The sequence below is a fragment of the Oncorhynchus mykiss genome, chromosome 17 (assembly GCF_057628025.1).
Source record: "Oncorhynchus mykiss isolate SJ-2025 chromosome 17, ASM5762802v1, whole genome shotgun sequence".
NCBI classification, from domain to species: Eukaryota; Metazoa; Chordata; class Actinopteri; order Salmoniformes; family Salmonidae; genus Oncorhynchus; species Oncorhynchus mykiss.
In genome coordinates this window covers 41,088,911-41,208,156 of record NC_143038.1, presented here as the reverse complement: position 1 = coordinate 41,208,156, position 119,246 = coordinate 41,088,911, and the positions used below count along the sequence as shown (strand labels likewise).

Below are 119,246 nucleotides of genomic sequence, written 5' to 3'. Positions count from 1 at the left end.
TGAGATTTTTGGTTCCAACTGCTGTGTCTTTGTGAGACGCAGAGTAGGTGAACGGATGGTACCCGCCGTGAAGCATGGGGGAGGACGTGCGATGGTGCTTTGCTGGTGACACGGTCAGTAATTTATTTAGAATTCAAGGCACACCTAACCAGCATGGTTACGACAGCATTCTGCAACGATATGCCATCCCATCTGGTTTGCACTTAGTGGTACTATAATTAGTTTTAACAGGACAATGACCCAACACTCCTCCAGGCTGTGTAAGGGCTATTTGACCAAGAAGGAGAGGGCTGCATCAGATGATCTGGCCTCCACAATCACTCAACCTCAACCCAATTGAGATGGTTTGGGATGAGTTGGACCGCAGAGTGAAGGAAAAGCAGCCAACAAGTCCTCAGCATTTGTGAACTTCATTTACTGTCCACAAATGTTTAAAGGCCTTGATTGTTTAATTCTAACATTTTATTATTCAAATATGTAATACAAATCTCTATACTTATTTTTGTTTTGTTCTATAGCACTAATGCTCCAAGTGCTCAGCATATGTGAACTTCTTCAAGACGTTTGAAAAACGTTCCTCATGAAGCTGGTTGAGAGAATGCCAAGAGAGTGCAACGCTGTCATCAAGGCAAAGGGTTGCTACTTTGACGAAATTAAAATCTAAAACATATTTTGATTTGTTTAACACTTTTTATTTTGGTACTGAATTTTGATAGACCAACGTATCAGCTATCACACCATGTAAAGGAACATAAAATGCAACTAACTGTATTTACGTAACCTCCGTCAGACACCATAAAAGGCATTTCATTTACTGTCCACAAGTGTTCAAAGGCCTTGATTGTTTCATTCTAACATTAGATTATGTAATACAAATCTCTAAACTTCTTGTTTTGGTTTTATGGCACTACTGCTCCAGCGTTCATTTGGTTACCATTTGGCATGTTTTTCTAGATGTGGAACATTAAACAACGTTAAAGAAAACAGGATGCACAGCAAATACTTCAATTATATATGCATATGTTACAGAACAGTGGAATAAAATGTTTTCTTCACAATATTGCAGAAAAAAAACATCTTAATTAAGGAGGTTAGCCATCAGTGACAGAGTTGAAAATCCCCCCAAAAAACATTACCATTCGATCAGATATTTCAGCACTCTGACAGAGTTGACAAAAATGTTTTTTTCTCTTCTTCATTCAAGTGGTATACACAGCAGCCACCTTTTTTTCTCAGTCGCTTTATGACTCTAAATCCTAATTAAATGTAACATATTTGAACCAAAATATAGGCAGATGGAGTTTACAGTTTATGGTTGTGAACTTGTGACCATGGTGATTCCAATATTGTTTGTTTAAATCTATCAAAGTTAGAGAACTTTCCAGACCATGAGTGGTCTTGTTGCATTACATGTAATGAGGACATGAATGGTATGGTCTACAGTGCCTTCAGAAAGTATTCATACTCCTTCACTTATTCCACATTTTGTTGTTACAGCCCGAATTCAAATAAAATAAAAATACATTCTCACCCATCTACACACAATACCACATAATGACAAAGTGAGAACATGTTTGAGAATTTTTCTGCTAATTTATTGACAATGAAATTAAGAAATATCTCACTTACATAAGTATTCACACACCTGAGTCAATACTTTGCAGAAGCAACCTTTGGCGGTGATTACATCTGAGTCTTTTTGGGTAGGTCTCTAAGAGCTTTGCACACCTGGATTGTACAATATATTGCCCAATATTCTTTAAAAAAATATTCAAGCTTTGTCAAGATAATTGTTAATCATTGCTAGACCGCCATTTTCAATTCTTGAAATAGATTTTTCAAGCCGATTTAAGTCGTCTTGGTAAGCAACTCCAGCGAAGATTTGGCCTTGTGTTTTAGGTTATTGTCCTGCTGAAAGGTGACTTTGTCTCCCAGCGTCTGTTGGAAGCAGACTGAACCAGATTTTCCTGTATGATTTTGCCAGTGCTGATAGCTGTTTTCTGTTTATTTTTATTTAAAAAACTCCCTAGTCCTTGCCGATGACAAGTAACATGATGCAGCCACCACCATGCTTGAAAAAGTGAAGAGTGGTACTCAGTGATGTATTGTGTTGGATTTGCCCCAACATAACACTTCTAATTCAAGGAGAAAAAGTACATTTATTTGTATTATGTACAGGCTTCCTTCTTTTCACTCTGTCATTTAGGTTAGTATTGCATAGTAACTACAATGTTGTTGATCCATCCTCAGTTCTCATATCACAACCATTAAACTCAAACTATTTTAAAATCACCATTGGCCTCATGGTGAAATCCCTGAGCAGTTTCCTTCCTCTCCGGCAGGAAGGATGCCTATATCTTTGTAGTGACTGGGTGTATTGATATACTATCCAAAGCCTAATGAATAAAGTCTACAAAAACAAATATTTCCCTTATAAAATGTCCCTAAATGTACATTCTAATCTCAAATAATATACCAGATTAGACCAGTTAGCAAATGAATATGTTGGAAGCTTAAAAGACAATCATTCATTGTTATGATTACATTCTAAAGAACAGTGCTTAACAAGTACACAAAAAGTACAGCATAAATGATTCGATTTTTGACAACTTTAATCCGTTTTCCTTTTTATTAAATAAAAAAGTATGTGGGTCAAAATAAATATAATATTTTGTCACAAGTAATGCAATGCCAGAAACAAATGTTAATTTTGCCTTTGGGGGTTTCTTTTTTGTTCTATGTTGAAAAACATTAGCAATACATGATCATTTTGATTAAATTTGCTTTCAGTGTAACAATACAGAAAACAACTGCTTTATATTGCTTGTTCTTGTTGCAGTTTGTCTCCGCATTAGGGTGGCTGTGTGTGTCGGAGTCTGCAAGTGTACAGTATGTGTCTTTATGGGTACACATGCATGCTGAGTGGATGTGTGTTTCTGAGTGATATTTACATGCATGGGTTTGGGCTGTATCATTGCAGATGGTTCTGAGTGTTCATACCACGCTTCCCTGAAGCAGTGGGCTTCTTTCTCCTGGTGTCTGTTGGCTCAGAAGATTCCACAGCAGCATCGGCACAGACGTGATTCCAGAGCTGCCCATGCTGCCACCTGTGGAGTCCTCCCTCAGTGGGCGATACTGCTTAAACCGCCTGGTTGGAAAACACAAGTTAGCTGACATTCATTGTAGAGTAAAAAAAAAAAAAAAGATGTGCATTATATAAAAAACTCCACATAATGATGACATGGGATCTTTTTTTTATTGGACCACAATGGGTAATTTTTGTGGATCATGAATCAAGTATCAATTTGGAGAAACCAGGAATTGTGTGACTTTCATTGCGTCATGCAACGTTTACGGTGGTTAGAACTGTCTTTCACTCACTTGTAGGTCAAAGCAATGGCACCAACAACACAGACAAGGACCAAGACACCCAGAACCGCGGCCACAGTGCCTGCTGTGGAGGAGTTGGAGCCTGCAACCACAACACACAGTATGAGTAAGGTATGGTACAGTACACTCCGCAGATCAGTGAAATGTAATATAATTTTTTTTTTTGAAATTCATAAAGCTTTATGTACGGTTGTTCGTTAAATTTCACTCACCCACTGTCACACTGACTTTAGCACTGGCCACAGCCAGACTAACATCATTTGTCAGGGACACATTGACGCAGAACACTCCAGATTCGTTGAAAAACTGTCGAAGTATCATCTGACAATCTGGGGAGGGTGTCACGTTGTTACAAACGGTCTCCACAGGGGTGATGCAGTCTGCGTCCGAGATAATGGTGCACACTTCATTGGGCAGGCTAAGTAAAGAGAAGGTGGAGATATGAAGTGCAGGGGATGGCAATGTTCAAAATGCTAATTTCAACAGAATGTGCACGGTCCCTTGGGTCCTGTCTCCACTGCTGGCTGGCTACTCACCTCCCCTGGCAGGTGATGGTCAGGTCCACAGCATTCTGCACCACCTCAGTGGCCAGAGACACCACGTTGGCCACCTGGGTGATCTCCACACTCTCAATACCCTCTGAGAAATTAGATAGATTGTGAGATCATTATCAGCAACCGTCACCTGCATTTTACATCTCAGCTGCGACTGTATTGTAAACACGTCAACAGTATCTGGACATATGTGGACTTACGGACGACATCCACTGAGGTCGAGAAGGAGCCATAGCGGTAGATCATACAGTTGTCAGTTGCTGTAAGTTCCGGAACCTGCCTTTTAGCCACAACAAGAGCCACCTGTGTCTCTGTGCCTGACTCTATCTCAACCTCTGCTGCTACCTCACTCTCCACTGGAGCAGTCACTGCTGCTGGCGCTGAAGAAAACAAAGACACAGTAAGTTATCAGTATTATGAAAAGACTCAAATGATTGATTAAGTGTTTTTGTGTATATACAGTGCCTTGCGAAAGTATTCGGCCCCCTTGAACTTTGCGACCTTTTGCCACATTTCAGGCTTCAAACATAAAGATATAAAACTGTATTTTTTTGTGAAGAATCAACAACAAGTGGGACACAATCATGAAGTGGAATGACATTTATTGGATATTTCAAACTTTTTTAACAAATCAAAAACTGAAAAATTGGGCGTGCAAAATTATTCAGCCCCTTTACTTTAAGTGCAGCAAACTCTCTCCAGAAGTTCAGTGAGGATCTCTGAATGATCCAATGTTGACCTAAATGACTAATGATGATAAATACAATCCACCTGTGTGTAATCAAGTCTCCGTATAAATGCACCTGCACTGTGATAGTCTCAGAGGTCCGTTAAAAGTGCAGAGAGCATCATGAAGAACAAGGAACACACCAGGCAGGTCCGAGATACTGTTGTGAAGAAGTTTAAAGCCGAATTTGGATACAAAAAGATTTCCCAAGCTTTAAACATGTGGAAGAAGGTGCTCTGGTCAGATGAAACCAAAATTGAACTTTTTGGCAACAATGCAAAACGTTATGTTTGGCGTAAAAGCAACACAGCTCATCACCCTGAACACACCATCCCCACTGTCAAACATGGTGGTGGCAGCATCATGGTTTGGGCCTGCTTTTCTTCAGCAGGGACAGGGAAGATGGTTAAAATTGATGGGAAGATGGATGGAGCCAAATACAGGACCATTCTGGAAGAAAACCTGATGGAGTCTGCAAAAGACCTGAGACTGGGACGGAGATTTGTCTTCCAACAAGACAATGATCCAAAACATAAAGCAAAATCTACAATGGAATGGTTCAAAAATAAACATATCCAGGTGTTAGAATGGCCAAGTCAAAGTCCAGACCTGAATCCAATCGAGAATCTGTGGAAAGAACTGAAAACTGCTGTTCACAAATGCTCTCCATCCAACCTCACTGAGCTCGAGCTGTTTTGCAAGGAGGAATGGGAAAAAATGTCAGTCTCTCGATGTGCAAAACTGATAGAGACATACCCCAAGCGACTTACAGCTGTAATCGCAGCAAAAGGTGGCACCACAAAGTATTAACTTAAGGGGGCTGAATAATTTTGCACGCCCAATTTCTCAGTTTTTGATTTGTTAAAAAAGTTTGAAATATCCAATAAATGTCGTTCCACTTCATGATCGTGTCCCACTTGTTGTTGATTCTTCACAAAAAATACAGTTTTATATCTTTATGTTTGAAGCCTGAAATGTGGCAAAAGGTCGCAAAGTTCAAGGGGGCCGAATACTTTCGCAAGGCACTGTATATAATGAGTAAGTAACTAAGTAAGTGATCACCGGCAGTGTCGTCAGCTGCAACCTCATTCACAGTCTCTACGACCTCTGCCTCTAGCGCTGCCTCGGTCTCAAGAGCAGGTTCAGCTGGCACCACCTCCACCACAGTGGCAGCCTCAGTGTCGGCAGGAACAATGACGTTAGCAGCAGGGGCCACCATCTCAGCCTGAGCCACCTGTGTTGCAGCCGCAACCTCCACTCCAGTATCGGCAACCAAGGCCTCCTCCGCCGTGGCAGCAACGGAGGCTACGACTGGGATCTCTGGGAGGACTGTGGCCACCAGGTCCACTATAGCCTCCTCTCCCTCTGCAACTGGAGCTACTGAAGCAGCAGCGTCGATGATGGGCACATCTGCGGCCGTAGCCTCTACCACTGAGGTTTCAGCAGCTGCCTCTTCAGCTGCTGGAGCGACAGTTGCGGCTCCCTCCACAGCCAGGACAGCGGCGGGGTTCTCAACGGCTGGAGCAGCCGTGTTTTCTGCTGTGGCGTCGGTTTCTACTGCAGGGACAGCGGCATTGTCCTCTGTTGCCGGGACAACAGCTGGATCTTCTGCTGCTGGGACAACGGTGGCATCCTCTGCCGCAGGGGCCACTGTGGCAACCACCTCGACTCCCTCTGAGGCTGTGCCTTCGGCAGTGGGTTCGGCTGCGGCATTGGCTGTGTCTGCGGGTTCGACTGCGGCATCGGCTTCGACTGCATCTGTGTCATTGGCTGCAACTGTATCTGCACCCTCAGCAGGGGCAACATCAGAGGCGAGTAGATCCAGGGCGATGTCAGCTGGAGCTGCCTCTGGGGTAGAGACCACCACAACCATGGCAGGGGCTCTGGCCAATACTGGTTGAAAACACAAAAACAACACATTTTACTTACAACTGTTACGCATGTTATATGCACCGAATATGAATTGACTTTGGTAAAGGAAATATTGTTTTTGATAAATGCATGCTCTGTAAAATAGAAAATGATGTCTCTCACCAGTGGGGTTAGCAGTGGTGGGGTCTGCAGGCGTGTCACAGCCGTTGGGGATGCTTGCCATCAGGACCACCTGAGGCCTGTAGGTGCCAGCGGTGAGGTACATGTGTGTGACCTGGCGCTCCTTGGAGATGAGGGTGCCGCTGTTGTCACCAAAGTCCCAGTTAAAGGTGACGTCTGAGGTGCTGAGGTACTGGCTGGGGTCATGGAGGCTGATGCTGAAGACAACGGCCCGGTTCTGGATGAAGCTCTGGTCAGCCTGGTTCACATCGTTAATTTGGGTTAGCGACACCGTGAAGGGGATCTGGTCTGGGGAGGCACAAGGCAAAACATGTCAAGTTAATGTTGTGAAAGATTGTGAGAATAAATTCAAAGGATCTATAATGATCAATTGAAGTCAAATTAGGGTTGATTGATTTGCTGTTTAAATTAAAATAATACTTTGTGCATTTAAATTTGACAAGTGTTTCCTCTTAAACAGCTGCCCACCTGTGATGGAGAAGGTTGTGGAGGCGTAGCCCAGAGGGATGAACTTGTCCTTGCCACGGCAGTGGTAGATGACCACCTCCATGTTGTAAGAGCCTAGGGGCACATTGTCTGTGCCGATGGTGAGAGAAGAGGAGGGTCCGCCTGCCACCTGCCAGTAACGTCCTGGAATCCAAAGCAGCAGTAGTTAGAAAACACAGCAACGGTTATACAATTTAACTGGATGGCCTGATGATCAAACCTTGAGTTGACAAAGCTCAGAGGAACAGCAGCTGCTTTACTAATCCTCTAAAACCTCTTATCAAAGGAATGATTTCCCAGCGCACACTGCACACAGCTTGGTCAATACCAGAATGCATTGGGTTATTTTGTTGGCACTTTCTCACATCAATGTCTGTAAATGAAAGAGCTTGTTTTTACCCCATGTTGTCCACACAAACACGTAGTGGGGTTTCCTGTCTGCTGTCCCAGTGAAGGGGGTGCCATCAGGGAAGACACCACTGTACTCTCCTGAATGACCAGAGACCTGGTCGGGGTACACAGCCTGGCCCTGACGGTACTGTGTTCCTGTAGGAGAAGAGGATCACACCCAGTTTAACATAAAAGGTTAGGAACACTAGAAAAAAGATTGTAGGCCTATACGAAAAGAAAAAAAACTGTGGGGTCGATGGTATGGTATAGTGGTTGAATTTGAAAGGAAAGCTCACCATTGACAGTGCAGTTACGCACCCACACCACCTGTCCATCAGGACGTACTGTCTGGTTTGACGGAAGGCGAATGTTGATGTTAAAGGTTGCCTTTGAGCCAGTCAGGGTGGGTCCATCGTTTTTCACATCGAATGTAACTTCGCCACCTGGTGACAGAGAGTGATAAATACATCAATAGAAAGAGGTAAACGTTTCGATAGAAGTTGATTGGTCTATAAAAACGTGCAGTAAAGTGAGAACACACCTGTCCAACAGTCTCTGTATCGGGAGTCCCCATCTTTCCACACTGGATACATTTGTGAGTTCCATGAGCGGTAGCGTGTGAAACGTGTTTTAGGCTCTGAAAAAAGAAAGGGTTGAAGTTTTAGGGTACTTTTTCTCTCGTTCTCCTAATTGAAACAATGTTTTTGTTGATCACACTTTGACATACAGTACCAGTCAAAAGTTTGGACACACCTACTCGTTCAAAGGTTTTTCTTTATTAGGACTATTTTCTACATTGTAGAATAATAGTGAAGACATCAAAACTATGAAATAACACACATGGAATCATGTAGTAACCAAAAAAGTGTTACATAAATCAAAATATATTTTATATTTGATATTCCTCAAAGTAGCCGCCCTTTGCCTTGATGACAGCTTTGCACACTCTTGGCATTCTCTCAACCAGCTTCATGAGGAATGCTTTTCCAACAGTCTTGAAGGAGTTCCCACATATACTGAGCACTTGTTGGCTGCTTTTCCTTCACTCTGCAGTCCAACTCATCCCAAACCATCTCAATTGGGTTAAGGTCGGGTGATTGTGGAGGCCAGGTCATCTGATGCAGCACTCCATCACTCTCCTTGGTAAAATATCCCTTACACAGCCCGCTGGTGTGTTTTGGGTCATTGTCCACAGACAGTGTCACCAGCAAAGCGCCCCACAACATCACACCTCCTCCTCTGTGCTTCACGGTGGGAACTACACATGCGGAGATCATCCATTCACCTACTCTGCATCTCACAAAGACATGGCGGTTGGAACCAAAAATCTCAAATTTGGACTCATCATTGCTCGTGTTTCTTGGCCCAAGCAAGTCTCTTCTTTTTATTGGTAGTGGTTAGTAGTGGTTTCTTTGCAGCAATTCGACCACGAAGGCCTGATTCACGCAGTCTCCTCTGAACAGTTGATGTTGAGATGTGTCTGTTACTTGAACTCTGTGAAGCATTTATTTGGGCTGCAATTTCTGAGGCTGGTAACGCTAATGAACTTATCTTCTGGAGCAGAGGTAACTCTGGGTCTTCATTTCCTGTGGCGGTCCTAATGAGAGCCAGTTTCATCATAGTGCTTGATGGTTTTTGCGACTGCACTTGAAAAAACGTGTCTTAAAGTAATGATGGACTGTCATTTCTCTTTGCTTATTTGAGCTGTTCTTGCCATAATATGGACTTGGGTCTTTTACCAAATAGGGCTATCTTCTGCATACCAACCTTACCTTGTCACAACACAACTGATTGGCTCAAATGCATTAAGGAAAGAAATTCCACTAATTAATCAAGGCACACTTGTTAAGGCACTACCTCATGAAGCGGGGTGAGAGAATGCCAAGAGTGTGCAAAGCTGTCAACAAGGCTACTTTGAAGAATCTCAAATATATTTTGATTCGCTTAACACTTTTTTGGTTACTACATGATTCCATATGTGCTATTTTATAGTTTTGATGTCTTCACTATTATTCTACAATGTAGAAAATAGCAGAAATAAAGAAAACCCTTGAATGAGTAGGTGTGTCCAAACTTTCGACTGGTACTGTAGTGAACTACTACATTCATGTTTATCATATTATTGAGGTTTAATCAGTTATGTAACATCACCAGTGGCAGTGGTTATGGTGAGGTATTCCCATTAGGCAACAGCAAAAACCCTAAATGTAAATCTGTTTGTAAGACCACTTGGCCAGTTGCCAATTGACCACTGCACAATTAAATCTAGATGTAAATCTGAGGTTGAAAATGGTATTTTATCAAAACATTGCTATTGTCTAGACATTAGTCAGGAACAGGATCCTGGCACCCAGAACTCTCTACCTACCGGGCTAATTAATTAGCATTTACTTTTACAATGTCCTTTGAGTGAATGTCATACAAAGATCTACTACTCAGACCTGGAATGTGTATAACCATGGCTCAAATGCTTATTGAACATGTTGACACAATTTCTACTTCTTCAAACCTACAGGATCTGACCACTCCTTCCTGAAAGTACAACCATAGCTATTCCATTTTTTTTGACCGTATTATATGGTGAAGTGTTCGCTGCCCTGTTGCCTACCCTGGGTAGAGGAAAAGTTATCATCATGATGTTACAGCTTGGCAAATGGGCACAAGATGAGGTGTGGGCAAAGACATTTTCGAACATTTTACTTAAAGAAGCATCAAATATAGTTATTTGAGGGGGAAGATAGCGGTGGTGGGTAGTTCAGGTATTTCTTTGATGGTTGTGGAAGGGGGAGAGCGAGGTGGAGGTTCCAGGCGAGTCACACCGCCCCTGCAATCCCCGTCAATCCCTTTCATGTGACTGTCAATTGAGCACAGGCAGCCGTAATCCCAAATGCTGGAAGGAGGAGAGCCTCTGTGGAGTTCAGACACCAGGGCGGGCTCACTCTGCTACCACTGTGTGTGTGTGTTTGTGTGTGCACGTCACACATACGAGTGTGTGCGCACGCGCGAGTGTGTGATATATGACTGAAATCGTGATTATGTATCATAAGGTGCAAATTCAGGATTTAGGAAACCGCAACAACTACATTATCTTCTGTTATTATGAGCCCCTTGTATTCCCCTTGGCATATACAGTACTATCATAAAATCCCAGGAATGCATCCTCTAAAATAACTCACTCATAATGACAAGCCATAATATCGTTATCATGTGCAGTCATTCATCACATAGTCACACTTCAAACTGATTGCCAATGAAAAGACCGATATCTCCTACCAAGTGAATTACAGCTTGTGGTTTGGTTTGGATATCCATTAAATGCAACACATTGGTAGATAACACGTTGAACCTCATGATTGATAGTGAAACAACAACTTTAGTACTAATGTTTCCTCAGGGGAAAAAATATAGTTATTCTGTTCTATTGATGAGAGCTGAGAAAATGTTCACCTTACTATTGAAACTACAGGATGCACAGAAGAGTTTTAGGGTTTGGAGATCAACTTGGCATGTGATTGCGCTATTCTTGATTACAAGCATGTAATCTGTGAGTAGTTAATAGACATGCTATCCTACTGTATATTACACAGTGGTGGAATTCTTGCTAATGTGAGATTAATGTAGACAAGGCACGCCAAAAACATTTTTTTTTGGTCTACAGAATTATTCCTTAAATGTACTTCCAAAATGAATTGCATGATGAGCTCATGTCAAAGCTTAACATGAATTTACTCAGGATCTTCTTAATTCAATTCTCCACACTTTAAAGTTGAACTGCACAAAATGGTGTTATTTAGAAGATTATACCGGTATACTATACTCTTTGAAAATGTTGTAATTTCAGACATTGGTGGTCCTGTATATTCACCAAGTATTGAAACGTTTTACCATATACAGATATTTATTGAGTATATATGTAGTGTATTGAGGAGGCAGTAATGAATAGATTATTATTCATCCTTTTCAATGGCAATGCAAAATACAAAGGGAAATATAGAACAAACATTTCACTACTAAAAGGGATTGTTTGCACAAATGTCATTGCTCAGTGAGTACTTAGCAATACTCAGTGAGAATATTTCCATTATTTCATTTCATTCTACCTCAGCCCCATCTCCCGTCCAACACTGCACATAACGCAAGAAAGACTGGATGGAGCAACCAGTGTTTAATCAAATAGTAATTTAGAAAGTAATATATACTCACTTGCTTCTAAAGCTGCTGATGAGATAGCCAACACCAGTACCGCCAATAAAGTCCTCATTGTGCGTGGTTGTGTGTCCTTTCTCTGCCCAGTTCCTTACCCTTATCCTAGTCTTAAAAACCCAACAACACACCCAGAGAGACTTGTGGTAGGATTCTGATTCCCTATAAAAGAGTCTTGGACCCTTAATTACCATAAACTTGCCTCTCGCATCTGATTTTAGGGAGGCTACAACCCAGCCCCTCCCACTATAATCAACAGTGTGAAGAGACACACTTTGTTAGCAATGCTATTATGTTTTCAAATGTTTTATTGGATAATTACAGTAGCTAAAAGGATTAACCTTAATGTAGTGTTACCATCAATCCCCCAAAAATATTTCTACATGTCAGAATGTTTTTTTTTTTTAAATGCTATCTTTGCACTGGTGCTTGAAAGAAAGATGAGACATAAAACTCTTTCATTTCTTTTGAAAAATGTAGGAAATTATCCGATTTCGAACATACAATGTTCTCCAACAAGTAAAGAGTGATACTTCTCCCATTTTCACAAGACAGTGGGAACCTTATGGAATTAATGGCTTAGTGGTTGTGGTAGAAAAACGCAATAAATCAAAGTTTATTGGTCGTCTACATATACTACGTATACATTCTGTATACTTCTGGCCCTTTGGACACTGTGTTAACAACCCTCCAGACGAGCTTCAATGCCATATAACTCTCCTTCCGTGGCCTCCAACTGCTCTTAAATACAAGTAAAACTAAATGCATGCTCTTCAACCGATTGCTACCTGCACCTGCCTGCCCGTCCAGCATTACTACTCTGGACGGTTCTGACAGAATATGTGGACAACTACAAATACCTAGGTGTCTGGTTAGACTGTAAACTCTCCTTCCAGACTCACATAAAACATCTCCAATCCAAAGTTAAATCTAGAATTGGTTTCCTATTTCGCAACAAGGCATCCTTCACTCATGCTGCCAAACATACCCTCGTAAAACTAACCGTCTTACCGATCCTCGACTTCGGTGATGTCATTTACAAAATAGCCTCCAACACCCTACTCAACAAATTGGATGCAGTCTATCACAGTGCAATCCGTTTTGTCACCAAAGCCCCATATACTACCCACCACTGCGACCTGTACGCTATCATTGGCTGGCCCTCGCTTCATACTCGTCGCCAAACCCACTGGCTCCAGGTCATCTACAAGACCCTGCTAGGTAAAGTCCCGCCTTATCTCTGCTCGCTGGTCACCATAGCAGCACACACCCGTAGCACGTGTTCCAGCAGGTATATCTCACTTGTCACCCCCAAAGCCAATTCCTCCTTTGGCCGCCTCTCCTTCCAGTTCTCTGCTGATAATGACTGGAACGAACTACAAAAATCTCTGAAACTGGAAACACTTATCTCCCTCACTAGCTTTAAGCACCAGCTGTCAGAGCAGCTCACAGATCACTGCACCTGTACATAGCCAATCTACAAATAGCCCAAACAACTACCTCTTCCCCTACTGTATTTATTTTGCTCCTTTGCACCCCAGTATTTCTACTTTGCACACTCATCTACAATCAAATCTACCATTCCAGTGTTTTAATTGCTATATTGTATTTACTTCGCCACCATGGCCTATTTATTGCATTTACCTCCCTTATCTCACCTCATTTGCTCACATTATAGATGTATTTTTCTACTGTATTATTGACTGTATGTTTGTTTTACTCCATGTGTAACTCTGTGTTGTTATATGTGTCGAACTCCTTTGCTTTATCTTGGCCAGGTCGCAGTTGTAAATGAGAACTTGTTCTCAACTTGCCTACCTGGTTAAATAAAGGTGAAATGAAAAAAATAAACATAGATTTGCCGATTTTACATTTTGGTAATTTAGCAGACGCTCTTATCCAGAACAACTTACAGGAGCAATTGGGTTAAGTGCCTTGCTCAAGGGCACGTCCACAGATTTTTCCCCCATTAGGCTTGGGGATTCGGAACCAGTGACCTTTTGATTACTGTCCCAACACTCTTAACCTACCAGATGTTATTGCAGGTGGAGCAAAATGCTTATGTTTCTAGCTCCAACAGTGCAGTAACATCTAGCAATACAATACATACATAATCCATGAGGATGAGCCATGGCTAGAATACAGTATATACATATAAAGTGGGTAAAACAGTTTCTCGGTCCCGGCTTTGATACATCTGTACTGTCTCCGTCTGCTAGATGGTAGCTGGGTGAACAGTTGCTACATGATTCTTTATGTGTTATTTCATAGTTTTGATGTCACTATTATTTTACAATGTAGAAAATAGTAAAAATAAAGAAAAAGCCTTGAATGAGTAGGTGTGTCCAAACTTTTGACTGGTACTGTAAATACCTAGAAGTATGCTTTGTAATGCTTTTTAATACTTGTAACATAAGCTTTATGCCTTGTATGTAAATCCATTCATTGTACAATGTTCATTAAATATCTGCCTTTGATATAGACAATTCTCAGACCAGTTCTTGCTAGTCAACGTCAACTTATTGCCTAACACATGAGTGTATATTTTAATTATCTTTATGTAGTCAGATAAACATTTTAATACGCAAATTGCTTAGTCTTATTACGAGTCACATGTGAGGTATCTATAATATCATATACACGTCAAATATTACTGCACACTATAATATCTCCTATTGTCCACAATCAGAGAGGGAGGAGAGGTAACGTTCTAATCAGGCTCGGGCGGCGAGCAAACCATCCATCAATTCCGATTATTTTAAAGTAGACAAAAGGGACTGTAACAAACTCTGTTGAACAAAATCATGATTCTCTGCAGATATATTGTCCCCGTGCATACAGCCAGTGGGGTTCATCATACATCGTGCGCACAGAAAGAAAGAACTCTCCGGGAAAAACAAGGCTTGAGGGGTATGTCTCATGATTAACAACTCATGGTGTGAATGTAGTAACGTACAGGAACTCAAGTCCTTTTTCTCTCCCGATTTGGAATACCTCACCATCAAATGCAGACAGCATTACCTCCTGAGATAATTGTCTTTGGTTATTATCACTGCCATGTACATTGCCGTCAAGCAGACACTGTGACAGCTCTAAAGGAACTACACTGGACTTTGCACAAACTGGAAACCGCATATCCTGAGGCCGCATTTATTGTAGCTGGGGAATTTTAAAAAGGAAATCTGAGGAAAACGCTCTCTAAATTCTACCAACACATCTCCTGTGCTACACGTAGAGAGAACACGCTTGACCATTGTAACTCTCCATTCCGGGATGGCTACAAGGCCCTCTCCCGCCCCCCTTTTGGCAAATCAGATCACACCTCCATCCTGCTCCCATAGGCAGAAACTTAAACAGGAAGCAACCATGGTAAAGACTGTTCAATGTTGTTCTGACCAATCGGAATGTATGCTTTGTTTTGATCACGCGGACTGGGAAATGTTCTCGGTTGCCTCTGGAACAATATTGACGTACACACTAACTGGTTTCGTAAAGAAGTGCATAGAGGATGTTGTTCTTACTGTAACGATTAGAACTCACCCAAATAAAAAAACGTGGATAGATGGCATCATTCACGCAAAACTGAATGCGCAAACTACCACATTTAATCACACCAAGGTGACTGGGAACATGGACATATACAAACAGATCAGTTATGACCTCCGTAAGCCAATCAAAGAGGCAAAACGACAGTACAGGGACAAAGTGGAGTCGCAATTCAGACATAAGCTCAGACATAAGACGCATGTGGCAGGGACTCCAGACAATCATGGATTATAAAGGGAAAGCCAGCCAGCCACGTCACGTACACCGATGCCTCACTCCCGGACAAGCAAAACACCTTCTTCGCCCACTTTGAGGAAAACACAGAGATGCCGAGGTAGGCCATCACCGCTCACGAGGACTGTAATGCTCCCAATCTCTGTGGCTGAAGTGAGTAAGACATTCAAGTGTGATAACCCTCTGGCTTGCAAGGCTCCCGGGCCAGACGGCATCCCATGCCACATCCTAAGAGCATGTGCAGACCAGCTGGCTGGAGTGTTTATGGACATATTCAATCTCTCCCTATCCCAGTCAGTTGTCCCCACTTGCTTCAAGATATCCACCATTGTTCCTGTATCCAAGAAAGTGAAGGTAACTGAACTAAATGCCTATCGCCCCCTAGCACTCACTTCTGTCATCAAGAAGTGCTGAGAGGCTAGTTAAGGGAAATATCACCTACAACTTACGACACACTACAATTTGCATACGGTTGCAACAGATCCACGGACAACGCAATCGCCATTGCACTGCAAACTGCCCTATCCCACCTGGACAAGATGAATACCTATGTGAGAATGCTGTTCATTGACTACAGCTCAGCCTTCAACACCATAGTGCCCTCCAAGCTCATCACAACGCTCAGGGTCGTGGGTCTGAAACCCTCCATGTGCAACTGGGTCCTTGACTTCCTGACGGGCCAACCCCAGGTGGTGAAGGTAAGCAACAACACCTCTGCCACACTAATTCTCAACACGTGGCCCCCACAGGAGTGTGTTCTCAGCCCTCTCCTGTACATCCATGATTGCATGGCTATGCACGTCTCCAACTCAATATCACATTTGCTGATGACAACAGTGGCAGGCCTGATTACCAACAACGCTGAGACAGCCTACAGTCCGGAGGTGAGACCTCTGGTGAACCTCTCCCTCAACAAAACGAAGGAGCTGATCGTGGACTACAGGAGACAGTAGAGAGAGCATGCCCCCATACACATCGATGGGCCACAGTGTAGAGGGCCAAAAGCTTCAAATTCCTCGGCGTGCACATCACCGAGGACCTGAAATGGTCCCTCCACACAGACACTGTGGTGAAGAAGGAGTAACAGCATGTTACAGAATGTTCAAGCTCAGCATGTTCAACAGCATGTTCAAGCTCAGGAGGCTGAATACATTTGGCTTGGCCCCTAACACCCTCACAAACTTCTACAGATGCAACATCAAGAGCAATCTATCGGACTGTATCACCGCCTGGTACAGCAACTACAGGGCTCTCCGGAGGGTGGTGTGGTCAGCCTAACACATTACTGGGTGCACACTGCCTGCCCTCCAGGACATCTACAGCACCCAGTGTTACAGGAAGGCCAAGAATATAATCAAGGACCAAAGCCACCCGAGCCACAGCCTGTTCACCCTGCTACAATCTAGCAGGCAAAGACAGTACAGGTAGTATCAAAGCTGGGACAGAGAGAGTGAAAAGCATCTTCTATCTCCAAGCCTTCCGACTGTTAAACAATCATCACTAGCTGGCATCCGCTCGGTACCCTGCCTTGCACTTTAGACACTGTCACTAGCCGGCTACCACCCGGTATTCTACCCTGGACCTTAGAGACTGCTGCCCTATATACACACACACACACACATACAGTGCCTTGCGAAAGTATTCGGCCCCCTTGAACTTTGCGACCTTTTGCCACATTTCAGGCTTCAAACATAAAGATATAAAACTGTATTTTTTTGTGAAGAATCAACAACAAGTGGGACACAATCATGAAGTGGAACGACATTTATTGGATATTTCAAACTTTTTGAACAAATCAAAAACTGAAAACTTGGGCGTGCAAAATTTTTCAGCCCCCTTAAGTTAATACTTTGTAGCGCCACCTTTTGCTGCGATTACAGCTGTAAGTCGCTTGGGGTATGTCTCTATCAGTTTTGCACATCGAGAGACTGAAATTTTTTCCCATTCCTCCTTGCAAAACAGCTCGAGCTCAGTGAGGTTGGATGGAGAGCATTTGTGAACAGCAGTTTTCAGTTCTTTCCACAGATTCTCGATTGGATTCAGGTCTGGACTTTGACTTGGCCATTCTAACACCTGGATATGTTTCTTTTTGAACCATTCCATTGTAGATTTTGATTTATGTTTTGGATCATTGTCTTGTTGGAAGACAAATCTCCGTCCCAGTCTCAGGTCTTTTGCAGACTCCATCAGGTTTTCTTCCAGAATGGTCCTGTATTTGGCTCCATCCATCTTCCCATCAATTTTAACCATCTTCCCTGTCCCTGCTGAAGAAAAGCAGGCCCAAACAATGATGCTGCCACCACCATGTTTGACAGTGGGGATGGTGTGTTCAGCTGTGTTGCTTTTACGCCAAACATAACGTTTTGCATTGTTGCCAAAAAGTTCAATTTTGGTTTCATCTGACCAGAGCACCTTCTTCCACATGTTTGGTGTGTCTCCCAGGTGGCTTGTGGCAAACTTTAAACAACACTTTTTATGGATATCTTTAAGAAATGGCTTTCTTCTTGCCACTCTTCCATAAAGGCCAGATTTGTGTAATATACGACTGATTGTTGTTCATCCAGAGTGATCATGGGCCTCTTGGCTGCATCTCTGATCAGTCTTCTTCTTTGTATGAGCTGAAAGTTTAGAGGGACGGCCAGGTCTTGGTAGATTTGCAGTGGTCTGATACTCCTTCCATTTCAATATTATCGCTTGCACAGTGCTCCTTGGGATGTTTAAAGCTTGGGAAATCTTTTTGTATCCAAATCCAGCTTTAAACTTCTTCACAACAGTATCTCGGACCTGCCTTTTGTGTTCCTTGTTCTTCATGATGCTCTCTGCGCTTTTAACGGACCTCTGAGACTATCACAGTGCAGGTGCATTTATACGGAGACTTGATTACACACAGGTGGATTGTATTTATCATCATTAGTCATTTAGGTCAACATTGGATCATTCAGAGATCCTCACTGAACTTCTGGAGAGAGTTTGCTGCACTGAAAGTAAAGGGGCTGAATAATTTTGCATGCCCAATTTTTCAGTTTTTGATTTGTTAAAAAAGTTTGAAATATCCAATAAATGTCGTTCCACTTCATGATTGTGTCCCACTTGTTGTTGATTCTTCACAAAAAAAGATCTTTATATTTATTATTATTATTATATTTATTATATTTATTTATCTATTTATATCTTTATGTTTGAAGCCTGAAATGTGGCAAAAGGTTGCAAAGTTCAAGGGGGCTGAATACTTTCGCAAGGCGCTGTATATAGGGCAGTAGTCTCTAAAGGTGCAGGTTTGAGTAACCAGGGGGTAGCCGGCTAGTGATGGCTATTTAACAGTCTGATGGCCTTGAGATAGAAGCTGTTTTTCAGTCTCTCAGTCCCAGCTTTGATGCACCTGTACTGACCTCGCCTTCTGGATAATAGCGGGGTGAAAAGGCAGTGGCTTTGGTGGTTGATGTCCTTGATGATCTTTTTGGCATTCCTGTGACATCGGGTGCTGTAGTGATATGTTGGCAGGCAGAGATACAGCCCGATAGGATTCTCTCAACTGTGCATCTGTACAAGTTTGTGAGGGTTTTGGCACTGTTGCACCTTCTTCACCACACTGTCTGTGTGGGTGGACCATTTCAGATTGTCAGTGATGTGTACACCGATGAACTTGAAGGTTTCCACCTTCTCCACTGCGGTCCCGTCAATGTGGATAGGGGCGTGCGCCCTCTGCTTTTTCCTGAAATCCACGATCAGCTCCTTCGTTTTGTTGACGTTGAGGGAGAGGTTGTTTTCCTGGCACCACTCCGCCAGAGCCCTCACCTCCTCCTTGTAGGCTGTCTCATCAATGTTGGTAATCAGGCCTACTATGGTTGTGTCATCTGCAAACTTGATGATTGAGTTGGAGACGTATGTGGCCACTGGGTCACGGGTGAACAGGGAGTACAGGAGGGGGCTGAACACGCACCCTTGTGGGGCCCCTGTGTTGAGGATCAATGAAGTGGAGGTGTTTTCTACCTTCACCACCTGGGGGAGGCCCGTCAGGAAGTCCAGGACCCAGTTGCACAGGGTGGGGTTCAGAACCAAGGCCCCAAGCTAGATGATGAGCTTGGAGGGTGTTGAAGGCTGAACTATAGTCAATGAACAGCATTCTTACATGGGTATTTATTTTGTCCAGTTGGGATAGGGCAGTGTGCAATGCAAATTGAAGTGGGTCTAGGGTGTCAGGTAAGGTGGAGTTGATAGGATCCTTAACTAGCCTCTCAAAGCACTTCACATGACAGAAGTGAGTGCTCCCGGGCGATATTCATTTAAATCAGTTACCTTTGCTTTTTTGGGTATGGGAACAATGGTGGACATCTTAAAGCAAGTGGGGATATCCGACTGGGATAGGGAGAGATCGAATATGTTCGTAAACACTCCAGCCATCTGGTCTGTGCATGCTCTGAGGACGCGACTAGGAATAACGTCTGGGCCAGCAGCCTTGCGAGGGTTAACACGCTTAAATGTCTTACTCACGTCGGCCACGGAGAACGAGAGCCCACATTCCTTGAGAGCAGACCATGTCAATGGCACTGTGTTATCCTCAAAATGGGCGAAGAAGGTGTTTAACTTGTCCGGGAGCAAGACTTCGGTGTCCGCGACGTGGCTGGTTTCCCCTTTTTTATCCGTGATCGTCTGTAGACCCTGCCACATACGTCTCGTGTCTGAGACATTGAATTTTGACTCCAATTTGTCTCTTTACTGACGTTTACTCTGATTGCCTTACAGAGGGAATAACTACACTGTTTGTATTCCCAGTCACCTTGCCGTGGTTAAGTGCAGTTGTTCACGCTTTCAGTTTAGGGCGAATGCTGCTATCTATCCATGGTTTCTTGATTACATCAAGCTTAAGACTCTACAAACGTGTTGGAGGCACTTGCTGTTTGTTTTGGTTGTGTTTCAGAGTATTTTGTGCTCAATATAAATGAATGCTAAATAATGTGCCATTTTGGAGTCACTATTATTGTAAATAAGAATAGAATGTTTCTAAACACTTCTATATTAATGTGTATGCTGTCATGATTACAGATAATCCTGAATGAATCATTAATGATGAATGAGAAAGAAATCGGTAACAGAATCCCCCCCCAAAAAACAAATCAGTCACGAAATGTCTGCAGTTGAATTGGCTACAATGGGAAATTATAGTAGTCACAAACCACAGTTGGGTCACCTGCTACAGTCCTCACTTCCACTGGAATACTGTTATGTTCAGCTGATACTGTTTGTCTTTTTCTGTCGTTTGGTGGTTGAAGCAAAAGGTGTGAAGTCAGGAAAATACGCCCACTCTCTTCTCTGTCTCTCCAATTAATGTCACATCTCCTGGTACTTGCTGACACCTTACCATGAGCCCCCGCTCTTTCCCTTTACTCTAACCAGAATCCTCACCCACTGAGCACCAACCGACACCAGACTTCCATGGACGTTGAAAAGTAGTTGAAATTTGGTCAATCTGCCCTGGATTTGATTCATTTGATTCTGCCCTGGATTCGGTTCAGATTTGGTCTGGACCAAATTGTCTAATTTGGAACTCATTAAAATAATAGGCAGTGTGTAGAATAATACATAAATATGCAAAAGAGATATTGCATATTTCTACCTTTGTGTGCCTATTTAGGGTACATCACCATGAGGAGAATGACATCCATATCCATAATTATGCATTTCTGTGTAGTGAAGATCAGGGACCCATGATGAAATTATGTTACCGCAATTCTGTTATAGGGTGTAAATCCACTTCACTTACTGTAGTTCAATAACCAAAAGCAATCTTTTCAAATTCAAGTGTCATGTCACAGCTGACACCCCATTCTTTCTGCAGCCATCATTGAATCTTAATTCAGAACAGATATTTAACAACGTTTTTGGAAAATGTGGTCAGATTTACCGAAATTCTGTTACCAGATTTTGCATCTGCACAGTTCTTCCAGTAAATGTGTTTTTTTGTCAAATGTTCTGTGTAAATTGTTAAAAGTAGTTATTGTGCATGGGGTTGTATGGTTTGTCAAACTTTGAAAGCAATGGTTTTTGTTTGACATACATTATAAGTGAAAAACCTGAATCTTTTACCATTGTATTGCCCTATAGCCTGTGAACAGGCAGGAAGTTCTTTGCTAATGTTGTCTTATGGAGTTGCAAAGGTCAACGGTCACTATAGGAAGTTGAGAATTGAATCAAGGTGTGTGTCCCAATAATCTCTCATTTCTACCGAAGTGTACACTTCATGAATTTGAAGGGAAATAACTGGTATATGGAAACTCTCTATACCCAATGCCTACACCAATCCAATGCTATTAAATGTGTGGGAAGTAGTGAACAACTGTACACTTCAGAAAGAAGGACCGATTATTGGGACGCACCCTTGATATGAAGTCATAGTTATGTATTGGCGTTCGTTACTCCCCCCTCCCAGGAAGGGCCGTAAAGAAACAGACTTTTCAATTTCTTTTGTACTCTTTAATTACTAATTTGACCCTTTCAAGTTTAATCTCTTACTTTTTGCATAATGTGTTTGTTCTAATATTGCAATTGCCATGCATAAGTTGAGTCTTGTTCCTTTGATGATTTGCCCTACACTTGTTTTAAAGACAATTTTCGGCCAGATTCCATGACTCAACCATATGCTCTAACGTCACTCTAACTTCACTTCACTTTTTTCATTAATATCACTTTTCAAATATGAGCACCATCTATTCTATTCTGACAGATTTCGAACAAATGTAATTTAATGTACTATATGTAATGTCTGTTCCTTATAGGGATGCCTGGAAGAATTGGCTTAGCTGCAATCATGCCTGCCCTGACGTTCGACCTTACAGCTGTGCGTACATGGGAATCACAAGATCAGCATGTGGGGATGGCAAATCAATAGCATCCTTTTACTCCCCTCTTTCCCCATATTCTCCTTTTAGTGCCATAGGCCTCATACCAAGTAAAATGATCTATGCTCGAAGCAATCCACATACGCTGGGAAACACTTGTGCTTGCTTTTTAACGCTTCCGCATTCCAGAACGATTCAGTCAAACAGACTAATTATAATTATCATTATTGAACTAATGAGATAGAAATAAAGGTCTTAATGGTTAAAAACACCACAACTTTGACCAGTGTGACGATTCGTGTGGGAAAACATAGTATTGTGATGACCTTTGATTGACAAGAACAATTACCCGGGGCGGCAAGGTAGCCTAGTGGTTAGAGCGTTGGACTAGCAAGGTTGCAAGTTCAAATCCCCGAGCTGACAAGGTACAAATCTGTCGTTCTGCCCCTGAACCGGCAGTTAACCCACTGTTCCTAGGCCGTCATTGAAAATAAGAATTTGTTCTTAACTGACTTGCCTAGTTAAATAAAGGTAAAAAAAAAAAAAAATTAAACCTAGCTTTCTAGGAACAGTGGTAATGTGTCTGGTCTGGACCCCCAAATCACGTCTCTCAACTTCGTGCTACTCCCATTGTTTCGGTACAGTATTATCAAAAGTTTTAAAGGTTGAATGAATATATATGTATTTTTTTTATTCAGAAAAATACTGAATGTACTCAAATCAAATTGTATTGGTCACATACACATGGTTAGCAGATGTTAATGCGAGTGTAGCGAAAAGCTTGTGCTTCTAGTTCCAACCATGCAGTAATATCTAACAATCTAACAACTAAACACCATGAAATAAAATAACATGCACGAAACTCAGTATTTACTTAAATCTGGTAAAATGTTTAAACAAAATATTCAGTTGATGTATGGACACACAAAAGGCAGGTTGATGTGGAGGCCTCTGCAGCCACAAGTCCTTTAAAAAAGTGTTTTTTAACTTGAGGTGCATTCAATGGTAAGTCTGTGTGTAGCTGACAGCGACATATGATCTTGCCATTCCAATTGCCTTAGGTTGGTGGTGAGATTGTTCAAGCTGCACAACATGTGACCACTCATGTGCTAACAACATCGCTCACTAAAGCACCTGACCGACCACACTGCACAGCACTGAAAGATACCAACACAGAACACTGACTTAGACAAAACCCACACAAACTTGATTGAAACTAGCTGTACGGTTATAGTGAGAGAAAAAAAAATCCTCAATTTGAGAGTTCCCTTTTAGTCAGTCAACTTGGTACAACAAACATATCGGGACTTCGTGCACTAGCTCCCTCCACTGAAGAACATTAGAATCACGCCTGACAAGGCCAATGAACACAGTGCCTCGCCGGAATAGTGATAAACCCAAGGCACGTATTAATTCCTTAAATTCTTCCGCTCTTCATTTCGATCTGAACAGAACATTTTCACGCATTCTTTAAAATAAACATGGAAATACGAAATCTAACTGTCCCACTTAAGGATGGCCTGCCCATCCTTCTGGGCATTGTGTGTTCAAGCCTGGTAACTGGTTTTGTGAGTTTCCTGATGAATTTGTTAGTTATTCTTCTGCCGGTTTAGCCTGGCTAACTGAATGATGCTGCGTTTCGACGAGGGACACAAAAACCGGCATACTAGCCAGCATAGCGGGACAAGAAAGATGGTTACAGCAAAAGCAATCCAGCACAACGGTATTTGTAACTATGGTGATTTCAGTAAACAATCAGTGCAAATCAACATCCGGAAGAAAACAATTCAACGGCATACGACAAAAGTTGAAATATTTTAACTTAAAATTTTAACTGACGGCATTCACAGCCAGCCTCAACGGCAAATACCGTCATGCTCTCATTCAAAATAATGACATCCAGTTTGGAGTGTACCATGTAAGCACCGTATGAGTAAGATGGCTAACGCAACCAAAATGACAAAGGCTAACAAGCTGGGTTTGGGTTCAAAGACCATGAGCAAATAAATTCAAAGATACTAACGTTTTGCTTTCTGTTATGTCTCGGCACACCCCTGCTCAGGTCAGCTTGTGTGCGGGATGAAGGGACGGTGCCAGTAACAGCGGCTGGCACTGTTCCCCTAGTCCATGGTGCGCACAGCTTCCCTTGGAAAATGTGGAATTCTTATGACTTCCTCTCACGGGTGCCCGTACCTCGGCTGAGTCAGTTACGGAACCAGGGGATGAATTATCAATTTTGATCCGATAAAATGTCTTGTCACAGTACCGTTTGCTAGCCGATGTCACCCATGCGGCTTTTGCACCCCATTATTTCTATCTCTACTTTGCACATTCTTCCACTGCAAATCTGCTGTGGGCCATTTCATTTGGTGTCTGCTGGGGTCAGCTTGGGGCGACCCCAGTAGACACCATAGCTGTGTTGTATTGAGTTGACCGACTGAAAGGGAACGTGCAGTTATGACAATAACTATAGTTCCCTAAAGGAGGGAAACAAGGTACAACACCTGGTCGGGTCTGGGCTTGGTGAAGAGCAGAGCTCAATTAAAGGAATGAATACGTGCCTCAGGTTTATCACCTGTGGAAAGCGGAGATTCTGGTGAGGCATAGTGTTCATTGGCCTTGTCAGGCGTGATTCAAATCTTCTTCCGTAGAGGGTGCAAGAGCATGAACTCTCCAACGCTGTGTTGTACCTCATTCCCTTCCTTCAGGCAACAATAGTTCTAGTCATAACTGTACATTTGTAACATGGCTTAATTCAGTTACAGTATTACCATTTACACACACACTTGACTTGACGCCATTGAAATGAAGGCAAACAAATGATTCATTCTCGGCACATGAAGCTGAAGGTATGGACCAAAGCTGGCTCCATGTGAACTACAATCATGTAACTACAAACACTCTGTTTAAAAGTTTGGAAATACTAATAATCTTTACTTGCAATATGATGTTGGAAACATAAAGCACTCTACTTTCACATCACATCAAAATAATGTAACACTGTTGCAACTGACAGCACTTTTTAGTTGCAACACTATTTTTGTCCTTCTTCCGTTACACACAGGCGTTCGGAGATGCTTCGATAGCTAATTAGAACAGGTGGTCGCCTCTGTCTTATGTAAACAAGCACTGTAACATGGTAATTGTCCCAGACTAGCTACAGAATTGTAACAGGATATTTGATGCTCCACTACCTGTTAAAGTTTAGCTAGTGTAAAGCCTCGGAAGGAATTTTTCTAACCTCTTCTTGGTGCTACTTTCTTCCTTTTTGATTCAGAAGAAAAGTGTCTCTTCTAAAAGTCTGTGTCCAGTTGCAGGTGGTTCTCAAAAAAACTAGAAAATATATAAATCCACATTTTGCACCGAGTGAGGAGTTTCCTCAACATTTTACTTGCCAGACGTCTTGCATTTCTCAATATCTTTGCAGGAACTAGTCATTTTGATGCGACCTGGCCGCAGGCATGTGTAGAAGAAGATGACAAAGCGTTACACAGTGTGATCAAAACAAAGATCTTCACACATGCAAGAGGCATTTCTCAGTCGATACAAAACGTGGATGTAATATCTTTCTGAATATTCTCAGTTTTTTTGGAGAACCACCTGCAACTGGACATTTAGAAGAGACAGGTAAGTTGAAAAATTCCTCCCAGCAGTTTACATTAGCTAAGCTAAAATGGGTAATGGAGCATCAGATATCCCGTTACAATTCTGTAGCTAGGCCCAGATTTAGTTCTGGGATACATATTGCCTGGAAAACTCCAGGTCTTGACTGTCCTCTCTCTATATATCACTCACACACAAACACAACAAAAGGTTGGTTCACTCTGGGATCAGAGAGCAGAGTGCAAGAATGATAACCCCCTGAGGAATGTCAGGAATTTTAACACAATCAGGATCAAGTCAACAGGAAAAAGGGTTCGACTTTCCAAAAGTAACCTTTCTAGAAAACATAAAATGTTGTTTGATTATTGGAATGGTGTTGAGTATGAAAGTTTCATACATTTTTTCTTAGGGGGTAGATCAGCTTTAACCCTCCTGTTGTGTTAGTTTCATGTTAATTAATTCTGTCTTCCCGGTCCAAAATGACAGCCCCATTATAGCTGATTATAAATCCATAATAATACATATATTATCACCTAATGTTGTGTAAGATATTTTTATCAACTTAAGTTATTGTGAACATTACACGTTTTGAACTTCTATTTGCTATTTATGGTCTGTAGGCCTCATTGACCGGAGCTCATACTTCTCGTTTTTAAGTAAAAAATGCATAATGTATGGATTATTTTGACTATAACAAATACTCAGATTAAATATATTGTGCTATTTATCACAGACTACTTTGTGTCAAAGTTTAACAAGGACTCTCTCCTCCTCACCAGTGTCATGATCAAAGATATGATCAAGAGCCTCACATATCGTATATCGTTTGGTCATTGTGCTGCCACAGAATGAATTGTGAGCAAGGCCTCAAAAAAGCTTTATATACCAGAGCAGCGAGAAAAGTTCTATATATTATTGAAACAATGTTGCGATTGTTTGTGAGAATGCCAACAGGCGTGGTTCCTGTGGGGAGAGATTATATTGGGGAAAGGTTCCCGTGGGGGTTGCCATGGAAGCCAAGAAGGGGAGTGAGGTGTGTGTGCTCAAACACACACATGCATGTGGGGGTCTGGGAGAGGAAGTGTGTCCATCTGATGAATGGGCATGTGCTTGAACTCAATTTTATACACTAATTGTAGTCTCATCCATTCATTTCTAATGACCGGAACACCACAGGTGTACAAAAGTTAAATAAAACACCCAAAATGAAATAAAATCATCAAAATGTATTTTGTGTGTTCAGATGCCCTGTGTGGACAGTCATGGAACCTTATGACAATCAGATTATATTAAGTACATTGGGAGGCGCACAATTGGTCCAGCATCATCCGGGTTAGGGTTTGGCCGAGGTAGGCCATCATTGTAAATAAGAATTAATTATTAACGGACTTGCCTAGTTAAATAAAAGTTTAAATAAAATAAAAAAAACTAGTGAACAACCACACTTAGGCTTCTACTTCCAACTCATACAATATATATACATTTTATAGGTTCAGTCTATTTTACAAAAGTTATATTTTGTTTGTTTTAACTCCTGTCCTTCCTCTAACCTCAACCCCTCCCATCTATTTCTTTCACAAAGGTTCAGAACCTATATACGTTTTATGGACACAGTTATCTTGTCGTTTATTATTCCCACCCTTCAGCTCTATTCAACCCCTCCCATCTATCTCTTAACACCATCCATATTGGATTTTCATTTGCCATATATTTTTCAACTGTGCTGTGCTGTTTCACAAAAGTTCTGAACCTTTCTATTCTCATCATTTCTACAGGTTGTAAATTAAAAACATGTTTTTTTTTCTCTAAAAGTATTATTATATTATTGATCGATTGACTATGACTTTTCAGATCACCCACTAGTGCTATCTGCAGAGTTTGTATGAAAGTCTTAATGAGATAATAATGAAACAGACACAAGAGGCATGTGGCAGGGTCTACAGTCAATCACGGACTACAGGAAGAAACCCAGCCCAGTCACGGACCAGGATGTCTTGCTCCCAGGCAGACTAAATAACTTTTTTGCCCGCTTTGAGGACAATACAGTGCCACTGACACGGCCTGCAACGAAAACATGCGGTCTCTCCTTCACTGCAGCCGAGGTGAGTAAGACATTTAAACGTGTTAACCCTCGCAAGGCTGCAGGCCCAGATGGCATCCCCAGCCGCGCCCTCAGAGCATGCGCAGACCAGCTGGCCGGTGTGTTTACGGACATATTCAATCAATCCCTCTACCAGTCTGCTGTTCCCACATGCTTCAAGAGGGCCACCATTGTTCCTGTTCCCAAGAAAGCTAAGGTAACTGAGCTAAATGACTACCGCCCCGTAGCACTCACATCCGTCATCATGAAGTGCTTTGAGAGACTAGTCAAGGACCATATCACCTCCACCCTACCTGACACCCTAGACCCACTCCAATTTGCTTACCGCCCAAATAGGTCCACAGACGATGCAATCTCAACCACACTGCACACTGCCCTAACCCATCTGGACAAGAGGAATACCTATGTGAGAATGCTGTTCATCGACTACAGCTCGGCATTCAACACCATAGTACCCTCCAAGCTCGTCATCAAGCTCGAGACCCTGGGTCTCGACCCCGCCCTGTGCAACTGGGTACTGGACTTCCTGACGGGCCGCCCCCAGGTGGTGAGGGTAGGCAACAACATCTCCTCCCTGCTGATCCTCAACACTGGGGCCCCACAAGGTTGCGTTCTGAGCCCTCTCCTGTACTCCCTGTTCACCCACGACTGCGTGGCCACGCACGCCTCCAACTCAATCATCAAGTTTGCGGACGACACAACAGTGGTAGGCTTGATTACCAACAACGATGAGACGGCCTACAGGGAGGAGGTGAGGGCCCTCGGAGTGTGGTGTCAGGAAAACAACCTCACACTCAACGTCAACAAAACTAAGGAGATGATTGTGGACTTCAGGAAACAGCAGAGGGAACACCCCCCTATCCACATCGATGGAACAGTAGTGGAGAGGGTAGCAAGTTTTAAGTTCCTCGGCATACACATCACAGACAAACTGAATTGGTCCACTCACACAGACAGCATCGTGAAGAAGGCGCAGCAGCGCCTCTTCAACCTCAGGAGGCTGAAGAAATTTGGCTTGTCACCAAAAGCACTCACAAACTTCTACAGATGCACAATCGAGAGCATCCTGGCGGGCTGTATCACCGCCTGGTATGGCAACTGCACCGCCCTCAACCGTAAGGCTCTCCAGAGGGTAGTGAGGTCTGCACAACGCATCACCGGGGGCAAACTACCTGCCCTCCAGGACACCTACACCACCCGATGTCACAGGAAGGCCATAAAGATCATCAAGGACATCAACCACCCGAGCCACTGCCTGTTCACCCCGCTATCATCCAGAAGGCGAGGTCAGTACAGGTGCATCAAAGCTGGGACCGAGAGACTGAAAAACAGCTTCTATCTCAAGGCCATCAGACTGTTAAACAGCCACCACTAACACTGAGTGGCTGCTGCCAACACACTGACACTGACTCAACTCCAGCCACTTTAATAATGGGAATTGATGGGAAATGATGTAAATATATCACTAGCCACTTTAAACAATGCTACCTTATATAAATGTTACTTACCCTACATTATTCATCTCATATGCATACGTATATACTGTACTCTATATCATCGACGGTATCCTTATGTAATACATGTATCACTAGCCACTTTATACTATACTATGCCACTTTGTTTACATACTCATCTCATTTGTACATTTGTACTGTACCCGATACCATCTACTGTATCTTGCCTATGCTGCTCTGTACCATCACTCATTCATATATCCTTATGTACATATTCTTTATCCCCTTACACTGTGTACAAGACAGTAGTTTTGGAATTGTTAGTTAGATTACTTGTTATTACTGCATTGTCGGAACTAGAAGCACAAGCATTTCGCTACACTCGCATTAACATCTGCTAACCATGTGTATGTGACAAATAAAATTTGATTTGATTTGATTTGATTTGAAACAACACTGAATCACACTAGCTAGGTTCCCATGCAATTGTGTTTCCACCAAATGGAGTTGATGCAGATAAAAAATCAGTGCGTGATGAAGTGAAACACACAAAATCAGTGCGTGATGACGTAGTGCACACAACATGTACTTTTTCAATTAAATGTTCATGTAAATTCTCATTGCATTTTCAACTATACCTATAGTTTTGTCACAAAAACGACTGCGTTAAATAGAAAATGTGCCTACTCTGGTCTTGGCACCTGCGCTCTAATCAACAGCTCCCAAATAGTGCGAGAAGTCTGTATGGAGGGGCTAAACTACATGATGAGATTATTATGGATATGAACAAGAATATTTTTATTTGTCAAACGGCAGTCAAACATTGATCATCATGTCACCAGAATAAGACCCTCGATATTTATTGGAAAGGAGCATCTGGATCACCGTGCACTTTCACCACCCAGTGAAGTTCATAATTTATTTAATCTGTAGCATAATAAACTGCACTGTTTTCCCGAGTCATAGTGGGAGGACCACACACCATATCATCATGTGACTCCAAGTTAAGTTCGATATGATGGTTGCTATATCAATATAAAGGCGTTTCCACTGCCATTTCTTCCATAATTAATTTTACCGGCACAAAAAGATCCCACCAGGTTAAATGAACAAATTCATTATCTGTCGGCATTTATAACAGTGTACCAAAACGTCCTGTTTCCATCACAGCTGTCGTGATTTTTTGCATATGGTATGACTTTACTCGCATAAAAACACAACGAATGGAAACGTGGTTACAGTAACCTGAGAGAGCAAGAGGAGGGAGGGTCATTCAATCATTATTTACCATTTCAAATGGAATGATGACATAGGCATCAGCCAAATGTAGGAGACAGAGTTGACAGTCTTTAAATAAGAGTATATTGTTAGCTACTTTATTTAATTCAATAATTTACAAATCTCCGGAGGGAAGATCAACATTTGAATATCAACTGAAGGCGGGCGATTATAAGCGCCTCAAATTTGAACCTTTCACAAAAACGCGACTGCCAGAGAAGCTTTCCTAAAGCTAAAATCCATGTTCCACCCATTCTGCGTTTGTTTCTGTGCTGAGTGGGCGCGTCAGTCATATTATTATTACATATTTTTAACCATTGGGCTGTCAGTCATATTATTATTACATGTTTTTAACCATTGGGCTGTCAGTCATATTATTATTACATGTTTTTAACCATTGGGCTGTCAGTCATATTATTATTACATGTTTTTAACCATTGGGCTGTCAGTGATTGGTCGTATATTGAAAAGGTTCGCGTCGCTGTCGTTTTTCCGGGGCGTGGCATAAACAACGCGGGACCTGTTACTTTTGTTTTGAGTGGAAAGTGTTACTACTATAGAGTTACACCCGGCTCAATTGATCCCTTTTATTTATTGTGGAATTTTACTTTTTTACAGTCTATGGGTAATCCTGATGTGTTCCCGCTACAAATCCCCCCCCCCCAACACAATTTACTTAATTCGCATGCTTACGTTAGTTTGAAGTTGAGTTAACGGTTTTCTTTGTTTAAAACATCACATCGGTTTGAAACGTTAGCCAAACGGAATTCGTGTGACATGGAATTATTTCAGAAAGTGGAAAAGATTGGAGAAGGGACGTACGGGGTGGTGTACAAGGCAAAGAACAAAGTCACGGGAGAGACTGTTGCCCTCAAGAAAATCAGACTAGACACGTAAGTGGTGTCTGACTGAAAATTAGCTGGCTACCGAAGTGTCGTTAGCCATCTAACGTTAATTGTAGCCCGGTCAAGCAGCTGACTGACTCCTCACAGTAACATTAGTCCCGATGTGACTATGCTTTCCATTTCCACAGTTGCTTGCTCCTAGCTAACCTTGTTAACTATGTCGCTACCCTAGCTAGTTATTTGACCTGAATTGATAACCAGTGAGTCTTGAAAGTAGGTCACGTAAGTATAGTTAATAACTAGCGAACTCTAAGCTTGCTAGTTGCCTGGAAACCCGTAGTTAAATTTGCTTTGAGTTCTACATCGGGCTGAAATTTGCGTTTGAATCAGGGTGCTACTAGCCAGAACGTTGAGTAAAATGATAGCTACTTTACCGGTTGATTTTTTTTATCTGCATCAACTCCATTTGGTGGAAACACCACTGGTGAAAATCTGTCGCCAATTGGATGGGAACCTATACATTACCGGTTGATATTTTTGGCGGTAGGAATGAGTCAAACGTCGAGTTTCCAGGCTGGCTAGCTATATAGCTTTGTATGACAAACAAGTAACTGTAATGACAGCTACTGGCACTGCTATAAAATGGCATTGGTCACATTTATTTTAATTTTATTTAACCTTTTATTTAACTAGGAAAGTCAGTTAAGAACAAATTCGTATTTACAATTACGGTCCATCAAAAGGCCTCCTGCGGGGACGGGGGCCTGGGATTAAAAAGATAAATGCAATATAAATGGACACATGGACATCCCATAAAAATATTCAGCCAAAGATGATTCAGCAAGCTAGAAGCAGGATTTCTAGTAAAAATATATTTCATTTGTGGACAGATTTCAAATATTAGTTTCTCAGTATATATCATTTACCAGAGAGAATGAAGAAATTAACGACTAATTCAGTAGTTTTGTTTTCATTTAAATAATAACATCTTTCATTGAAAATACATGGGTCTTATTTGGTATTTTATTAGGATCCCCATTAGCTTTTGCAAAAACAGCAGCTACTCTTCCTGGGGTCCACATGAAACATGACATAATACAGAACGTCAATAGACAAGGACAGAACTACATACAGCCTACAAATCAATGCATACACACAAACTACCTAGGTCAAATAGGGGAGAGGCGTCGTGTCGTGAAGTGTTGCTTTATCTGTTTAAAAAAAAAAACAGGTTTGGTGTTTGTTTGAACAATATGAGATGGAAGTTCCATGCAATAAGGGCTCTATAGGGCTCTATATAATACTGTACAATTGTTCTGGATTTGGGGACATGTCTGGTCTTATTACTTAAATAAATACAAATATTATCTCTCTCCAAAATAACTGTCACACTCAAAGTGTATAATAGTTTCCCCTTATCACAGAATAGGCATATGTCCTCTAAGTCCTTGAATTTAGGCAAGTTATTGCAATCCCATTGGAATCACAACTATACTGAACAAAAATATAAATGCAACATGCAACAATAAAATAAAATAAATCTAATACAAATAAGAATACAGCATTTTATGCATTCAAATTGCCATCGATAAAGAGTAATTGTGTTCGTTGTCCGTAGCTTATGCCTGCCCATGCGGTAACCCCACTGCCGCCATGGGGCACTCTGTTCAAAGCTGACATCGGCAAACCACTTTCCCACATGACGCCATACACATGGTCTGCGGTTGTGATGCACTGCTGAGACTTGCTTCCATTCAGCCACAAGCACATTAGTGAGGTCAGGCACTGGTGATGGGCGATTAGGCCTGGCTCGCAGTCTGCGTTCTAATTCATCCCAAAGGTGTTCGATGGGGTTGAGGTCAGAGCTCTGTGCAGGCCAGTCAAGTTCTTCCACACCGATCTCGACAAACCTTTTCTTTATGGACCTTGCTTTGTGCATGGGGGAATTGTCATGCTGAAACAGGAAAGGGCCTTCCCTAAACTGTTGCCACAGAGCAGGTAACGTCTCCTGGCATCCGCCAAGCCCAGATTCGTCCATTGGACTGCCAGATGGTGAAGCGTAATTCACCACTAGAGTCCAATGGCGGCGAGCTTTAAAACTTCAGCCAACACTTGGCATTGTGATCTTAGGCTTGTGTGTGGCTGCCCGACGAACAGTACTTGTGCTGACGTTGCTTCCAAAGACAGTTTGAAACTCGATAGTAAGTGTTGCAACTGAGGACAGACAATTTTTATGCTCTACGTGCTTCAGCACTTGGTGGTCCCGTTCTGTGAGCTTGTGTGGCCTACCATTACGCGGCTGAGCCGTTGATGCTCCTAGACGTTTCCACTAGAGGTCGACTGATTAATCGGAATGGGCGATTAATTCGGGCCGATTTCAAGTTTTCATAACAATTTTTTTTCCTACACCTTTATTTAAATCTTTATTTAACTAGGCAAGTCAGTTAAGAACACATTCTTAATTTCAATGACTGCCTAGGAACGAACCGTGGGTTAACTGCCTCGTTCAGGGGCAGAACGACAGATTTTCACATTGTCAGCTCGGGGGATCCAATCTTGCAACCGTACAGTTAACTAGTCCTTGTGCACTCCACAAGGAGACTGCCTGTTACGCGAATGCAGTAAGCCACGGTAAGTTGCTAGCTAGCATTAAACTTATCTTATATAAAACAATCAATCATAATCACTAGTTAACTACACATGGTTGATGATATTACTAGATATTATCTAGCGTGTCACTGAGCATACAAGTATCTAAGTATCAGACTGAGCGGTGGTAGGCAGAAGCAGGCGCGTAAACATTCATTCAAACAACACTTTTTTTTTTTTACTCTGTTTATTAAGTTTTACACACACACACACACACACACACACACACACACACACACACACACACACACACAGACAAGACAACACAAAGCAATATAAATAATATACTCAACTAGAAAAAAAAATAGCTTTAAAGATACCATACTTTAGACAAGTTAAACACATCAGGCAGAAGGCTACAAAGGTTAAAGGGCAATCTATAGTACAGGGACAGAGCAAACACCTCACCATTGTTCCTGTAAACAGTCAAGGGATAAGGGTGGAGAAATGCAACCACTCACAGACAGTCATGGCCACAGACCGACCATCCACTGGACCAAAAATAACGTTTACAATGCTTAAAAAAAAAAAAAAATAGAATGATTATTCATGTAGGCGTGAACAAAATGTAAAAATAACTGGGAAAAACAAGCTCACACTTCAGTCTCTGCCCGGTCAAGATGAACAAGGCATCCGCGGGTCACAATCAATAAGCACATGGACCTTAATGCCCCCCCAGCAAAAACACAGAGAGAAGCTCCTCCAACCCTTAAGTCACAGGGGGGTCAAATACAGACTTATTTTAGTTTTAATTGGAATGCCATCAGAGGATGGACTGTTTAAAGTAAGACCGGAATGGAGCCCAAGCCTCATTAAACAGTTTGGGGTTCCCACGTGAATTGAATTGAATTGAATTTTTTCTAGTTTCAGAGAGCACAACACATCTCTCACCCAATATTTATAAGATGGGGGAGCTGCCATCTTCCAGTTCTGTAGTATTAGCCGTCTAGCTAAAAGATTTGTATAAGCAACAGTGTCCGACTGGATTCTTGATAGGGGGGTACCCATGGGCAGTACTCCAAAAAAGACGGATCTATAACAGTGTCATATACATCAGAGAAACATTTAAATATTAATTCCCAGAAACCTGACAGTTTATGACAGCCCCAAAACCAATGCAACAGTGTGGCTGGTTCCACTTTACATCTGACACAGGTAGGATCAAAATCAGAGAATATTCTTCCAAGTTTGGCCTCCGACCAGTGGATACGGTGAACCACCTTGAATTGAATGAGGCTGTGTCTAGTGTTAAAAGAGGACGAGTGCACCCTGTGCAGCACAGATTCCCAGGCGTCTTCCCCAAGTTCCTCCCCCAAATCCTTTTCCCATTGAGTCTTTAAAGGCACCAAAGAAGGGTTCTGTAACTCATGAATGATTGCATATACATCTGAAATTGCGCCCCTAGGAAGCTTGTTCAACTCCAAGATGTTCTCTATAGCTGTATTTGCAGGCCTATTGGGAAATCCAGGTGTGTTACCTCTGACAAAGTTTCTAGTCTGGAGATAGCAGAAAAAGTGGGATTGGGGGAGATTAAACTTTTCCTGCAGCTGAGAAAAAGAGGCAAATGTATCATCAAAGAATAATTGGGCTAGCGAGGAGAGGCCTAGTGAGTGCCAAATGCCAAAAGCCCCTTCATTCAAAGATGGAGGAAATAAAATGTTCTGATTGATTGGGCCTGATAGAGAAAAGCCTCGGAGGCTAAAGGCTAAACGGAACTGATTCCAAATTTTAAGAGACTGCTTTACAATTGGGTTGACACACATTTTGCCTAGGGACACTGGGAGAGACGAGCACAACACAGAGGAAGGTGCTGCAGGTTTACACGATTCAGACTCCACCTGGACCCAGAGTGGTCTAGGGCCAGTAGGATCAGTCTGCAGCCAGTACAGAAGGGCTCTGAAATTTGCAGCCCAGTAGTATGTCTGAAAATTTGGTAGAGCTAAACCCCCCAATGACCTAGGCTTCTGTAAATGTTTTCTACCAATCCGTGGTACCTTGCCATCCCAAATAAAATGCATGAATGTTTGATCCAGTGAAATAAAAAAAGATTTTGGAATAAAAATGGGTAAACATTGAAATAAATATAAAAATTTGGGCAACACAGTAATTTTAATGACATTAATCCTTCCGATAAGAGAAAGGGGTAGGGAATTCCAAAAAGTAAAAGATTGTTTCAAACTGTCTGCTAGAGTAACAACGTTTTCCTGAAACAAATTTGAATATTTCCTTGTCACTTTTACTCCCAAGTAGGTGAATTGATCCAGGACAATCCTAAACTGATAACTTGTAAACGAGCACTTTAAAGCAGCCTTGTTTACCGGAAAAAGCTCACTCTTGCCTAGATTCAGCTTGTGCCCTGAGATTGATCCAAACTTTTTAAGAACAGATAGGGCACGTGGCAATGAGGTATCAGGGTTGGAGATAAACAAAAGGAGGTCGTCAGCATATAGCGAGACTTTCTGCTCCCAGCCCGCCCTGATTATACCTTGAATGGCATCATTAGAGCGTAGTGCAATGGCGAGAGGCTCGATTGCCAAAGCAAACAACAAGGGGGAGAGTGGACAACACTGTCTGGATCCGCGGTGCAAGGGAAAATAGTCAGAGGACAAGTTATTAGTCCGTACCGAAGCCATGGGGGAAAAATAAAGAATCTTTATCCACGCAATGAGTTTGGGGCCAAAGCCAAATCTATAAAGGGCAGCTGTTAGGTAATCCCAGTCAACGCAGTCAAATGCTTTTTCGGCATCAAGTGAGACCACCACCTCCGGGTCCCCCGACGCTGGGGAGTAAGGCGCCTTAAATTGAAAAATAAATGCCTATTTCTCACAATGCCAGTCTGGTCAGAGTGTATTACTTGGTGCAGCAAGCCTTCCATGCGGATGGCTAAAAGCTTAGCTAGGATTTTGTAATCACACTTTAAAAGCGAGATTGGGCGATAGGATCCACATTCCAGGGCGTCTTTATTTTTCTTTAATAGTAATGAAATTGAAGCCTGATAAAGACTAGGCGGTAGCTTTGAAGTATTAAGGCAGTCTGCAAATAGTTGAGACAAGAATGGGCAAAGCAGACCAGAAAACGTCCTGTAAAATTCGGTTGGAAAACCGTCCGGACCTGGTGATTTACCACTTTTCATTGCGGACACTGCTGTTGCAATCTCCTCAAGCGTAAATTCTTCTTCTAGACAGTCATGGGAGTCTGTATCAATTGAAGGCATAACCAAGCCATTAAAGAAGGAGTCAATCAGCAAAGGGTCTTGAGGGGATTCAGAGGTGTATAGCGCAGAGTAAAATTGTTTAAATTGATCATTGATCTCTTTATGTATAACTGTGGTGGCACCAGACGGGGTCCTTATTTGTGGGATTAAACGTGAGGCCTCAGATTTACGGATCTGATGCGCAAGGAGTTTATTGGCCTTGTCACCTTGTTCATAGACTTTGTATGGTGCTCGCAAGAGTAACTGTTCAGATTGCCTGGTAGAAAGCTCATCAAATTCAGATTGGCGTAGTTGGCGCTCTTTATGCAGATCAGAGGAAGGATCCGTAGCATACTTCTCATCCAATGTGGCTATGGACTCGCTCAGGTCCCGAAGTCACTGAGAGCGAACTCTGTTTTGGTTGGCTGTATAAGAAATAATTTGGACACGTAGGTATGCTTTGAGAGACTCCCATATGGTAGAGCAGGACATACCTGGTGTTGAATTAGTTTCTAGGAATAAGGTGATTTCAGAAGAAATGAAATTGACAAACTCCTTATCTGAGAGTAAAATGGGGTTGAGACGCCATTGATAACACATAGGAGGTCGCTGGGGAAACTCTAGTTCAAGCACTAATGGTGAATGTTCAGAGATAACAATACTCTCGTAAGTACACTGCCGAAGGTTAGGCAGAAGTTTTTTGTCCAAAAAGAAGTAATCAATCCGGGAGTATGTTTGATGAACATGAGAATAAAAGGAATACTGTCTATCTGTAGGATGTAGGGAACGCCAGGCCTCAAACATAGCATATTTCTGAAGAAAGGATTGAATAAGTAGGGCACATTTAGATGGGCCTGTATTTGTTTGTGAGGACTTGTCAAGAACTGGGGACATTTTACAGTTGAAATCCCCCCTAAAATTAACAAATGAGAATCTAAATTGGGAATAGCAGACAGAAAGGAAGAAATGAAACTTGTGTCATCCCAATTGGGAGCATAAACACTAGCCAAAACAAGAGGGGTAGAAAACAGTTCACCGGTTACTATGACGTATCGTCCCTTAGGATCAGCAATAACCTCAGAAACTACAAAGGGAGTAGCTTTATCAACCAGAATAGCAGCACCTCTTGATTTACTATGAAAGTTCGAGTGGAACACTTGACCAACCCAGTCCTTACGCATCCTAAATTGCTCACCAGTCCTCAAGTGAGTCTCTTGTAGAAATGCAATATTTGCATTCAAGCACTTTATGTGTGTCAACACCCTCTTAGGCTTCACCGGGTTATTAACCCCTTTGGTGTTCCATGAAATGTACTTGAACGCATTATTTCGGCCCCTCTGGGCATTCCCGTTATTCAACCCTGTCATTAGAGCATAGAATGGAAAAGCAATGAGCGCCCAAAACCCCCAGAATAACTTGTCTCAGAGTAATAATGTACGGTGGTAGATGTTTGGAAAAAGTACAGAAAAAAAAACTAAAAAGACAGAATGACCACATTAGAACTGAACAATTCAACCTGCCCCCCCACCCCCTCCCCCCATCCCAGACAATACCTCCCCAAACGAGGTACAAGCCTAAATAGAACATGTTCTCTTCGCACAGTATGTCTGTGAGATTGCAGTCTTAAACCTAAACCCATAGTCCCGCTCTTTAAAGTCGCGTTTTGTTAGTGGATCAAGCAGCAAAAAGAAAGATTTTTATGTATTTCTTTTCAAATAAAAAAAAGGTGAATCCCTTGTGCAAACGGAATGACAAAAGCACCACTTGTAGATTTATATAGTTATATTCCCAGTCTTATAACAGGCATTGAGAGAGAAAATAAGTAAAATGTATAAAGGCTCTCAGCCAAAAATCTAATTTGAAGTAAGGAAATCAAAAATAATAGTAATTATAATAGTAGTCTAGTTGACTGAGACAGCTTACAAACAATACCAAAAAACTATGTGTGCGCAACGTAGAATGTTTGCTGGGCGTAAATGACGCTCACAACTTTTAAGTGAGACCCCAAAAACCGTGTAGCCTCGGGAGACATTTACTGTTTACTGGGTCAATGCAAACGGATGCAGTAAACAAATAACCAAAAATATTTTGAGACACTGTGTAATCAAACGGAATAGGTGATCGAGACAGCCTAGAAACACAGGAGTTAAGTAAAACCTTAATACAATTAAATTAAAATGACTGAATGCTTGTAAGGCACGCACACTAGATGATCAAAACATTAGATCACATCAAATAAGCCTGAATGGTTTCGCCAACTATACAAGACTAGCCTGTTATATCTAAACATAATTGTACCACAGGTGGGTTACTTACTATCCACAGTTCGCAAGCAACAGTTGCTGAACTGTGAGCATGTTCAAGACTTCTTGATGTGACGTTGAATGTGAGCCATAGCCTCATCCGGAGATTCAAATGTGTAGTCTTTACCCTCATGAGATAGCCATAAACGGGCCGGGAATCGCAGTCCATACTTCACACTTGGATGGTCCCGAAGTACTCGTTTGGCCTGTTCGAAAGCTGTGCGCTGCCTGGAAACAGTGGGGGAGTAGTCCTGGTAGATGGAGAAGCTCTGTCCTTGAAAGCTCAGAGTGGTATTGCGGGCTCGTCGGAGGATCTCCATCTTCTCATGAAAAAAAGTGCACTCGAAGAATTATGTCACGGGGCCTCTCCCCATCCCGGGGCTTTGGGCGCAGCGACCGGTGGGCTCGATCAATCAGGGGCTTTTCATCTAAAGCAAGAACATCCTTCAGCAGCCCTGAAACGAAATCTGTGGCGCGATGCATTTCCGCTGACTCTGGGACCGATACAAGTCTCAGATTATTGCGGCGAGAGAATCCCTCTAAACTCACACAGCTCTCCTTCACCTTTTTCAAATCCGCAGCTAGGCGTTTAACTTCAGCCTCCAGGGATGTAGTTAAGTCGGAGACATTAGTAGCGGAGGTCTCCAGTGCTGCAATCGTTGTAGTGAGTGACGCAGCTGTTGTTTTGAGTAATGTGATTGCTGGCACAGTCTCGTTCCGCAGGATGGTTAAATCTGCTTTTAAAATATCAGAAACCTCCTGTATTCTGTCCTCAATCGTAGCAACCATCTGTGTTTTCATTTCAACTATCTCAGAGCGTAGTAGTTTGATGGCCTCGAATGTTCATTTCAGCGCCGCCAGGCCAAGCCGCACCCCCGGGTAAAGTGTGCGTCCCCGGGCCCTCAGACTCAGGAGAGGGCGGTGATGAGAGCGGGTCTTGTAGGCCTGGTTTTCTCAAAGTCATGCTTTTGGCCTTATGTTTGGTCGACATGCTGACATTTGGAAGCAAAGTAGTCTTGGTTTTTACGGAAAGGGATCACCAAATTAATATTTGAAAAAAAATACGGTTCTGCTGAAAAATTCACATAAACTTTAAGAATACCACGGGAGCAAACGGAAAACACATCATTCGCACATGGCGTCCCTCCTATCCCCCCAAACAGCACTTTTGTGCGTTTTGCCAGCAGCTCTTCGTTGCAGGTCAAGCATTGCACTGTTTATGACTTCAAGCCTATCAACTCCCGAGATGAGGCTGGTGTAACCGAAGTGAAATGGCTAGCTAGTTAGTGCGCGCTAATAGCGTTTCAAACGTGACTCGCTCTGAGCCTTCTAGTAGTTGTTCCCCTTGCTCTGCATGGGTAACGCTGCTTTGATGGTGGCTGTTGTCGTTGTGTTGCTGGTTCGAGCCTAGGGAGGAGCGGGGAGAGGGACGGAAGCTATACTGTTACACTGGCAATACTAAAGTGCCTATAAGAACATCCAATAGTCAAAGGTTAATGAAATACAAATGGTATAGAGGGAAATAGTCCTATAATTCCTATAATAACTACAACCTAAAACTTCTTACCTGGGAATATTGAAGACTCATGTTAAAAGGAAGTACCAGCTTTCATATGTTCTTATGTTCTGAGCAAGGAACTGAAACGTTAGCTTTCTTACATGGCACTTTTACTTTCTTCTCCAACACTTTGTTTTTGCATTATTTAAACCAAATTGAACATGTTTCATTATTTACTTGAGGCTAAATTGATTTTATTGATGTATTATAAAGTATTATAAAGTATTATTAAAATAAGTGTTCATTCAGTATTGTCGTAATTGTCATTATTACCCCCCAAAAATAAAAAATAGTCTGATTAATCGGTATCGGGTTTTTTGGTCCTCCAATAATCGCTATCGGCGCTGAAAAATCATAATCGGCCTACCTCTAGTTTCCACTTCACAATAACATCACTTACAGTTGCCCGGGGTAGAAATTTGATATATTGACTTGTTGGAAAGGTGGCATCCTGTAACGGTGCCACATTTAAGTCACTGAACTCTTCAGCAAGGCCATTATACTGTTTGTCTATATAGATTGCATGTCTGTGTGCTCGATTTTATACACCTGTCAGGAATGTGTGTGGCTGAAATAGCTGAATCCGCTAGTTTGAAGGGGTGTCCACATACTTTTGTGTACACATCTATTATACAGTGCATTTGATTCAATTTTCCACATTTTGTTACGTTACAGCCTTATTCTAAAATTGATTTATTTTTTTAAATCCATCAAACACACAATACCCCATAATGACAAAGCGAAAACAGGCATTTGCAAATTTATTCAAAAAATGTAAACTGATGCTTTGCTATTCAGACTGTTTGCTATGAGACTTGAAATTGATCTCCGGTGCATCCTGTTTCCATTTATCATCCTTGATGTTTCTACAACTTGATTGGAGTCCACCTGTTGTAAATTCAATTGATTGGTCATGATTTGGAATGGCACAGACCTGTCTATATAAGGTCCCACAGTGGACAGTGCATGTCAGAGCAAAAACTAGGCCGCGAGGTCGAAGGAATTGTCCATAGAGCTCCTAGATAGGATTTTCTCGAGGCACAGATCTGGGGAAGGGTACCAAAACGTTTCTGCAGCATTGAAGGTCCCCAAGAACACAGTGTCCTCCATCATTCTTAAGTGGCATACGTTTGGAACCACCAAGACTCTTCCTAGAGCTGGCCGCCCGGCCAAACTGAACAATCGGGGGAGAACTTGGTCACTCTGACAGAGCTTTAAAGTTTATTGTGGAGGTGGGAGAATCTTCCAGAAGGACAACCATCTCTGCAGCACTCCACCAATCAGGCCTTTATGGTAGAGTGGCCAGACGAAAGCCACTCCTCAGTAAAAGGCACATGACAGCTCGCTTGGAGTTTGCCAAAAGACACCTAAAGGACTCTGACCATGAGAAACAAGATTGAACTCTGGCCTGAATGCCAAGCATCACACCTAGAGGAAACCTGGCATCATCCCTATGGTGAAGTAAGTTGGTGCCATATACCACACCTCCATACCACACCTCCTCGGGCCTTATTGCTTAATTATATCAAAGTAAACTTGGAGTCACGCAATGACATGTGGTCCTTCCACTACAACTTGTTGGGAAAGGATGCAGTTTATTAGGCTACAGATATAATCAATTATGATGAACTTCACAAGGTGGTGAAAGTGCAAGGTTGATGCTCCTTTCCAATAAATATTAATGGTCCTATTCTGGTGACATGATAATTAATGCTTGATGCCATTTGACAAATAGTCTCGCTCTTTTGTCCATAATAATATTTTCATGCAGGCTGTACATGCGCTCTAGCCATCAGCGCAAGTGCCAATACCAGACTATATAACACAACATATTTGTGAGAAAACCATCAGTAGAGTTGAAATTGCGATGGAAACCCATTTAATTTGTATTTTTTTTATTCTGGAATTTAGCATCAAAAAGTATTTATGTGCACTATGTCATGATGCACAGCCTTTTATCTGCAAGTTATTTTGATGGAAACACATCACTGGTGGGAAAATGTGCAAATCATTTTTATGTGGATTTTAGAATATTCACATAAATCTGTCACCAATTGGATGGAAACCTAGCTAGTGTCTGTGTGAGTAAAGGGATGATATTGTGTGACTGTCGTAGCTATATGTCTTTTTCTTAGGGAAACAGAGGGAGTACCAAGCACTGCCATCAGAGAGATATCGCTCCTCAAAGAGCTCAGCCACCCAAATATTGTCAAGTATGTACAATTGAGCTACTTATTATGTTAAACATCAACTGTCTCTGTTAAATTGTGCTTACATTGACATCTCTATGTATTTTCACACCGACAGGCTCTGTGATGTCATCCACACAGAGAACAAACTGTACCTGGTTTTTGAGTTCCTTCATCAGGACCTTAAGAAGTTCATGGACTCCTCGGTCTCTGGTATCTCTCTGCCACTTGTCAAGGTATGCACAGACTGCACATCCAATGTGTTCAGACTAGGGGTGTGAGGCTTCTAAATAAGTGAATTACCCCCCCAATGTCTGTCAGTGCTACATATATTTTGTCACATTTTTAAATGAAAACAATATGGAAACCTACGAGGTTGTCTGACTGTCTCTCTTAAGCTAATTAGGTGTGTCTGTTTTGTGTGTGTGTGCAGAGTTACCTGTTCCAGCTGCTGCAGGGCCTGGCCTTCTGTCACTCCCACAGGGTTCTCCATCGGGACCTGAAGCCCCAGAACCTTCTCATTAACGCCCAGGGGGAGATCAAGCTGGCTGACTTTGGCCTAGCTAGGGCCTTTGGGGTGCCTGTCCGCACCTACACTCATGAGGTGAAGCATACATACACCACACTGTAATTTGCTGTGCGGTTTTTAGTTGGCCAATGGCTAACAACATGGGTCTTTAGTGTTTCACTTGTGTTATGCTTCTGTAAGCATCTTAAATGATTTCTGAACCCATGATGGGGAAACTAACATTTTAGCATTTCTCAGGTGGTAACTCTATGGTACCGAGCTCCAGAAATTCTTTTGGGCTGCAAATACTACTCCACAGCGGTTGACATCTGGAGTTTGGGCTGTATTTTTGCTGAAATGGTAAATGTATTCTCCGGCTATACTATTTTGTAGCTTTAACGTTTATAAAGCAAGGTCTCACTTCATGTCCAAACCTTCCAATTCTTCCTTCAGATAACCAGGAGGGCCTTGTTTCCAGGCGACTCAGAGATCGATCAGCTGTTCCGGATCTTCCGTACCTTGGGCACACCGGACGAGGTGGCTTGGCCAGGGGTCACTTCCATGCCTGACTACAAGCCCTCCTTCCCCAAGTGGGCCCGACAGGAGCTGTCCAAAGTGGTTCCCCCACTGGACGAGGACGGGAGAGAGCTGCTCAGGGTGACAACCCTTTTATTAAATATATATTTATTTTTTGTATTTTACCCCCCTTTTCTCGTCTCATCGCTGCAACTCCCCAACGGGCTCGGGAGGCGACGGTTGAGTCATGCGTCCTCCGAAACATGAACTGCCAGACCTTGCTTCTTAACACCCACCCGCTTAACCCGGAACCCAGCCACACCAATGTGTTGGAGGAAACAGTGTTCAATTGACGACCGTGGCCAGCCTGCAGGTTCCTGTCCCGCCACAAGTAGTCGCTAAAGTGCGATGAGCCAAGTAAAGCCCCCCCGGCCAAACCCTCCCCTAACCCGGACGAATCTGGGCCAATTGTGCGCCACCCTATGGGACTCCCCATCACGGCCGGTTGTGATACAGCCTGTGACCGAATCCCGGTCTGTATGGACAGTGCCTTAGACTGCTGAGCCACTCAGGAGGCCCAGGGTTAGAACTCTTAACAACATTGACCACTTTTTAATTATGTTTTGGTAATAGGCTGGTACCAATAAGGTTAATAATAGGCAGACTCTACTGCACATCCAAAGCTGATTTGTGAAAGTGCTGGAGGCAAAACTGGAGGAACAGGAAAAAGGTTTCAGTCAGATGCAAATGTATTTTAATTATAGCTGAGCTTTCGGTCAGTCTCCCTTGATTAGAGCATGTCTCAACAAACAACAGCGGGACAGATAAGGTCACACTGCGAGCCAGAGGTAATTGCAGACACCTAGTGGCTCTTTTGGGTACTTTAGATTACCACAGATGTCATAATATCAGATAGAAATACAGGATAGAACAGAACATGATATAGATTTATTTATACTAGAACAAAACACAGGGAATGTGGTGCTGTTATAAGGAACCCAGTCTCTCAAAGAAAGCCGAAAGACTGCTGCAAAAAGAATATACTGTATATACAACACTATATACAAATGTAGAACCAGGGGAAATCTAATAAAACAACTAGGTTAAGGTAACCTGCCGGAAGTATCGGGCCACTAGGGGTATCATGAATGTGTGTGTGAAGCTAAGATGATGACAATGGGAAATACAACATGACCCTCATATCAAAATCCTCCTTAAGTCCTTATGGCTGTAGGATGCCTAAAGTATAAATCCAGAAGTTCTCTCTGGCAGAGTTTACGGTCGTTTTCTTCTCTTTTATTAATACGGTTAATGAAATATAATTAATTGAAATTTGTGCTCAGAGCTTTTTGTTTTCACATAGGCCTATGACACGTAATCGATATGCCCCTTTTTATGACGTATTTGTTCTTCTTATTTTTCCAGCAAATGCTGAGCTATGACCCAAACAAGAGGATATCTGCCAAAAATGCCCTCGTCCATCGTTTTTTCCGTGATGTCACCATGCCAATGCCACACCTACGACTGTGACATGCAAACTGACAGGAACAATACATAGCCCAGGGTCTTTCCATGAGAGATCCCTGAGCAGGAGGACTGCCCCAGCTCTTATCCACACCTGAATACTACAGTCCAGGAGATGGGAGAGATCACAGTGAAATATGGATGCCTTTCCAAAAATCATTCTAGCAGCCAAAAACCAGCATTTGTATAAATTGGATGTTCTGTGAGTTTTTTTCTCTACAGCTATGAGTGCCTGTTATGTCATAGAGAATGAACTCTACAGTTGTTTCAGCATTTTATGTGTATTGAAAGGGTTAACTTGGTTTGTGTACATTTTAGTCATTTAGCAGATGCAAGATCTTTATTTGTTCATTGCATAATTTATGATAAAAAGTTGATTAAATTAGTTTGAGCTTTATTGTGTGAAACTATTTGAATATTACTAATTTGGCTTGTGTTATAAACTCACTGGCAGTAAATCTTTAGCAGATTTTTTTTTATCTAGCCTTGACATAGGAAATCTGAATAATTCTGCATTCATAACCAAGTGGGAATTTACCACATACAGCTGGTAAAAATCCATTAGATGAGCCCTCCAACTAGTAATTATGCTGCATTCGTAACCAAGTGGGAGGTGGGAATTTACTAGTTGTAAAGTCGTAAATACCAGTTGGATGCATTCACATGCTTTGAACTCATTGAGAAACATCAATATGGCTAACAAGCTGCCTTTTTCCTAGCCACCGTGCTTCTACACCTGCATTGCTTGCTGTTTGGGGTTTTAGGCTGGGTTTCTGTACAGCACTTTGAGATATCAGCTGATGTACGAAGGGCTATATAAATACATTTTATTTGATTTAAACCATAAACTAAAAGTACAGCTATCATGTGTGTTTAAAAAAATATTCCGAAATTGGATCTGGGGACCCATGTCAAATCTTTTCAGTCTCCTGAGGGAGAAAGGGTGTCATGCCCTCTTCACGACTGTCTTGGTGTGTTTGAACAATGATAGTTTATTGGTGATGTGGACACCAAGGAACTTGAAACTCTCGACCCGCTCCACTACTGACCCATCGATGTTAATGGGGGTGTGTTTGGCCCGCCTTTTCCTGTAGTCCATGATCAGTTCCTTTGTCTTGCTCACATTGAGGGAGAGGTTGTTGTACTGGCACCACACTGCCAGGTCTCAGCCTATAGGGAGGAGGTCAGTCTCATCATTGTCGGGGATCAGGCCTACCACTGTTGTGGCGTCAGCAAAGTTAATGATTGTGTTGGAGTCGTGTTTGGCCACACAGTCGTGGGTGAACAGAGTACAGGGTGGGACTAAGCACGCACCCTTGAGAGGCCCCAGTGTTGAGGATCAGCGTGGCAGATGTGTTGTTGCCTACCCTTATCACCTGGGGGCAGCCCGTCAGGAAGTCCAGGATCCAGTTGCAGAGGGAGGTGTTTAGTCCCAGAATCCTTAGTTTAGTGATTAGCTTTATGGGCGCTATGGTGTTGAATGCTGAGCTGTAGTCAATGAACAGCATTCTCAGGATTTTTTTTTATAAGCGTCCGGATTAGCGTCCTGTAGCGTAGCATGGTTTAGATGCAGCTGCACAACAGCTCTTAAAGGGGCAATGTCTTAACAGGGCAATGACATACTTTCTAACAGAAACAAACAATATTATGTTTGTATTTTATTATTAATAATCAGGATGTTGTGTCCAATGGGGGTAAATGCAGATGGACAAAATGCATGCTTCAGCTTAGGTACATTTTTATTGGCACTATGCTTCATCAGTTGTCCTACAGGTCATAATGCCTATTGCTAAAAGCACATCTGATAATATAGACTATGCACAGGCTATATGCATGGTACAATATGTTATTGGGCCCATTTCTGGAGGTGGAATTTATGTTTTAGATGGTGTCAACATTTTATTATCATTCACTTTGAAGTAGAATGTCCTTTTAAAAAGTCTCCAGACCTGAGTTTATCAGTCCTGCATAAAAATTATCTCTGGGAGGATCCCGGACCCCCTTGAGTTGGTCAAATTCGCTGTTTAATACATGTGCAAAATGATCCTCTTACCCTAAAGGCATGATGGTCATGGCTTTTATTAGATGAAAGGCGAGGTCAACTTAGAGATCTGAGATCGACTTAAGTTTCAGTCATGGGATTTTTGTGTTGTAACCCCTGTGAATGCATCCAACTGGTATTTACAACTTCACAACTGACAAATTCCCACTTTCCACTTGGTTATGAACGCAGCATAAGTCCGAATCCCAAATCAACTCCTTAACCCTATGCACTTGTGAGAGGATTTGATTGATTTATAAGCAATATGGCTTAACTTCCATCTAGCCTATCAGAAGGTGAGGTTATGATTATCATATTGCTTTCATATATTGAATCCACACAGATCTCCACAAATGCATAGGGCGAGATTGGCCCTAAATTAGGTTTTGGGCTCGATCAAATATTTTCTATTATATTGAGAAGACAGTCGAGTGACGCTCTAACAATGGAAACACGTGTCCTCAAATATGGAAGGCAGGTGGGAGGAAGCAAGATCAGGTGGGACCATAGAGTACCACAGAATGAGTCATAATACCCATAAAACCTAGCGGTCAAACAGGGAAATGGTTCCAATTGTTTTTCCATCATTTTTTTCTATAGGGGGTTTTAGAAACACTTCAAATAAATAGCTGGTAGGCCATTAGCTAATCTAACATAGCAGGCGTAAAAGAAACACCTGAAACTGTTGGGGAAGTTCTCTTCTGCACGTTTGAACCAATCCAGTAAATGGGGAGGAGGAGTTAAGATGGAGTGTCGCCTCGCTAATGTCCAAAAGTGGAAGTCGTGTTACAGGCTGTCTTTCCATTTCCCGGAACCGGAACATCTGTTTGTTGGGGACTCAGCAGAGGCTATCCATTAGCCAATCAGTGTTTCTCACGGAGTTCAAAGCATGTGAATGCATCCAAATGGTATTTACGACATCACAACTAATAACTTTCCCGCTTGGTTATGAATGCAGCATCAATATACACTACATGACCAAGAGTATGTGGACACCTGCTTGTCGAACGTCTCATTCCAAAATCATGAAAATTAATATGGAGTTTGCTCCTATAACAGCCTCCACTCTCATTGGAAGGCTTTCCACTAGATGTTTGAACATTGTTGTGGGGACTTGCTTCCATTCAGCCACAAGCGCATGAGTGAGGTAGGCACTGATGTTGGGCAATTAGGCCAGACTCGCAGTCGGCGTTCCAATTCATCCCAAAGGTGTTCAACGGGGTTGAGGTCAGGGCTCTGTGCAGGCCAGTCAAGTTCTTCCACACTGATCTCAACAAACCATTTCTGTATGGACCTTGCTTTGTGCACAGGGCCATTGTCATGTTGTAAGAGGAAAGGGCCTTCCCCAAACTGTTGCTACAAAGTTGGAAGCACAGAATCGTCTAGAATGTCATTGTATGCTGTAGCGTTAAGATTTCCCTTCACTGGATCCAAGGGGCCTAGCCCGATTCATTAAAAACAGCCCTAGACCATTATTCTTCCTCCACCAAACTTTACAGTTGGCACTGTGCATTGGGGCAGGTAGCGTTCTTCTGCAATCCGCCAAACCCAGATTCGCCCGTCAGACTGCCATATGGTGAAGCATGATTCATCACTCCAGAGAATGCATTTCCACTGCTCCAGTGTCTAATGGCGGCGAACTTTACACTACCCCAGCCGACGCTTGGCATTGCGCATGGTGATCTTAGGCTTGTGTGCGACTGCTCGGCTATGGAAACCCATTTCATGAAGCTCCTGACTAACCGTTATTGTGCTGATGTTGCTTCCAGAGGCAGTTTGGAACTACATAGTGAGTGTTGCAACCGGGGACCACTTCCCGGCTGAGCCATTGTTGCTTCTAGATGTTTCCACTTCACAATAACAGCAGTTACAGTTGACTGGGGCAGCTCTAGCAGGGCAGAAATTTGATGAACTGACTTGATGGAAAGGTCGCATCCTATGACGGTGCCACATTGAAAGTCACTGAGCCCTTCAGTAAAGCCATTCTACTGCCAATGTTTGTCTATGGAGATTGCATGGCTGTGTGCTCAATTGTATACACCTGTCAGCAACTGGTGTACCTTAAATAGCAAAATCCACTAATTTGAAGGGATGTCCACATACTTTTGTATATATAGTGACCATAATTCTATCTTCCTTATTCCTGCTTACAAGCTGTTGCATGTGACAAATAAGATTTGATTTAGTGTAGCTATAAATCACTTAGTTAGCTGTGTTTACACAGGGAGCCCAATTCTGATGTTTTGCCCAATTATTGACAAAAGATCTGATCTGTTTGGTCAAAAGACCAATACTTTGGCAAAGGATACGATATGGGCTGCCAGTGTAAAAGCAACCGTAGTTGCTGTGGGAATGACGAAAAAAAGAAAGTAAAAAATCTTCACACAAAGTTTCGGCAGATGGCAGCACCACTGAACATTGCTACTATTTCACGAGTATAAGCGGCGTATAGCCAATCATCGGTCGTTTTATTGCGCCTTTCACTAAAACGCATTACCATTGGATAATTTTCTTCCGCGCTTTCCCTATACAAACAAGATGGCTGGGGTTGTTGAACTCCAGAAATTGAAGGTGAGAACTATTTAAAAAGGAATAAAATCCAATACATACGTAATTCCTTATAGTCTGGCATCGTGTAAAATGTATAAGTAATTTACGTATTGTACGGTTTACTACTCCACTCACTAGATAATGTAGTTGTGCGGTAGTAATACTCCGTGTGATTTGCCTGCAAATGGAAGCTAGCTACCTTACACAGCTGTCTGCTAGTGTTAGCTAGCTAACATGCGCACGTTCGTTACTGTAAAACATGAAATAACCGAGAGCGTCGTCATTTGACCAGCTAGTTGCACGAATTAATTTAGCTAATAAATACATTTTACCTAGCAAAGTTATTGTATTCTTAGCTAGTTCTGGTAGCTACCTAGTTTGATTAATCAGGCTGTAATACACAATTGGTATATACAGCTTTTATAGCCGATTTATGCTTGGTCTGGCAATGCGAGCGGAAGCTCCGTACAGAGGGCGACACGATTGAGACGCCTCGGGTGGCTTGTGGAGGCCAAATCGAGTTTCGCACGGCGATGCTTCCTCTTCCTCTAGGAGGTTTAACGGCGGTTGGCATCCAATAAATGTTGGATTACTGCCACCTACTAGACTGAAATATAGATCCCTTTAATGTTGCTTGAAAAAAAATAAAAATACCATACCATCTAATGCTACACACACAGAACAAAAACATACTCCACTATTTAAACATATTTAGTCCTACTTCAGGCCAACAGTCTGAAAGTATGGAATACCACCACTTAACAGGCTCCTGAGTGGTGCAGCGGTCTAAGACACTGCATCCAGGCGGGATCACATCCGGCTGTGATAGGGAGGTGCACAATTGGCCCAGCGTCGTCCGGGTTAGGATTTGGCTGGGATTGGCTGTCATTGTAAATAAGAATTTGTTCTAAACTGACTTGCCTGGTTAAATAATAAAATGAACACCCTGTCAAGTCTCTCTGCAGCTGCCACCAGAACCTCTTTTCCGCAACTTAAATTCCATCCCTGCAGTACAGTTAATAAAAACGCCAAAAATACAATCTTAGTGAAACATATCACTTGTTAGTTTATCCACCTGTACTGGTACAGAATTACTAGTCACACCACTCCTCAGGATCCCTCCCACTTGACCCATCTTCCTCAACTTTCTTCACTGCCTCAGCATATGACAACTTCTGCATGACTCTAACCCTGGAAAACTCAACCTGCTTCTCTTGCACGGGACATTTCTGATCCCCAGCCCCATGGGCAGCCCTACAATTAACACATACCAGTACTATCCCCAATTCTACACATTCCTTTGTCTCATGCCCTTCTGGACACTTCTCACACCTAGGAACCTCCCTCCTACACACTGCTGCCGCATGCCCATAAGGTTGACACCTGTAACAATGTAATGTATTTGGCACAAAAGCTCGTACAGGATAACTTATATATCCTAACATCACTTTGTCGGCCAAAGACTCAACATCAAAACTCAAAAGAACAGACTGACTCTTCTGTTTCACCACTCACACCACCCTGTCTGTGTCTCACCAAACGACGAGCATCACAAACACTGGAATCTTCCCCTCAGTTGGTCAGCTTTCACATTTACCGCTACCCCAGTAATCATTCCTTTCAATGGCAGCCTTTTCTTGAGAGCAAAACAAATCAATCTTTTGGCTCAGCCAAAAGGCTAGGGTCCATTTTTTTCCCCAAAACTTCACTCCTACTGTCAAAGACCCTTGGTGCAAGCCTCAGCCTCTGAGAACTTCACCACACCTACCATTTCTCCTCCTGTCTTCAACTCACTCTGCTTACACTTCCTACCATTCTTTAACAAACCATCTCCCCTTTTCTGACATTTTTCCTGACTCAAGTTCACCCTCTTCCTCCCTCTCTCTCGTAGATCTCCTCTGCCTCTTTTTCCCTCCATTCCTCCTCCGTATTCCAAGTATACATCTCCTTATGATAATACTGCACTTCTCCTGACATGCATCTTGTTCTTGCCTTGTCAAGGGATGCCATTTAACCGGCTGTCACCATCTCTGTACAATCGGCACGAACCCCTCTGGATGTAGCATTCAACAGTGCATCCCACTTGTAAAGCAGCTACTTTTAATACTTAAGTGTATATTAGCAATAACATGTACTTTTGATACTTAAGTATATTTAAACCAAATACTTTTAGACTTTTACTGGGTGACTTTTACTTGAGTCATAATCTATTAAGGTATCTTTACTTTTACTCAAGTATGACAATTTAGTATTTTTTCCACAACTGACCGTATCACCATAAATGCTGTATGGCCAATGCAGAAAACAGATGAACCGTACAGAGCCTTTAACACCTCATGTCCACCAGATGCATCGAAGTCTTTGCAGCGGAAATCATTCATCGTCAATGGTATAGTCCACAAAGATACGTTGGGAATGCCGCACTAGGCTGCAATGTGTTCTGTGTACCGCATACGTTCAATTTTTTCAACTACTGGTTGCTTTACTGTGCGGTTGTACAAACGAAGGTATACACAGACTTTTAGCTAGTTGAAAAGTGAAGAACGTGTGTCAAGTACGGAAAATGCAGGCTTGACATCCAGCAAAACAAAACTCATATGCACCTGGTGGACATCGTGTGTTAGCTCTTGAAAACTGCCTTCTCCCTTGCCTGGAAACCCAATTGCATTGAGTTTTACGTCAGGCAGAAGGTCTGTTGCCAATGGCTGCATTGTTGTGCCAAAACTCTTTACTTATGTGGTAGCCATGTTATTATGACTGATTTAGTCATTTTTTTGTAGTTGACCTTTTTCTATAACTACAATCAATGTTAATTGTATTATATGCATACGCTCTTCACTAAAAGTCTTCTACATTTGTCGACCCTACCTTCTTCAGTTGGCTGAGCTCAAGCAGGAGTGTGCTGTGAGGGGATTGGCCGTGAAAGGAAACAAAGGTGACCTTATTGGCCGGTTGCAGGCGTACCTTGAGGAGCACGGTATGATGGACTTGTCTTTCTTCCACTAACACTTACTCTTTTCTTACCAGCACTGATTGTAAAATGTAGCCTAAATTAGTAAAAAAAAATAAAAATAATCAATGACGTACGAAGGCATAATGTTCCCCTGCCCTGTGAATGATGTGATGGGGAGTTCACTTCAATTCCAATTATTAGCATAATGTATTGTCATGTTTAGGTGTCGGTATGTCTGTGGTTTTTTATTTTTGCTCAGTAACAAACACTTTCCCTAATATCGACATTTCTCTTGATTTGTTTCTGAACTCAGCTTAACAAAACCACTGCAATATAAACCTTACTCTTTCTTGGATGTTATCATGAAATGTCTTGATTTCTCCAATAACTGAACCTTGGTTGGTTAGATGTATGTAGCATTATTCTCTCCAACAGATGGGGTATACATTCTCTTCTGTACTATGCTCGGTTAAATATTCTTGTTTTTACAGCCAACTTGTCTTGAAAATGTGAGAAACATTTTGCATTTGACCTTTTATGTTCCAGAAGATGAGGTGAACGAAGAGGAGGTTTTGGGAGAGTTGGAGGTAAGCATGTGAAACATGTTTAATAAAAATATCATTGTTTAAAGCTGACTTGTTTTTTCAGAATATTTTACTCTTATAATATTTCAGAATATTTAAAATTGTGCTGATTACATGCTTGGTGTATATTTACAGGACAATCCTAAAGAGGAGGAAATCAGTGAAACACCTGCAGAAGTGGCAGTAGAAAAGGCAGCTGTACCTGAAAAGTCAGTACTCTATTTGTTACTCAAACCTACCTATGGGATGTTTCATGTCTTAATGACTGGTGGTTATTATGTGATTGAAGTGGGCATAGCCTAATCATTGTTATCGTGATTCTCATGGCAAATTCAGCAGTTTTTCAACATGTTAAGATAAAGTTTGATGTTGGCACCTTCCTTTTTTAGTCTTTGAATGTCAGTCATGATCAATTTATGTTGTTATACGGTATGTACAAGATGTCTTTGGGGGATTATTTCACTGGACGTGCAGTGGATTGTTTTTAACCAATAGAGGGCAGGCTAGGTTTACAAAGTTTTCCACTAGATAGTTTATTCAACTTTACATTTTGTCTTGCTTTAGGGATGCTGAGAAGAAAGTTGTAAAAATCACTGCCCCATCAGTTGCGGATGAGGTATGTAGTACAGTATTCTAATTGTGTGCATGATGCACACAATAACTGCATTAAATAGCTAGATTTAAAATCTTGTTTTCCACAATGTTCTACTCATCAGCTCTGGGTCATTCCATTTCATTTCAATCAGTTTTGACTCAGCCCATTTGATCTGACTGAAACTTTCTATATATATTTGCCCATGGTCGAAGTGGTCAGAAAGTGACTTTTTGGAACTGAAAGCCAAGACATTTAGGTGATGGAGGTGCTAAAAAGTCATTTTGCATACCCCACCCTACCATGAGACATCCATGTCTTCATCAGTGGAAAAGATAAACAGTTGAGTTTTATAAAATTTAAAAGCTTACAAACGGTTGTCAAGCAATTTAATAATTTATAGATAAATAAACATTCATTTTTTTTTCTCCTTTAACATCAATTATCTAAAAACACCTAAAGTCAGATGTTTTCATTTTCCCATATTTTGTAGATTAGACCCTATTTTATGAAATCTCAGGGGTTTGTGTTGTGCCTGCCTTCGGTTGAGACACAGCATACTCTTGAATACAGGGTGGGTAAAATTTAAATAATAGAAATATAATTCATAGAATGGACATATCCCTTTAGACTAGAGGTCGACCGATTAATCGGAATTGCCGATTAATTAAGGCCGATTTCAAGTTTTCATAACAATCGGAAATCGGTATTTTTGGGCGCCGATTTATAAAATAAAAAAAAACGTATTTTAAATTGTATTTATATTTTTTATATATACCTTTATTTAACTAGGCAAGTCAGTTAAGAACACATTCTTATTTTCAATGACGGCCTAGGAACGGTGGGTTAACTGCCTCGTTCAGGGGCAGAATGGCAGATTTTCACCTTTTCAGTTTAGGGATCCGATCTTGCAAACTTACAGTTAACTAGTCCAACGCAATAACGACCTGCCTCTCTCTCGTTGCACTCCACAAGGAGACTGCCTGTTACGCGAATGCAGTAAGCAAAGGTAAGTTGCTAGCTAGCATTAAACTTATCTTATAAAAAACAATCAATCATAATCACTAGTTAACTACACATGGTTGAGGATATTACTAGATATTATCTAGCGTGTCCTGTGTTGCATATAATCTGACTGAGCATACAAGTATCTGACTGAGCGGTGGTAGGCAGAAGCAGGCGCATAAACACTCATTCAAACAGCACTTTATTGCGTTTTGCCAGCAGCTCTTCGTTGTGCGTCAAGCATTGCGCTGTTTATGACTTCAAGCCTATCAACTCCCGAGATGAGGCTGGTGTAACCGAAGTGAAATGGCTAGCTAGTTAGCGCGCGCTAATAGCGTTTCAAACGTCACTCACTCTGAGCCTTCTAGTAGTTGTTCCCCTTGCTCTGTATGGGTAACGCTGCTTCGAGGGTGGCTGTTGTCGTTGTGTTGCTGGTTCGAGCCCAGTAAGGAACGAGGAGAGGGACGGAAGCTATACTGTTACACTGGCAATACTAAAGTGCCTATAAGAACATCCAATAGTCAAAGGTTAATGAAATACAAATGGTATAGAGGGAAATAGTCCTATAACTCCTATAATAACTGCAACCTAAAACTTCTTACCTGGGAATATTGAAGACTCATGTTAAAAGGAAGTACCAGCTTTCATATGTTCTCATGTTCTGAGCAAGGAACTGAAACGTTAGCTTTCTTACATGGCACTTTTACTTTCTTCTCCAACACTTTGTTTTTGCATTATTTAAACCAAATTGAACATGTTTCATTATTTACTTGAGGCTAAATTGATTTTATTGATGTATTATTAAGTTAAAATAAGTGTTCATTCAGTATTGTTGTAATTGTCATTATTACAAATACATAAAAATAAAAAAAATTGGCCAATGAATCGGTATTGTCTTTTTTGGTCATCCAATAATCGGTATCGGCGTTGAAAAATCATAATCGGTCAACCTCTGCTTTCGAGTAAGGGCTGTGTCAGTCATGACATTTTCTTCAGCCGGTTATTGTCATTCAAAAAGAATGCTGGTCTCATGGTAATTGACAGTTAATGAACAAAAACACATTTAGCAGCTCTATGCATATAAGCCACTGATACGCACCTTTGGAACATCTAGATGAATAATTTTTTTTGAAAGTCTTACAAATTATTTTAATATACACCATCACAAAAAAACATTATTTTAGACCGGTCTAAAGAAACGTTATGATACAAAGAAAATGTATTTCAGAAGTAAATAATGAGTTGGCCTACTGTGCGTTATCTGTATATGTGCCATTCCATAGGCTGTAGGCTTGTTCGTTTAGCAGACAAGATATGCTTATATGTCCCGTGCCATTATTTAGTATTATATGATTTTATAGTAGGAATAATATAATTTAACTTAGCAGAATAAAATAGAAAATATATTTTTCCCATTCCAGAGTGCACATATGAAGTGGCTATGTTGAGTGTAAAAGTGATAATTTGAAACAGGTCCTATATGCTAGATTTAGAGTTATTTGGCCACTTTAGTTGTGAATGATACAAACTTTAGAATGTCTTAGAAATCAGAACATACAGTATATGGGCTGCATGGCGCGACTATAGGCTATTGAAGTCCCCCAAAAAGTTTGCACTCTGTTCTTTGCCTCAAGTTGCATACGCGGGCGGTTCTCTCATAAAGTGATCATATACTGAACAAAAATAAGAACGCAACAAGCAAAAAATAATGATTTTGTTGAGTTTCAGTTCATATAAGGAAATCAGTCAATTGAAATAAATATATTAGGCCATAATCTATGGATTTCACATGACTGGGCAGGGGGCGCAGCCATGAGTGTGCCTGGGAGGGCATAGGCCCACCCACTTGGGAGCCAGGCATCCCCACTGGGGAGCTAGGCCCAACCAATCAGAATTAGTTTTTCCCCAAAAAGGGATTTATTACAGACATAATTACTCTTCAGTTTCATCAGCTGTCCGGGTGGCTGGTCAATCCCGCAGGTGAAGAAGCTGAATATGGAGGAGTTGGGCTGGTGTGGTCTGTGGTTGTGAGGCCGGTTGGACGTACTGCCAAATTCTCCAAAACAACTTATGGTAGAAAAATTAACATTAAATTATCTGGCAACAGCTCTGGTACACATTCCTGCAGTCATCATGCCAATTGCACGCTCCCTCAGAACTTGATACACCTGTGGCATTGTGTTTTGTAACAAAACTGCACATTTTAGAGTGACCTTTTATTGTCCCCAGCACAATGTGCACCTGTGTAATGATCATGCTGTTTAATCAGCTTCTTGATATGCCACACCTGTCAGGTGGATGGATTATCTTGGCAAAGGAGAAATGCTCACTAACTGAGATGTAAACAAATATGTGCATAAAATTTGAGCGAAATAAGCCTTTTGTGCGTATGGAACATTTATGGGATCTTTTATTTCAACACATGAAACATGGGACCAACACTTTTACATGTTGTTTTATATTTTTGTTCAGTATATTTTCACCCATCAGACTAGTCTCAATTTAATCTTGTCTTTACTAATATGTTAAATTAATTTAGATTTAAAATAGTCAATTATCAAAGGGGCAAGGTAAAAAAAATACATGTCATCAGTATGCACTCGAATAGCGAATGGAGACTGCTTAGTTTTTTTCAATTTGGGTAGCGTACTCTGGTTATTTCACTCCATGCATCATCCACTGTTTGAGGATGCAGCCTCTTGCTCAGCAACGTTATATTCCTCCCAAAAGCTGAAAGCCATGGGTTCTCCAAACCTGTTCCTGCAGCTACCCAGTGCTTAATTGGGAAATTGAGTGAAATCTATTCAGGAACATCGATAGTAACATGTTTTCCCAACAAAACATATTTCACCAAACTGTTGACAGACCCTCTGTGTGCTCGAGAAGGAAATGAAGGCGAGATAAATGGAAATCCACTGTGGTGAGATATTCTGTACCTAAAGGTAATGTGTCAGCCTATTCATTATATATTAAAAAACAAATGTACTATAATTGTAGGCTAACCCTGTAAGCCGACCTGCAAAATCAATAAACTAACAGCATCGCCTAGTCCTAGGCCTACATGTTCTCTCCCAGACTCATGGATAGAACGTTTGGAGGATAGCATAACGTAGCCAACCAGTCTATAAAATATGCATAATTATACAGTCAACACTAAAAGAAGATTACTAGAATTTGTTTTATTTTGGAGTATAGGCTAGACCAATTATGTAAAGATATCTTAGATATCTTGAGCTCATGTATAGGCCTATGGGTATACATAAGCTCTAATACGCGTTTTGGGTGTTTTTAATTCATCATCACCTTTAGAATGGACTGCCCATTTCGTTGTGTTATGCTTTGAAACAACATCCACAACGACCATGTTTTCCACTCAGTTTCAACCTATTGATCAATATGAAGAAAAAGTACAATCACACTGAGGTGAGTTTTAAAAGCAAGGAACTGTTTTGATGATGTGTTTGTGATTTATGATTTCATTTACACTGTCAGAGTGGTTAGAGGGACAATAGAGCCCTTAGTACCAGGCCATTAGCGACCTGATGGTCATTAGAGAGTTGGGTACTACCAATGTATGTCATGTGGAATTTTACTGCGGTCATAACTCATGACCGCAGGTGTGGTGGTAATATGGTCACCGCAACAGCCCTACTGCAATTTATTTCGTACATCATTAACATTTTAATTGAGTACATATTTTTACCTCTAATTACTACCACAATGATGGCCACCGGTCCACCCACAGTCGAATGTCAACTTAAATGGTAATGTATAGTCCGTTATCTGTATAGCGTATTCGGAAAGTATTGAGACCTCTTCACTATTTTCTTATGTTACAGCCTTTATTCTAAAATGGATTAAATTGATGAGGGAAAAAACGATCTACACACACAACCCCATAATGACAAAGCAAAAACAGTTTTTTTGAAATGTTTGCAATCAACTGAAATATAACATTTACATAAGTGTTCAAACCTTTTACTCAGTACTTTGTTGAAGCACCTTCGGCAGGGATTACTCTCAAGCTCTGTCAGGTTGAATGGGGAGCCTTGATGCACAGCTTTTTTCAGGTCTCTCCATAGATGTTCGATCGGGTTCAAGTCCGGCCTCTGGCTGGGCCACTCAAGGACATTCAGAGACTTGTCCCGATGCCACTCCTGTGTTGTCTTGGCTGTGTGCTGAGGGTTGTTGTCCTGAGGGTTGTTGTTGACTAGCCAGGATCCAGGGAAAAATGAACGGAGCAAAAGTACAGAGAGATCCTTGATGAAAACCTGCTCCAGAATGCTAAGGACTTCAGACAGGCACAAAGGTTCACCTTCCAACAGGACAACGACCCTGAGCACCTAGCCAGGATAACACAGGAGTGGCTTTGGAAGGTAAACCTTTGTGCCTGTCTGAAGTCCTTAGCACTTATTTTTTATGAATTTGCAAAAATGTCAACCTGATTTTGCTTTGTCATTATGGAGTATTGTGTGTAGAATGATTAGATTGAGCAAATCAAACAATTTTATTAATTTTAGAGTAATACGGCTGTAACGTAACAAAATGAGGGAAAGTGAAGGGGTCTGAATACTTTCTGAATGCACTGTATTTATATTATTTCAATAGGTTTCCTATGGAGGATTGACAGTATAATTTTTTTATAAATGATATTCCCATTCAAGTCAACGTTCTCTGATGTGTGGACCTCCAACCGTCTTTGTGCTACCATTTAAAAGTTGACAGTTCAATTTTTTTTCTCCCATTTATTAGCCAAAATATGACTCCCACCTTGTATTCAAGAGCATGCTGTGTCTCAACCAATGGCGTGCACAACACAAAACACCAGATGATGTAAAATAGGGTCTAACCTACAACATATGTGAAAATGAAAACATATGTTTTTTTCCCCCAAAGATAATTCAAGTTAAAGCTAAAAAAAAAAAAAAAAACATTTTTATTAAACCATTTTTTTTTTTCAAGAAATTATCAAATAGTTTGACAACCCTGTTTTGTAAGCTTTTAAATAATATCAAACTCAACTGTTTATTTTTTCCAGTGATGAAGACATGCATGTCTGTCTCATGGTAGGGTGGGATATGCAAAATGGGTCAACTTTGACCAACTCTTTCTGGTAAATGTTTTGCATTCAGGTCCAAAAACTACTTCTACCATTGGCAAATATGCATAGAATCTTTCATTCAAATCCAAAGGGGTTCGGTCAAAAAAGTTATTGAAATCAAATGGAATGACCCCTCTTGTAATTCACACTGTGTTGGAATGTGAAACTGATCTATTGTTGGGCTGACCGCAATAGGTCAACTGTTCGATTGTTTGGTTGTTAGGTTGTTGATCGACAAAGATTGTTTTAGTGCTCGACTTAAACAATCTTGGTCGACCGACAGCCTAACGACCAAACAATCGACCAGTCGACTAATATATACATTACAAGTTTGGACACACAATCTACTCATTACATGTATAATTATTGTAAAGACATCAAAACTATGTTGTAACCTGGAATGCTTTTCCAATAGTCTTGAAGGAGTTCCCACATATGTTAACCACTTGTTAGCTGCTTTTCCTTCATTCTGTGGTTCAACTCATCCCAAACCATCTCAATTGGGTTGAGGTCGGGTGATTGTGGAGGCCAGGTCATCGGATGCAGCACTCCATCACTCTCCTTATTGGTCAAATAGCCCTTACACAGCCTGGATGTGTGTTGGGTCATTGTCCTGTTGAACAACAAATGATAGTCCCACTAAGCGCAATCCTGATGGGATGGCGTATCGCTGCAGAATGCTGTGGTAGCCATGCTGGTTAAGTGTGTCTTGAATTCTAAATAAATCCCTGGCAGTGTCACCAGCAATGGACCCCCCCCCCCCCCCCCCCCCACACTATCACACCTCCTCCATGCGTCACGGTGGGAACCACACATGCAGAGATTTTCCGTCTTACGAAGACGCGTGGCTGGAACCAAAAATCTCAAATTTGGACTCGTCAGACAAAAGAACAGAAGAAAATGTCAATTTCAAAATAAAATAATAGCATACTCTGTTGTCCTGATGTGGCTATGCCAAATGGCTGTGGGCTACTCTAGTTCATTTAGCAGACGAGATTGTCTTATAATTCCGTGGCATTATTTATATTTTATAGTATGAAGAATACAATTGAACAAAGCTGAAAAAAATATAATTATTTTCTCCAAACGATTTCAGGGAGTGCGCACATGCGCACATTCTGTGTTGAGCGGTTAACAAAGAAATATGTACTCCTATATGCTTAATTTTGAGTTATTAATTTCACTTTAGTTCTTCAAACTTGAGCTATATGTTTTGATTTTAAAATATTGATTGTAAAGGCTATATGATGAGAGTAATGATGACTTGAAAAAAGTCACTTGAAAGGCATGAGCACTGATTTTGTTTTTTTGCGCAGGCTGTACACACCATCAGTCTCTCATTCACAATTTGACAAGCACTTGATAATGCTTCGAGTTTCACGGCGGCATCCCCTTTGTGGCCTTAATGCACCCTAAGAAAATCTATGCCTTTTTACGGAACACTAAAATAACACATCCTAGATCTGAATGAATGAAATATTCTTATTAAATACTTTTTTCTTTACATAGTTGAATGTGCTGATAACAAAATCACACAAAAATGATCAATGGAAATCAAATTTATCAACCCACTGAGGTCTGGATTTGGAGTCACACTCAAAATTAAAGTGGAAAACCACACTACAGGCTGATCCAACTTTGATGTAATGTCCTTATACAAGTCAAAATGAGGCTCAGTAGTGTGTGTGGCCTCCACGTGCCTGTATGACCTCCCTACAACGCCTGGGAATGCTCCTGATGAGGTGGCGGATGGTCTCCTGAGGGATCTCCTCCCAGACCTGGACTAAAGCATCCGCCAACTCCTGGACAGTCTGTGGTGCAACGTGGCGTTGGTGGATGGAGCAAGACATGATGTCCCAGATGTGCTCAATTGGATTCAGGTTTGGGGAACGGGCGGGCCAGTCCATAGCATCAATGCCTTCCTCTTGCAGGAACTGCTGACACACTCCAGCCACATGAGGTCTAGCATTGTCTTCCATTAGGAAGAACCCAGGAGGAACCCAGGGCCAACCGCACCAGCATATGGTCTCACAAGGGGTCTGAGGATCTCATCTCGGTACCTAATAGCAGTCAGGCTACCTCTGGCGAGCACATGGAGGACTGTGCGGCCCCCCCCAAAGAAATGCCACCCCACACCATGACTGACCCACCGCCAAACTGGTCATGCTGGAGGATGTTGCAGGCAGCAGAACGTTCTCCACGGCGTCTCCAGACTCTGTCACGTCTGTCAGGTGCTCAGTGTGAACCAGCTTTCATCTGTGAAGAGCACAGGGCGCCAGTGGCGAATTTGCCAATCTTGGTGTTCTCTGGCAAATGCCAAACGTCCTGCACGGTGTTGGGCTGTAAGCACAACCCCCACCTGTGGACGTCGGGCCCTCATACCACCCTCATGGAGTCTGTTTCTGACCGTTTGAGCAGACACATGCACATTTGTGGCCTGCTGGAGGTCATTTTACAGGGCTCTGGCAGTGCGCCTCCTGCTCCTCCTTGCACAAAGGCGGAGGTAGCGGTCCTGCTGCTGGGTTGTTGCCCTCCTACGGCCTCCTCCACATCTCCTGATGTACTGGCCTGTCTCCTGGTAGCGCCTCCATGCTCTGGACACTACGCTGACAGACACAGCAAACCTTCTTGCCACAGCTCGCATTGATGTGCCATCCTGGATGAGCTGCACTACCTGAGCCACTTGTGTGAGTTGTAGACTCTGTCTCATGCTACCACTAGAGTGAAAGCACCGCCAGCATTCAAAAGTGACCAAAACATCAGCCAGGAAGCATAGGAACTGAGAAGTGGTCTGTGGTCACCACCTGCAGAACCACTCCTTTATTGGGAGTGTCTTGCTAATTGCCTATAATTTCCACCTGTTGTCTATTCCATTTGCACAACAGCATGTGACATTTATTGTCAGTCAGTGTTGCTTCCTAAGTGGACAGTTTGATTTCACAGAAGTGTGATTGACTTGGAGTTACATTGTGTTGTTTAAGTGTTCCCTTTATTTTTTTGAGCAGTGTATATAATTCACAAGTGATAGGTGATAGGCTCCTATCAGACTTCTTGATTTAATCTTGTCTTTACATATACACTTTTTAAAAAACATTTTTATTTAACCTTTATTTAACTAGGCAAGTCAGTTAAGAACAAATTCCTATTTACAATGAAGCCCTACCGACCAAACCCTCCCCTAACCTGGATGACACTGGGCCAATAGGGAAGTGCACTATCAGACTCCCGATCACGGCCGGTTGTGATACAGCCTGGGATCGAACCAGGGTTTATAGTGATGCCTCTAGCACTGCGATGCCGTGCCTTAGACCGCTGTGCCGCTCGGGAGCTCATATATATAAATAATATGTGACATTTGTTTCGATTTAGAATGGACCATTATCATGCACCTGTATCGAAACAACAGGGACAACGGAAAAAATACACTTAAATAGCGAATGGAGGACGCTTTTCCCCATGGTTTATTTTCATGCCAGGCAGGTAGGCTGTACTCCTCTGCTTAATATTAGGAAAGTTGAGAAATAAATACAGTAGGCGTAGCTGATGGGATCCTCATATTTCTATTAGCGGCCATCGCTCTGTTTTCCCACGCAATTACAAAGCCTATAAAAATGTTGCGCAACATGAGCTCATGGGCTCTCATGAAGTGTTTGATTAGAATTTCAAATACATTAGCATTGATGTCAGAGTGATTAGAGAGACAATAGAGTGCTGAGTACCAGGCAGTTAGCAAGTTTGGTAGGTTACTAATAACCAGCAGCATCAGAGCTTGGAAAAGCCTAATTACATGACTAAAAGTTCATGTGGAATTTGACTGCCTTCATGATTCGTGACTCCAGGTGTGGCGGTAATACGGTCACTACGGTCTGTGGCGTTCCTCATGACAGCCAGTTTCATCATAGGGTTTAATGGTTTTTACGACTGCACTTGAAACTTTCAAAGTTCTTGAAATGTTCTGCATTGACTGACCTTCATGTCTTAAAGTAATGATTGACTGTCGATTTTCTTTGCTTATTTGAGCTGTTCTTTCCATAATATGGACTTGGTCTGTTACCAAATAGGCCCTTCTTCTGTATACCTCCCCTACCTTGTCACAACACAACTGATTGGCTCAAATGCATTAAGAAGTAAAGAAATTCCACAATGAACTTTTAACAAGGCACACCTGTTAATTGTAGTTAATTACTACCTCCTGACGCTGGTTGAGAGAATGCCAAGAGTGTGCAAAACTGTCATCAAGGCAAAGGGTGGCTAATCTGAAATATATATATTTTGATTAGTTCAACACTTTTTTTGGTTACTATATGATTCCATGTGTTATTTCATAGTTTTGATGTCTTCACTATTATTCTACAATGTAGACAATAGTAAAAAATAAAGAAAAACATTGAATGAGTAGGAGTGTCCAAACTTTTGACTGACTGGTACTGTATATACATATATTTATATTTGCGTTCATCTTGGTGAACTAGTGCTTTGCGGAGGCCTAGACTAAATGCCAGTTTATGCTTGATTGGAAAATGTGGTAGGTGGCTCCATGTGGAGGGTGTGACGGAATTGCGGAGCCTCCAGAGGCATGCAGTTGCCAAAGCGCCTCCCAAATGTTGTAACAATGCAGAAAGCTCTGTATAGTGCCGCATTGACATGATTGGTTGATGGTAGGTGGGGGCGGTACATCATGTAGGAAACACAAACTCACAACGGCTCTGCACTGCGAAGCGCAGGAAGTATGAATAGCCAGACTTTTGCTGAGTCCGTATCACTGTGATTGCTGTATGGCCAGTGCAGACGTCGGATTGATCATGCACCCAGATGCACAATGCGCTACTCTCTTCAGAATGCGCTCTCTCCTGCCAATTTGTGCACATTCATTGTTTCTTAACTTCATTGTGTGAATTATTTGTGTTTTAATTGTTAGTGTATATCAATTCCTCATTACATATATTACCAGTAATACATTTACCGTTAATTCCTACCATTTCTAATCTACAGTGTTTGTTACTTTGGTTACAGTAATTTCTGTTATCAATATTATTATTCCTGTCACGTTATCACCCCGTGTGCACAACCTATGCTGCACTTGTGAGAAACAATTTTTGTCAATTTAGTCATTGTTTTTTGTTTTGAGCGCTCCTGTAAATGTTGAGTAAGGATGCGCACGCATGGAAGTAGGCCTATAGGCTACCTGGCCTGCGCAAATGTAGACATGTGTAGGGTCTGATTAGTATTTCTGATTGGCTTAATGCACCACTACTAATAACCTGTGGAGCTTCTCAAAGTAATGTTTTCTTCACCGCAAACAGTCTTATTTTTACATCCATTGAGAATTACAGTAGTTCCTCAATGTATTTACAAAATCTTCCTATCTCTCTCCCTTTCGATGAGAACTCGTCATAAAATTGTCCTACCTGATTAATTCTTATCATTGCTTGAGTTGGACTGAAATAGGTTCCGGTACTCATTTTGGGGGCAGTGACTATTTAGGTGCAGGAGCTCCACAATACTTTTGAGCCAATATTCTTTGAGGAACAGGTTTGAGGTTCCGGTACTCAGCTTCGGTGAGCTCCTGCCCAAGTCAAGCACTGCTTCTTATCCCTTGCGCAAATAGCCTACAGCTGTGTCTGTGCGCGGGAAACTCGTAGGGCCCAGAATATTTTATACAATGTTACAAGTTCGCTAGTAGCATGAATATTTAACTTGTATCTATTTGTGTCCATCACAGAGGCTGCAGAAGAGGGCAGAGCGTTTCAACCTGCCTGCTACTGCTGATAGTAAGAAAGAGGCCCGCGCTGCCAGGTGAGCCCCTGGACCGAATTACACATTATAATGGATCATATGTTGACTTTAGATAAAACTAGAGTTATACATATTTTGGTTAAAACAAATTAGTTTTACTGCAACCCTGGTTTTACGAAGGACGAACAAGTTCTTACTATGCTATAAGCTGTCTCCAGACAGCACCACTGAATAATAATTTGTTACATTTTTTGTGTTTTATCTCCCCTTTTCTCCCAAATTTCATCATATCAAATTATGATCTTGTCTCATCGCTTCAACTCCACAACGGGCTCAGGAGACCTGAAGGTCGAGTAATGCATCTGCCAAAACATGACCCGCCAAACCGCACTCAGTAACATCCGCCTGCTTAATGTGGACCAATGTGTCGGTGAAGACACAGTTCAACTAATGGCAGGCGCCCGGCCCGCCACAAGGAGTCGCTAGAGCACGATGAGCCAAGTAAAGCCCCCCCTCCCCCCCTGGCCAAACCCTCCCCTGACGACACTGGGCCAATTGTGCGCTGCCCTATGGGACTCCCGGGTTGTTGTTCAGAATGGAATACCAAAGAGGGCATTGTGTTGCACTTTGAGATGCGAACAGATCTACGTGTCTCCTCTGAACTGGCACCAAAACGCCTCTATCACCTGTGGGTGGATACTCTGCAGACTCAGGCTTGCCCCTCGACAATAGGTTCGCACCTGGATTCAATATACCTGGAATGTGCGTTGCTGACAGTGAGTTGTGTGTGTATGCCCACAGCATGTATCCGGGATGCCACCTGGTGCATGGCCATTGAGCGGACTCCGCCCTGGCGATTGATGTATGAGGTCGAGCCCGAGGCCTGCAGAGCATGATAGCCTTGAAGGCTGCAGAGCTTTCCTGCTGCTGCTCAAATTTGTGTGTAATGGTCTCCACGAAAGGACCGAAGAGCCCAGATACTGTGACAGGAGCATTCAGCAGCATGTTCTTTTCTCGTTCTCAAATTAAATTAAATGAAGCTTTATTTCAGACATAGAATGCAACGCAATGTGCTTTACAGGACAAAAACGAATAAAAAACAAAAATAAAAGCTGCATTATGCTACATAACCAAAAGTAGGTGGAGACCTGCTCCTCGAACATCTCATTCCAAAATCATGGGCATTAATATGGAGTTGGTCCCCCCTTACTGCTATAATAGCCTCCACTCTTCTGGAAAGACTTTCCACTAGATGTTGGAACATTGCTGCCGGGACTTGTTTCCGTTCAGCCACGAGCATTATTGAGGTTGAGCCCTAATTGTTGGCCGATTAGGCCTGGCTGGCAGTCGGCATTCTAATTCATCCCAAAGGTGTTCGATGGGGTTGAGGTCAGGGCTCTGTGCAGGCCAGTCAAGTTCTTCAACACCAATCTCGACAAACCATTTCTGTATGGACCTCGCTTTGTGCAGGAGGGCATTGTCATGCTGAAATAGGAAAGGGCCTTCCCCAAACTGTTGCCACAAAGTTGGAGGCACAGAATCGTCTAGAATGTCTAGAACCAAGGGGCCTAGCCCGAACCATGAAAAACAGCCCCAGACCATTATTCCTCCTCAACCGAACTTTACAGTTGGTGCTATCTATTCGGGCTGGTAGCGTTCTCCTGCCATCCACCAAACCAGATTGGTCTGTCGGACTGCCAGACGTTGAAGGGTGATTCATCACTCGAGAGTACGCGTTTCCACTGCTCCAGAGTCCAATGCCGGCAAGCTTTGTTTCCAGGGGCAGTTTGAAACTCAGTAGTGAGTGTTGCAACCAAGGACAGGCAATTATTAATTTTTTTTGCGCGCTGCACGATTCATCACTCGGAGGTCCCTATCTGTGAGCTTTTATGGCCTACCACTTCGCGGCTGAGCTGTTGTTGCTCCTAGACGTTTCTATTTCATAATAACAGCACTTACAGTTGACCAGGGCAGAAATCTGATGAACTGACTTGTTGGAAAGGTGGTAATAGAAGAATCTTAAAATGTATTCTAAAACCCACAGGCAGCCAGTGCAGAAACCTTAAAATCGGTGTAGTGTGTGTTCTCCGTCTGTTCTTGGTCGGTGCCCGTTCTGCAGCATTCTTTGTTTCTGACATTTGAGTGAGGTTGAGCCACAAGTGGTGGTGTGTCACTACCGAGAATCCCATGATTCTGCCCACGTCCTAGGCAGCACACCTCATGTGTAGTGTGCCTTCCTGAGCTCGACATACATCTCTGGAGTAGCCTGCCCTTCCATGTCCAGGAGGACCTGGGCCTGGTAGGTCTGGAGGAGGACCATGATGTTCAGCATGGCTGCTGACTGGGCTACCTTGTAAGACTTCTCTTCCCGGTAAGCGGTAATGCGGCATGCTCTGGATGACAGCTGCGGCTTCTCAGCCTCACACCTCAACAGCCTCCGCGGCAAAGGCTTCTTCGTGCGGGGGCATGGCCAGATTCCCCAGCTCGGGCGATCCTGGTCCTGTGTCGATCCTGGACCATGAGTTGAAGCTCTGGATGGGAGAGCGTGTCTGTGGCTTCTCCCAGGACTGCCTCAACTCATTCCTGACATCTGTGAACAGGGGGCAGGGTCTGTGGGGGCTGGCTGGCTAGCCGGTGACTGACGGTGGGAAGTAAGCCCCTGCCAGCATGGTTTCAGGGGCTGGTTGTGGATTTGGCCAAGACAGGCATAGCTTAGTCACAGCCCTGCCCAGGACCTCCACCAGCTCCTTGTTGTAAGGATCCTTGTCAGAGATCCGACAGACAGCCGGCATCTCCACCTTGTCCTCCTCAATGTCACCCTTCATTCTGAGCCAGGATCTCCATTGGCGTTCCACTGGCTGGCATGGAAGTCTCTCAGCTCCCGGTGCGCTGCGTCCTCGAAAGAAGCAGCAATTTGGGGAAGGACAGAGCCTCCACCTCAGCCAAGGATTGGAGCGCCGCATCTCGGCCACTCGTCCATACACTCCCGTGGAGCTATATGGGAGGAGCTGGGTTGTGGAGAGATATAGATCAGCTCCACTTGATGGCGAAGGGAAGGCAGGGGAAGCCTGGGGCGGTGGATACAGAAGAAGGTGTCCGTAAGAGCCACCTCTGCATTCTCTGGTCCAAGGCATCGGGCACACTCTCAATGACCGTCCCTCCCCGACATGTGCGCCTTGTACGTTATTTCAGCCTGAGGAGAAAAATATTTTTTAAACAGAAAAACCTGAATGAATCTGTCTGGTACCCACACTCAAAGCTTATGAACACTGTTTGAGCGTGATTGGGAAAGCGATTTATAAAATATTTACCTCAGAATCCTTGGTCTCAAGTGCGACACGTTAGCTAGCTATATAGCTAGATGGACCATTAGCAAAGAGTGGGTAGCAAGCTAGCTGACTCCGGCTGCAAAACGGACCAACGCCGAAGGAATCTATATCAAATCTAAAATATCTTCGCTGCTCGGTCGAATGCGTAGGCCGTCTGAAATTGAGAAGTTTAGACGGAAAAGATGAATTTACAGGTGATAAATGGTGGCTTTGATAAACAGTGGTGGCTGAATAAAGCAAGAGTGGCTGGGCAGTGCGTATTATACCCTCAGGGTATAATGAGTCATGGCCCGACGGGGCCAATCACTTCCAAGATGGGACTTGGGTGGTTTCAAAGTTGAAAATTATTCAGTGATGCTGTCAGGAGACAGCTTATAGCATAGTAATAACTCAAGTTCGAAATGAAGTAAAAGCAGTCATGTACTGTTAATCTTGCATGTAGGCAACAGCAATGTTTCACACTTATGACCCCTTGATATCCTCAAATGTATGAAATATTGTGGTTGACAATCAAGTTTGGATCATTACTCAGTGAACAGTGTCAGGTAGTTATGTAAAAATAATATTTAATATACATATTTTATGTGGCAATAATCTACTCCAGGGTCAACTCATATTGGGCTGTCGAAAGGATAGTACTCTAGGGTCAACTCATATTGGGCTGTCGAAAGGATAGTAAAATGGATGTTAAAAAGATGTAGGCTGTGAGAGTGAATATTAATTGAATTGATCTGATGTTTGTCAGATTTGGTTTACCGGCTCTATCACCAGCTTCCAAACCAGGTGAGTTGGATTTTCATAGGTTTTTCAGCATGACCAGTCAAAATTGTATGTTGTAATTCATGTATATTTTTTCTCTTTGTCTATTAGGTGCATCAGTTGCAAATAGTAAACTAACTGTGAGTATCAATGGGGTTCATATAATATATTTATTTTTCCTATTTCAACAATGCCTGCACATAAAATGGCACTTCACATAATCGGCACATTTACTGTAGGTTGCTGTGACAATGTTGGTGTTAACCCTGTATTAGTTTGGCAAAATAATATGGAACAGGAAAAAATATAGAAAGGCTTTCCCAAAAACCTTCTAAATTAAAGGACCCCCCAGAGGAAGTATCCCCCTACTATTTTGAAGCAATTTTTTGTCCTAAAGAGGGAATGCACTTTTAGGTTCCACCTCCGAAGAATCACGAAGTCTACATATACATATTCACAAATTGGGTGTGGGAATTTCCATGTGGAGTTGATAAACATCAACAACAAGGCCACTGACAGCTGTCAGAGTATGTAGTTACAACCTTATCTAGCTAGCTATCCTGCTAATTTTATATACAGTGCCTTGCGAAAGTATTCAGCCCCCTTGAACTTTGCGACCTTTTGCCACATTTCAGGCTTCAAACATAAATATATAAAACTGTATTTTTTTGTGAAGAATCAACAACAAGTGGGACACAATTACTGCAGAGATCTACAGCTGAGGTGGGAGACTCTGTCCATAGGACAACAATCAGTCGTATATTGCACAAATCTGGCCTTTATGGAAGAGTGGCAAGAAGAAAGCCATTTCTTAAAGATATCCATGAAAAGTGTTGTTTAAAGTTTGCCACAAGCCACCTGGGAGACACACCAAACATGTGGAAGAAGGTGCTCTGGTCAGATGAAACCAAAATTGAACTTTTTGGCAACAATGCAAAACGTTATGTTTGGCGTAAAAGCAACACAGCTCATCACACTGAACACACCATCCCCACTGTCAAACATGGTGGTGGCAGCATCATGGTTTGGGCCTGCTTTTCTTCAGCAGGGACAGGGAAGATGGTTAAAATTGATGGGAAGATGGATGGAGCCAAATACAGGACCATTCTGGAAGAAAATCTGATGGAGTCTGCAAAAGACCTGAGACTGGGACGGAGATTTGTCTTCCAACAAGACAATGATCCAAAACATGAAGCAAAATCTACAATGGAATGGTTCAAAAATAAACATATCCAGGTGTTAGAATGGCCAAGTCAAAGTCCAGACCTGAATCCAATCGAGAATCTGTGTAAAGAACTGAAAACTGCTGTTCACAAATGCTCTCCATCCAACCTCACTGAGCTCGAGCTGTTTTGCAAGGAGGAATGGGAAAAAATGTCAGTCTCTCGATGTGCAAAACTGATAGAGACATACCCCAAGCGACTTACAGCTGTAATCGCAGCAAAAGGTGGCGCTACAAAGTATTAACTTAAGGGGGCCAAATACTTTCGCAAGGCACTGTAGCTAGCTAATGTTATCTGTTGTTGTTGCTGGGTTTTACTACACCGTATTCAAAAGACTAACCAGCTGGCTCTATTGCTGGTTCTGTAGATGGATTTATCATAATAATTTATTTAGGAAAACTTTGCCACAGATGGAAACCACTGGACAATCTTTGACTTCGCCATCTATTGTTTTTTCCAAAGTTTGGCATCTTCCATTTTTTATTCCTCCAAATAGGATAGCAGCCTACACCAGAAATAACTAATATTGATAACCATCTAGATGATACATAGCCTACATACAGTCTACTACTCAATGGGGAGGCCATGAACGGCAACACCGGGACACAGTGCCAGTCGCTCCCGCTTGACAAGCACTACTGTCCGGCAATGGTGTGGGAAGTAGCTACCTAGTAGCCATTAGCCAATATCAGGGTGACTGTTACAGTAAGCACACGCATACGACGAATGAAGTAACAGTACACCCATCATAAAATACTTTTAATATAAAATAAACAATCGTCAGTTTTATAACTGAAAATTGACAATTATTTGTGTAAAAGTAATAGTGAAATATGACTGACTCATCCATCCAGTCCACTCTTACGGTATGGTAGCTCAATGTATGGTAGTTGCGTGGTAAGAAATGGAAGAAGAAGAAAAACAGCTCAGTCAAAACCATCTAACCTAAAGCAGAGAGCTTTTGACACACCCACTCCATTCCACACGCCCACTACTTTCCTTTCGACACACCCACTCATTCATGCTCCGGTTGCCATATTGGGATGTAGCTAGCCCCCTTCTCTGTAGTGAAGCAAAACTTTACTGGTCAAACCATTAATCTTGGGGTGATGGGGAGCGAGTTTGCAAATGGCAAATATCACACAATTATACCATTTTAAAAAATGGTTATTTATATTTATATGTATATATATATATATATATATATATATATACACTGCTCAAAAAAATAAAGGGAACACTAAAATAACACATCCTAGATCTGAATGAATGAAATATTCTTATTGAATACTTTTTTCATTACATAGTTGAATGTGCTGACAACAAAATCACACAAAAATGATCAATGGAAATCAAATTTATCAACCCATGGAGGTCTGGATTTGGAGTCACACTCAAAATTAAAGTGGAAAACCACACTACAGGCTGATCCAACTTTGATGTAATGTCCTTAAAACAAGTCAAAATGAGGCTCAGTAGTGTGTGTGGCCTCCACGTGACTGTATGACCTCCCTACAACGCCTGGGCATGCTCCTGATGAGGTGGTGGATGGTCTCCTGAGGGATCTCCTCCCAGACCTGGACTAAAGCATCCGCCAACTCCTGGACAGTCTGGTGCAACGTGGCGTTGGTGGATGGAGTGAGACATGATGTCCCAGATGTGCTCAATTGGATTCAGGTCTGGGGAACGGGCGGGCCAGTCCATAGCATCAATGCCTTCCTCTTGCAGGAACTGCTGACACACTCCAGCCACATGAGGAGACCTTTCCATTGTCTTGCATTAGGAAGAACCCAGGAGGAACCCAGGGCGAACTGCACCAGCATATGGTCTCACAAGGGGTCTGAGGATCTCATCTCGGTACCTAATGGCAGTCAGGCTACCTCTGGCGAGCACATGGAGGGCTGTGCGGCCCCCCCAAAGAAATGCCACCCCACACCATGACTGACCCACCGCCAAACCAGTCATGCTGGAAGATGTTGCAGGCAGCAGAACGTTCTCCACGGAGTCTCCAGACTCTGTCACGTGCTCAGTGTGAACCTGCTTTCATCTGTGAAGAGCACAGGGCGCCAGTGGCGAATTTGCCAATCTTGGTGTTCTCTGGCAAATTCCAAACGTCCTGCACGGTGTTGGGCTGTAAGCACAACCCCCACCTGTGGACGTTGGGCCCTCATACCACCCTCATGGAGTCTGTTCCTGACCGTTTGAGCAGACACGTGCACATTTGTGGCCTGCTGGAGGTCATTTTGCTGGGCTCTGGCAGTGCTCCTCCTTGCACAAAGGCGGAGGTAGCGGCCCTGCTGCTGGGTTGTTGCCCTCCTACGGCCTCCTCCACGTCTCCTGATGTACTGGCCTGTCTCCTGGTAGCGCCTCCATGCTCTGGACACTACGCTGACAGACACAGCAAACCTGCATGTAGGGACAGCAGACTGGGATAGGAATTGGTTGAATATGTCCGTAAAAAAATCCTGCCAGCTGGTCTGCGCATGCTCTGAGGACGCGGCTAGGGATGCCCTTTGGGCCGGCAGCACTGCGAGGTTTAACACGTTTAAGTGTTTTACTCATGTTGGCCACGGAGCAGGAGACCCCGCAGGCTTTGGTAGCAGGCCGTGTCAGTGGCACTGTATTGTCCTCAAAGCGAGCAAAGAAATTGTTTAATTTGTCTGGGAGCAAGACGTCGATGTCCGCAACGGGGCTGGTTTTCTTTTTGTAATCCGTGATCGCCTTGCCATGATTTAAAAGTGGTGGCTCGCGCTTTCAGTTTTGCGTGAATGCTGCTATTATTCCACGGTTTCTGGTTAGGGAAGGTTTTAATAGTCACAGCGGGTACAACTTCTCAAATGCACTTGCTAATAAACTCACTCACCGAGTCAGCATATACGTCAATGTTGTTGTCTGAGGCTATCCGGAACACATCCCAGTCCACATGATTGAAGCAATCTTGAAGCGTGGAATCCGATTGGTCAGACCAGCGTTGTATTGACCTGTTCACGGGCGTTTCCTGTTTTAGTTTCTGTCTATAGGCTGGGAGCAACAAAATGGATTCATGGTCAGATTTGCCGAAGCCAGGGCACTTAGGGCTTTGTGTGCATTGCGGAAGTTCGAGTAGCAATGATCCAGAATTCTTCCAGCTCGTGTCGCGCATTCGATATGGTGATAGAATTTAGGGAGTATTGATCTTAGGTTAGCTTTGTTAAAATCCCCAGCTACAATAAATGCATCCCCAGGATGTATGGTTTCCAGTTTTCATAGAGTCCAGTGAAGTTCTTTCAGTGCCGACGAAGTAACTGCTTGGGGGGATATACATGGCTTTGACTATAATCGAAGAGAATTCTCTTGGAAGATAATGCGGTCGGCATTTGATTGTAAGGAATTCTAGGTCAGGTGAACAAAAGGACTTGAGTTCCTGTATGTTTTTGTGATTTCACCATGAGTCGTTAATCATAAGGCATACACCCCCTTCTTACCAGAGAGACGTTTGTTTCCGTTGGCACGATTCGTGAAGAAACCGGGTGGCTGTACCGACTCTGACAACGTATCCCGAGTGAGCCATGTTTCCGTGAAACAGAGAATGTTAGAATCTCTGATGTCTCTCTGGAAGGCAACTCATGCCCTAATTTCGTACACCTTGTTATCTAGAGATTGGACATTGGCGAGTAATATGCTAGGAAGCGGTGGATGGTGTGCTCATCTTCTGAGTCCGAGCAGTAGGCCGCTCCGTCTGCCTCTCCTGTGGTGACCGCGTTGTTTTGGGTCGACCTCTGGGATAAGATCGTATGTCCAGGGTGGAGGTCCGAACAAAGGATCCCCTTTGGGAAACATGTATTCCTGGTCGAAATGATGGTAAGTTGACGTCGCTTTTATATCCAATAGTTCTTCCCGGCTGTATGTAATAACATTTTCTGGACAATGTAAGAAATAGTACATAAAAAAACAAAACAGTTCTAAGGACCAGAAGCGAGGCGACCATCTCTGTCGACGCCAACAACATGGTTAAGGTCTGGCCATTATCTTTCAGCTCAAAAAAGGGGATTTCTATTGGTGTGGGCGTTTAAATGTTAACTACCGGTAGCTACAAAGTAGCTTACTTGACAGAATGAGATTGTGATTATTTGCATAAATCCAGTGTACGCTACGGAACACTGCTAACCAAAAAAACTGTGCTAGGTGCATGCAAACTTTAATTAAAAATGTCTAAATTTTTCCCAGACCTCGAAAGTGGTCTCCTGGTGTGGTTTTAGCATTGTTGTGTTCTTAGAACATCCATTTTTTGTTTTTCTATAAGAAATGTGGGATTGAATGATCTAAACCCTGATAAAAGGGTGAGGGAATCCGAAACCTGAACACTCCCCACCACCCTTCCGACCACCTTGCAGGCATGCAAACTTGTCATTTTTCTGTGATATTCATTGCTTTTATTTCAAAACAGTCATCCACGTGAACCATGTAGAGCTGTAAAAAAAAACGTGGGGGTTCTGATGTAAAGTGGGCAGACGCAGTGTGTATCTCCCATTGAGCTATAAAAGAGATGCGCAAAAATATCTTCTCCATGTGTGATCACAGCCGCCTCATCACACATTCCATGCAAAAACTTTGTTCCTGTCTGGGAAATTTTTAATGCAACTCGAGGTAAGTAACCTGTGTTTGAAATAATGCTGCGATTATCCTTGATGAAAAGCTAATTATAGCTTGTATGTTTCAATAGCACAAATTATTACAGACAAAGTTAACATTAGCTAGCTGATGTTAGACATCTAGCTACGTTAGCATCCAAGTTGGCAAGCTAACATTACCACCTGCATGCCTCCATTAACTATGTGTTGCCTCAGTTTACTTCACATGTCTGTCTAATAATCCACAGAACACTTATATGCATTGGAGGAGGCGAGGGAGTAACTTTATAAACTTGGTTACTTTATTACTAAACCTAGCATGGTAGCGCAGGCAGCTGCACAACAACGGTGTATACTGGAGTCATAATGTTCCAATACTCTAACAATGATACCAATGAATAAGTACCCGCTGGTGCCATGTTTGAGTACTTACCTTAGGCAAACCCACATTATCACACTGTGGGTAGTCTAGTTATTATGTAGGAAATTAGAAAATCAAATGTACATATTATTATATTGTGTTGTTGGCATCTTTCTATTAAATAGTGTAATTTATGCTATGCTTTCGTTTTCAGAATGATAGAGTTTTAGGAGAGGGAGTCACTGTCTAAGCTTGAGTCAGGTTTGAGGTTCAAGTGGAGCTGGGCCTGGCTGAAGTTAGATGCAAAGACTGATGTCAAGGGATTGCAGCACACCCCTCCCACGTTTCTAAATAAATGTAAAGATAGACAAGCCAGGTCATGCAATTTACAGCCTGTTACTGTTTATTATTTTGAGCATTAAAATAATTTTTGTAAAAATAATGGGGGGTATGAGTCGTGTGTGTATGGCAGGTCAGATTATATTAAAATGAGAGTTGTTTTAAAGTTGGCTGAAAATAATGTAGTTATTTAGCAGATAGCCTAGACCTTCACCTTACAGTTCTTCATTAAACCCACTGGAAAATACATGTCCTCAACAAGAAAATATGAAAATCCTAACTCTGTCTGGGGAGACTGAGATGATCATGTCATGATTAACCTTAAACCCAGGCCAAAGAGCCCAACTCCCCAATACCGCAGGACACAATTTTCTCTGTCTATTGTGGTTTGGTAAGGTAGGAGTATTGAGATTGTTCAAATAGGTACTTGTTATTCTCTGACAATATGTAAGTAATATGCAAATTGTCACCTTTTTGGACTCTCACCTGTTTGCATCCCTGTTTATTGGAGAAGAAGAAGCCTGTGGTTTTCTGTTTGTAAGAGGATGACAGGATCTGTTTTTCCTCACTTTTTCACTGTGATGTTATGAATAGGAGTTTGTGAACACCTGACTTGTCTTTATGGAGCACATAAATAACACCTCTCCTCCCTCTGTGGCGTTAGGTCAGCGTTGAGGTCCTGAAGAAGCGGGCAGAGCGCTTTGGCATGAATGTGTCCTCTGTCGCCAAAACGGTGAGCTGACTCATGAATTCACTACATAACCAAAAGTATGTGAACACCTGCTCGTCTTCTCTCGATCGTTCTCTTCTCTCTATCGCTCTCTTCTCTCTATTGCTCTCTCTCTCCTGTATGGCGTTGTGTGGGCGAACGGTTTGCTGATGTCAACGTAGTGAACAGAGTGCCCCATTGTGGCGGTGGGGTTATGGTATGGGCAGGCATAAGCTACGGACAACGAAACATGGTTGCCAATTGAATGCACAGAGATACCATGATGAGATCCTTTAGCCCATTGTCGTGCTATTCATCTGCTGCCATTACTTCATGTTTCAGCATGTTAATGCACGGCCCCATGTTGCAAGGATCTTTACACAGTTCCTGGAAGCTAAAAATGTCACAGTTCTTCCATTGCCTTAATACTGACCAGACATGTCACCCATTGAGCATGTTTAGGATGCTCTGGATCAATATGTAGGACAGCGTGTTCCAGTTCACGCCAATATCTAGCAACTTCACACAGCCATTGAAGAGGAGTGGGTCAACATTCAACAGGCCGCAAAATCAAGAGCTTGATCAACTCTATGCAAAGGAGATGTATCTCGCTGCATGAGGCAAATGGTGATCATACCAGATACTGACTGGTTTTCTGATCCACGCCCTTACCATTTTTTTTAAGGTATCTGTGACCAGCAGAAACACACCTTTATTCCCAGTCATGTGAAACCCATAGATTAGAACCTAATTTATTTATTTAAATTGATTTGATTGCCTTATATGAACTATCAATGTACTTCACTCAAACCAGTGAATATCACTTATTATGAATGAGATTATTAACTATCAGCTCTTGGAATATCCAGGGCCTATACTGTTCGTATTTTTGTTCTAAAAGAGCAAATACAGAATTTTTTTTAATATGTCAAGGGACAGGACATCATAATCCTTCTCGAAACATGGTGTTGTGGAGGCATTGATACTCCGTGTCCCTAAAGCTACAGAGAAGGTTTACTACCATCAATCAAACATAAAAACATTAAACAGGGTCGGGACTCCGGTGTAATCATAATTTGGCATAAGCAGGATTTAGCACTGAATGAAATGAAAAAAGGTACTAACCACATTTGGCTGAAACTTAATAAAGGTACAATTGATTTTGACAATGATGTATACATACAGTGCTGTGGAAAAGTATTTCCCCCCTTTCTGATTTTCTCTATTTTTGCATATTAATTAAATAAATACATATATTTTTAAAAGTAGACCCAGGAAGCTAGGCATATGTCACGCGTCACTACTTCACAGGAGAGCCATTTGAACGTAAACTTTTTTTTATTTAATCAAAATGCATTTTTTTTGTTGAAATGCCTTCTGGAACATGTGAACTTTCATGTGCCTTAATAACAAACTTGTATTCATACTTACAGACGGCATTCAATTGTTAAATTATGAGTCTAGTTTGTTTATCCACAGAAAAAGTCAGCAACCTTCCCGCTAGCCATGATTGGCTGAGATAATGAGTGGGCTGGACATGCCGAGAGATGAGTTAGGATTGGTCTGCCGTATAGCACACGTATATAACATGATCTGGTCAGTATGTGTAGGTAATCCTTTCTAAAGCGTCTTTTTTGTAAGATTTCACATAGTAGAACTGCATAAGTGTTGCTCTCCACTTTCTGGAGGCCTGAGTTTTGAAATCAGTGGAATTAAAGTCTGATAGCTAAGGAGATGGAGAAAATTATTGCGTTCGTCTTCATATTTGCAATTGGAGTCTAAAAGAGAACCCACAAAATGCTGTTGTATAAAACACCTGTCTCTGGATTACATCTTCAAACTAAGAGCAACCATGGCATCCGTGACAGAGAGGGTGAAGCGTCAATCCATGTACAGTGCCTTGCGAAAGTATTCGGCCCCCTTGAACTTTGCGACCTTTTGCCACATTTCAGGCTTCAAACATAAAGATATAAAACTGTATTTTTTTGTGAAGAATCAACAACAAGTGGGACATTTATTGGATATTTCAAACTTTTTTAACAAATCAAAAACTGAAAAATTGGGCGTGCAAAATTATTCAGCCCCTTTACTTTCAGTGCAGCAAACTCTCCAGAAGTTCAGTGAGGATCTCTGAATGATCCAATGTTGACCTAAATGACTAATGATGATAAATACAATCCACCTGTGTGTAATCAAGTCTCCGTATAAATGCACCTGCACTGTGATAGTCTCAGAGGTCCGTTAAAAGCGCAGAGAGCATCATGAAGAACAAGGAACACACCAGGCAGGTCCGAGATACTATTGCGAAGAAGTTTAAAGCTGGATTTGGATGCAAAAAGATTTCCCAAGCTTTAAACATCCCAAGGAGCACTGTGCAAGCGATAATATTGAAATGGAAGGAGTATCAGACCACTGCAAATCTACCAAGACCTGGCCGTCCCTCTAAACTTTCAGCTCATACAAGGAGAAGACTGATCAGAGATGCAGCCAAGAGGCCCATGATCACTCTGGATGAACTGCAGAGATCTACAGCTGAGGTGGGAGACTCTGTCCATAGGACAACAATCAGTCGTATATAGCACAAATCTGGCCTTTATGGAAGAGTGGCAAGAAGAAAGCCATTTCTTAAAGATATCCATAAAAAGTGTTGTTTAAAGTTTGCCACAAGCCACCTGGGAGACACACCAAACATGTGGAAGAAGGTGCTCTGGTCAGATGAAACCAAAATTGAACTCTTTGGCAACAATGCAAAACGTTATGTTTGGCGTAAAAGCAACACAGCTGAACACACCATCCCCACTGTCAAACATGGTGGTGGCAGCATCATGGTTTGGGCCTGCTTTTCTTCAGCAGGGACAGGGAAGATGGTTAAAATTGATGGGAAGATGGATGGAGCCAAATACAGGACCATTCTGGAAGAAAACCTGATGGAGTCTGCAAAAGACCTGAGACTGGGACGGAGATTTGTCTTCCAACAAGACAGTGATCCAAAACATATCCAGGTGTTAGAATGGTCAAGTCAAAGTCCAGACCTGAATCCAATCGAGAATCTGTGGAAAGAACTGAAAACTGCTGTTCACAAATGCTCTCCATCCAACCTCACGGAGCTCGAGCTGTTTTGCAAGGAGGAATGGGAAAAAATTTCAGTCTCTCGATGTGCAAAACTGATAGAGACATACCCCAAGCGACTTACAGCTGTAATCGCAGCAAAAGGTGGCGCTACAAGGTATTAACTTAAGGGGGCTGAATAATTTTGCACGCCCAATTTTTCAGTTTTTGATTTGTTAAAAAAGTTTGAAATATCCAATAAATGTCGTTCCACTTCATGATTGTGTCCCACTTGTTGTTGATTCTTCACAAAAAAAATAGTTTTATATCTTTATGTTTGAAGCCTGAAATGTGGCAATAGGTCGCAAAGTTCAAGGGGGCCGAATAATTTTGCAAGGCACTGTATATGGGTAAGAGAGCTAGCTACATTTTCAGATATATAACAAGTTTCTAATTTTGTCAGTCGTTTTCATTTCAAGTTAGTGTACTGTTAGCTAGCTAGGTAACGTTAGCTGCCTAGCTCGCTAGCTAACGTTACATGTATGATCTGTGTAATAATATTATTCGTATCTCAGAGCCATTGCTAGTTATAGCCTAATATTAGCTAGCTAACATTGAGCCTGGTTGCTTGGCTACCTGTAGAGTCATGCAGGGTAGTAACGTTATGAGTTGGGATTATGGTTCATTGTTTAGCTAGCTAGCTAGGTGTTTATCCCACTGAGCTGTATGGAACCAAAAGTCAGGCTTTGAGTAGTACACATACAACCCGGCTGACAGAACCTTCTCTCCCAGAGTTATAGCTACTGCAGTCCCTGTACTGGGCGAAGTAAGCCAAGCACCAAATTCCTAGAATTACTAGTTACTAATTACTAGCCCTGTCTCGGTCCTCAACAGGTCCTCAACAGCCATCTGATAAAAGTTCATGTTCCGTATGCTTACGCACAATGTGCTGTCTCACTCCATTCGTCAAGGCGATTCTTTCAGTTCTGTCGATCTGCCGGACGCTTATTTTCACAAACATTCTGCCAGCACATAGGATGTTTCTCAAGTTTGCCTTTCAGGGCATGGCCTATAAGTATCTCACTGGTCCATTTGGACTATTACTAGCCCCTCAGATTTTCAACAATGTGTGGAGGTGGCATTGAACCTACTGAGGTGCAGGTGGCTCAGAATCTCTGTGTACTGTATATAGACGACTACCTGCTCTGTACCCGCAAACAGGAGCAAGCAGTTAGAGACACGGCTATCCTTACAATCTACCTCACAGAGCTTGGTCTCAGGATCAATCCGATAAAGAGCTGTTTGGTGCCCACACAGAACAGAATATCAGAATAAATAATATTTATTTCTGGGCCACCCAGTCAGAGAGGCGAGTCACGTCATTCTGCCTATGCCTCTTCATGTTCAGTCTGGGGCATACGGTCACACAAAGGCATAATGAATACAGAAGCGGATTTGTTGTCCAGAGGGAATCCCTTGTACGGGTAGTGGGAACCTCACCTCTTTTGTAGTGGCCCAAATATGGGAGAAATACGAACAGGCGTCCGTAGATCTTTTGGCATTGTGCTTAAACGCACACTGCCCACTGTTCTTTACACTGGCAAGCAACGATGCGCCACTATGGGTGGACGTGATGGCACACCCATTGCCATGGGTGCGTCTTTACGCCCCCCCTGATTCTTCCCACACTCTCCAGAGTGAGGGAATGACCAGCCCTTGCAGTTACCGTTATGCAGGGATCTGTTGACCCAAGCAAACAGAGATTTTCCGTCCTCGTCTGTACATGCTGGCTCTTTGTGCCTGGCCTGTGAGAGGGTGAATCTTGAAGGGCAGCTCTGCCATTTTTTCAACCTTATATTCATCTCCAGCACCAAACAAGTGTCTACATTAATGAACACAGCGTGTTTATATGATCTGTAGTTAAAAAGATAAGAAAGGTCTTAAGAAAATGCTTCTCTGTGAAATCACAGGTTAGGATTAAAATGAAAAAAAAAAAATTTTTTCAAAACCTGCATTGAGTTCTAGCCCGAGGGAGGGTATTTGCTTTCTCCCCACGTTACCCCGAATCTCAGTGTTTTGAAAATCACAATTTAAAAAATATATATATTTTTAATGTTATGAACTTTTTACCTTTTTTTTTTTTTCTTCTACAAAACGTGACGTTTTCACATATGTTGACCTGATATTGTGCTGGAGATAATGAAAATGAGGTTAAAAAGTGATGAAGTTGCCCTTTACTGTGACAGGCCTACCACTCTGTGTTGTGGAGACTATTCAGAGCGCTAGGCTCCTTCTACACACTCACTTTATGACAACAAGTGGCGTGTGTTTGAGAGATGATGCGAGCGGAAACGGGTTACTCCCTTTCTGTACTCATTTTCAGAGGTACATTGCTTTCTGCGGGACCATCTCTGCCTGCTATATAAACTTAAATTACGGTACAGAGGTGAGACACCCCCTTATCTGACATTTTATGAAGGGTGGCGTCGCTTTCACCCGCTATCCAAGAAGCTAGTCCCATCCTGGGACCTATCTATTGTGCTTGAGGCCATTTCACAGCCTCCGCTGGAAAGTGGGGAAGTGAGACTTATCTCATTTAAAACTGCTTACTTACTTTTAGCCATTACATCCGCATAGCGAGTGGGAGAGCTGCACGCACTGTCTGTCCACCACTCATGCCTGCACTTTGCCCCTGGGTTGTCCAATGTTACCCGACAACCTAACCCCGCTTTTGTGCCTAAAGTAAGTAGTACTTACAATAGACTCACTTTGGAGCTGTCAGCCGTTCACCCACCAACTTTTTCCTTTTTGGTGGAATGGCGTCTCCACCGCTTGTGGAGCATCTACATGGACAGGACAAGAGCCCTTAGAAAGAGCGACCAGCTCTTTGTCTCTTGGGCACCTCCCCACGCAGGGAGGCCCATTTCTCGCCGGCTCTTATCCCATTGGATAGTGGATGCTATTATAGTGGCCTATAATAGCAAGGATTTACCACCTTCAGAGGGCCTGAGAGCTCATTCCACTGGAGGTTTGGCTGCGTCATGAGCATTGTTTAAGGGCATCTCTGTTCGAGATCTGTAATGCTCCCTGTTGGGGAACCCCCTCGTTAGAGCATACAGTGCTTAGTGTCGGGACTTCTGGTGGTTGATTCTGTCTAGACAACCTGGCTTCGGAGAGTATATGAGAACTATGGGAGTTGGCTATATCCCCATCGTAAAAGAAATCGAACAAGTATTTTGAAATAAACCTTTGGGTTACTTGACGTAACCCCGTTCTATGATAATGAGTGTCTTTCACCACGTTTACCTTCACGCTTTGCGTCAGGAAGAAAACATATACTTGGAAAGTGAAGCTAGTAGGGGATGACGGAGCCTTATAAAAGATTGGGGGCTTCCAACTTCGCCGTCGCTCGTGTCTGTCTACAACAGATGTGTGATTGGAGCGTCCTTGAATCACTTACCCATAGTGAGAGACCTCACTCACATGATCATAGAACCGGGTTTACGTCAAGCAACCAAATGTTTCTTTCTTTTACCAGTGATCCATAATCAAACAACGGGAGAACATCGCTAACTACACATAGTGTATTCGTAAAGTATTCAGACCCCTTGACTTTTTTTAACAACAAAAATACGTTACAGCCTTATTCTAAAATGGATTAAATGGATTTTTTTTTACCTCATCAATCTACACACAATACACCATAATGACAAAGCAAAAATGTTTTATTTTTGCAAATGTATTAAAAATCCAATTAAATATTACATTGTGTAAGTATTCAGACCCTTTACTCAGTACTTTGTTGAAGCACCTTTGGCAGCGATTACAGCCTCGTGTCATCTTGGGTATGACACTATGCGCTTGGTACACCTGTATTTGGGGAGTTTCTCCGATTCTACTTTGCAGATCCTCTCAAGCTCTGTCACGTTGGATGGTGAGCATCACTGCACAGCTATTTTCTGGTCTCTCCAGAGATGTTAGATTGGGTTCAAGTCCGGCCTATGGCTGGGCCTCTCAAGGACATTCAGAGACTTGTCCCGAAGTCCAAGTCTGAGGTCCTTAGCATTCTGGAGCAGGTTTTCATCAAGGATCTCTCTTTGCTCCGTTCATCTTTCCCTCAATTCTGACTAGTCTCCCAGTCCCTGCCGCTGAAAAACATCCACACAGCATGATGCTGCCACCACCATACTTCACCGTAGGGATGGTGCCAGATTTCTTCCAGATTTGACGTCTGGCATTCAGGCCAAAGAGTTCAGTCTTGGTTTCATCAGACCAGATAATCTTGTTTCTCGGGGTCTGAGTCCTTTAGATTCCTCTTGGCAAACTCCAAGCGGGCTGTCATGTGCCTTTTACTAAGGAGTGGCTTCCGTCTGGCCACTCTACTGTAAAGGCCTGATTTGGTGGAGTGCTGCAAAGATGGTTGTCCTTTTGGAAGGTTCTCCCATCTCAACATAGGAACTCTGGAGCTCTCAGAGTGACCATCGGGTTCTTGGTCACCTCCCTGACCAAGGCCCTTCTCCCCCGATTGCTCAGTTTGGCCAGCTCTAGGAAGAGTCTTGGTGGTTCTAAACTTCTTCCATTTGCAAACTTTTTTTTACTTTGTCATTATGGGGTATTGTGTGTAGATTGCTATATATTTTTTAATTCAACCCATTTTAGAATAAAGCATTAAAATGTGGAAAAAGTCAAGGGGTCTGAATACTTTCCGAATGCACTGTACATACAATAAGTGTTTTTCTCATAATAAATAATTTGCTTAATCAATGTGTAGTTATTTCATGTCTAGTTATTTCATGTCTAGTTATGTCTGGTTATTCAAGGAAAGTCTTTAGATTAAGTGACAGGGCATAGGACAACCGTCACACAGGTAACATATATTTATTAGTTAAAAGATAAGTGAAACGTTCAAAATGTCGAGTTGAGGCGTTTTCTTCTTTGGTACCACTTTTTCTGTAATGAACTTTATTCTTAAGTTACACACATACAGTAGCTTTTATAGTGTGGTCTTTATCGCTTTATGGGAGATGGTGGTATCTCTGTCAATTGATCTGTTCAGGGATTGTAACTTACATGTTATGTGTTATAAAGATATGGCTGTCGTTAGTAGAATGTAGTCATGCTATTGAGAACACTGTCACCATTGGACAGTCGATCTGTCAATTTGCAAATCTTCTTTTACATTTTTTATTTTTTACCTTGACTGGAGGTAATCAGTGAACCTGACTTAACCCTTACCTCACCCCTCTGACACATTTGACTCCTTCCTTTGTCTTTTGTGTTGTCGTCCCTCCTGCTATGAGGCTTGCGCTGTGAGGGGAGGGGTGTACATCAGATTTTGGTCAATACCCCCCCCCCCCCCCACTCGAATCCACTATCCTGTTTGATTGTCCTTGAGAAGCTCTCGCTGGCCAGGGATAATGGCTAGTGACAGGATGGAGAAAGGCCCTGGCAGCCACGGTGATTGTTACAGAGAAGGGGTCTGTCACTGCGACCGGCCAACCACCTGGAGAGAAGAGCTTGCTCGTCCACCTCAGAGCTATTCTGCCAGGGTGGATAGGCAAGGCCAGTCCAGGCTGGGAACAGAAGGCGACAACAGTAACACATGGGAGCAGGCTCTAGGGGCAGCAGAGCACAGCATTGTTCTGTCAGGACTGAGGTTCAGTTAACAGAGCAGGGAGAATGAACTTCTCCCCTTCAGGGCTCTGTGCTCTATTCTACAGTACCTTTGTGAACTCTTTGTGCTTTGTTGAAACAGCTTTGCTCTGTAACGTCAAGGTGATGTACTCCTACGCTGTCCATTCTCATCTGCTCAGATAAGATTTTGATGCAATCACCCTCTTGATGTGATTGACGTTGTTCCCTCACAGTCAGTTGAACTCTTTTCTTTTTAAATAATTACATTATTGCTGCTACAGCCTTACTGTTCTCTCAATGGAATGCTACATTTCTTTCCTCCGAATAAGTGCTTTCTCACTCCAATTGAGCTGGTTAAATGTGAAAGCCAGTGAATGGAGCAACCTCAATAGGCGAAAATAAACAATTGCATTGGTCCAGGAATACAGCGGGGGAGAGCCAGAGGGAGGGAGAAAGGCCCCCCTAACAAGCTAAGATTCCCATGGAGACTTACGCACTTAGGCCTCTCTCTGTTTAAAGCAGGCTCTCGTAAAGTACTTCAGCAGTAGATGATTTCTTTTAACACACACACACACACACACACACACACACACACACATAATTTGCTCCTCACTTGTCCAGCACTAGCCCTCAGAAAAGCAGTCCATTGTTTGCAAGTGAAAGGCTCTTGTTTCAGCTGTGTAACTAAATCAAGAGCTCCTTCCACACAGAGGCCTGCACAGCCTCACTCCTCCAGATTGTGTCCATTCGAGTGGCCGGGGTATTAACTGTGTTCCCCCATTGTTAGGAGAGCACCCCCACAACCTTAAACCACTTGCCCCACGCCCAATTTCTCTCGTGGTCCAAGTTTATGGCCTCGCCTTTCCTCAAGGTTTCCATTTCAACCCTTTTAGAAAGACAGCAGTGAAGGAGGTTGGTCAGTGATCCTATTTGAAGTGTGTATTCCATTTAGAAAAGGAGGCCATGTATGGTTCTAATTTTAAATAAATGGATGAAAATTATAAATTCCAATCTAAATTTGAGTTGTCAATCTACTACTTGTATGGTCATATTAGAGCCATAGGCTATATATTTTATGTGTCAGTAAGCTTATATCAAGACCTCCCACTGACAAAGAATGTATTTGTATTTATAAAAATAAAAAAATAGAAAAATTAATTAAGGCAAATCCTGAACACTGTGAGAAGTGCACATGGGATTTACAAGGTTGGGAGAGAGTACGCATGGTTTCCTAAATTTAGGAACTGACCCTCGGGTCAGGTCATTGGTTCCTCTTCGCAGTGCACCCTCTTTGTATGATGTCATTGTGGCAGGCCTCTGCCAGCTAACCCACTTTGCAGCTACACAAGGACATGAGAGGAGCTTTTTTTAAACAGGGTTTGTTTATTCTTGTTTTAATTGGTTAACCATTTAAAGGCCCAATGCAGCCATTTCTATCTCAATATCGAAATATCAAATCCTTTTATGGGTAACAATTAAGTATGTTACTGTGATTGTTTTCAGTCAAAATGTTCAAAAAGAAACAAATCACTTCTTAGGAGGAGCAATTTCTCAAGCAAGAATTTTCTAGGATTGTCTGGACGTGGTCTGAGTGGGGAGGGGGAAAACTGAAAACTAGCTGTTTGGAACTCTCTTTCTTATTGGTCTATAAAGCCCGACTCAGTAAGTCTCATTTACGATTATGAAATATCAAACTGTTGGGGCGACAAAATAAACTCTCATAGCGGCTGCTGGGCCAACCACCCTTCGATCAGTCAGTATCAGACAGCTGTGTTCTGGTTTGCTTGTAGCCTAAAACAAGCATGTAGGTTACTCTACTGTATAAAAATTACAATTTACATGTGGAGTCAGCTATGAACGTTACAGCAGTAAAATTGTTTTTTAATTTAGTAGACAAGTTCAACGATATAGGCCACCTACTGCAGTGCAACAGTAGCACCATTATCTGCTTGATTTCTTGCAGTGTAAACACTTGCCTGGAAAAGTCCACCCTCAGCAAATATAGGGTTGAATAAATTCACCATCAAAAGGTTACAATAGTAAACTCCACATCCAAGAGGAAAACAATTAGCCAGCTATCAACTCCAGCAAAGTTTGCAAGTGCATGAACGTTTATTTGGCTGTTTGCTTAATCACCCATCGGTAGGCTATGCACATTTGCAAGCAATGTGTGTCGATCGATCTGTTTCTAGCTAGTTTTCTTCACTTGCATACCAGTAGATAGAGCTGGCTTTGTGATTATTATCCATAGGTTCTAGCATGCTGCTGGCACTGGCCGTGCTAAGAAGTCTGAAATGTGGTCGAACTAGCAAGTGTTTGACTAGGAAAATATTCTCAATCCCTTGCTGAATGAAAATCACCCACAATTCCAGTTTTCATTTAGAAGCTCAAGCTAGCAACATCAAAGCAACTTTGTAATGACAGACCCACCAATCTGTGCTCCTCTCACACAGACAGGTAAACGGACTGACAGCCAGGAGCCAATATTATTATTATTATTTTTTATTTTGTTTTACATTTTATCCCTTTTTCTCCCCAATTTCGTGATATCCAATTGTTTTAGTAGCTACTATCTTGTCTCATCGCTACAACTCCCGTACGGGCTCGGGAGAGACGAAGGTTGAAAGTCATGCGTCCGCCGATACACAACCCAACCAAGCCGCACTGCTTCTTAACACGGCACACATCCAACCCGGAAGCCGCAACAATGTGTCAGAGGAAACACCGTGCACCTGGCAACCTTGGTTAGCGCGCACTGCGCCCGGCCCGCCACAGGAGTCGCTGGTGCGCGATGAGACAAGGACATCCCTACCGGCCAAGCCCTCCCTAACCCGGACGACGCTAGGCCAATTGTGCGTCGCCCCACGGACCTCCCGGTCGCTTAAGCGTTTTTTAACCATTGCGACATGCATTTGTCAGCTAAATTACAAGTTTATTCTGTATCACTCAACTCTCATTTGAGTCTTATTTGTATTGAGAAGGATATACGTACATGTAGCTAGATATGTATTGTTGATGTGTTGCTTTAGTCATACATGGATCAGAGGGACAGAGAAAGTGCGGAAGAGAAATGATCAATAGGCCTATGCATTAAATTACCTGGAGAAATCAATTTGTAAAAAAGCTGCTGTACTTATAATTAGTAAAACTTTTATTGGTATCACTTTGAAGTGATCCAAATGACAAATTCATCTTTAATTTATACATTTAGAGATATATATTAAGCCAGAAAAAAAGTGAAATTGTATTTAGGACTAAGTCTGGCTTTAAAGATGCACTATGCGGAAATCGCAATGCCATTTCCTGGTTGCTAAAAATCAAATAGTTTGCCTAAATTCAGTTTGTGACAGAGTAAGAAAGTATAGTGTACCATCTAAACTGCTGTGAAATATATTTTCAAAATAATTTGTATTTTCAGTTGTTTGAAGCTGGTGTACAAAACGGAAAGAAAAAAAATCAAAACGGGACAGATAGAGCTGTTCAATGTGCGATATTTCTAATGTTTCTTAGACTTGCGTTCAATAAGTGACAGATCTATATCTCACATTTCTATGCTTTAACTAATTTACCGCCTGGTGATGACCAACTCTATCCCTCCAAAACAGGCTGAAATTTCAGGTGGTCTTTTATAACAGTTCTTACACTAAAATGGCATTATGAATTTCACAGTATTTTTCTAACCTCATAGTGTGGGAATATGTAATGCACTGGGTCTTTAAGTTTTCTTATTTGGTAAGGCCTTCATACACGATTACTCAATTGCGGTCTGCATGAACATTTAATCTGCTGTTGCTATTGAATCATCTATTAAATTATCTCTGCCAGCACCCTCATTTGCTTTGCTGTCATTTACTGTCATATTACATCACATTCACTAATGTTTTACATTTGTAAAACAACCAATTTGAAAGTTAGTATTGTCTTTTTAAGCGAAGTAAAAGGCTAATGATAGCCTTCTGGTAATTATGTTACTGTGATTTAGTAGTAACTGGTGGTGATGAATTTCCTCATACAGATCTATAATTTCAGTCAGTTTCAGCCTTTTATAATCCCTGTTCCTGAATGAATTATCAACCCAAAACTGCCCTTCTTTCCCTCTCCCCTGCTCGCACGCCATGGTACAGCAGGATGTTCTCAAGCATTATGTAATTGCCCAAAGAAGCCATGTCCCTGAGGTATGCGTGGTTAGGGCTAGGAGAGCTTTAGTTACCAGTGATACCTCACCCCCACTGCCTTTTCATTATCCGAATCTCATTTCCTTGCGGACTTGGTTATGACCGAAGCCTCATTACTCCACCTCGGCCCCATGCGGAGCGTTCCAGTCCGACCTGGAAAGGAGGGGTGGTGCCTCTAATGAGGGGTCCCCGGGGATCGGGGGCAGTGACCCGCCTGTGGACCTGGCTGTGTTTGGGGAGGCGTGCATGGACTAACGTGATTGTTTAAACGACTAATTAAGAAAGTATTATTGGTGCAGCAATGCTGGCAGCTGGTGTTAGGGAGAGAAGTGAGAAGGTAGAGGTGGATTAGCTGGAGAGAGAAAGATAACGATTTATAAGGTAAAGAGGCTTGAAGAAACAATCGGTTACAGTGGCTTACGTTGAGATTTTGTTTTTGTCATTACCAAGCAACTGGAATTTGAATGATTTTATTTTGCTATCTGACCGTGTGTTCTTTTAATTGGATCTCTGGGTCAACAACATGGCCTAAATGTAACTATTCTTTAAAAAAATATATTGGTTCTCCACTCTTGTGTTCAGACCACTCTTGTTGTGACATGTCTTGTAAGAGCGCTCTAATTTACTTCTGCTAATGCTAATACAGGGCTCCAAGCTAATGATGGCTATCTCCCAAGTAGTCACTGCAAGTAGTACACTACAGGGATTTTTCTGCCATTGAAATCCTTGGGTGGGCTGCCTAAGTGTTTTTTTGGGTCACCGAAGTCCAAACAGTGTTTTTAAAAAAAATATGTATGAGAAAAACAACCTGCACTCACAAATTGCATAGTTGAGCAGCAAGATGGTTAAATGCCAAGTTGATTAGTTGGTCAATATTTTCAACTACAGTGCCTTCAGAAAGGCACTGTAGTTGACTTTTTCCCCTTGAGTTTTTCCACATTTTGTTGTTAGTCTAAATTTAAAATGGATTAAATTTAGATTTTGTGTCACTGATCTACACATATTTCGACTTTGACACAATGGGGTATTATGTTTTTACACATTTAATTAAAAATGAAAAGCTGAAATGTCTTGAGTCAATAAGTATTCAACCCTTTTGTTATGGAAAGCCTAAATAAGTTCAGGAGTAAAAATGTGCTTAACCTCTATGGGATACGCTAGCGCTAGCGTAGCCAAATTCAAATAAATTACTATAAAAATCAAACTTTCATGAAATCACACATGTAAGATACCAAATTAAAGCTACCCGTGTTGTGAATCCAGCCAACATGTCAGATTTCAAAAAGGCTTTTCGGTGAAAGCAAACAATGCTAATATCTGAGGGTAGCACCTCTGTAAACAAAGAGAGAGAACATATTTCAACCCTGCAGACGCGACACAAAACGCAGAAATAAAAATATAAATCATGCCTTACCTTTGACGAGCTTCTTTTGTTGGCACTCCAAAATGTCCCATAAACATCACAAATGGTCCTTTTGTTCGATTAATTCCGTCGATATATATCCAAAATGTAAATTTATTTGGCGCGTTTGATCCAGAAAAACACTGGTTCCAACTTGCGCAACGTGATTACAAAATATCTCAAATGTTACCTGTAAACTTTGCCAAAACATTTCAAACGACTTTTGTAATACAACTTTAGGTGTTTTTTAAAAAGTAAATAATCGATCAAATTGAAGACGGGATGATCTGTGTTCAATACAGGAAGAAAACAAACTGACGCTACCTTTCTGGTCACGCGCCTCTATCTAACAGTACACTTGAAGTGACCCTCGTTTTGAACAGGGCTACTTCTTCATTACACGAAGGAAAAACCTCAACCAATTTCTAAAGACTGGTGACATCCAGTGGAAGTGATAGGAACTGCAATAATGTCCCTTAGAAATCTGGATTCCCAATGAAAATCCATTGAAAAGAGAGTGACCTCAAAAAAAAGAAAATCTGAATGGTTTTTCGCCTGCTGAGTTTCGCCTGCTACATAAGTTCTGTTATGCTCACAGACATGATTCAAACAGTTTTAGAAACTTCAGAGTGTTTTCTATCCAATAATACTAATAATATGCATATCTTCTGGGGATGAGTTGCAGGCAGTTGAATTTGGGCATGCATTTCATCCGGACGTGAAAATACTGCCCCGTCACCAAGAAGTTAACAAGTCACGTAATAAGTTGCATGGACTCACTCTGTCTGCAATAATAGTGTGTAACATGATTTTTAAGTGACTACCGCATCTATGTACACCCCACATACAATTATCTGTAAGGTCCCTCAGTCGAGCAGTGAATATCAAACCAGATTCGACCACAAAGACCAGGGAGGTTTTCCTATGGTTTACAAAGAAGGAAACCTATAGGTAGATGGGTAAAAAAAAAAAGAAGCCCTTTGAGCATGGTGTAATTATCCATTTGACATTTTGGATGGTGTATCAATATACCCAGTCACTACAAAGATACAGACCCCCTTCCTAAATCAATTGCCGAAGAGGAAGGAAACCACTTGGTGATTTCACCATGAGGCCAATGGTGATTTTTAAATGGTTACAAAGTTTAATGGCTGTGATAGGAGAAAACTGAGGATGCATCAACAACATTGTAGTTACTCCACAATACTAACACAAATGGCAGAGTAAAAAGGAAGCCTGTACAGAATAAAAATATTCTAAAGCATGCATCCTGTTTGCACTAACGCATTAAAGTAATAGTGCAAATTAAATGTTTGTCCAGAATACACAGTGTTATGTTTGGGGCAAATGGTGGTGGCTTGCATCATGTTATGGGTATTCTTGTCATCGGCAAGGACTAGGGAGTTTTTTAGGATAAAGATAAACGGAATAGAGCTAAGCACAGGCAAAATCCTAGAGAAAAACCTGGTTCTGTCTGCTTTCCATCAGACACTGGGAGACAAATTCACCTTTCAGCAGGACAATAACATAAAACACAAGGCCAAATATACACTGGAGTTGCTAACCAAGAAGACAGACCCCTTTCTGTGTTTACAAACATTGCCGCACGATGACGATGCGTGCAAGTTGGTGGCAGAACAAGGGGGAGTTCTTATAGAACGGCAACAAAAACCTGTATTTGAATGTTGCTTATTAATTCATTTCACACTACTTTTGGATTGTAATAGGATTTTAAGGCTCATTTGAATGTCCTGCTTAATGTAATGTTTGTCATCATTGCAAATCAACTGAATTATACTGAAAAAAGTTAAACTTCAACCAGTAAAATGGCACTTTGGCTAGCTTTTATTACAGCATATACCGTGTTGCCCAGCAACAGCCCCAAAACATCACTGCTCTAGAGGAGATCTGCATGGAGGAATGGGCCAAAATACCAGCAACAGTGTGTGAAAACCTTGTGAAGACTTACAGAAAACGTTTGACCTCTGTTATATACCCTTTGTTCGCAATGACAAAGTATTGAGATACACTTTTGTTATTGACCAAATACTTATTTTCCACCATAATTTGCAAATAAATTCATTCAAAATCCTACAATGTGATTTTCTGGATTTTTTTTTTTCTCATTTTGTCTGTCATAGTCGAAGTGTACCTATGATGAAAATTACAGGCCTCTCTCATCTTTTTAAGTGGGAGAACTTGCACAATTGGTGGCTGACTAAATACTTTTTTGCCCCACTGTATCAATGAGAGTTAGGATTCTAGCTAACAACTGCTGCATCCAAACTAGTTACAGTATTTTGCAAAGATCACAACCAAATATAATCTTAGCGATGGTTCAAGCAAGAATCAAAACGTATAAGAATCCCAGAAAGGGGATTTTGTTTAGAAGTAATAAACATTTTAATCTAGGGTATGTTGAATGGGCACAGATGGCGATGGTTTTCTTACTGCCGCCAAAAGTTGCGCGCATCAGTGCGTAACGTCAGTGTTTCATGTACTAGAAAATGGTCTTGAATGTTCCTAAGTAGACGAGTTACAGTTTTGACATTTTTTTAATTTTTATTTTACCTTTATTTAACCAGGTAGGCAAGTTGAGAACAAGTTCTCATTTACAATTGCGACCTGGCCAAGATAAAGCAAAGCAGTTCGACAGAAACAACGACACAGAGTTACACATGGAGTAAAACAAACATACAGTCAATAATACAGTATAAACAAGTCTATATACAATGTGAGCAAATGAAGTGAGAAGGGAGGTAAAGGCAAAAAAAGGCCATGGTGGCAAGGTAAATACAATATAGCAAGTAAAACACTGGAATGGTAGTTTTGCAATGGAAGAATGTGCAAAGTAGAAATAAAAATAATGGGATGCAAAGGAGCAAAATAAATAAATTAATTAAAAACAGTTGGGAAAGAGGTAGTTGTTTGGGCTAAATTATAGGTGGGCTGTACAGGTGCAGTAATCTGTGAGCTGCTCTGACAGTTGGTGCTTAAAGCTAGTGAGGGAGATAAGTGTTTCCAGTTTCAGAGATTTTTGTAGTTCGTTCCAGTCATTGGCAGCAGAGAACTGGAAAGAGAGGCGGCCAAAGAAAGAATTGGTTTTGGGGGTGACTAGAGAGATATACCTGCTGGAGCGTGTGCTACAGGTGGGAGATGCTATGGTGACCAGCGAGCTGAGATAAGGGGGGACTTTACCTAGCAGGGTCTTGTTGATGACATGGAGCCAGTGGGTTTGGCGACGAGTATGAAGCGAGGGCCAGCCAACGAGAGCGTACAGGTCGCAATGGTGGGTAGTATATGGGGCTTTGGTGACAAAACGGATTGCACTGTGATAGACTGCATCCAATTTGTTGAGTAGGGTATTGGAGGCTATTTTGTAAATTACATCGCCAAAGTCGAGGATTGGTAGGATGGTCAGTTTTACAAGGGTATGTTTGGCAGCATGAGTGAAGGATGCTTTGTTGCGAAATAGGAAGCCAATTCTAGATTTAACTTTGGATTGGAGATGTTTGATATGGGTCTGGAAGGAGAGTTTACAGTCTAACCAGACACCTAAGTATTTGTAGTTGTCCACGTATTCTAAGTCAGAGCCGTCCAGAGTAGTGATGTTGGACAGGCGGGTAGGTGCAGGTAGCGATCGGTTGAAGAGCATGCATTTAGTTTTACTTGTATTTAAGAGCAATTGGAGGCCACGGAAGGAGAGTTGTATGGCATTGAAGCTTGCCTGGAGGGTTGTTAACAGTGTCCAAAGAAGGGCCGGAAGTATACAGAATGGTGTCGTCTGCGTAGAGGTGGATCAGAGACTCACCAGCAGCAAGAGCGACCTCATTGATGTATACAGAGAAGAGAGTCGGTCCAAGAATTGAACCCTGTGGCACCCCCATAGAGACTGCCAGAGGTTCGGACAACAGACCCTCCGATTTGACACACTGAACTCTATCAGAGAAGTAGTTGGTGAACCAGGCGAGGCAATCATTTGAGAAACCAAGGCTGTTGAGTCTGCCGATGAGGATGTGGTGATTGACAGAGTCGAAAGCCTTGGCCAGATCAATGAATACGGCTGCACAGTAATGTTTCTTATCGATGGCGGTTAAGATATCGTTTAGGACCTTGAGCGTGGCTGAGGTGCACCCATGACCAGCTCTGAAACCAGATTGCATAGCAGAGAAGGTATGGTCAGATTCGAAATGGTCGGTAATCTGTTTGTTGACTTGGCTTTCGAAGACCTTAGAAAGGCATGGTAGGATAGATATAGGTCTGTAGCAGTTTGGGTCAAGAGTGTCCCCCCCTTTGAAGAGGGGGATGACCGCAGCTGCTTTCCAATCTTTGGGAATCTCAGACGACACGAAAGAGAGGTTGAACAGGCTAGTAATAGGGGTGGCAACAATTGCGGCAGATAATTTTAGAAAGAAAGGGTCCAGATTGTCTAGCCCGGCTGATTTGTAGGGGTCCAGATTTTGCAGCTCTTTCAGAACATCAGCTGAATGGATTTGGGAGAAGGAGAAATGGGGAAGGCTTGGGCGAGTTGCTGTTGGGGGTGCAGTGCTGTTGACAGGGGTAGGAGTAGCCAGGTGGAAAGCATGGCCAGCAGTAGAAAAATGCTTATTGAAATTTTAAATTATGGTGGATTTATCAGTGGTGACAGTGTTTCCTATCTTCAGTGCAGTGGGCAGCTGGGAGGAGGTGTTCTTATTCTCCATGGACTTTACAGTGTCCCAGAACTTTTTTGAGTTAGTGTTGCAAGAAGCAAATTTCTGCTTGAAAAAGCTAGCCTTGGCTTTTCTAACTGCCTGTGTATAATGGTTTCTAGCTTCTATGAACAGCTGCATATCACGGGGGCTGTTCGATGCTAATGCAGAACGCCATAGGATGTTTTTGTGTTGGTTAAGGGCAGTCAGGTCTGGGGAGAACCAAGGGCTATATCTGTTCCTGGTTCTAAATTTCTTGAATGGGGCATGTTTATTTAAGATGGTTAGGAAGGCATTTTTAAAAAATATCCAGGCATCCTCTACTGACGGGATGAGGTCAATATCCTTCCAGGATACCCCGGCCAGGTCGATTAGAAAGGCCTGCTCGCTGAAGTGTTTCAGGGAGCGTTTTACAGTGATGAGAGGAGGTCGTTTGACCGCTGACCCATTACGGATGCAGGCAATGAGGCAGTGATCGCTGAGATCTTGGTTGAAGACAGCAGAGGTGTATTTAGAGGGGACGTTGGTTAGGATGATATCTATGAGGGTGCCCGTGTTTAAGGCTTTGGGGAGGTACCTGGTAGTTTCATTGATAATTTGTGTGAGATTGAGGGCATCAAGTTTAGATTGTAGGATGGCTGGGGTGTTAAGCATGTTCCAGTTTAGGTCGCCTAGCAGCACGAGCTCTGAAGATAGATGGGGGGCAATCAGTTCACATATGGTGTCCAGAGCACAGCTGGGGGCAGAGGGTGGTCTATAGCAGGCGGCAACGGTGAGAGACTTGTTTTTAGAGAGGTGGATTTTTAAAAGTAGAAGTTCAAATTGTTTGGGTACAGACCTGGATAGTAGGACAGAACTCTGCAGGCTATCTTTGTAGTAGATTGCAACACCACCCCCTTTGGCAGTTCTATCTTGTCTGAAAATGTTGTAGTTTGGAATTAAAATGTCTGAATTTTTGGTGGTCTTCCTAAGCCAGGATTCAGACACAGCTAGAACATCTGGGTTGGCAGAGTGTGCTAAAGCAGTGAATAGAACAAACTTAGGGAGGAGGCTTCTAATGTTAACATGCATGAAACCAAGGCTATTACGGTTACAGAAGTCGTCAAAAGAGAGCGCCTGGGGAATAGGAGTGGAGCTAGGCACTGCAGGGCCTGGATTCACCTCTACATCGCCAGAGGAACATAGGAGGAGTAGAATAAGGGTGCGGCTAAAAGCAATAAGAATTGGTCGTCTAGAACGTCTGGAACAGAGAGTAAAAGGAGGTTTCTGGGGGCGATAAAATAGCATCAAGGTATAATGTACAGACAAAGGTAAGGTAGGATGTGAATACAGTGGAGGTAAACCTAGGTATTGAGTGATGAAGAGAGAGATATTGTCTCTAGAAACATCATTGAAACCAGGAGATGTCATTGCATGTGTGGGTGGTGGAACTAATAGGTTGGATAAGGTATAGTGAGCAGGACTAGAGGCTCTACAGTAAAATAAGCCAATAAACACTAACCAGAACAGCAATGGACAAGATATATTGACATTAAGGAGAGGCATGCTTAGTCGAGTGATCAAAAGGGTTGCGTTCGGTCAGTAGATTAGTGGGGTTCCGTGTGGTAGAGGGGATTAATCCAAATCACACAACAACAACAAAAATAAGAACAATAGATATAGTTATAGAGGCCCGAGAAGAAAACATAATAATAATAAAAATAAAAAAATTGTCCGATTGTCTATTCAGATAGCAGCCGGTATGACAGCTAACGGTTAGCGGGCCGCAGATGGGCGTTCAGGTAACGTCGCGACGGAGGAGCCAGCCGGATCTCCTTCAGGTAGATAACGTCGGCAGTCCAGTTGTGAAGGCCCGGTGGGGCTCCGCGTAGGCAGTAAAACGGGTCCGGATAGGTGACTGCAGCCCAGGAGTGAATGATGGAACTCAGGAGTGATTGACAGAGCTGGCTAGCACCGGAACAAACGATGTTTGCTCCGGAATCGACGAAAGCCGACTGTCACATGGATAGCAGCTAGCTAGCTGTGAGATCCGGGTATGAATGTCCAGAGAGCAGTTGAAATCCAGGGACATGGAGAGAAAAATTGGTCCGGTATGTTCCGAGCCGCGCTGCGCCGTACAAAACTGGCGATAGATTTTCGATAGATTTTCGAGCTAAAGGGTAGCTGATGACCACAAACCGTGGTTAGCTGTATACTAACGATTTGCCAGTAAAGAAGCTAACTAGCTTCTGATTAGCTTCTGGATTAGCTTCTGGGCTAGCTCCTGGCTAGCTTCTGGCTAGTTTCTGGCTAGCTTCTTGGAGTTTCTGGCTAGCTTCTTGGAGGATTACAGATCTGAGGTAAATAATACTTTTTTATAAATATAAATTGGTGAGGCTGGTTGCAGGAGAGTGTTTAGAAGATGAGTTGATGGAAAATAAAAATAAAATGTATGTGAAAAAAGTTGTAAATATATATATATATATACAGGACACGACAAGACGAGGACAAAAGACGTCTGAACTGCTATGCGAACTTGGAGTGACATAAATCGTCTTGAAATTGTATGGCAAGACTTGAAAATGGTTCTCTAGCAGTGCTTTTGAAAAACATGTTTTGACTTTGTCATTATGGGGTATTGTGTATACTGTTGAAGTCGGAAGTTTACATACACCTTTAGCCAAATACATTTAAACTCTGTTTTTCACAATTCCTGACATTTAATCATAGTAAAAATTATCTGTCTTAGGTCAGTTAGGATCACCACTTTATTTTAAGAATGTGAAATGTCAGAATAATAGTAGAGCGAATGATTTATTTCAGCTTTTATTGCTTTCATCACATTCCCATTGGGTCAGAAGTTTACATACACTCAATTAGTATTTGGTAGCATTGCCTTTAAATTGTTTAACTTGGGTCAAATGTTTCGGGTAGCCTTCCACAAGCTTCCCACAATAAGTTGGGTGACTTTTGGCCCATTTCTCCTGACAGAGCTGGTGTAACTGAGTCAGGTTTGTAGGCCTCCTTGCTCACACATGATTTTTCCAGTTCTGCCCACACATTTGCTATAGGATTGAGGTCAGGGCTTTGTGATGGACACTCCAATACCTTGACTTTGTTGTCCTTTAGCCATTTTGCCACAACTTTGGAAGTATGCTTGGGTTCATTGTCCAAGACCCATTTGCGACCATGCTTTAACTTCCTGACTGATGTCTTGAGATGTTGCTTCAATATATCCACATAATTTTCCTCCCTCATGATTTCATCTATTTTGTGAAGTGCACCAGTCCCTCCTGCAGAAAAGCACCCCCACAACATGATGCTGCCCCTCCCGTGATTCATGGTTGGGATGGTGGTGTTCAGCTTGCAAGCCTCCCCCTTTTTCCTCCAAACATAACAATGGTCATTATGGCCAAACAGTTATTTTTTGTTTCATCAGACCAGAGGACATTTCCAAAAGTACGATCTTTGTCCCCATGTGCAGTTGCAAACCGTAGTCTGGGTTTTTATGGAGGTTTTGGGCAGTGGCTTCTTCCTTGCTGAGTGACCTTTTCAGGTTATGTTGATATAGGACTCGTTTTACTGTGGATATAGATACTTTTGTACCTGTTTCCTCCAGCATCTTCACAAGGTCCTTTGCTGTTGTTCTGGGATTGATTTGCACTTTTCCGACCAAAGTCTGTTCATCTCTAGGAGACAGAAAGCGTCGCCTTCCTGAGCGGTATGACGGCTGTTGTTTATACTTGCGTACTTTTGTTTGTACAGATGAATGTGGTAACTTCAGACATTTGTAAATTGCTCCCAAGGATGAACCAGACTTGTTAGGACAAGTAGATGTCCTTACCGACTTGCCAAAACTATAGTTTGTTAACAAGAAATTTGTGGAGTAGTTGAAAAACGAGTTTTAATGACGCCAACCTAAGTGTATGTAAACTTCCGACTTCAACTGTAGATTGGTGAGGCCAACAATCTATTTAATAAATTTTGAATTCAGGCTGTTACATTAGAAAATGTGGAATAAGTCAAGGGGTGTGAATACTTTCTGTAAGTATAACTGTACATCTGTATAACTGTACATTAGAAAGACAAGAAGGAGTATTCGTAAGGTTATCTGCCAGCTGAAATTGAACACGATTGCACCATTTTACAGTTTCCCAAAAATGTTCTGCGCTCTATTAAAAGCTGAGAGCAGTGAGATTGCATAGGGGTGACTAACAAGTACACCTTTTAATGGCCTTTGATTTATAGATCTTGGCAGCACATATTGCCTCAGCCTTTTGTCACCAGACTGTCCCACATTGCTCTGTGGACCTACTTACATCAGGATTGTTATGAATAAGTGAGTCAGAGGCCAGGACTCATAACACCCAAGGGACACAGCACACGGTTTGGGGGGGTGAGTGCCATCAGACGACTGAACTTTCTCACAGATTTACTAATCCACTTCCTTGATAAGAGACCTGTTTGGTCAAGCTGGTTTGTGGCAGGTTTGAGTGTGCGTCTATGGGTAAGGCTGGTTGTGTAGCCTAACCGGGGAAGGCATTTTGTCTTGGTTGTTTTCCAAAATGGCTGTGGGAGTTGTAAGTGTTGTTGGGGGTGGTGTTGAGGTGAGGTTGAATGTGTCGATGCTGGCGTTTTGATAGGGGTAAATTTGACCTGACATGGCCCAGGGTCTCCAATGAATCAAATGTGTCAGGAAGGCGCTGGAGATGGAGGGTTGCCCATTGTGGCACTGACACCTACGAGAGGGGCCTTGGCTGCTCTGGGTCAAGTGTGACACCTCATTAGAACAATGTTGATTTAGTGAGGCCACAACGCAACAGACCACAAGGCACTGGACAGAGAATGAGGCCCACTGCTCTTCATCTGAAGGGTAATCAGCTGACCGCTTGCAAATCAAGCACCTCCAATGCCACGGCCACCCTGCCCCCTCTTTAAATGAAATCAAATGTTATTGGTCACATACACATATTTAGCAGATGTTATTGGGGGTGTAGAGAAGCGCTTGTGTTTCTAGCTCCAACAGTACATTAGTATCTAACAATTCACAACAATACAACACAGGTCTAAAAGTAAAATAATGGAATTAAGACATATATAAATATTAGATTAAGCTATGTCGGCGTGGCATTAACTAAAATACAGTAGAATACAATACAGTATATACATATGAGATGAGTAAAGTAGTATGTAAACATTATTTAAACACCATTATTAAAGTAACTAGTGTTCCATTATTAAAGTGGCCAGTGATTCCAAGTCTATGTTTATAGGGCAGCAACCTCTAAGGTGCAGGGTTGCGTAACCGGGTGGAAGCCGGCTAGTGATGGCTATTTAACAGTCTGATGGCCATGCAATAGAAGCTGTTTTTCAGTCTCTCGGTCTCCGCTTTAATGCACCTGTACTGACCTCGCCTTCTGGATGGTAGCGGGGTGAACAGGCAGTGGCTCGGGTGGTTGATATCCTTGATTATCTTTTTGGCCTTCCTGTGACATTGGGTGCTGTAGGTGTCCTGGAAGGTGGGTAGTTTGCCCCTGGTGATGCATTGGGCAGACCGCACCACCCTCTGGAGAGCCCTGCGGCTGGTGCAGTTGCCGTACCAGGTGGTGATACAGCCCAACAGGATTGTGCATCTGTAAAAGTAAGTTAGGGTTTTAGGGGCCAAGCCAAATTTCTTCATCCTCCTGAGGTTGAAGAGACGCTGTTGCGCCTTTTTCACCACACTGTCTGTGTGGGTGGATCATTTCAGATCATCAGTGATGTGTACTTGAAGCTTTCCACCTTCTCCACTGCGTTCTCATCGATGTGGATAGGGGCGTCCTCCCTCTGCTGTTTCCTGAACTCCACAATCAGCTCCTGTATTTTGTTGACGTTGAGTGAAAGGTTATTTTCCTGGCGCCACTCACCCAGGGTCCTGACCTCCTCCCTGTAAGCTGTCTCATCATTGTTGGTAATCAGACCTACTACTGTTGTCTGCAAACTTGATTGATTTGAAGGTGTGCGTGGCCACGCAGTCGTGTGTGAACATGGAGTACAGGATAAGATAAGCACGTACCCTTCTGGGGTCCCTGTGTTGAGGATCAGTGAAGTGGTGGTGTTGTTTCCTACCTTCACCACCTGGGGGTGGCCCGTCCTGAAGTCCAGGACCCAGTTGCACAGTGTGGGTTTCACACCCAGGGCCCAGAGTTTAACCTGTTGCGACGAGCAATCCCGTATCCGGGAGCGTAATTATAGCCTCAAGCTCATTACCATAACGCAACGTTAACTATTCATGAAAATCGCAAATGAAATTAAATAAATATATTAGCTCACAAGCTTAGCCTTTTGTTAACAACACTGTCATCTCAGATTTTCAAAAAATGCTTTTCAACCATAGCTACACAAGCATTTGTGTAAGAGTATTGATAGTTAGCATAGCATTAAGCCTAGCATTCAGCAGGCAACATTTTCACAAAAACAAGAAAAGCATTCAAATAAAATCATTTACCTTTGAAGAACTTTGGATGTTTTCAATGAGGAGACTCTCAGTTAGATAGCAAATGTTCAGTTTTTCCAAAAATATTATTTGTGTAGGAGAAATCGCTCCGTTTTGTTCATCACGTTTGGCTGAGAAAAAAACCCAAAAATTCCGTCATTACAACGCAAACTTTTTTCCAAATTAACTCCATAATATCGACAGAAACATGGCAAACGTTGTTTAGAATCAATCCTCAAGGTGTTTTTCACATATCTATTCGATGATAAGTCACTCGTGGCAGTTTGGTTTCTCCTCTGTTCAAAATGGAAAAATGCGCGCACCTGGAGACGCAATAGTTTCGATGGAGGACACCCAGCGGACACCTGGTAAATGTAGTCTCTTATGGTAAATGTTCCAATGATATGCCTACAAATACGTCACAATGCTGCAAACACCTTGGGGAAACGACAGAAAGTGTAGTCTCTCTCCTTGCGCATTCACAGCCATATAAGGAGACATTGGAACACAGCGCCTCAAATCTGGCTCACTTCCTGTATGAAATTTCATCTTGGTTTCGCCTGTAGCATTAGTTCTGTGGCACTCACAGACAATATCTCAGAGTGTTTTCTTTCCAAAGCTGTCAATTATATGCATAGTCGATTATCTTTTCGTGACAAAATATCTTGTTTAAAACGGGAACGTTTTTCATCCAAAAATGAAATACTGCCCCCAGAGTTTCAAGAGGTTAATGATGAGTTTGGAGGGTAATAGGGTGTTGAAGTCTGAGCTATAGTCAATGAACAGCATTCTTACATAGGTATTCCTCTTGTCCAGATGGGATAGGGCAGTGTGGAGTGTGATGGCGATTGCGTCGTCTGTGGATCTATTTGGGCGGTAAGCAAATTGAAGTGGGTCTAGGGTGTCAGGTAAGGTAGAGGTGATACGATCCTTAACTAGCCTCTCAAAGCACTTCAGATGACAGAAGTGAGTGCTACGGGGCGATAGTCATTTAGTTGTGTCACCTTTGCTTTCTTGGGTAAAGGAACAATGGTGGCCATCTTGAAGCAAGTGGTGACAGCAGACTGGGATAGGAAGAGATTATATATGGCTGTAAACACTCCAGCCAGCTGGTCTGTGCATGCTCTGAGGATGCGGCTAGGAATGCCGAATGGGCCGGCAGCCTTGCGAGGGTTAACAAGCATAAATGTCTTACTCACGTCGGCCACGGAGAAGGCGAGCCCACAGTCCTTGGTAGCGGGCCGCGTCAGTGGCACTGTGTTATCCTCAAAGCAGGTGAAGGTGTTTAGCTTGTCCATGAGCAAGACGTCGGTGTCTGCGACATGGCTGGTTTTCCCTTTGGTGTCTGAGTTGTTGAATTGCGACTCCACTTTGTCTCTGTACTGACTTTTTGTCTGTTTGATTGCCTTAGGAGGGAATAACTACAATGTTTGTATTACACCATATTCCCAGTCACCTTGCCATGGTTAAACGCAGTGGTTCACACTTTCAGTTTTGTGCGAATGCTGTAGGTTTTAATACTCAGAGTGTGTACAAAGTCTACTATACACTTCCTGATGAACTCAGTCACCGTATTCGTTGATGTTATTCTCAAAGGCTACTCGGAACATATCCCAGTCCGCATGATAAAAACAATCTTGAAGCATGGATTCAGATTGGTATGACCAGCGTTGAATAGACCTTAGCACGGGTACATCCTGTTTGAGTTTGTGCCTATAGGAAGGGATGGAGTCGTGATCAGATTTTCTGAAGGGAGGGCGGGGGAGGGCCTTGTAGGCATTTCAAAGTTAATCGTGAAACATACACCCCCGCCTTTCTTCTTCCCGGAGAGTTCTTTATTCCTGTCTGACCGATGTACTGAGAACCCAGCTGGCTGTATGGACGGGGACAGTGTATCCTGAGAGAGCCATGTTTCCGTGAAACAGAGTATGTTACAATCCCTGATGTCTCTCTGGGAGATCCTCTCCCTGAGCTCGTCTACTTTATTATCCATAGACTGAACATTAGCGAGTAATATACTCGGAAGTTGGACTGGAAGTCCACTCTGAATACCTCTTCTCCGCCAGCGGTGTTTTGGAGCAGCCTCTGGAATAAGTTCAATTGCCCTGGGGGGGGGGACAAACAAAGGATCCAATTCGAGAAAGTCTTATTCCTAGTTACCGACGCTTTGATATCCAAAAGTTCTTTCCAGCTGTATGTAATAACTAATTCTGGGCTACTAGTGTAAGAAATAATGCAAAGTTGCTTAGGAGCTAGAAGCAGAGCTGCCATATCTGTCGGCGCCATTTTACATTTGCACCCTGTCCCTACGTTTATTTTATTTATTTTTAATATTTGTACATTTAATATATAAGGTAGCTCGGTTCACAACAGTTTTCAGTCATTTGTTTGTTTCGTAGTATTTCCTCCCCTCTTTTCTTTTTTTTTAAAGGAATGGGTGCTGTTTTTATGACCTCCCTCTATCCCTGTCAGAGTATCCCTGACCTTTTGATCTTTGGGGATAGATTTGTTCTCAGTAATGTCAAGATTAGTTTTGACAATCTGCAGTTGAGCTTGTAGAGAGGCCTTGCATGTTTTGGGAATGGGGGTGGGATGGCCACATTTTCACGTTTTATGTCTTCATTTTTTATTGCTCTCCCCCTGAATGATTGGTGGGTACTATTTTTTTCTGTGATGTCCAACTTACATAGGCAATATGGGATCATACTTTTTTATATACAATGCCACTTTTGTGTTAAACTTACAGCCGTTAGTCCTTCTCACAAAGTTTAGGTTAGTTAGACTGAACTAAATCTCCATGAAATTATATTGGGTTTATAGAACCTGTATATTACGCACGCAGCCTAATCTATCTATTAGTGATCTTACTTTGATTGAAGGATAGCAGTATATTGTGAGTAGTGCCAGTTATAAAAATAAAGAGTAAAGAAGCTTAAAATATGCATCTTTCCAATGCTAGCTAAATAGCTATTGATATTATTCTATGTGTCTTTTTAAAAAGTCAGGCTTTCCACACCTGTACACCTGTCAGGCTTTCCACACCCGTGTTGTGCAAAATGTGCCCATTAAATAATGTTAAGCAGTATTATTGCACACAGAGGGAGTCCATGCAACGTATTAATTATGTGATTTGTTAGGTAAATGTTTACTCCTGATTTTATTTAGACTTGCCATTACAAAGGGGGTGAATACTTACTTATTGACTCAAGAAATGTAGTCTTCATTTGTTTTATTAATTTGTAAAAACATTATTGGGTATTATGTGTAGGCCAGTGACCCCAAAAAATCTATATTTAATACATTTTAAATTCAGGCTGTAACACACCAAATTGTGGAAAAAGTCAAGGGGTGTGAACACTTCCTGAAGGATCTGTAAATGGCTCCTGAGTGGCGCAGCAGTCTAAGGCACTGAATCTCAGTGAGAAGGCACATCTGTTAATTGAAATGCATTCCAGGTGACTACCTCATGAAACTGGTTGAGAGAATGCCAACAGTGTGCAAAGCTGTCATCAAGGCAAAGGGTGGCTATTTGAAGAATCTGAAATATAAAATAAATGTTGATTTGTTTAACACTTTTTTGGTTACTACATGATTCCATATGTGTTATTTCATGGTTTTGATGTCTTAACTATTATTCTACAATGTAAAAAATAGTTTTTTTAAAAAATACAGAAAAACCCTTGAATGAGTAGGTGTTCTATAACTTGACCGGTACTGTATGTGAAATAGTATGCAATTTTTGTGGACTGTGCGTACTACGGTCCCTACGTACTACCGTGCGTACTACTTTCAGAACTACTGCATAAAAAGTATGCAAAAGTACAGGAGAAACTCTAATAGCCTACTAAGGCATGGAATTCAATAGTTCTAACATTTGAACCATGTCCTTTGTGTACAACATGACATTTTTATGTAAGCTACACCAGACAAAGGCGTCATCGCCAATCAAAGCAGCAGGGGAACCTAGTGGTTAGAGCGTTGGACTAGTAACCGGAAGGTTGCAAGTTCAAACCCCCGAGCTGACAAGGTACAAATCTGTCGTTCTGTCCCTGAACAGGCAGTTAACCCACTGTTCCTAGGCCGTCATTGAAAATAAGAATTTGTTCTTAACTGACTTGCCTGGTTAAATAAAAGTAAAATAAATAAAAAACTGAGCAAGCTACTATGTAGTCAGCGGAGTGAAAAGCAGCTACATAAAAATCAATATTTTTAGCCATGGCAAGTCGGGTTTCCAGAAAATCCAAAACCGTAGCCACTACACTACGTATTTTTGTCTTGAACACATGTAACCTTTATTTAACTAGGCAAGTCCGTTAAGAACAAATCCTTATTTACAATGACAGCCTACACCAGCCAAACCCGGACGACGCTGGGCCAATTGTGCGCCGCCCTATAGGACTCCCAATCACGGCTGGTTGTGATACAGCCTGGATTCGAACCAGGGTGTCTGTAGTGACACCTCTAGCACTGAGATGCAGTGCCTCAGAACGCTGCGCCACCCATCCATCTGTCTAAATCGTTACGACAAAGTGTATATTTTGTTCAAATGTTAATATCCTTTCTTCCTTCAACTACCATTGCGCAAAGCAGTTTTCTCCTCTTGTCTTCAATCTTGCAGGCTCGCAGGGCCCTTGCGCGTTGCCATAGCAACTTGGCTCACACAGCTTTGAGCTAGAAACCCAATCTCTACCAGGTTGAACATAGTCAGATAATGCCATATGTTTCAGGAATTTTACAGCTAGCTAAATACTTCACATGCTGATATTGACTTTTGTATTATTGTGTGTTACGTTCTCTAGCTAGCTACCTTGCTACCCAGCCAGCCTTTCTAGGGGGAGTATTGCATTGTGGGTTTTGTAGTCAACTTGAGCACCGCAGATTTCTACAATTTTCACGTTGCTTCCTAACTTATTATAACGCTGAAATTGCCCAAAAAATTGCAACCTATATTGTTCTCATATATTTGCATTATTTAACAATGTAAATCATAGGGATTTGTAGTTTTGAGTGGATTATTCCTTTAAGTCATACAAACCATATCTACCCGTATTTAGAAGCAAATATGTTTGACTAACTGTTACATTATATACACAATTTAAAAATCTCTGTTCTTTTAACTTAAAATCGTGAGTGAGCATAGAATCACCAGCCTGATTAATCACCAACTCACCAATTAGAATGCATGGTGGATGGCTGTTATAGAAATTGTGTAAACAAGCCTAGAGTTCAAAACTGTATCCCCCACACCCCCCTTATCCTCTGCTCTCCATTTCTCTTCTGTGTACCCATTTACTGAGGTTGCATATTCTAAGAGTGTGTGCATGCATTGAGTTGAACTTGTTTTTGCTGATTTCATGGGGCGACAGATGAAAAACAATCTGTTTCCTTTCCATTTGGGACTTATTGTACTGGTCAACAACATTTGCATAGAAGAAGCATCTCAAGACCTAATGACGTCATTCACACACACAGTGATGGAGACAGGAGAGACGTATCATTTTTGGCAATGACTATGGTTTTGGTGTATGATTTTTCAGCTTGAAATCAACATATTTTGCATTATAGTTTGTGTAAAATAAGTCATTTATCACGAACAAAGTACTAGGGTAGTGACTTGATGTTAGCTTCAGGTGTAAGCTAGCAACAAAGGTAGCCTACAAAGCTAGCTATCTTGCATTCTAAAGTGTCCTGGCCTGTAATGGGCGTGCACTCACGCTATAAGGGGACATAGACTGCACTGATTTCATAATCTCTCAATCTAGTACTGAACCGTTTTTCATGTTATAGTATTGAAAAAGTACAGAAGTATCAGGATACAGTGGAACACTAGTGCCTATTACACCGCAAAGCCAGCCACTCACTGTCACTGCTTTGCTGTCAAAGGCTCCCACCAGCAACTAAATGAAATCTTTTTATATCTGCAAAGGTTTGAATTTGAGTGGGGTGACACTGATGACTTCCCCCATATGTGATGGCCGGCAATCACTACGCTGTGCCCCCCTCTCCCTACCCTGCATTCCACAAAAGACAATTGAGGAGCCGTTTTCTGCATTACCACATCATGCATACTTTAATTTGAATTGAAGAAAAGCAATGAGCCAAATTTAATTTATCGGTCCTAAGAATGAATGAGTGAATAACAGAATCCCCAGCTTTGGTCATTTATCATTCTCCACACATAGACCAGGCATTTGTCTACTCATTTGAAGGACCATCATTTACATGTGTGATTTTTAAGGAGGAGGCTTGGCTCGACTTTCAGCTCTATCTGCATTTGAATCTGGAATTATAATAGCAATGGGCCCTTTCCCCCCCCACAAAGTGTATGGAACCACACTCAAATGTACGCACACACTTTTGAATAGAAGTATAGAGGGCCATCTGTCCAATCTGGCCATACATATCTGGGAAAATAAAGAAGGCTTCTTGACATGTCACATAATTTAATGTCCCTCAGAATAGGCGCACAGACGTCAGTTCAACATCTAGTTTTGATTTACATTTGGTTGAGTTCAAAACAAAGTTTATTAGCCCGCTTACACAGTTTAGCAGATGTTATAGCGGGTGCAGCAAAATGCTTATGTTACTAGCTCCTAATAATGCAGTAAAATGTCAAACAGGTGTACACAAATAATCAACTTAAACTAAGAACAAGAAATGTCAAAACGAATCCAATTAACAACCCAAATAGCACTGTAACAGTAATCCAAATGCAATCTATACGCATCTACACCAAATTAATTTACACAAGATATACTAAGATTTATATATATATATATATATATATATATAGATCAATATATTTACAGCAGGAAATAATATTAGTAGTGCTATTTTAAACCTCAGTCTTAAGCTGTTGGGGGGATACTAAGCTAACATATGGAATTGTTTTAAGATGGTCATACCATGGATCATTTAGCTTTTTGATTTTTAATTTTATGACCCCTTAGGTATAAAAAAATATATATATATTTGAAACCATATTTAATTTGGCCTTTACTACTATTGCCCATTGAAATGCATTGAATAACACATTCATAAATTGGTGGAAAATACAGTAAAAAATGAACCCAACTGAATAAGGTTTTGAAGTGTCCTATATCTAGGAGATATAAGAAAGCTCAGGAAATGTATATATTTTTTGACACATTTAACCCCTTATTTTTGTTGCCGCAAAACTACCTCCATACTTCCATTCGTTTGTATGGGTTACCTTCAGACGAGTCCTCTATCTATAGAGTGGTCATATTGGTTTGTAAGCTACCGATTTTCAGAAGGCCAACATTGGGTGGATGCGGTTGATTGAGACGCAGCCCATGCAAAAAATACATATCTTAAACTGAGGGATTTGAATCGGGATTTGCACTATTGAGAGGGATAAAGAGCAGTTGCTTCGTGAAGGTATCTCTTCCTGAAAACATACATGATCTAAGTGAACAATAGTTGGCATTCAGCAGTCATAAAAATATGCCTTATTTATTTTAAAGAACTACTAAAATAGGGATTTTGTCGGACAGTATAAGGCAGCAGCTCTATAGAGATGAGGTGATGACTTGGAATTAAATAATAGTAGTCAAATAAAACAAAGATACACAACTGAAATTTGATTAAAGTAATGTGAATAAATTATGGTTAAGAAGTGATAAGCAGTAATGGTCACTGCCATCATGGGACCTTTATTCATTGTTTTATTCTGTGTTAAAGCATTCAACTCACATAATGCATAGTGTATTTCATTAAAATAATTATAATAATCGAAACCGAACCGACCTCAAAAACCACTAATTGCTCAGCAAATATATATTACAGTGAGCTATGTCAAGAATCCAGTATATAAATAAATATGCAGTGTAGAGTAGTAGAAATATTAGTAATATTAGAGTTGTCAACTAATGTGAATTCAATGTGAAATCAAAAAAAGATCATTGGATTTTTTTTTTAAGGAAACTTACTTTTTATTTAGTTTTTGCAAATCCAAATTAATTTTCCGCGTTGATTCAACGTCATCACATAGATTTTGGGGGGTTGAAATGATGTGGAAACAACATTTATTCAACCAGTTTTTGCCCAGTGGGTAATGTCAAGGTACAGAGATGTTCGAGAGTTCTTTGTCGGTTTCTATTAATCAGAAATAGTAATGTCTGAAAGCTTTCGTATTTGAGTGTTTCTGTGGGCAATTTTGTGATTTGTGGAAAAAGTGACATCATACGAAGAGTGTTAGACCTGTCATCTCAGCTCTGACCGGTTAATTTTCCCCTCGTCTTTGCATTTAGTTAAGAATGATAGATTTATGAATGCACTTAGCTACATGCCATGGTCCACTATTGTAGCCTCTGATTTTTTACTCATTAGTCTGAATAATAACTGTCACTAATTCAAGCTGTTCTAGAATGGCTTTGTGAATAGAGAAAGAAAGAGAGCGAGGAAGAGGGAGAGCAAGAGAGGGAGGATAGAGAGGCCTGAGAGATTAACTCCAGTGAGCTCACTCCGTGAGGCCCAGGAATGGCTGAATATTGTTCTAGGGGTGGGGGGATGAACTTGATGATCTCGGGGGGTGGAGGGGGGATTGCTGTTCCCTGCTCCTGACAATCAAAATTAGATTGGCCAGCACTGTGTCAACACTGGCCTCTGCTTAAGGCATCACAGGGGCAGGGGGGGACAACCGGTTTTTGAGAGTTTGCCATGTGAACTATGGAGAACCCACAGAGCCTTTCACTGACTGTGCCGGCCTTAAAGACATGCACAACTCTTTTCATAGGCCAACACTGAAACAACCCTTCCCTCAATTCAATCTTTTGTGACAAACATATCCTCTCAGTATATGATTATGTTCTTCTGTTCATCAATATCTTGATGTATTGTGTGAAAATAGTATCAAGTAATTGGAAATGAAAAGATTCTCCACCTCTTCTCATTCCTTCGGCCCATCTTCACTGTGAAGGGGCCAAAACAATCCATTCCTGTTGAATATAAGGGTGGTTGGTGAAGGCAGAGCCAGGAAGAAGGTACACTACATGACCAAAAGTATGTGGGCACCTGCTCGTCGAATAACTCATTCCAAAATCATGGGCATTAATATGGAGTTAGTTCCCCCTTTGCTGCTATAACAGCCTCCTCTCTTCTGGGAAGGCTTTCCACTAGATGTTGGAACATTGTTGCAGGGACTTATTTCCATTCAGCCATGAGCATTACTGATGTTGGGTGATTAGGCCTGGCTCGCAGTCGGCGTTCCAATTCATCCCAAAGGTGTTCAATGGGGTTGAGGTCAGGGCTCTTTGCAGGCCAGTCAAGTTCTTCCACACTGTTTTCAAAAAAACATGTATGTATGGACCTTCCTTTGTGCACGGCGGCATTGTCATGCTGAAACAACAAAGGGCCTTCCCCAAACTGTTGCCACAAAGTTGGAAGCACAGAATCGTCTAGAATGTCACTATGCTGTAGCGTTAAGATTTCCCTTCACTGAAACTAAGGGGCCTAGCCCAAACCATGAAAAACAGCCCCAGAACATTATTCTTCCTCCACCAAACTTTACAGTTGGCACTATGTATTCGGGCAGGTAGCGTTCTCCTGGCATCCACCAATCCCAGATTCGTCCGTCTGACTGCCAGATGGTGAAGCGTGATAAATCACTCCAGAGTACGCGTTTCCATTGTTCCAGAGTCCAAAGGCGGCACGCTTTACAGCACTTCAGATCTTAGGCTTGTGTGCGTCTGCTCAGCCGTGGCAACCCATTTCATGAAGCTGCTGACAGACAGTTATTGTGCTGAAGTTGCTTCCAGAAGCAGTTTGGAGCTCTGTAGTGAGTTTTGCAACCGAGGACAGACTATTTTTTACGCGCTATGCGCTTCAACACTCGGCGGTCCTGCTCTGTGAGCTTGTGTGGCCTACTACTTCGCTCCTGAGCCGTTGTTGCTCTTAGACATTTCCACTTCACAATAGCAGCTCCAGCAGGGCAGAAATTTGACGACTGACTTTTTTTGAAAGGTGGCATCCTATGACAGTGCCACGTTGAAAGTCACTGAGCTCTTCAGTAAGGCCATTCTACTGCCAATGTTTGTCTACAGAGATTACATGGCTGTGTGCTCGATTTTATACACCTGTCAGCAACGGGTGTGGCTGAAGTAGCTGAATCCACTAATCTGAAGGGGTATATAGTGTAGGTCAGACACTTTATAGGCACATGGTTTGGCTTTCCATTCTCTGCATTTGAATGTTGTTCAGACTCACAGCTTTGACGTCCCTTCAAAACCAGAAATGACTGTGGATGTCAGCACGAGGATGGAGAAGCTTGTCATCATAGTGTTTGAGACTGGAGCCGTGTGATTGGGTTCTTCGAATCTAGCACCAATTCACAGTTCTGGTTTGAGAGTCTCGGATCTTCGAACCCGGCCCCCAACTCAAATGAGACCTGTGGACTTGTCTAATTCAGGAGAGAGGATTTGCAGGCAGCTTTTCAAGGGGACTGCTTTATCACTTTCCAGCGAATGAAGGTCTTCTGGGAAGGAGTTTCTCTGGCAGTACTAGAAAAGCAGTATCTTACATTGAGAATGGTCAGTATCTGGAGAGCCAGGGTTTTAAGGGGGAGCTTGGTTGATAGACTGGTATGTGGCTTCAATCAAATGAAATTTTATTTGTCACATGCGCCAAATACAACAGGTGTAGTAGACCTTACCGTGAAATGCTTACTTACAAGCCCTTAACCAACAATCCAGTTCAAGAAATAGAGTGAAGAAAATATTTACAAAATAAACTAAAGTAAAACATTCTATGAAAAGTAACACAATACAATAACAATACTGAGGCTATATACAGGGGGTACAGTCAATTTGTGGGGGTACAGTTTAGTCTAGGTAATTTGTACATGTAGGTAGGGGCAAAGTGACAATGCATAGATAATAAACAGCGAGTAGCAGGGATGTCAATGTATAGTGTGGGTGGCCATTTGATTAATTGTTCAACAGTCTTATGGCTTGGAGGTAGAAACTGTTAAAGAGCCTAGACTAGACTTGGCGCTCCGGTACTGCTTGCTGTGCGGTAGCAGAAAGAACAGTCTATGACCTGGGTGACTGGAGTCTTTGACAATTTTTTGGGCCTTCCTCTGACATCGCTTAGTATATAGATCCTGGATGGCAGGAAGCTTGGCCCCAGTGATGTACTGGGCTGTACTTACTACCCTCTGTAGCGCCTTACGCTCGGATGCCGAGCAGTTGCCATACCAGGCGGTGATGCAACCGGTCAGGATGCTCTCAGTGGTGCAGCTGTAGAGCTTTTTGAGGATATGGGGACCAATGACAGATCTTTTCAGCCTATTGATGCGGATGAGGCAATGTCTTGCCCTCTTCACGACTGTGCTGGTTTGTCTGGACCATGATAGATCCTTAGTGAAGTGAACACAGAGGAACTTGAAGCTCTCGACCCACTTCACTACAGCCACGTCAATGTGAATTGCGGCGTGCTCGGCCCTCCATAGTCCAAGATCTGCTCCGTTGTCTTACTGACGTTGTGGGAGAGGTTGTTGTCCTGGCACCACACAACCATGTCTCTGACTTCCTCCCTATAGCATGTCTCATCTTCGTCGGTGATCAGGCCTACCACCATCGTGTCGTCTGTGAACTGAATTAAAGGGAAATTACACCCCCAACTACACCTTCTCATGATGTGGTTTAAGCATGGTTGTGGACTTAATAGAATATCAGATTTGTGTCGTTTTTCTATTAAAAAAGTGTGAAAACCTGAAAGAAATAGGGAAACCTGGGAAAACTGAATTTACCAAAAGCAGATTTTATAGAGCCCTACAACAGTATATTGACTGTTCAAGATCGCTAACAATAACACACTTTTTGAGATTGTTCAAAGGTTACATTTAAATGTTTCCCTTTTAAACAATCAATGTAAATCTGATATTGTCAAGTTAAAATTGTAATATTTGTGTATGGAGGTTAGGTCATTATATACTATAGGCTACTTGCTCAGCCCGTAAATTAATGATAACATTTAAATGATGTGTGCAGCATCTGCTTTTCCAGGCCAGATTTCTTTTAATTGGGGGCCAGTAGCTTTCAGTTGACACTGGCCCGGTGTGCCAATGGCAAATTTATCTGAATGTCAAGCCCTGCAAGGGAATTCTAATTTAAAAGATGGCTAGTCATTTTTAGCCTGGTTCTGAATGGAATGCAGGTACATTATGGGCCACAGGTCAGTTCATTATTCCTGCGCAGCGCCAAATCATGTGCTTGTGCCATTAACTGAAAAAATTTGTATCACTGGTGCCACCAGTGGAAAAAGTTAGTCTAGAAACCTGTGTTGAGGAGAGCTTGCTAGGAAGCATTTCACTGTACTGTTTACACCCTGTATCCTGTACACATGACCAATAAACTTTGATTTGATTATTGCTGAAGTAGCCTATGGCCACAAATGTAAACTTCTGAAAAATGTGTGTCTTTGACCAACTTATTTTTCTTCTTAATTCAGCAGTTATGGTGGTAGCGCAATCAAAAGCTCATATTTGCCTTCTTTGTTGGTCTTTAAGGTAGTAATGCTGTATGTGGCGTCCCACTCTCAGCCCATCCCGCTCCTCACGTTGGTTTTGGGATGTGGACGGGGATGGAGCTGACCTCAAGGGTTGTGTTTTGGAGGTTTGACCAGTGACCTGGAATCTGTCAATTTGTTCTTGTTGGCAATCTCTTGCCAGAACACAGTGTATGAGGGAAAAGCTTGCTGTGTCCTCGCATAACCTTAACATTATTTGCCAGGCCACTAGATTTTCAGCCTTTTAATTTACACCCAGAATTTGGGGGTATTTTTCTTCCCCCTTACTCAATGTACTTTGGCATTTCTGTCAGCGGAATGTCATTTATTTGTTGCTTTTCCAAAAGACTTAAGTCTCCTCATCCATTTCTGATGTTGTGTTGCAGGTTGAAGTCGACGAGAAGCTGAAAAAGAGGAAGGAGAGGTTTGGGATTCTCACTGCTGCTGCTGTAGTTGGGGCCGAAGATAGCGAGGTACAAAAGGTTTTGTTTTCATGTTCTTGTTGTTGCCAAAAGAGAGCTGGTGGGACAGATTTGTAAGTGATCAAACACTGTTGTGAGAAACATTCAAAATAAGCAAATGAAATGTTCACATAGTTGTGTGTTGGGAAGGAGGGTATAAGAATGTTTTGTAAGTTGCTATTAGAATGTTTTAGAACAGAAAAAGAATGAGGAATAGCAAAGTTCTGAAAGAAGAAGAATTGGGCATTGCCTCAATATTTAGGCAAAATCAAACATTTTAGTTGATGTTATGAACCCCCTATGAACCTTTGAGTCAATAGATGTGTAAAATCTGTTGGGTAAATGTAATGTGAGTCATCTTTAACAAGTGTAAATGATTGCTTAATTTCCACATTCCACAATTCATATTCTTGGTAATTGTTTCCAAAGTTCATAGGGGTGTACAGGCGTAGAGTCTAACTTTACAGTTCTCAAAGTTTCTACCTTGAGTTTTTTGAAAATGTCTTGAATGATTGATGTTCCCTTGAACACACACAAAGGAATTCCAGATGGTATCGGAGCATGTCGATGACCTATATAGTCATCCAGCAATGACAAGCAGTTAGTGTTTTGTGCATTGCTTAGTTCTGCTGTTATGATATCTAGCATACAATGTGGTTATTAATGATTTTGCTTAAATAAGTAATCAAATGACTAAAACATATATGTAAGGATGATGCTTGCGGTTGTAATGTTGCAGGTATCAGGCATGCTTGTTTTGATACTGACTTAATACTCTGATGTTTCTGCTTCCTCACCACCACCCCGTCAGTTAAATGACAATTCAGCAATTCTAATGTCACTTGATAAGAAAGCTCTATTATTGTTGCACATGCATATTCCACAAATATAAATCCTGAGTCACAATTTACAATTAATTCTGTATATGCTCTTCTGTATACATTTGAAACACATGACATTTATGTAGAATGTTCCTTACATGTTCATTCCCCCCATTTCAGGTAAAGAAGAGGAAACGAGCAGACCGATTTGGAAATAATTGATTCAATTTTATATTTGTACTTTTTTAATGATTTAATTTTGTATTTTTTTTTACTTGTTGCTCTTGTTTTACAGTGGTAAAATGCCAACCTGTGCTGTTCAGTAAGAAATAATCTTTACACTATGTAAAAGTTGGAAATTAAAGATCTTATCCAATTTCCCACAAGTGTCCTAACAACCCTTGAGTAAACTTGTCCTATTGCTGTTGGGAAATAAGTCTGTGTACCCCTTCAGGTGTTAAAGGAACTCCTCCAAGGGAGGGATGGTCCTGCTGTATCTGCTCTGCTACTTTTCAGTTGGGAATTCATTGTTATATCAGATACGCACTTCAATAGTTTGCCAGTTTGGATTCCTGGCTGCACACTTATGCTAACTTCATAATGATAAATGCATCATCTTACAGTAATTTAATAGTGCTACAAAATACATTTCAGACACTTTGGGATGATTTAGGCATAGCATTTCAAACATGAAGTATTGACTTGGCATTGATTTTTGAACAGAAATGCTAGTTGGCATTTGGGGATGTGAGCCAGGGTAAACAAAAGCATGGACTTTTCCAAAGACTACTTTCATATTGTTTTCCTTACACTGTGATTTTTAATTTGGATGAACTATCCCTTTAACACGTTTGCTGAGTGGGTTTGTAAACAGTTAATAATGAATAGATCGTTTCTAGATCTGTAATAAAACGTGACTGTTATTGGACTTCTGACATTGTTCTTACTACATTTCACAATATCATTTAAATCAAACTCCAGCTAAAAGTCTCCTTAAGCATATGCTATAGCACCAGCAATACCTACTAACACCACCAATACTGTTTTTTTTCTCTTCATATTTAAACAATTTAACCAAAACACTTGAATTTTCCCTGAGACAGTAATTTGGGATGGAGGCAATTATCACTTGAAGTTGAAGCGTCCCTGAAATGGGCAGAATTGGACTCTTTCATCCTTCACACAAGTGAACAAGTGTGATTTTTCTTGAACAACCTCCCTCTCTGAACACTGGTCTGTTATTGAGCAGGTCACACAAGGTGTTACTGATTACTGTGTTCAGCAATCAATCCTATTGAGTGCTGCCCCCAATTTACCTTTAATGAACTTTTCTTCCCTTTATGGCTATTGCTGCAATCATAAACTTCCCAACCCTCTTTCTTGGGAGTTTTGTAAGATTTTAATATTTTTCCTGTTTTCCCCTCGAGTGCATTTAAACAGGTATATTTTATGATTTGTAGCTGTTGTCAGTGGTTTAATGTTTTATGTGTTAAAGTATAGTGACAAATTTCGCTGTAATGTTTGTGATAATGTAAATGACTAATGATGATAAGGAGTAGTTGTGGAAGTTGGACAAAGTGTTAGTAGCTAAATAATTGCCACTTTAGCACTTTAACCAGGGCCTGTCACTTGTAGCTTACCTGAGGGGATCTGATTGTCCTTTGGCAGCATGAAGTTGAGGTCTCTCCCACCCTCCCTCAAATGATCTGTACGCTACTAGTTTGACTGTTTTTCATTGAAGACGACATTGACTGAGAACAGGTCCCCTGTGGCTTTTAGTGGTCCATATAGGCCAGAAATTAGTTGTAAATATCTAGCTATGTGTGTGCATAGGTGAGAGTTTGATTTTCAGTGTGTGTGATTATGGGCAGATGAGGGTGTGAATGTTTTGTTTGGAAACGTTTTTGTGTGAGCATGTCGTAAGGTTTATGTCATTGCTGGCGTCAATGTTCTCTTCTCTGGGGTGGGTGGTCTGTGTGCATTTGCATCAGTAAAGAGCTC

At 42.0% G+C, this 119,246-nt stretch overlaps 3 protein-coding genes across 6 annotated transcripts; 2 read left to right on the top strand and 1 right to left on the bottom strand.

Annotated features, from left to right (window-relative positions):
• Positions 1-2,594: 2,594 nt before the first annotated feature.
• On the bottom strand, positions 2,595-11,955 carry LOC110494197 (melanocyte protein PMEL-like). 2 transcript variants are annotated; one of them, XM_021569032.3, is made up of 12 exons: positions 11,803-11,955; positions 8,141-8,236; positions 7,896-8,042; positions 7,609-7,755; positions 7,192-7,353; positions 6,706-7,011; positions 5,734-6,564; positions 4,145-4,324; positions 3,927-4,029; positions 3,603-3,808; positions 3,382-3,472; positions 2,595-3,148 (listed from the first exon to the last, which is right to left on the bottom strand). In XM_021569032.3, the coding sequence occupies exons 1-12, from the start codon at positions 11,858-11,860 to the stop codon at positions 2,995-2,997; spliced, it is 2,481 nt and encodes an 826-aa protein (XP_021424707.2). In that variant the 5' UTR covers positions 11,861-11,955; the 3' UTR covers positions 2,595-2,994. The 2 variants fall into 2 exon arrangements, with proteins under 2 accessions (XP_021424707.2, XP_021424708.2); XM_021569033.3 differs by lacking the exon at positions 7,609-7,755.
• Positions 11,956-31,106: 19,151 nt separating this feature from the next.
• Positions 31,107-46,536, top strand: LOC110494209 (cyclin-dependent kinase 2). 2 transcript variants are annotated; one of them, XM_021569045.3, is made up of 7 exons: positions 31,107-31,747; positions 43,538-43,615; positions 43,710-43,827; positions 44,025-44,195; positions 44,358-44,459; positions 44,553-44,756; positions 46,041-46,536. In XM_021569045.3, the coding sequence occupies exons 1-7, from the start codon at positions 31,632-31,634 to the stop codon at positions 46,143-46,145; spliced, it is 894 nt and encodes a 297-aa protein (XP_021424720.1). In that variant the 5' UTR covers positions 31,107-31,631; the 3' UTR covers positions 46,146-46,536. The 2 variants fall into 2 exon arrangements, with proteins under 2 accessions (XP_021424720.1, XP_021424721.1); XM_021569046.3 differs by lacking the exon at positions 31,107-31,747 and adding an exon at positions 39,735-42,863.
• Positions 46,537-50,641: 4,105 nt separating this feature from the next.
• sarnp (SAP domain containing ribonucleoprotein) lies at positions 50,642-118,173 on the top strand. 2 transcript variants are annotated; one of them, XM_090205596.1, is made up of 11 exons: positions 50,642-50,751; positions 53,608-53,707; positions 54,233-54,270; positions 54,403-54,476; positions 54,832-54,883; positions 66,688-66,761; positions 70,776-70,813; positions 70,901-70,929; positions 77,987-78,055; positions 116,350-116,436; positions 117,426-118,173. In XM_090205596.1, exons 1-11 carry the CDS (start codon positions 50,719-50,721, stop codon positions 117,465-117,467), a joined length of 636 nt encoding a protein of 211 aa, XP_090061722.1. In that variant the 5' UTR covers positions 50,642-50,718; the 3' UTR covers positions 117,468-118,173. The 2 variants fall into 2 exon arrangements, with proteins under 2 accessions (XP_090061722.1, XP_021424722.1); XM_021569047.3 differs by having other exon boundaries at positions 54,230-54,270.
• The last annotated feature ends 1,073 nt before the right edge of the window (positions 118,174-119,246 follow it).

What these genes read in the sequence shown, in the direction of transcription:
- sarnp (XM_021569047.3), top strand. Translation starts at nt 50,719, where the DNA reads ATGGCTGGGGTTGTTGAACTCCAGAAATTGAAG. An exon ending in AAAGAGGCCCGCGCTGCCAG is followed by an intron (nt 66,762 to 70,775) that starts GTGAGCCCCTGG and finishes GATGTTTGTCAG; the next exon opens with ATTTGGTTTACCGGCTCTAT. An exon ending in TGTCCTCTGTCGCCAAAACG is followed by an intron (nt 78,056 to 116,349) that starts GTGAGCTGACTC and finishes GTTGTGTTGCAG; the next exon opens with GTTGAAGTCGACGAGAAGCT.
- LOC110494209 (XM_021569045.3), top strand. Translation starts at nt 31,632, where the DNA reads ATGGAATTATTTCAGAAAGTGGAAAAGATTGGAGAAGGGACGTACGGG. An exon ending in TCCGCACCTACACTCATGAG is followed by an intron (nt 44,196 to 44,357) that starts GTGAAGCATACA and finishes AGCATTTCTCAG; the next exon opens with GTGGTAACTCTATGGTACCG. An exon ending in GCTGTATTTTTGCTGAAATG is followed by an intron (nt 44,460 to 44,552) that starts GTAAATGTATTC and finishes TTCTTCCTTCAG; the next exon opens with ATAACCAGGAGGGCCTTGTT.
- LOC110494197 (XM_021569032.3), bottom strand. Translation starts at nt 11,860, where the DNA reads ATGAGGACTTTATTGGCGGTACTGGTGTTGGCTATCTCATCAGCAGCT. An exon ending in ATACAGAGACTGTTGGACAG is followed by an intron (nt 8,043 to 8,140) that starts GTGTGTTCTCAC and finishes CTCTGTCACCAG; the next exon opens with GTGGCGAAGTTACATTCGAT. An exon ending in TAAAGTCAGTGTGACAGTGG is followed by an intron (nt 3,473 to 3,602) that starts GTGAGTGAAATT and finishes TTGTGGTTGCAG; the next exon opens with GCTCCAACTCCTCCACAGCA.